The sequence below is a fragment of the Necator americanus genome, chromosome III (assembly GCF_031761385.1).
Source record: "Necator americanus strain Aroian chromosome III, whole genome shotgun sequence".
Taxonomy (NCBI): Eukaryota; Metazoa; Nematoda; class Chromadorea; order Rhabditida; family Ancylostomatidae; genus Necator; species Necator americanus.
In genome coordinates, this window is record NC_087373.1 from 1,421,942 (window position 1) to 1,557,816 (window position 135,875).

Genomic DNA, 135,875 nt, shown 5'->3' on the forward strand with positions numbered 1-135,875 from the left:
GAAAGGTGCTGCTTGGAGTATGTTGTTCCACGCAAATGAAAGAGTGGATTTAAAAAAACGCTCCATCTACAATCTCTAAGATAAACAAGCTTGCCCTTAGGCACATCACGCACATTCGAACAAAATGATTATTCATTCTTTCAAGCATCATAATGAAACGTTTACATCTCTGAAAACTCATAATATTTACAAATAATCACAATTAGTCGATTGGAAAGTAAGAACTTCTCAAAACCTTTTCTTTCCACATTCACCAAAAAGAAACAATGGATTATTAACACAACATGATCCAAGGTATGAAATTTGGAAAAATTCATCACTTTCTCAGATATCTATAGGCACGCTCCACAATACTGCCGTAACTGTTCCAAATGAGATCGTCGCCTATGAGTGCGTAAAAACTAAAATGACAGTGACACTAAATGTAACATGGGAAACTTCGTGAAAAGAGAGAACACTCACACGCCGAATAAAGTGCCTCCTAGATGAGCTGCATGGTCAAACAAGCGAAACCTGGGAATGAAAACTTAAGAAGGGGGAAGAACTGGAACGCATTAGAAACTTAACAAAATACCTGAACAAAAGGCCTGCCAGATCGAAAAGCAAAATACCAATGATTGCTGACTGAGCAGAAAAATCAAAACCAGGTACAAATACAATTTTGAGCCGTGCTTCAGGTATTTTCATGCAGGTATATCCTAACATTCCAAGAATCGCTCCACTCTAATGAATAATTCATATATGCGAGAAGCGTCAAAGGACAATATTTCTCAAAATCAACTACTTACCGCTCCAACAGCTCGTACTGAAGACCTTGCTAAAGCTTTGTGAGTAAGACCAAATAATGATGAAACTACTCCAGCCGTCAAATAGAACGCCCAAAACTGTAAAATACGCTTCACTTACCTTAGAAAAATAACATTTTTACAGTTGTGCTCGCAAAACAAATAAATATAAAAAATAAAACAAAATAAAAACTGGAACGAACTTGATCTGGTCCTAGAAACTTGTCTACGGTAACATTTGTGAAAGACCAGACCACATACATATTTAGAGCAAGATGGATTAAACTGTAGTGAGAAAAGACGCTTAACGCCATGGGCATACAAAGACTTTCTGAATTCGTGAAAATTACGTCAACGAACAAACAAAACAATAAGCAAAAAAAAAGAACCAACTGGAAGAGAAACTGTTGCTGAAATATCGCCACATGAAAAGCTGCAACTTTTTCACCCTCCATAAAGCAAAAACCAAAAGGTTCGCTGAAAACAGACACCATTACTAAATTCAACGAACGCTTAAAATTCAAGGAAAAGTATGCATTACAGTTAGATGGACAAATTGTGCAGCTATCATCAGCCGTATTCAAATGCACACAGTAAGAGTAAATTATATTTTTGAGAGCTTTTTGAGATCACATACTGTATTTTCAACTACTCCACTGGAAGAAAAACGGCATCATGAAGTAGTAATACAGTACCTAACAATAAACTGATTCTCGTTTGAACTCCTCACATTTCCAATCGTAGAATATCTACTACAACTAGCTCTCAGAGATCAATCAATCACGACTCTACGAGAAAGAGCAACTATTTTGTACAGTTTTCATACAGTCAAAAACAGACAACTATCACCAGAGATGGCACTTTTGACAGACGTAGTTTGAAGGCAGATTAGGTTGGGTAGCTATCACCATTGTTAATTTACAATCTTATAATGATAAACGATGGTAACGACGTTGTTTTAGTTATAATGTACAAGAGCTACACCTAAGCAATACCGAGTTACTTCACTGTAAAAAAAAGCAAAAAAAAAAAAATTGATTAATAAAGGAGAGCCGTATAATTTCAAAGTATCTCAGTTAAAGAAAAACTCACCGCCAACTAGGTAAAGGGCGCACTTGTCACCGTCACTCAGGTTTCTCCAGTCATTCGCGGAAAAACTGAAACTGAAGACATTTCATATCATAACAGTAAAAAAAAATATAAAAGAAAGCTAATCAGTAACCATGAAGTCTGACTAACAAGTTATGCATGGAACATAAATTAGTAAAGCTGAGCTGAATAGACAGCAACGGAAGTATAAAACTCTTCAGAATTCATAAAAGACGTACTTGGAGAACCTTGCTTTTTCGAACAATGTCTTCAAACTCTGTGATTGTCGTTCGTAGTCACTGATTATTGAGACAGTAAACGCACCTGCGCCAACCTAGACTTTACGCTAACAACTTGTCATAAAGAAATTTCAAAAGTGCTTACCGCAACAGTAAACCCTAACGCTTTCAGCAAGTGACTGACTGGACGAACGGGAATAATATCAGCAGCATAAGGAGCTTGAGATCCTGGAAAATTTCAAGTTCGATAAAATACAAAACACAAAATAATATAAAACAGCAAAATAATATGAAAAGCAAAACAATGCGAATAAAACGCAGAACGACACAAAACAGTGTTAGTCGTTAAAATGTGGGATAATGAGCCTGACAAGAGCATGTCCTTACTGTTCTGTGTCGGGTGGAAAAACCCATTACCATAAGTTCAAACGAAGATAAGAGAAACTGTCTTACCTTGTTCTTTAATAGGTTGTTTAAGGTTTTGTCGATGTAATCTGTTCCTTAACGATTCGCGAGTGAACCGACTGTAGGATAAAGGTTTCGACCGAAACCCTCTTAGCGGAGCAAGGAATAAGTGTTGTGTGAGCAGCATGCTCTGAATGACTGTGTTTGGGTACAAAAAATAAGAAATATCAATTGCTCACCAGAAAACTGGGAAATTAGTAAGAATTTCACGAATTAGTGGTCTTGATATTAAGAAAAAAAAACGAGAGTATGCCAAATAACAACAAACGCTTTTGTTTCTGCCGATTTCAGTGGATTCATTCTTCAAAAAGTAACAATGATTTAGCCGGTGAAAGAAAATGAGGATATGCAAAGAAACCAAATGTAAGACTGCACAAAAACCAAAAACAACAGCAAAGAACTGAACGTACCTACTTCTAAACTCTAGGTCTTGAGAGCTCGTTTCAAAGTGGATGGCTGTTAATATAGATGCTGTTTGTACAAAGCAGAACACTATCACACGAAATCCAGGCAGTTTCGGACGTTTTGCGCCCCGGTTAAAATTTGTGACGCAATCCATCGACGTCGAATAAAGCGCAACGAAGTTTAGACTCAGGAATTACACCCAACCTGACGACAAGATCTCGGGATGGATGTAGTCCTGAGGACTCTCTGCATTTATTTGTTGTGTTGACCATAGGTGTATTATACACAAACTACTTCTTGTGAGTAAGAAAATTGGCTGCACAAGTGCAGTTCTTCCGGCCGTTTTGCATGAAATCCGATCAAAACCACTTGATTTACGATGTAATATTGAAATATGAGGTGCCAGAAGCCGATACGTACTAGATTAGACGGTTTCTATCGTATTTCGTCCTCACTGTCCGTCATATTTGCACGCCTATGGGACAATTTTTATTGTTGAGGAGTTAAGAGGATGTTCCTCAAAGTGTCTGACTCAACTATGCGATAATGGAGTATTGCATGGAGATAGTAGGTTATGGGTCGGACCGTATACCAATCGTTAAGACCGTTAAATATTCTTCTTCTCGTTTTCCGTAATTTTATTTTACTGTCAAGATTCACCACATCGCACTATCCAAGACCGGTGGATTTGTATTTATATGAAAGCGATATGATGGACATACTAAACTACAAATGGCACGACACTCTTTGAAGGCATGACTATTCATTGCATAAGACACATAATTGGATTGAAAGTGCAAGAAAAGTGAAAGTCATTGTGAAATGCTGTAATTTAACATAAACAACACACGTAAAACATATCAAATACCCGTAAGCAGCACTAGTATCCTTGAAAACGTGATTCTTACAGATTATATGGGTTCACTTAATTTTTTTTTCTGCTGGAAAAACATTTTTGTTAATCCTATGGCTTCGGCAAAAGAACTCGGGCACTTGAGACGTTTAGATATCCAACCGGGTAATTTCGAGATAATGTCATTCCGAGTGAATCTGGAATGTGATGGAACGCTCTTTTAAGTATAAGTATTAACAAACATCTGTACCTCGAATCAAGTAGATACACCACCGCATAGTCATTTCTGTGTCTTATGGCTCGTCCTATAGCTTGATTAACTGCATGCATACACAGCGACTGATACAGCTGATTTCCTCCCCCGGGCAGTTGAGAATCCAGGTACTGTAAAAGAGGTGGTAGAAATAACAAACAATTACTGGTTAGAACAAGATCAACTGCTGGTAAAACCAAAGCAAACCGTCATCTTTTCCTTAAGTTCCACACTGTTTTTGTTCGGATACGGTAGTCCAACCATAAAAACCGCTCTCCCTAGCTCATCGCTGAAGTTGATTCCTAAGCAGAGAGAACAGATATAGAAAAAATTAAAAACTAGAATAGAACTTTCTTGAATTTTTATAGCACTTCAACCCTATTTTCCTCTTTTTCATGGTGTTTCTCGCCTAGAACAATATCAGTCTGAAGCAAGCCGCGTGCCCTACAGGTCCTCAGCGGTTTACAGTACAGATGTTTATCAAAAAATATTAACTGCACCTACGGAATCTCTTCTAAATGAATAAATCACCAAGTGTCGATGTTTGTAGACCCAGTTCACTTCGCTGAAATCTGCAAGCTAACAGAAGTCGGAAGGCAGAGGGAGTTTAGGCCGGGAACAGGTAGCGCGTGTTCTCGGTCACCTAGGCCAAGATATGCGGCGAGCACTATAACTGCAGGAGCTGATTAACGAAGCGGAGGGGCATACTTACAAACTGGTATTCACAATGATATTTGGTTTTCTAATCGATAGTGGATATCGATAGTGGATAATACAATCTTAATTCTACACATGTGCCCCAAACCAATCCATTTGAGATTGATTTTAAATTAAGAGCTCAGTCACCTTCGCTAAGTTTCCCGCCAGCCACCGCGAACAGTATAGCACCATCTCCAATCCGAGCGGCAGCTGCGAAGCGATCCCAAATGTCCACAGACGCGCCGCGAGATTCCACAAACAGCTCCTTTTTCAGCTGAAAGAGTAGGGTTATTTATATATACTGTCACAATCACCTTAATTCATCATAAATTTCATGCAAACTGTCTGAACACTTCAAAAAAAAAAAAGAGAAACATCGAAAACTGTTCGATTCCAGCAACAAAGATTAGCAACCAACCTGACACTTCCTCACCGTCCCATTTTTCTGTATAACTGACAAAAACTGGGACAGGTAGTCGTAACTGGTGAAGAAAGCAACACAGCCATTTGGTACTTCCCGTGCCAGCATTAGTAAAGTTTCTGCTACTGATCTTACCTGTAAGTGGAAATTTGTGTCCAGTGAGTTACTCAATAAAACTAATGTAACTTACACATTCCACATTATTTCTTGATTCATAAGTAAGGGTGAATCGCTCATTTCGAGAATTTTGGGCTAAAAAGAAAAACATTTTGATGGACTGAAGATCAGGAGGGAATAAGGATCATTTATAGGACGCATTTGCTCCCAGAGAAAAAAAAAGCACAATCTCGCTACTCGTGTGATAGAAAGAAACGAAAGCCGAACTGAAGTCCTGGTGCTTGGCATAACTCAGGCACTTTCTTGAGATCTTAACTCAAGAAATAGAGTAGTCACTAGATGATTAAATAAATATACAATATTGTAGTCTAATGCACTCATGTTTACAGAAAAACAAAACTCCGCAGGAAAAACCCCTCTAAAAGTATCCAATGAATTCCTGCGATATTCTAAAGAAAATAGGAGAGTTGAGAGGTGCATCTGCGAGGAAAAATGAGGGAAAATTCACTTAAGGTTCAAAGATTCAAATTCACTTCATTAAGCACTATTTGCTCGTTTCTTCTGGGCTACTCTGGACAAAAAAAGAACTCAAACAAACCTATAGAAAGCGCAAGAAGTTGGTGATCGTCGATAACATGGGAACAGGTGAAGCGTCGAATTCCACTCTCAACACCAGCACGGGACAGACAGTCGACCTGGAGAGCACGTAATGATATTCATACATTCTGGAAGGTATTACATAACAGCACCAAAAGACCGGCTGGCTCCATTGTTCCCCCAATTAGAAGAGTCGCTCGCGCCTCTTTCACGACTTCCATTAAGCGTGAGGCCGGATTTAGCAGTATGAAGCGCAGTCTGTTCATACTTCGTGCAGCGATTGATTTCTTCGAAATTTCCAGGATAATCACTTACTTGGCAGCAGTTCCTTTTCTCTCAACTACGATTCTCCCATCTTCACATCGGTTACTAAGAGCCTCCAAAAATCCTTTAATAGTGAACAGTGGAGACGGATAGGTTCGATTTTTATCATCCACAGCCGGAGCAGGCTCGGGATTCGCTGAAAGTGTAGAAAAAAATGGTATTAGAGCTTGGATAGAAAATAATGCAAATAAAAAATTAAATTAAAGGATGACTGCCATCCCATTCGATGAAATACTTCTCAGTTGGGGACTTTCTGCACATATAATGCTTACGGAGTGGGCCAAATGCATCCTATATCGATTTTGCTCCTATCAAATCACAAATCCTAACAAATCACATTTCCGCTTCGAAAGCGGGAATTAAAAAAAAAAGTTGTATTACTTCAAATTCACTATACCTGGCTTCTTAGCAGCCATCAATTTAGCGATCCCACCCTGGGCGACAGGTTGTTTCGAAACGTTTACTTTCGATTTCAATGATCGTACATAAAATCCATGAAATTTCCTGCACATATCGGTAACATCCATGTAATGGACAAGTTTGAATAGGTTTATATCTGTGAGTCCCAGCTGAAATAGAGAAAGACGGAACTAAAGCAAGAGAAGAATTCATAAGACATCTCAAAACTAATATATATTGCAGAAAAAGACATTTATAGCTCACAAAGGAACTCCTTGTTTACACAAAGGATAACTACAGCAATATAAAATAATAAGTATAATATAATATTATATTATAATACTATAATAGTGCCGAAACGATATGAATCACGGTGCAGTTAAGCAGCTTCGCTCGAAGCGGTGTGGTGGAACATAATGATTACGATAGAGTGTGAACTCTTGTTAGCATCATTCCTTGCTACAGTTCGTGATGGTTCCAACTCGATTCCAACCGCTATTTCTACCGCGCCGCTTCGAGCGCAGCCGTTTACGCAACTGCACCGTGTTTCATGTCGTTTAGACTCTACTATACACACGGCGATAACTGCGCCACAGATCAAAAGCTAGGGAAATACGGATATCAACGGTGATGTACGGTCACGAATATTACTTGAAAAAATCTATTTAAAAAGAATGAAAGAAATGGCTTTACTACTATGAAAAGTGAAATAAAGCAAATTTTCTTCTCGTTCTTTTTCCTCTTGGTGAGGAATACCGCTTTAGCAAAACGTACCGTTATCAAGAGACCTTGGATGGTTAACACTTCGTCAGAGTTAGAAGAATTTTTTCGCAAATACTGGTCTATAGCGGCTACAACGGCCAGAATCTGCTTCACGTACATTAGATTCTTGGCTTTTAATCGAGATCTGAAATGCAAATATTGTGAGAAAAAATTACATTGTGTATACTGATCCACCTGTAAATGTCGATATATTCACGAACTAGCGACAAAGCTAGTGTAGTAGAAACTGACGTGACTTCAGCTGAATACAGTGATCCTGAAAAATAGGCAATTTGACAAAAAAAAAACTATTTTTCTTATCCACATAGCAAATAAGCAATTGTCATACCTAATGTTTCCAGTACATTATGTGCTTCATCGAGGACCAAAACATTTCCCTTCAAGTCAATTCCCCAAGCGGCTCGAGTTGACGCATGAAGAACCACCTATAGGCTTAAATTGAAAGAACTCTTCCCTTCCTGGGCATTTCTTTCTAACTAACAATAAAAAACTCGAAATTTTCTTTTAGAAAAATCACCCCGTCTTTTTATGTTTCACTAGCCAGGTCTCACTTGTTGATCGGTCAGAATTTGGGTCAAAGAGAACTTTTAGGCGTTAAAGTGTAAAGTGGACAAAAACGTTGCGCTCACAGAAAAACGTCAGCATTATATTCTAAATGAAAAGCAGTATTTACTCCCAGTACAGTAAGGTAACAACGTCAGAGACCCTATTTTCCAGGAAACACTGTACCAGCTGCATCATTAGAACTGATACGTAGTGGAATGAAATACATAGATCGGAGAAACGGAGACACTGTTTCTTTTTTCTATCAAATATCGTTTTCAAATTACCCCACCTAAAGTCCTCACAGTACTAACAGTAAATTATTCCAACTTCAAAGCAATAGTAGAACTGGTATTGGTTTTACCTGGTACGGTAGCAAAACCAGCTGACAAAGCGGTAACGACAATCTCGTAGAGAAATAAGGACACGCAGAAAGTTGTTTTCCACGATCAAATACCTAAAAAAACAGCTGCTATTACTACAAACATGAATACCATATGAATCGTTGAATTATGTAAAACGAGAAAATTCCAAAAATTCCTACAAGTTTTCGCAATCCTAATTAAATTTGACTTGAACTGTCCTTTTTTCAAACAAAAAAAAAATAAAATTCATTCATTTCCAATTACACGATTCTACACGATTCTACCACTATTTTCTGCACTTCCTTCCGCTAGACCTTTTTGGTTGAACTTTTTTGGACATGATCCCACTCGCACCAGACATTTGCGAGTAATTAACTCCAAGGTCGTTCTTATACCAGTCAAACTCACTTCTTTCGGATTGGATGTGACTCTGGCGAGGATCTCGTTGGAAAGTTCTTCAATAGTCTCGGATTTGTAGTAGGGACATTTGCAGGATTTTTTAGAAGTCGAGCAATTCTAAGTGTACACGGCTAGATAGACATACTTACGACGCATGCAGAAAAATGGTTGGAAATTGAGATAAACCTCTTTTCCGTCAAGTTTCAGGCGTTTCCCTTCTGCGCCGCATCCTTTTCGTAATTCCATGCACTTTTCATTGATCAAATGGCTGAATTTCAAATGACGAACGCTATCATTTGCACAAAGCGTCTGTCGTGACGCAGCCGTAACAACACGAGGAGCGAACCTGAGAATCTTGTTTCCAGCCGTTTTTTCAGCATGAAAGTATCAAAGAAAACAAGAAGTAATGCTAGAAGGCCCCGTGTGCTTGAAATACAAGACCTTCGCTAATTTTCTAATTCCCTCCAAGTTTACAGTTACAAAAAATAGGAAACCTCATAGCTGAGTCTCCTCCACTACTTACAAATCTGATTTTCCTCCCCTCAGAAATCAGCCCTACTGTAGTCCAACTCCACTGAATTTCTGAATTAAATCTTAAGACAGCTTTGTGTGCATTTTCCTAAAAGGCCACTTATGCAACTTCCTTTTATTTCCCAAGAGGGTAATTTTGCAGAAGATTACGTAAAGTTAAAATTATTAGGGCAATGTTTCCGAATTCGCGACAAATAAACCTCCATATCTTGCATAAAACAAGAAGGAACACCGTAATATCGTAACATTGCTCTAGCAGATATGAAAAGGAAAAGATGTCAACAAACCTCGTCTTCTTCAACTCGTCTAGAAGTTGCTCCAACTGAGAATGTGTACGAGATGCATAAAACACCTTCACAACTTTCAAAGGTTGTTCATTGCCCAGGTCCACCTCTTCATCGGAGGCATAATCTTCAGGTGGTGCGCATTCCTGAAAAAATATTTTACATGCCTTACATACGAGAAAAACCAGGTGCTATTAGACGGGAACGAAATGGAGGTATTAAGAAGCATAAGATAATGTTTAGTTCCAAGTGCCTCAAAATGCGCTCACCGCTAAATCGCCACCTTCCTCTGACTCAGCGTCGATGTGACGACGCTTCCGATCATGTTTTATAAAGCCAGCGTTTGCATCTGCTAGTTTTTCCTTAACCTTCTGTAGCGTCTTCAGTTTGTCGTAGGCGTCATCTTTGATTCTCATCACTTCCAACTTCTTTTTGTGTGCAGCTATCCAGTCTAAATTGTTTAAAATTTATACAAAACAGTGCTATATCAGCTTTCTAAAACAGTTTCTAATCTTCTTAGAATCCAAAAATTCGCAGCATCTACTGAAGACTTCTGGACACTACATTTTGCACTAGAACTTTCTAACAGTCAGGTGTTCCAGTTTCAATTCCATCATATGTAGCAATGGATAACAATTAGTTCCTTTCCACATTTTCAAATTTTTCAAAATTTGATCAATACTTCATCACACAGAGTTTACAGAAGACGATGCTTTGTTATTCCATGATCTCTTTAGCGTGCAAAATGCAATTTTGTAAAGTGATTTTTCACCAATTATGAGCTCACTAATTAATTAGGCAACTTAACTTTACTTTACTAACTTTAGAGAAATAAATATAAGACTTTAATCTGTTTCGCATTGTTTAAAACCAGAATATACTGGGGTTAATTGCAATTACTAATTTTTACTTAGTAATTTACATTAAATACATTCATCATTAATTACATTAATTACATTTACATTTTTACATTTTACTTTACAATTACTAATTATACTGATTTTTAGGTCACTTCTACAGGCTAACAACATTGTTAGCAAAACATTCGCTTGATGGCGTCCTTATTCATTGCTTTGTTTATCGAAGAGAATATCAGAGTCAGCGTGGCCCTTCCCTGTCAACAAAGCTGGGTATACATTTGCTGAATTGAATTTGTGCATTTGTTGAATTATGCTTTGATCCATGAGAAACCCCCAAGGACCAAACGAAATGCGTACTCAAAAACGTCCGCCACATTATACCTATATGGGTTCAAGGTTGGTCGCAACCGTGTTCACTGCGCTGATTCTAAATTGAAAGAAGTAGTAATACCTATCTAACATTGGGGTCCTTACAGCAGCTAAAGCATAGATAAAGTATAAGTCGAATTCATCAGACAGACGAGGCAGTTTTGGAAAAAAATTCCTGGATAATGGCCTGTGCGTCCATTCCCCAGCGGTTGCCGAAAAGCATTGTCCTATTTAGAGACGGATGACTCTACAAGACAATCGATGATGTGCATGGCTGCTTTTGCCTACCTTGAAGTGCTAAGCAGCCAAGAAAGAAAGTGAATACTTCCTAGTAATTTTCTAGATGACAATGCATTAAACTTTCGTTCATAGTAATTATACATTCACTCAGCAACTGCTCGTTAAGGAAGCTTTGCGACTAAGATATACAGTAGGGCCAAAAAGACATGAAGCACGGCGCACTTGCACAAGCAATTGCGCTCGCAGCGGTGCCGCGGAGCGTAGCGGTTATAAGTGGGACCCATACTAGCGCCTCTCATAGTTGCAATTTGCAATGGTCCCACCTCGACTTCAGCCGCTTTCTCCCCCGCGTTGCTTGGAGCGCAGCCACTTACGCAAATGCACCGTGCTTCATGTCGTTTTGACCCTACTATACTGGTATACAAGGTAAAAGTGCATGAACAGTGTCATTCATTCTCTAAACTGAGTTCTAAAGGTTACTAGTCTCTTCTCCGCTGTTTGTGCAACCATGACTTCTCACAGAAACAATTTATCATTCTTTTCTCACCCCTTGATAAGGGTGTCATCTCCAGAGGCAAAGAAGAACATCTGTGTTATCTGTTCCAGGCCGTACAACCGACCCGCTGCAGTATAGTGTCCCCAATTTCCGTCATGCCGCAAGGACCTAGTTTAACATTTCAAGGTCCACCTCTGTATACATACGCTACAAACTTCTCTTTCTTTTCTGTTGCATTTGATTCAACTTTGACAATTATTCTCTTAATATTTTCCTTCGAGACATTTGCAGTTAATACTCGTAAAGGATCAACTTGTCACACCCGAAGGCATCAGTACAGTTCATGACTGTATTTGAAAATAGTTGAACGAATTCTCCTTCGTATCTGAAAATAGAATCACCCTCTTCGTCGACGCTTTCCTTAAGATTCGAGTTCCTGATCAGATCCTCTTCGGTTTGTCTCTCGAACTCTTCAAGCCATGTCATCGTCGCGCACAAAACACTCAAGGATTTCCCTGTTCCTGTTGGAGATTCGAAAATCCCAACCTAAAAACAATGACTCCTACTTTTCACTCGCATTGCCTCCAACAAGGAGTTTCAAATAACCTGCTGCTTATCAATGCACTGCTTTATCTCCCTCATTAGATCCAGCTGTATGTCATACGGAGGAAATGGAAACGAAAATTCCTCCATCTGAAGTGAGACCTCATTTCTCTACACTCACACTCATGTTCTACAAAAATGTCACTGTTCCATGCAGATATTACAACATAAGAAGAAGTCAGTCCCAAATTTATTAATAGAAATAAAAATATGAACAATAGCATGCTTTCTTCTGAAAATTGCAAAATTACACAAATGTTTTTAATATGTTATATGTTACAAAGGAGATCGAACAAATTCTTCTTTTCAGGAATATCTGATTTACATTGTCGTTTAAATATCTGGATGAACAGTCATTCGTTGAATAGTCATTTTGTACGCATCCACTTCCGCTTCGTAGAGCTGTTGCAGCTGTTGCATCTTTTGTTCTGTGTTTACGCATGAAGCAGCTACCTATAAGAACTGACTCGCAATTTGCCGAACGCTTAAGTTTTTCAGAAATCAGAAAACTTAGACATCAAGCAGGAGATTTACGGAAGCATCTGCAGCTATGGTGACTTCACGTGCCAAAAAATAACGATAAAGGAAGCTTCAGTTGACGTTTATTATGAGCTGTATAGGAGTGAATTAAAAACAAGGATATATACATAAATGCTCTAAGTTACCAACTGCAACTTACGATCCAAGGAAAATTTATATTTAGGCTTTATTTGTCCATCTATAAACAATAGTGCTAACCAATTACTGGCGTGTACCTCCCAAATACCCCATTTTGAATATAAAAGCGATATAAGAAACTTTTTTTTGCTGCTGATGAAGGATCTAATGCAAAATTCGCAATTTCATTTCGCCCTATTTTGTGAATTCTCAGAAGAAAAAAATCTCGGCTCAATTTATGCTTCGAAATAGAAATCAAACCATTACAACATAGCAGACAAATTAATAGACTTGCAAAAAAGCAAATACAAACCTGAGCATACTCATCGTCATCCAGGGCTCTTTGAATTTTCTTCCAATCACGTTCATTCCTCCTCATAGGAAGTTCCAACCTAGACCACTTTTGTTTTATCAAGAAGAAACAAATGGAAAAAATCAAACCTTCTCTTCACATCCAATCTGAAGGCCTTCGCCTCTGCTGGATTCTTCATGTTCGTGCATTTGAGACGTAATATTTCATAAACACGACGAGATTGACGCTGAATGAACACATTCACTTAGCGGAAAAAGAACCTATTCCAGAATGTTGTTGGGAATAGTCCATGCGTCCAAAGATACCTTGTTGATCTTCAACTTCTGCTGTGCTGCATCTCTCATTTCAGCGGTGAAGCCATCCTTTAGTTTCTCAGGAGCGAATTCCGGAAGCTTGGAACAGTTCACACAATCAACGTAGTCACGAAGCAGGACGAAGTTGTCAGCGGGGTCCTCAGCTTAACTGAGGATTTCGCAACAAAAATTGAAGAAAGACCAACTGAAAGGAAATAAAAGTCAAATAAATGTTTACCAGTTATGTCCAAGACTGCCTTTATTGAGCAAAGATCCTTATACACCGCATTCAGCAGTTTGGCGCCTATGCCGCTCTTCCTGCAACAGTGTGGACTTCTGAGGAAATTATCAAAAAAAAAATGTCCACGCAAAAATTGTTCCATCTAATGCTACAGAAGCTAATTGGTTGGGTTTTTTTCTTTGAATAAGGGAAGATAAATTTGAACCTGAATTGTGGCAGAAGCAATATTTGTGCAATTCTTGGCCTTATTCTCTCTGGGTATGCGTAAAACCTGTACAACGAAGCATACCCAGCAAGAGCATATACACGTGACCCATCGCCCGCTTCATTTGCCTTGGACTCGAACCTAGGAAAGAACAAAGGACTTTCTAGCAAGATCAAAAAACCAACAGTAAAACCTACAGAAAATAATGCATCCAAAGAGGGTCGCTGTTGTCAGTGTATTGAGAAGCGTCAATGTACCACAGAGCAAGTGACTGGACCCTAGCGAGGAAACTATCAAACTCCGGAGAGCTCTCAGTGATTTTGTACAACTCGAAGCATTTGTCTCCTACGATAACCGGAAGTAACAATACTAATACGCGAAAATGGAAAATTTGAAGACAGAAAATACTTACTCGCACTGAATTTCGTGATCAGTTCTCCATAAGGTTTGAAATTTTTTTGCTTTGCCAGTAGCACTTGAAACTGTTCCTTTGAATCCACCATCATGCTCATTTGATCACTCGGCAATTGATCTTTCAGCTTAGCTATGATGTTATCTTCCTTAAAAATTTACCTCTAACTTATATGCAACATTTACAAATGCAATAAGAATTCCCACTTTCATGTCCTTCTCAACGCTCGACACTACTGTTGAGAACGACAGCTCTGGGTACAAAAACATGGTCGTGGCTGAGTAGTACAAATTGACTGCGAGATCATCATACCCGTAAATAGTTTCACTAAATTGAGTTATTCATAGATGTCCATAACGATAAAGACAAAGAAAACATAGCAAATACTCACTTATCACCGAAATGTTGATGAGCAAATTCAGGATGAAAGCCTTCTGCGTCATTAAGTGAATCGAAGTCAGAAACTGCAAGATTTCGAATGAATTGACGTGGATGGTTCTTTCAAAGGGTTTCAGATTGGAATTAAACTGAACCTACAAATAGTACTCTTTAGTAGTCATTACGTGCATATAAATTGGTGTCGCAACAGAAACTTCTCATATTAGCCAAATTTCTTTGAGCAGAAATAGTGAGACTAACGCATCGCGGAGCTTCACGACACGTAGACGCAGTTCAAAACTGATGCACTTGATCTAACATAGTAACATCCAAACAGCACATTAGCCCAGCTTTGGCACCTTATAATAGATTCTCACAGTTAAACGAATAATTGAAACGGCTGGCAGCAGCGGGTTATGAGAGGTCAATATAGAGCGCATGGCAATGTGAAAAGGAGACAAGATGAACCAGGCAGTGTACAGAATCTTTGCAACTGTTACAAGCCAGTTTCTATCGAAAAAAATTATAAGCACTTTTTATATGTGCAAGGATAAGAACTGAAGGGCAGTTCCTATGAAAAAGCTCCGGAGAAAATGTAGTTGAGGGCCACTCAGCGGCGCCCTTATTTCTGCAAATAAACAGATTAAACCAATCGGGGTCCTAAGGTCTAAGCATTAGTCTTAGAGGGTCCATGACATGTAAGTTAATGTTACTAAGAAAAAAAAAGTAAGTTAGAAATAAAAGCGCCAGTAAATAAGAGAAATAAGGCGAAGTAAAATAAAGTAAGGTAAAGTAAAGGCGAATGTACTTATTTTAAGGGCACTTTATAATATAGTACTAATAGCACCTTAGAATATTCATAAGATATACATAAACTCACCAAATCGAATCCAAACCGAGTTTAAGGCATCAGAAACAAAGCGACTACTTGAAGCAGCAAGTATATTGTCATGCTCCATTCTCACCATCTGTAACTAAACAACTATCACTACCATCTACATCTACAAACCCAACATACCCCAAAACACACATCATAACCCGCCGAAAGTGGCAGATTCGAACGTAACCATCGACGAGTCGTTTAAAGCGGAGAAATTTCGCGCAAAGTCGATATTGCAGGGGATCTGTGCGAGACCGTGGAGCGGTTTGGCGCTGTTCTTGGACGCGTCGCGTCCGCTTTGCGACCCACACTTCGAATTGCGACGCCGTCGGCGGGTGCGGACGGATCTGCTGTCCGTCCGGACGCTTTCGTGACGTCGTTGTGGACATCGTTATGTGCTCCACAACTGCATCCATGGCGAGGAACTCTGTCTGCATTGATTGGTTTAGGTTAGGCTTCGCTCGGTTGATTCGCCGGCACAGGTCACGTGTTTCATCATTTGCCCTTTACTGTGGTGCTCTCGTATGGGGTCGGTGGTATTGTATACCGCGTGGGATTTAAACTCATAATTTTAGTTCTGATAGCAGTTGAGTATTACTGGTATCTAGTAGTTGCTTATCTCTTTGGTTTTTTCTTTCCTGAAGATTCATATTCGTGCGAAACTTTCCAGATCATTTGTGGTGTTTTTATTCTCTGTAAACATTGATCAGTGTGCTCTATTTCACAGAATTCCTCTCAAGCTTCTCACGCAAATCCGACGAAATCCTTCTCTTAACTGTTTTTTCTTCATTTCTGGGAAGAAGGTGATTAGGCAGTCCTCTCCCTTAAAATTCTCTTTATATCTTGAAGTAGTATATCTGTCTCTAAGTGTTCCCCGCTCTCTTTCTATCTGTTAGATATCTGTTTACTGTTGTAATTCTGCATCATAGCGTACTTTTTTCATTTGACTTTTTCGAATTCTGGCGCGGCGCCAAAAAAATGACAGCATGTTTAAAAACTCAGAGCTGTTAGTTCCGTATTTCATAGCAGAAAAACCTTGTAAAGGCTCGAACATGCCGTTGCACCTTACATGAAAACTTTTTTCTAAACTATTCTTTTAAAGATTTCTTTTTGTTGCATCGTTTTCTTTGTTAGTAGGCTCGGATCTGAAACAGTCACAGTGACATGCAGATTGTGCTTCTTTTTTCTAATTGGAAAACCGTCTCCGTGTTTTGTTAATGTATAATGCTGTTTTTTTGTCATCTTACTGAAATTCGAAAATGAAATGTGAATGAAATATCAGGAGGGATTATTACATGATTAACTTCATTATGCTGTGAAAGTCGGACACTTTTCAAGCGTATGCGAACTCTCGTAATGCAACTTTTTTGTTGCGTATCGGCAGTTGTTATTAACTGCTGCAACAATCACGGTTTTTGTTACGGCATTATCTGTTTTCTGTTCCATGTTATGGTCGCAAATGTCGCATTAAGTTACGAATATGTTTGTGGGGAGATAATTTTGAACAATTCAAGGATTTTCCTTATCCAAGCCTCCAATCTCTGGAAAAAAAAACTCCAATCTTGTCTTATGCTACCATTCGTACTATGCTAGCTATGAAATAGATGTTGTCAGTGACTGAACCTCTCACCCTCATTCTCAAAAAATTTTAACGATTGCTCCTTGGAAATCTGTAACCTTGTTTTCTCATATTTTCACCTTCGTTTTTTTTTTGTTCGAATCATCGCCAAAAATAACACCTTCCTGTTTTTTTTCAGGTGTCTGCCCACTACAAGTGGCATGCTGTTTTCTGATGTGCGCGTAGGATGTGTGGATGGAATATAATCAGACAGCAGAAGTCAATATCTTATGGGATTAAAGCCAGACTTTCTCGAAGCTTTTGCGAGTACTGTGATGGAACATGAAAAACTCCAGATCACAGATGCGACTATGCTTCTAAAAGAGCAAGAATCCTCTGTATTTAATATCGGTTCACCCCAAATCGTACACAAGACTGGGCAGCATTCGGATGTGAAACTCAATGGTCTACCGAATAAGGACCCTACGAATGATGTTAATCAAAGCTCCAGTGATGTGCAAAGGCCCTTGCACGTCCAAGTGAATGGATTTGGGAAGGTGTGTTCACAAGAATTTTTTTTTCAAAACAATTTGAAGTTGGCTTTTTCTGGGGTAGCTGAGAGTTCACCGCTGAGAAGGCCCCTCAAAAGAAGATTTGATAAATCTAGGTGATTTTTATGTAGGAGTGTAATAGATAGTTTATTCAATCCGAAATGCTCGGCTATTGAGCACACATGGGGTGGAATTCTTCTCTGTGAGACTGTGGTTAACAGGCGGAGGAGGAACTGAAACTTTTTTGAGCACATGGAACACATATCATATTTTATTGATTCCCTTTTTGCTATTTGCGTGCTAAGTGTAATGTTGAGTCGGTGAGCTGATAAACTGAGAGTAGTAACTGTTTGCTTTTCGACTTCTCCAACATTGTAAGTGGCAGTTGTAGCAATGCTTATAGGGTTATGCTCTACACATTTACGGAAGCTAGGTATTTCAGGCTCCAGCACAACCACTTTCCTCGTCCTCAGCGCATGGAACACATTTTCCGCCGTCGCCTGCCCCTTCGCGCGATGATAAATCTGCAACGAGTTCATTGGGTTCTGCTAAGGCACTTGGTATGTGTTGCCCTTACGGTTTCTTTTCCTTGATGACTGGGAAGCATCTTTAGTCAAGAAGGTTAATCTTCTGGCTGTACGAGTTTCGCGTAAAGTCTAGCACGTTGAGAATTAAGACTTTGTAATAAAAAAAAAGTTCGTAGTTAGCGTGTCTACTCCTCAAACAGTTTATTATTCCTTCAAAGTTGATGTGTTTGATTTTAATTCAATCTAATTTTAAGGTTTTTATTTCTGGTACTGGAATCATGCATGGCGTGTTGAGTAACGCTCTGTTTGAAGAATTTTTGCTGAAACTTCAAGAATTGTTTTAGCGACTCATTCGTTCCTAGAGTCATTAAAATTCAGCGTATGATATCAAAATGCAATAAATATTATATTAGAGATTGGCTCGCAAGTGGAAAATTTGAACTCAACTTAATTTTTCCAGAAACTCTTCAGAGATTTTGCTTTTGTTTCGCAGACATTGTTTCATCATTATTTTTTGGCTTTTCGTTCGATTAGCCATGTAAGAGATAGTTTTGCCATCAGTTTTTTTCACCTTGCATTTATTCTATTTTTAGCTGGCAATCTCATCCTAAGTAGAAGTGGAAAAAAGTTAATCGTTTCAAGTATCATGTGATTTAATTATTTTCCTCAATTTGCTTTAGTTTCTCCACCACCTGTACCATCTCCAAGCTCCAGAAGCAAGACTCAACCTCCACCACAAAATCCTCCTGGGATCACTGGGGCGTCGTAAGTGATTCACCACTTTAAGCATGCAAAAGTATTCCAGCCAGTATATTCCTTGTTACCAATATGTAATGTATTATTTTTTGAACCACTTACTTTCTCGTTTGTATCGTTCTATTGCCTGTTATCTATCTATTTATCTATTTGCTATCTTTATATATCTATCTATCTATTTGCTATCTAGTCGTTATATCGTCGCTGATGAATGCAGCTAGAGCTTTCAGAGGCCCCTTACTGCCAAACGCTACTACATCACGGCGTGAAGTGGAGGTAACCAGACGAAAGACTGTTGTCGACAAAATAAACAAAGGAAGAGAGCACAATGCTTTCACATTTTTTGTCTCAGGGGTTAGTTTTTTTTTTCTCGTACGTATTTTGCTTACCAGATGATCCGTAATTCATGTTGTCCACTCTTTTAGTTCGAGTCTCAGACGGCTACTCAACTGGCCATGGCCGCCAGACGTTTGAAATCGGTTGCTGAAGAGAAAATGCCTCGCCATATGGTTACAAAAGTTTTCGGTGAAGATGAGGCGAGAATTGTGAAGAAACGATCCGCTCAAGTGCAGCTGCCACGACCAAGACCACTTCTGGCAAGTCAGGAATACGATGACAGCACTGATCTTTCGGACATAGAAGTGAAGGAGAAGTGGGTTCTGTAGAAAATTCCATCCATCGCTGAAAATAACGTATTACATTTTCTAGGGTTGAAACAGTTGTCATGAAGTATGGACTGATGAAAGCTACTATGAGCTATAAAATGGCTGAAAATTCAATGCAAATCGAGAATATAAGCCGACAGGTGTCTACTTGTTTATTTTACTAACTTTAGTCAAGAATTCGTTAAAGATTGTTTCCTTCTGCTTCCTTGACAGCCTTTGATAAAAGTGAACGTTAGGTTCGAAAATACGTGGTAGTCTATTACACTAGTTGGACCATAAACGTGGTATGGATCCATGATTTTTAGCCATTTCACAATCCGGCTCAACCTAGTATTTCTTAACTTAGATGTTCAGGTTGAGGATCTGGATGGGTTCCTGTGCGTGGACGGTCAAGTGCCATCGTGCTCGGCGGCTTTGGATCCTCAGTCTTGTGCCAGAATCCGTCCTGTAGATGTTCGGTATACGCTTACGCGAAGGAATCGTTATACCCATCAATTCCGGTGGGATCCAATATTTTTGCTCGCAAAGTTTGCGTTTTTGATTATTATGAAATTATGCAGTGCCGGATGCGCTGGTTTTGGTTTGAACCAGGCTAACTCGTTCGGAACTACTGGCGCCTGCGCGCTAAATATGGCTCAAGGTAATCAAAAACCTTGTTGGTCTGTAATGAATTTGGCAATCTTATGCTGATATGCACTTTCAGTCACCTGTCCTCCTTTACGATATGCCGAAGCATTTGCGAGAATGGCTTCAATGAATCCCGCGTTTGCGATTAGATCGAGAATTGATGTTCCTTTCTGGTTGAACAGGGAAGCGATAGGTGTAGAGCGGCGAAGATGTGCTCCTGTACAATTCGACGACGCAGAGGAGATAGAACGAGGGCAAACTATCTCTAAGTCGAAGAAAATGCGAATGAATGTGAGGAGTTCTGTATCGTCGACCGATTCTTCATCTATTGAAGACAGCGAGGAAGAGCGAAAGGACAAAGTGAGCTATTTTTATTTTTGTAAATATCCTTCTCCTGATGCTTGTAGCTAAACCTTTGGTTCGAATTTCTGCCTCATCCTTGTTTTTTTTTTGTTGATTGTTCTACATAGTGTATTTAAATTTGTGGTTATGTGCTTTGGAGTAAGTCTTTGATCCGAAATTTTTGTTCGTTCAGTCTTACACAGCCGGGGGATACAGCGAAAAAAGAAGACACGAAATCCGTCGAGCGAGAAACAAAAAGAAGGTGAGCTTGCTCTTCTTTTTTATTTCCTTTTGTAGTAGCATATCCACACTTTGCAGCAACGCAGGCGAGCGCGAAGGCTATTAGGGGTTGAGTCAGATACGGAGTCAGATTCGAGCATAGATTCATATTTCAAAGTCAGAGTGGAAATGCCCAAGTATTCTGTGAGCTTTCTTTTCATTTTGTTCTTGTGCGTTTTGCCCATAAATTCGGCGGAGAAAATACGAGAACTCAATTTTAAGGACATCGAAGTACCAAGGTGGCGGAAGCTGTCGAACGAAGAACTCGCCGCAATTACGAGTCATCCTGAGCCCTGTTCGTGTTGCAGTTCGACTCGCTTAGAGACTTTGGTGGCGAGGAAACACTTGCGGTTAGCAAATGAGGAGCGACTTTATTTTGAGGTGAACTCTTTCGTACTTTCAGTAATCTCAGCCTGTGCTCCCACTTGTAAAAAGTACTCAGGTTTTTTGACTTCAAAAATATCGCAATTTTTTATCTCGTGAGTCTCCTCTACAGCATACATTTTGTTGTAAAATTAGTTTTAGCTACGTGTTTAGAGTGTATTTTGTTGGTTACGGCTAGTAATGACGGAATTCCGATCATTTGAACTACCGTGGGTGTAGTGTTTGTTAACTAAAAATGGTAAAAGCAGTACGGTGAAATTAGCCGTTAGACTTTCTTATCACTTTTTTTGTGGCTTGGGTTCAGTTACTGTGAACAAGAATTCTTGAAAGTGTCCTCTCAGTGGAAGAAAGCAAGCGAAATGAGGCGTAGAGAAATAGGATTGTGTTGTACGTGGGAGTCATCAGCAAGGTGAAAAAGAGAAATCTAGTTTTGCAAGCTAAAGTATTCGAGATCTGGGGTGCATCAACACATTCGACTAAAAGAACAGGTGTAGCGCAGAGGTAGGAGAATCCGCTGCGACTGAACGATCGATACTTGGCAGCCAGTTGAACATTTCATTCGTTCGGGGTTGTACCAAATTTGACTGGAAAAAGTAAAAACGTTGACATGATTGATCGGGTGGCTTCTCACGTCTTTGTATAGCACCATCCATAATCCTCAACCGAGCATGAATTGAAGGCGAATCTCAAAAGAATTGATCAACCAATACCTTACCTATTGTTTTTGTCTTTTAACTTAACAAAACACTCTTTAAGAATCAGCAGTTTTGTTTCGCTACTAATATTATATATCACATATATCATTGTTGTATCATATATTATTGTTTTAAGGGGAAACGTCGTGAAATGCCTTCTTTGGACTCCGATGATAACTCTGAGGTGGAAGGAGCTGACTTGACACCATTGTTGCAATGCACTTTGACCGAGTCCGAGCGGGCCCTGTACGATCGTTCAGCCCAAGCTCCTGGTGGACGGGAAGCTCTCCAAAAGCCGCGATGAGTTTTCATATCTGGGCACAATGAAACGCGTACGTGTTGACGTTATTAATGATATGGATAGAATTGGGAATGTGTAGTCTTCCAGGATCTCATGGGCTTGATCTGCGTTGTGGAATCGTCGTTCCAGTTGTTCATGTCAGTGCGTAGTGTGTAATTTCTGTGAATTATTTCAGGGAAGAACAGTCATATTTTCACACATTACGCTACTTGTCATAATCTTCTGTGTAGTAGATCCTCCGAAGTTGACCTCACTTCCATAAATTCTGTAAATCCGTTGAGAGACGCTGTATACCGGTGTTGCATCTGATTCCTGATTAGCATAGTTTAGTTAATTACATGGAATATGATGTTTTTGCTTTGAATTCCTTTTTTTCTATTCCTGCTTTAACAATGAGTGAAAATATTTTCTCTGAAATGGTTAATTCGCATTTATATTGATGTGTAGAATTTCGTCATTTAGAAATTTCATGAAGGATATTGAAATTCCCAGTTGAACAAACCTAATGTTGTCATCGTTGTAATTACAATGTTATGTATACATAAAATTGTTTTCCTAGCTGGGATACTAATCGCTGCATTAGTAGCGGTGTTCGCCGTTTAGTACTTTGGAATAGCGTCCCCCGTACTTCTATTTGAATTCGTCGCCTTTGATTCGGCGCAAATTGTGAAACATTACTAAAGTGAAGCTAAGCAGTTCGGCAAAGGAAAGCAAGCGGTCATGTAATGTCAGAACGTAAAATATTCTTTAGGACTGTTTATGGATAGAAATTCAAGTTTCTATCTTTACGCATTGCTGACAATGTCGGAGGTTCAGAGTTCATGTTCCGATACCCGTCCAAACAGAGTATTAAAATTACCCTAACGGATCGTTTGTGTTTTCATCCGTTTTTGCTTGCTTCAATTTGAGTCGGTAGCTACATTGGTTTGTAGCGTCAGTGTCTGTTTGTAGCTCTTGTAATTTTCATTCCTAGAGGGTAACGCCGATGTGCTTGAGTAAAGTGATGTTAGCATAACCTGGAAGAGGTGCATGATTCGAGGTCAGGTCGATGAAATGTTGATAAAGAATATTGCTTTGCGTGTCAAGATAGAAGGCAAATGCCGTTCCGATGAAAACTGGTTGAAAATGGTTTGATGTGCGTACATTTGTATAATATATATCGAAAACATGAAATGATTACATTGTACATTTGTACACCTAGCTTGCCATCTTCTGAGTCAGTTTCCACATCTGGCAGCTGGTTTTTCAAGCACTAGTCTTGAGAAGAACCAGTTGCAATTTTTCTAGGTAAAGTAAAGTGGTTGTTGTTGATCAGTCCTCTCGGAGTGCCTTCTATTTCTACTCAGAATCACTTGAAGTTTACGGACGTATACGGGCCGTTACAACGAGTTGCGGAGATCAACCGATGTATTAAGTCAGTGTTTTTATCTTCCTAGACAAGTCTGGTGAGAATCGGATCGCCGTCTGCTGGATGAAAGGATACGTTAATCTGAAGCGAAGCGGCTGCGAACCATCGATAGTACGTGGGTGGCGGAATTCAGCACTACACTCTAATAGCCCTCGTGTTTTGAATGATGACATATTAAAGTTCTATCGCAGGGATATTCCCTGCTGAGATATCAGTTCGCAGCTGTGTTGAATACAGCAGTATACACTTCTAAATATTCAGTAGAATATGGAAGTGTGTTTTTTCTCAGTATAGATTGTCAGAATGAAAGCTGTTCACGGTAATTTGCTTTTTAATATAGTCTGGTTAAAATTACTTAATGCCAGGTGCAGTTCCATAAGCCACCTCTGCAGTGCGATGCGGGAAGCGAGGGTCCCGCCTCGATTGCAAGCGCAGTCGCTTCAGCATTTACATTGGGCTTCAGATCGTTCTGACGTGGCTATACTTGCCAAGATATTCATCAGGAAAACATTTGGCAAATATCACTTTACAGGCTTTCTATTGATATTCATTTTTCTACTAACAGATCTTGGTGTAAGGTTGTTTTCATTCGTAGTTAAGGTGCTGCACTGCAGTTATTGCGCTCCGGTCAGTCGCGCTCCACTGAGAAAGGGTGGTTTCTTTTTGTTTGTTCATTGTATAGTAAGCCTTGAAAAACGAAATCGAGACGTTGTTTCATCTATAACTCTTCGAAATCTTTTTTCTTCGTTCCTGGATTGTGTGCGACTCTGTTTGTGGTTCCAATCATGATCATATCCTCGACATTTTTCGGCAAGGGTGGTGGTTTGTTGCTCTGTTTTCTCGACTAGCAAAGAAGTTGCTCTCAGCAACGCAACAAAGAGACAACTTCTTTGCCAGTCGTTATTCACGGGCGTTAAATTTCCTGTGTCAGTTTTTCAATACGCAAGTTGTTTTCTTGAACAATCAGTGACGTGAGATTCAGCTCAGCTGACGATTCCTATTGATCGATCGATGTTTTGTGGAAGTTCTGCGTTTCTTCATTTTCCTTTGGAACATACGTAGTCATGTACAAGCTCCATTATTTGTGTTCACTGAACGCCCACGATTTTCTATCGGTAGTAGAATTTCGTTATTCCAGACAAACTTTGATCCTACACCAGACGTGTGACTATGACCAGACTTTACTTCTTTTTGTTCTTTTTCTGACGAACATCTTTCACAAACTCAGGCTTTTGATTGATGATTATTTATGTTTAAAGAAATAATGAGAAGATTTTAGTAGGTGATGAGCTGTGAACGAGTCAATTAAATGATGATTTTATGTTATCACGTGCATTTTCGTGAACTTTGGTGTTCTGCGCTGAGTTTTTGCTTGATGTTCGATCTTGCTGGATAAGAGTAGCTGTTTTTTTTCGTTGTTATGATGAAATCAAGCTGATGTGTTCACCTTTTTGAAGACATGTAGCCTAGGTACAGCATATTCTTTTTTCCTTTTTGCCGGTCGAATACACCACCCACTTTAGCCCATGAATTCCATTCCTAGATGTGTTGTTTGAGAAACATCCTTTTTCGAAGAGCCGTCTTACATAGAATGTGGTCAAATTGTCGAAATAAAAGGACTCTGTACTGACTGTTGCGAATGCGGCCTGCCTTTACCTCGTTTTTACAAATACATATCCTGAGTTCGATATTTTTGGGGTGTGATCCAGGGGATCCAGGGGAACGGGTCGTCGCCGTCTGTTGACAACTACAGGCAAAGCAGATCATTCGCTCTGGGTACCTGAGTCAAACAGGGCCTTCTGCGCCGCGTTGCAGCCTTTGGCGATTGTGGTGCTGCGGAGACACACGACGGACGCTCGCGACAGAGATGATAGATGTATCACAAGTGTTTTCATTGAATTTGATTATTTTTTCCGCGAAACCCCCGACAAATCAAATGCATGTATTACGTAAGTCTGTGTTCTCTGTCATGCAAAGTGTTGCGTAATCATCCGCCTTAGGGATTTTCTGTGTAAGACGTCCGATGTTATTAGAAGTTCCTTGATGCTATCTCTTTATTCTTCTTTTCAGGATGCAGCTAGTAAATGGGCTGGGAGCATGGAGTAGTTGTGGATATTCGCTCCAACTTGGGCCAACGCGCAGACGTACTTGTAGGTTTTAGATGTTACTACTTGTTTTCATGCCCTTTCTTTTTCGTGTTCCCTACATTGGAAAATTTGTTAGAATAAATATAATTTAACCCTGTGTTACATTACAATCTCTTCCAAGTCTACTAAAGCCGTCTTCACTTCTCTTATTAGTTTAATCCTATTTTTCAATATTTTCTGTTCTCTTATGTTCTATTCCTTTATCCTCTTTCTTTTGTTTTTGTCGCGAGAGAGAAGAAAAAGTCAGGAGGATGTAGGTGTCATTATCACTTTAGATTTTTGTATAGAAGTCACTGATCGGTAATGCATAAAACCAAACAAAGTTACTCATTTTATTTCAGTTGCTAGAACTACCACGACTCAACTTTGTAGGGCCAGTACATACTCAGCAGTACTCAGAGAAATTGGCAGAGATCACTTGAAAAAAGCTCTAGAAAGTGAGTTTTCAGTGATTAATCGAATTAATTCTACTTTTTTCATTGAATTAGGTGGACAACCATTGCCATTCATAAGTCGCCGAGCGATTCGTCGAGACAGATTCCAGATCACATTAAATGGAAATGTATCAGTGTGTATTGTTCCTAGTACCGGAGTAGTAAGTGAGTTCATTTTTATTTTGGCTGGAGAAAGCTGCAGACCTCATCCGTTCAAATTTTATTAGTCTTATTGTGAAGCGGTCTGCTTTAGTTTTTATCCTTCGTTTTAGAAGTTTTTTTTTCTATGCAGAAATTTGAGGTAGGCATATTTTTAGCGGTGCAGGAGCGCGGATTTCGAACAAGAAGAACAGGAAGCGTCGGACTTGGAGGAATCGGATCCAAGGCTTCACGCGAAAAGAGCAAGTAAGAAAGGATCTGTCGTCTCAGTATCGTCTCACCTTTTTGCGTTTTGGTTTAGGTGGACCGCATTCACCGACTTTTTCACTACATCAAAGAAAGGAAAAGATGACTCAGTTGAAGGATGGAATCAGTATGATTCCGAATTAAAGAAACTTCCTGAAGCGCAGCAAAAAACTTATACTGTGAGCCTGGTTTTTATGATTTCTTTCTGGCGGTTCAAACAATGATGTTATGTTTTTTCTAGGACGGTTTTGTGAAGGGATTGCTTGCATCTAAAAATACTACTACATCTACACCAAAGAAGTCAAGCACCCTTACTCGTTTCTACATTTTTCTTGCTGCGTGCATTTTTATAGGATATCTAACTGGCGGTTAGTCGATTTCTTCTTCTTTTTTCCAAGTGGTTGCCTTTGTCATTCTTATTGCTATGTTATTATCCTTGTACCTTTATTTTTCATATGCTCGTGTTTCAGCGTGGCATTATATTTTTGTTGAGCTTATCCTCCTTTTTCCTTTGTTTTTTTCCTTACGCAGCTAGAATTTACTCTAGCAATTCGTGTTCGAATAGGCGACCGCCAATTTGGATCGTTGTTCTTTTCGAATCCACAGGAAGTGAAACCAGAAGATGTGCAAGTGACATTCGATGACGTAAGAGGGGTAAGATTTTTCTTTTTTTGGGCTAAAGTTATGGAGCTGTGATCTTTTCTGATTCTTGAATATTTTGCAGCCAGTTGTTTTTCAAGTTCCTGTACTGATGAATTTAAATTGCAGATGGATGAAGCAAAGCAGGAAGTGGAAGAGATCGTATCATATCTTCGAGATCCAGAGAAATATTCTAGACTTGGTGGTCGTCTTCCCAAAGGAGTTCTTCTAGTTGGACCACCAGGAACGGGAAAAACACTTCTAGCCAGAGCTATCGCAGGAGAGGCACAAGTTAGTTAGAAATTCGCTTTCCTTTTTCTATGCGCGATTTGGCAGCAACTTGATTTTTTTCAGAATTATATTTTGAGGCATTCTTTTCATCTTTTGGCGTTCATTATTCTTATATGTATAGTTTTTTTGTTAATTTGTCGAAAATTGGATTTAACGAGGAATCGTTTTTTCTCATTTTTTCCTATATAAAAGTTCCATTATGGCCATTGGATTTAGTTTCTGCTTAACTTGATTATCGTTGGAATCTGCCGTGAACCCTTTGGTGCAAGCAGATTTGAAACTGAAAACTAGATCACTTTGGAAGCAGTTTTTCGCTAGTTTCCTCGGTAATTTGTGACTTCGTCTCAGGTACCGTTCTTCCATACTGCAGGATCAGAGTTCGACGAGGTTTTGGTAGGTCAGGGAGCGCGGAGAGTACGAGATTTGTTTGAAAAGGCTAAGGCAAGGTGAGTTTGTTCGCCTGTTCTTATATTTGATTCGTTTTCTTGTCTTATTTTGGTTTTTCACAGGGCTCCTTGTATAATATTTATTGACGAAATTGATAGTGTTGGATCAAAGCGAGTTTCAAACAGTTTGCATCCATATGCTAATCAGACCATCAACCAGTTACTAAGGTGTGTTTTTTTTTCTAGTTTAAAAAAAAGCGTTTATTTCCATAACAATTCTATGGAAATAAAAGCTATTGCAAGTCTATTGGCGTTTATCTGCACCAATGGAACACGCGTGGATACTGAACTTATTTTAAAAAATAAAAATAAAGTAAGTAAGTAACTTATACTTACTTACTTTATTTTTATTTTTTAAAACTGAAAACTTGAGGATTCTTTTGTGCCAACATAGTCTTGTTGGTTGAATTTTTATTAGTCTGTTTTACACCGCTGAGAGTTATATCCGAAGAGTGAAACTCGTTGGTACGCCAAGTGGCCTGCGCAGCTTGTTGATGTGGTTAGAAATTTTAGAATCGAGAGGAAATTCAGTGGTTTGGAGAAAAAAAATTAAGTTTAGTAGCAGATAATCTTTTTTTTTTAGCGAAATGGATGGCTTCAATAGAAATGAAGGTGTTATTGTGATTGCAGCTACGAATCGCGTAGATGATTTAGATAAGGTGCTGTAGTTTGTCCTTACTTTTTATCCTTTTTTCTTCTGTATCGTACAATTTACAGGCTTTGCTCCGCCCTGGCCGATTTGATGTACGAATTACAGTTCCGAAACCTGATCTTGCTGGTAGAACCGATATTTTCAATTTCTACCTGCAAAGAATTGTTCACTCCCCGTTGATAGATCCGAGAACGTTAGCCAAGGTTTGCTAAAGAGAAAAGTCCATTTTTTGTCACTATTTTGTTAGCCATTTTTTCCTGTCTAGGGTTCTACTGGGTTTACTGGCGCGGATATTGAAAATATGGTAAACCAAGCTGCTCTAAAAGCTGCTACAGAATCCGCACCGGAAGTGACGATGCAACATCTGGACGAAGCCAGAGACAGGTGATCTTCATTTGATAGTTTCTTTGTTTTTTTTCACACCTTCCATTGTTTGAGCATGTTTTTAAAGAGTGTTGATGGGACCAGCTCGAACTGGTGGTCGAATACCTGATGAAGAGGCGAACAGGAATACCGCGTATCATGAAGCTGGGCATACATTGGTTTCACTCTACACGAAACATGCCACACCTCTACATAAGGTTTGTGAGGGTAACGGGGCCGATGCTTCATCATCATCATTCATCTAAATGCATGTGTTCACCGCATTTGAAGAATTTCTTACATTTATACTAAATTTTTACATCTTCGCAAGTATTTGATTGTTACAAAGATCTGATTTTCCCTGTTTTGTTTTCTCTTTTAACTTCCATTTTGTCATTTGTTCTTCCTTGTTCTTCCCTGTCGTAACTTCTCCCAACTTCTCCAGGTGACGATCATTCCTCGCGGGCAGTCTCTTGGCCACACAGCTACTTTACCTGAGAAAGACGAATACCAGATGACAAAGAGTCAACTTCTTGCTGCTCTTGATGTAATGATGGGAGGGCGTGTAGCTGAAGAATTGATTTTTGGAGATGATATGGTATTTTGCTTTCTTTCATGCTTGACTTCACTATTTTAATGGAATCTATGCAGTAACGTTTAGGTCACGACAGGGGCGGCTGACGATTTAAGGAAAGCGTCGCAGCTGGCTTCGCAGATGGTGAAAGTTTTTGGAATGAGTGACAAGGTAGAATTCTCTTGCTATCTTTTATTTCTGATATCTTTTGTTAAAGGGAACTGTTTTGTCATCGTAATCTGGACCACTATTGACAGGAAAAGTGTGAAACAATGAACACACTCCAGATGTGCGAGGATTGTTTATATTGTAGAACGTTGTTTAGGTTGGGCTGCGAGATTTCACCGCAGAAGACAATTCATCGACATCCCTCGTGAAAATCAGTGATTTGAGTCCGCAAACGGCAGAAGCGATCGATAAAGAAATCAACCAAGTGCTTCAAGATAGTTATCAACGTGCAAAAGATATTCTTTCGAAGCATAAGGTGAGGTCTCATGTATTTTTATCGGTTATGTGCGTTGTCTTCATCCTTTATACGTTAATTTATAACCAGTGTAACGGAACCTTTTTCCCACTGTGGAAAAGCTAAATATTTGTGACTGATGACCCATCAATGAAAACAAATTTTCTTTGTACCAGTACATCTTTGGTTACCACTACTCAGTTTATAAACTTAGATGAAGATTGAGTAGTTTGTCGTCTTTTGACGCTGTCGAGCTCGAGAAAGTCAAGAAATTGACGCGTGTGGGGATGACATTTTTTTCTTTTTTCAAATTCCGGTATTTGTTAAGCTACAGAAGAGGATTTTCGTGTGTTGTTTGGATATTCTAAGTTACTGAAACACCCTTTTTCCTCTATAATCGTCGAATGCGTCTTTTTTTCAATTGCGCTGAGCTTATACGTGCCCAAACCCGAATGTTCTTGTTCTTCGAAGCTCTTTGGGTTGGACAGTAACATGTGCACTGACCTACAGAAATTTTGAAAATTGATCTAGCATTTGGTTTCATATTTGGGTGCTTATAAATTTGGATTCATTTTGACGGGAGTTGTTGCTTGGATTCTTTTGTCGAATAGTTTCATGGCTTTGCGCTCAAATGTTTTGTGTATCTGAACGAATGTTTCAGAAAGAGCACCAGCTCCTCGCTGAAGCTCTACTGGAGTACGAAACCCTTTCAGCAGAAGAAGTGAGGCAAGTTATCTCTGGGAGGAAAATTAAGGTGAGTTCGGTGTATTTAGGTTCAAACTCAGAAGGAACCAATGTAGCATTTAGTTTCTGTAAATCAAAATTGTAAGAGTAGTAAAGTGTTAAGCGTCCAACACCGGCAGCAGTGAAAAGGAGCAACGAGAACCGTCCACCGAACCCTCTTGTTCATATTCATATTCTGGAAGAAGGGAGGAAATGATCCAGCCATTTCTCCCTTCTTTTCTTAGTTTTGATTTGATTTTCCTCAACTTCCCTTTCCATTCTTAATCAGTCATGTATTATATTATCCAATGGTGGTTTAATATTTCCGAAAGGTTCCTTAATTCTGCTTTTACTCACTTCCAAACGTGTAGGTTAATGCAAAATCGTCCCAACTCGTTGTACGCAGATGTTGGATATCGCTAGAATAGCTTAGTTAACTGCTATGAAAAACTGGTACTGTACTTGTTAAAAAATGTTTGTTACAGGGACAGTTCATTGCGTTCTGAATTGCAGAAAGTTGCTATTGAAACATTTATCTGATCAAAACTTTAAAGGTCTTAATTCATAGTTAGTCACAACTGAGGACTAACTTGTTCTATGTGATCTACGTGAGAGCTACGTCATTAAAAGCCGTCATTTTGCCGTATCTCTCCGGTTTTTTTTTCTTGCAGCACTTGAACTGTCTTTATTAACTAAGAGCGAATATTCTATGTATTGTGCAACAGTGTTTCGTAACTTTGTGTTTTAATGGGGTTCGTTTACATTTTAGCGGTTTCTCCTTGGAATTGTTGTGTAGTTCTCGTCGTTTCTCTGTGATTGCAATTAGATTTCCTTCCGTCGTTCGTCCTCCTTAAACTTATCTCTCCCCCGCCCCCTCTGTTCCGTCCATTATTCCACTTTTCGTCATGACATGTGCTCTAACCTACGAAATTGTACTATTTTTCTCCATCACTGATGTGAGACATAAATGTGTCGATTAAGTGAAAATGGAATAAAAAGTAGTTTGTAGTAAATTGTATCTGGTGTCTGATGTGTAAGCCACATTTTCCGCGCCGCATTTCGTTGAAATTGAAAACGAGACGGTTTCAATGCGTACTTATTGGTTTCTTTTTTCCCTTCATTTTCAATGTGTAGCGGATACCGATGGATATAATGGAATACCACGTGTTGAAAAACACCAGGAACCAGAAGGCAAAAATTGGACTTCTGTCTGTTTCTATACGAGCATGGATTTTTTAAATGGAAAAATCACAGTTCATTCTAAAGTACGAGGGCTTTCTCGGATCAGTATAGCTGTGACCTTACAATCTATTGGTTGATTGTTCTGATGGAAATCAAATCCATAGATGAATTCTAGTAAGCTATAGGGGCAAATTTCAACTGTTTTAGGGCAGCATTCGGTAGAATCCTCAATGTTGAGTTCTCACCGGTAGTAGTTGGGGCCCAGGATATATTTCCTAGTCCCATATCGAAAAGGCAAAAAAATCACCTATAAATTCGAAGATCAATTGGTTCAGGAATATCAAATTTATCTGTTTAGGCAAACTTCATTGGATTTGTACGAGTTTTGAGATTCATATCCACACACACTATCATTCAATCGCCTTCGTAGAAGTAAAGAGTTGCTTCGTTGGGTTAATTGAGCCTCGAGCCATTGAGTTCCAGTTTCATTGAGTGCCTAAGGAGTCGGCATTTTTTCGCTGTGATACTTCCAAATTACGAGTTGAACTGTATCCAGGGGTAAGGTTTTCGATGTCGGAAAGGAGCCTAACATCAAAAATTCCCCCGAACAAACAACAAACAATGCCATAAACTGTAAGGTTTAGTAGTAGGATCGAACAAATTGGGGTAAATTAGGGGGATTAAGAAGCAGCGCGATTTGATTAACTGGTCGCAACCCGCGATGCGATTAGATAACCAGGAAGAGGCGAAGAGAACGCTGACCGTAGACCTCGTTAGTTAATAGAATTGGTGTTGGTTAATTAAATGAATAGAATTGATCAGAATAGTAACTGAAGATATCCTTTATACCTTCGTAAATGTAAATAGTTGCTTCGTTAGGTAGATTGAGCCCTGACCCTCTGAATCTTTTTAAAAAATAATTTATAATTTAATTAATTAATTAGTTAAACATTATTCATTTATTTCATTATTTTTAATCTCATTTAATTTTAATTTATAATTTTTAAAATTATAAATAAGACACAGAATTTTTAATACACAATCATCTTTTCAAACATTCTATCATTTAAAACCTCAACTAAGGCTCAGTTTAAGATTTTAATGCCAATTTCAACAACTTTATCATGTACACTTTAGAATATTTGATTTTTATTTGTATTTCTTTAATATATAGTCACAAGTGGTACATAATTGTTATGTTTTCATAAATATTCTTATTCTACTATTTGTGAATTTATTGCTAGAAAAAAGAAAGTGTTAAATTCGATCAAACAATAGGTTTATAGAAAAAAAAATCATTTAGAATTTCAAATTAACAATTCACGTGGAAATTCAACTGTTGATTTGTATATATATGTAAAATATAATAAAATATATATAATATAAAATATATATTTTGATTCGTTAGGTGGATTGAGCCCTGACCCTCTGAATCTTTTTTTAAAATAATTTGTAATTATCTATAACTAATATATGTATATATAAAATGTAATATAATATATATAAAATTCTCAAAAAAAAAGAAAAAAAGCAACTGAATCATTAGTTAGAGACGGAACAAGATCTTATCAGTGGATACGCTGCACAGAGCAAACGTGTTCGTGCAATAGGAAATTTACTTAATCCTTTTTTTTTATTTCATTTTCGAATGTGTAATACAGGAATGCGTTGACGAAAATAGAAATCTAGAAGAATATCCAGAAAGATCAGGTACAGCAGAAAAATGAGGAAGTAGAGAAAGATCGGAAAGAAAAGCAGGAAGATAAATAAGAGATGAAATGAAGTAGTGCACTTATAAAGAGTTTTTTTTCCACTGAAAGAGGAGTTAGAGCCAGGAAGAGTGAGATGAGAAGGGTGGTGGCAGAACTTTCTAGAATGTCTCGGCCTAGATCTGGGACGTGTGCGCGCGTTAATCGACTTCGTTTGGTGATCTACTTTTCAACCTGCTTTCTCTCAACGTTTTGATGTTTTTTTGTGTTGATATATTGCTTAACACTGACTTACGTGACTTAATCGGCTTGCTGATGTCATCGCCTGAGGCGATTACCTGCATCTTCGCCGAGGTGTGCTGTCGTCCTTGAACACAGCTCTGCCCAACCCTCTCGATCTTCTGCGAGAGCTTACTCAGGATCAATCCATTCGTCGCTAATCCACTGCCTGTGGAACCTTACGTCTCAGCCGAACTGCCCATCCATGCCGAGTGACTTCAGGTCCTCTTTCACCACCTCAGTCCAGAAATTCCGTTTTCGGTCGGGTGCCCTCTTCCAGCTTGAACCCGACAAACTCTTCAGGACCCGTTGAACAAGGCGATCTGCTGGTTCCCTCTATATATGAGCAAAGAAGCGAAGACGATTTTCTGTAGCCACGGCGGTCCAAGATTGCTTGACACTGTAATGGAAAACTACCGTATCGATCCGTTAGGTCCTCAGAAGCATCCGTTACAAAGGGATGAACATAATAACTGTATTTTTAGCACCTATTAATGCATAACAACCTGTTAGACTGAAGAGGTCACGGCTGTCCACGGCGACAACGTCTGTATGTCCGTGTATTCGGGTGTTTAGTTCTTTTTGCATGTGTACTCAGACCGATAGAATAATTTTTTTGTTGTCATTTAATTGATCGACGAAATAAATTCAAAGCATTTTATTTCGTATTTATTTTATTTTTTGTATGTATTTTTTATTTTGTATTTATTTTTTAGCAGCATTTATCAGTCAATTTATTAGTTAGTTAAATTATATTATATATTATTTTATTATTATTCATTATTATTTATTATATTAGTTAAATTTTCTCACCTTGTGAGTAGAATGCCTAAGATGATGTCCATGACTTCAAAAACCAACATTTTGCCAATCTCTCAGTGATGGAGAGGTTGGCAAAAGGAATCATTTAGAGAGTTTATACCTCATAATAACTTTCGGAACACCACGACCACTTTGAATCCCATCATCTCTGCTTTTATGACCCTGAGAGTACTGTGGATAGCATATTTAGATCGTGTATGGCTAAGCTATGAGATAATTTTCTGCTACTGCTCAGCAATGGACGACCGAGAAGCATCGATACGTGCTTGGTGAAGCGCTAAACGTCATGAATATGACGGCAATCAACGCCTCAGGCGTGAGATTGTGTATGTATATGTGTGTTCGTTTGTCATCCTCCATAAAAACACATTTGGAGCGTATTTTATTCGTTCCGGCGAATGCGTCAAATACGCACGTTGATGAGAACGCGGGCCGAGAACGATCGAGCGCCTTTGCTGAGCGCTCGAGGCGACGTCTCCGCTTGATGAGTGGGGTCAGCGAAGAGTTCTTGACGTCGAGGAGTCGAGCGCGCATCGTCATCATCGCCGCCGGCAGCCGGCAGCAAAGGCCGCGCCCATCCTCCCGTTCGCAAATCCGCCATCGTGTCGCCGCCACCACCGCCTATCGATTCTCGTCGGTCGTCGTCGCCGATTGCGGCGGCGGCGGCGGCGGCGGCAGCGGTGAAGGAACCGCCGGCGGCGCTATCTGATACGCGAAGCGCGAGCAGCTACACCGTCCGCTCACGGACCGAATCCATCATAGCGGCGGTGACTTGACAGCTCGTAGTGCCAAAAATTCCAATCAAAGAAATCCATTCGTCAACGCTTTCGTCTGCGCGTGCCTCTCGATTTTTGATCTGAACACCCACACACGCGTATCGGCGGCTTCGGCTCCGCCGCCGACTTCAGCCCCCCACGGGAGCTGTGGACAATTGCATGTTGATAGCCGTGTCGTCGCTTTCCTCTTCCTGGATCCTAATTGGTTATTGAAGCCCGGTCTTATCGTCGTCTGCTCTTATCGCTTGCTGGACATGTTCGGAAAAAAATCCTACAATATCCATTCTTTTCTCTTCTTTAGAACTGTACGTCACTGCGTTGATTCCGCTTTTTCACATCATTGAAAACATCGATCATAGCAGATGTTGGCAATTTCAAGATGTTTTTCTTCCCCGTCTCTAACGTCATTTCCCATTCCATTCTTCAATATTGTGCTTACATCTAATGTGGTCACGCATACCGCAAAAAAAGAAAAGAAAAACTGTTTTTCGCAGGCAATTTCCTGGAAGATTATTAGATATTTTTCGTTCTCGGAAACCTCTGCAAATAAGCACTTGTTCGATTCAAATTTTGGAAGGGAAACACGTTAGAGTTCCCTTTTCCCCCATTTGTCCTATAAAACTCGTCACTATACTTTTTTCGAGTCCTTCAGGATAATACATTAAGTTTTGGCGTATTCTTATTTTTATTTATTTATTTATTTATTACGCTCAAAGGCGTGAGCCCAGAGTAAGAGGCAAGGAATGAATACAAATAAATTTTATAGTTTTTTTTTATTCTCCGTTTATGTGAGGTCCTGAATGCTACATCTCCTTGATGGAAATTCTTTGATTCACCGGAAAAAAGCGCAGCTTTTCTCAGTTCTTGTTTTTTTTTCTTATCGAATCTTTGAATCTTCAGCGTTTCCTCTGAAAAATTTCTGACTACATTGTCGACTTCGTGCAGGTTATGAGGACAAAATTTTAAGGTCACAGAGCAGATAAAGGGAGTCAACTTTTTAATATCAATAGGATTTTTTTATTATTATTCGTGTTTGACTGCTATATATTTGTAAAAGAATGGAATTTTCAAGAATTCCCCTGCGAACTTCTGCGAGCGATGAAAATGTCGGCTGCAAGTTGCGCGTTTCTTGTGGAACATCTGGCTTTGCTCGGAGCAACGTCTTCAAAGTTTTCCTAAGTGTTGTTTTTCTTTGACATTTCGCTATCAGATGTTCGCTTTGAGAACCGTATTCATTTGAAAATGTACTAGCTTCGAAAATTTGTTTACATGTATCCAACAAGGGCTCCTTCGCCGTCGCGTTTATTTATTTTTTGTCACATTTGCTGAAATTTTTGGAATAACTTGCAGTTTTGTTAGAAAACAAAGGATCGTAAAACCAATAGAAAGTAGTCTTTTTGCCCTTCGAATTAAGCATAGTGAATTCGCTTGGATTTGTTGTTTTTTTTCGGCTTCAACAAGAAGTCGTCAATGGTTTATTTATTTGATTAAATGAATTCGAAGATGCGCAAAGAGAGCAAGGAATAAGTGCAAACAAAAATAAAAGTGGTAAGCGCATAAACACCCGGGAAAAAGATGTTGATCTGAGAGATTCTGGCTCTGCGGATCTACGCAGCACACACCTCACAGCCGGAGCACCAATTTATTTATCTCAAAGATTTCCTAGGAGGAGGAGGAGTGGATTTCCCGCTTATGGATAAACGTACAGCAGCGATGTGATGTTTAAACTGAAAATCTATAACGTCTTACCGCTTTTTGATGGGCCCCGATGAAAATTTATGGATTTTTCAAACTCAACCCTCAGCCAAACTACCTCTTCTCTCTATCTTCAGACTATTTTATGTTCATATTCTTGTTATTCTTTATGTTTTCACTTTTTCTTCTCTCATTCCCATACATTTCGCCTACTTGCTGACTGCTTTTGTTCGATGAGGGAAGAAAATGCTCTTTGTCAAGCATAATTTCCAGCTATTCGAGTTGCTTTCCGCTAATGGCTCGGATGGAAATATTGGGACTTCGGCCATGCGAACAATTTTTTTTTGCTTTCAAATCCTTTATCTTTTATATTTCTACTTTCTAGCATCCATTTTTTTCGAATTTCTTCTTTCTTTTCAACGACATTATCTAAAGGAAAACTCAGGATTTATTGATTAAAAAGGTGCTGTTATGTGTCGTTTAAAAAGGACCAAGATATTTTCTTTTGTATCTTGGATAATGAATGGTAAAAGAAAAAAGTGAAGAAAGTAGAGTAATAGTAGAATAAGCATGACTGTGATCTCCATAGAGAGCGATACAATTTACTATTTATTATAATATTATTTAATTTTTTCTAATTATTTAATTATTTCTACTTCTCATCAATTTTCTCTCTTTTTATCTTCGTTTATGCGATTTATAACAACTAGAAATCCCCTTCACAATTTCTTCTTGTGATCGTATTGAACAAATTTCGTCCGCAGAAGACCAAACTGCACGATTTTTCGGAGAGAAACGAACTATTGTGAGATTTTAGGTGACTTGTTTTTTTAAAATCTTGTTTACATGAGAAGAATAAAGAACTATGTACATGTCACTGCTTTCTTTCTCACACTCGGTTGTTATTTCTCCACTCGAAATCCTGGTATTTTTTTGCGGTGCTTCTTTGTAATTTTATTGTTTGAACGGGAGAGAAATTTTTCACATACGTAGAATCACTTACGATAGTTTTTGTATCATTTGACAACATCAATATAATAAGATTTCCAACAAGTATTTTCGTTATGTTTATTTTTTAGGTCTAATTCTTCTGTAACTAAAGTTTTTAGTGGCTCTTTTAGACTTCATTGTTCTGTATTTAAAGTTATTAATTGTCTATTTATTTATTTATTTATTAGAACATTAACAAAATGTTTCACAAGAAAAAAATTAGGCAGAATAGCGCTGTATTACTTGAGAAAAAATCCAGAGATTGTCGTGGAGAAAGCTGAATCCGTTTTTTTTTTGTATGACTCAGAATTTCCTTTCTATTTCAGATAATTTGACAATTATAACAATCTGGCAATTACGACAGTATGACATGATTTCCTAGAAATGCCACTTCTTTTCCAGGATCTGTTGATAATATCCGTAGTTTTTTTTAAATGCAACAAATGAAAAAATTTGCATTATTAGGGAAAAATTTACGGAAATTTCTCTTTTTTTCTGTTCTGAGAGTGAAACGCGATTAGATAAGGTTAGCATCGGTACTTTCGAATGTTGATTTGAATGCTTAGAACGTTTTTTTTTCGTCCATAATCAGATTAACGTTTCGAAATTCTTAATTGCACGGAATTGTGTTGCTTGAATGCAAAGTTTCCTTCCATGTGGAAAATGCGCTGAGAGTTTTCTTCCGGGAAAACTCGTTTGCCGCCGACCTCAAACCGATCGTTGAAGAATCCATTCCTCGTTCTTTTGCAGTTCGTGGCGTGTATTTCGGCATTTTTCCTCAGAATCCCTTACATTTTACTTATAAATTTGCGAATTTTTATAAATTAAAAAATAGTATAGACTTTAAAATACTAAGTACACCTATATTGCCAAAATCTCCCATATTTTCAGAAGTTTTTGACTCTTTGAACTCACACATTCAATTTAATAGTAATATTTTTGACTAAATACTACTTAAATATCTTTGACTTTGAGCAAACTATACTTTTTCTCTTTTTTTCTCTCTAGTTTTCATTCTATTTCCTGCTACCGTAAACAAATCTTGAAAATCATGATTGTCCTGAAACTTTTAAACCAAAATCGTTCTGACTAGTTTTTTTTTCCTCGAAAACTTCCATAATTCTTTCTTCCTTCTGCAAATCGTTCATGAACTCCCCTTGCTGGTCTGGGCCAATCGATATCCATCATTTGAGCAGTGTGGAATTTATTGATCTCCTAAATCAATCAAATCAAAGGATCAAATCGATCACGCATGCGCAGCAGCAAAGCGTCTTACTTTTATTCTGTGCGAACCGTCGTCATTGTCAGGAACATACATCTTTCTCTTCCATGATTCCATTTTTTTCTGGAAATTTCGCAATGTTTTCTGAACTCTTTCGAGCAACATAAAAGTCATAATTTGGAAAAAAAAAACCCTGTTATTTTCCAACTAGTTTTTTTTTCTGTTCACGCTCTCGTAAAAGGTGTTCCTTGATTTCCGTTTACGATTTTTTTCCTTCAAAATTCCAAGAATTTCACAGAGATCGTTCTATGCGGTTAGCGTATGGGAAATTGGTGCTGCGGTCAGCGGCCGACCAACGATTCACCGCCTTGTCTTTCGCATTTTTCCATTATTCGAAGTATCGGCCGTGGAGCGTTCGGCAAGGTCCGTTTTTTTCCAAGATTTTCTTTTTTTTTCTTTTTTTTTCGTGTCTCTTCGATTTAGGAGAAAGGTCTACGTGAGTGATTTTTCAGGTTTGCATAGTACAACAACGTTCCACCAAAAAATATTTCGCTCTTAAATATATGAGTAAAAGAAGGTGTATAGAGAAGGTTGGTGTTAGAGACGCAGACATTACTCTGCTTCTTTGGGCTCTCTCTTCCTGTCTCTCTCTTTCTGGAAAAAATAAACACAGTATTTAGGGAGTGGCCGGAAACGTACTCCGTGAACTAAGTCTGCTAAGAAAGATCTCTCATCCGTTCATCGTGAACCTTTGGTACACGTTCCAAGTAAGTGAACGATTCGATCAATAAATCGATGAACAGACTGGTAGCACTTCCCACAGCCGAGAATTGGTTTCTGTTGGAGGACTTTTTATAGTGAAATATTTCTTTTTTATTCGTTTATCAGAACAGAGAACATAAATGAACGAATTATGCATACTGAGATCTTTCCTGAATTTTTCAGGATCGAGACTACATGTATATGGTCACGGATTTGTTGCTTGGCGGTGACCTACGATTTCATCTCAATCAACAAGGGAAATTTGCTGAGGATAGGTAAAAAAATTACATCCAAATACAGTTAAATTGTTTTAGGTTACTGTAGCCCTGTCTTTTTGGTTTGACAAGTGGTTCTGCGGTGGCATGAGGTGCCTATAGAAATAAATTTTTGATTTTGTTGATTTCGCTAACGAATTTAAATGACATAATCTGAACCGTAGATGTAGATGTGTGTATATGAATGTAGGTAGGTCATGGTGGTTACGGTAGGTCATGGTTAATGTTCTAATCCTAAGGACATAGCAACGGACAATATTTCTTGAAGCCATATCTAAAAGCGTTCGAGAAAATTCCCGCTATTGCGCTTTTTCCACCAGTAGATGGCCTTCGGCACGTGGTTTTCAGGAACAGCAACGAAATCGCAAAACAGTTCCCTTAGGGTGGGAGACATAGGTGTTTTTGAGGTTCAGTTATCCACAAAAATTTTAAAATAAAAAAATAAAAAATTTTAAATTTAAATAAAATTAAAATTTATCATTTGCGGGATTAAAGCATTGAACAACACATTCCATTTTATTGCGTGAATTTTCAACAATAATCTACTCTAAGAGATTTCATTTCGTCAATCCTGGATGCAAAGTATTGGCCCACTAGATGAAGTGATGCCTCAGGCGGTTCTGTTGCATCTGATTTCTGGATTTGTTTCAATGTGATATTTGCAAATTATGTAAGTCCGAAACCCTAACAAATAACGGAAAGAACCCAACATTGAGAAATTCTTCGATAGTTGCTTTAGGCAAAAGTACCGTATATTGTAGCAGAACCTTTTCGCATGAAACTGCAATTTTCCATATGAACCTAACGATAATCTCAGTTTTTTGAGGATTTTCCTTATTTTCCTTTATTTTGTTTTGTTCTCAGTTTGCTTAGCCAGTCAAATAAAAACTGTAAATTCTTTGAAGGACCCATCGTCATCATTTTCAGTCCACATAATTATATAAGTTTATATAATAAAATAATCGTTTTATGATTCATACAATAGATTTTCTAAGATTCCTTTAAATTTTTGGATACCGTAGGTCAAAACTGTACATGTGCGAAATCTCTCTGGCGATCGACTATTTGCACGAGAAAGGAATCATGCACAGGGATATCAAGCCGGAGAATATTTTACTGGATGAACAAGGTGGTGGTGATTTCTTTTCATTTTTTCCTCTTTTTTTTCGTATAATTCTGTGATGGCGTGTTAATCATTTCCAGGCCATGCCCACCTCACCGATTTTAACCTGGCCACTCAACTTGAGGCTAACAAGCTCGCTACCTCGTATTCAGGTGACTCAAAAGCTATTTTTTGATTTTAAATTGCTTTTCTTGAGCTGTAGCCAAGATTGGTATTGATCGTCTTTATTAAACTAAATTATCAATTAAAAACTACGTTTCAACATGCCGAGATTCAAAGACAGTCGAACATGGGTCATATTTTTTGATTGTTGGTTTAACTTTATGCGTTTACTTTTGAACATTTGAAGAGCGTTGGACGCAAAATATCCCAGAATTTATTCGGATTCATTTCAAAGGTGTTATTGTGGATGTGAGCTCAAAATTGACAACAGTTTCTGCGCTTTGAGTTCGAGTGGGTGAAAAAGGGCAGCGGAAACATAAAAACTTGGTGTTTTTTTTTTGAATTTTTTTCTCTAAATTTGTTGTTTTTGAAGGTTTATTGCTCGAAATGTTGTTGTTTTAAAGAATGTGCCCCTCTTCTGAGTTAGGATAATCTCTAATTAGGAGAATATGGACGAAATTGAGAGTATACGCATTAAACTTCCAAAAATTAAACTAAATTTCTAGCAAATCCCATTAGTTTGTAATCATTGCTAAAGCTGCTAATAATGAAAGTTTACAAAATTTCTTTCCAGCTCATTTTCTGCATCATCACAGTGATTTTCGTGCATAGTTTTTTTTTAAATTTTTGTCCTCGTTTTTACAACCAAACCATCCATATGGTAACCTTTCTTCGCCGACATAGGGGCGGTGCTTATTTTGACTCGGATACTGGTCGTAGTCACTTGGGTAAACAAGTAACGGAGGCTGTTGGATGTCTGGAAAAATCTTCCTTTTCGGATATTTTGGGGAAATTTTTCTTTCAAAATAATTTCAAAGTTTTCTTGTCTTTGTGTGTATAATGAAGCTACGGCGTAAAGGCGCTGGAACAGTATCGTCGAGTTCCGACATCTGAACGTGGCTGATCTATGAGTTTGCGTAAGGTATTAGTCCATCCTTGTTTGCTTTGTGACCTTCTGATCTGAGCTGAACGCCAACTACAATCCATGTCGTCACATTAATGGAAAGGGATGGGAAGAAAAAGTGAAAAAAAATACTGTGGAGATACTTTTTTTCGTGCACACGCTCCATTTTTTTCCTGGCTTTTCAGGAACCCGTCCATATATGGCTCCTGAGATCTATGCTTGTGCTTTGGGAATAATCGATGGCTACGATTTGAAGGTGGATTGGTGGTCGTTGGGAGTGACATTCTATGAGATGATGCGTGGGCGTACTCCATACGAATTCAGTCCACATTTTACCGCCGAACAGGTGAGTACAGAGAAAATCTGATTTGAAAAGAGAAACTGGAACTTCTCGGCGTGGATCTGCGAGGGAATCAATCCTGAATCTCATCGTCTTAGAATGTAGTTTTCTCCGCGCAAATATATGGGAAATTGGCAATTTTTCTCTTGCCATGATTATGTCAGCAGCAAAGGGAAAAATTGTGCAAAAAATAAACATTTATTATATCTCACGATCAAAAATTCACCTGAACTGTAAAATGCGATTTTGGACGTGAAAATTTACTTATTTATTTATTTATTCATTTATTTATTTATTTATTTATTGAAAACACCTGCAGGTGTACCATAAACAAAAAAAAAGAAACAAAATGGAACAGAGCTCACTCAGCTCAAAATGCTAAGCGTTAAGGATGTTAAGGATATTAAGGGTACGAGATTACTAGTTATTCCTCCATTCACGCTCCTTACAGGTATTACTGCTAATACGTGAGAGTTATGTACCGTTTCCGGCTCATTGGCCAACAGATCTACTCAATTTCCTGCGACTTTTGCTCTACCCGTCACCGGAAGGTCGTCTTGACTCGTTGGCCGCGCTCAAAGTGCATCCGTATACAGCCAGAATAGACTTCGCCAGTGTTCTTGCCAGGTTTGTGCTGCCGTTGTTTCTTTCTGTTCGGCTTATAGCGATGTCGTGACGGACGTTTTTTCAGACGTGCTGCCCCAGTGTTTGTGCCTTGTAAGGAGGGTCTTAATTGTGACCCAATGTATGAATTAGAGGAACGAATTATCGTCTCCACACCGATACATCGTAGGCGACATAATAAGAAACGATTTGATGAAACCGATGCGCTCAGGGAAGTGTCACAGGTGGGTGATGCACGGGTGTACACCTTGCACCAGTCGTTCTCCTTCAATTTTGATCGGATTGTTCTTTTTTTTTTACCGATTTTGACCCAGCATAAAAATGAAAAAAAGAAAAATAAATGGTGGATGCGTGAATTCAGCGTCGTCGAACGATAGTATTTCCAGGCATTTATCGATTATTCACGTCCGGAAGCGCTTGCAAACGGCACAGCGGCAACGTGCCGGTAGCAAATCCATTTCGATCGCGATCGCGATCGCATCGGACATCGCATTCTAATCGCAGTTAACTACACACAAACAGCTCACTGTTTTCGGACATTTCACATATTCGCCGCGATTCGATCCTCATCACCTATACATATGTACATCAATGGTGCTGCTTGTATTTTTTTTTTGAAATGTATTTTTTTCTTTTCGTTTATTTGTTCATCGACAATATTTTGTACTTATTTCGTTTATTTTTCCATTTATCCTTTATTTTTTAGATATGAATTTAGTGTTGATCAGTGAGCTCATTGATCATGTAGATCATTTATTTCGTATCGCGTAGAACGCATTTGATGGCAATATTCACTGAAGATGATGTTCTTCTTAGAAATGACTAATAATTGGTTTTGTTATTTTTTTATTGTACTTTACTTTTTCCTGTTGAAAACCAATTACGGTGTTTGTTCTTCTGTGAATATCAGATGTATTTATCGATTTTTTGCTCGCTAGAGTGGTTGACATAAGGAGAATGCTAAATTGATTGAATAAAGCAATAAAATATGTCTATTAGATAAAATTCTTACTGATTTTCCTGAAGAAAACGTCCTAAACATGTCCATATACCTCCATATCTGGTTTATTTAGTAAAATCTGTGACGATTTGTCTGTTTGTAGCTGCTCACACAATATCGCACCATAGATCCGAATTTTTGACCGGGCCTTGCTTGATAGCGCGCAACTTATTGGGAATAATCCTGAGGACAGGATCCAATCGATGATTGGAACTGTCCACAACACAAGAACTCTCGGATATTTTGCTACCATCACATCCTCATTTTCCATCAATCGGAAAATGGATTACAGGCCTCAGTTCTGTTCGAATCGATATCGCTACCATACATGGAGTGGGACACGACACATGCGCGCGCACAGTTTCCTACACAAGGAGTTCGTACATCACTTTCGTCCGAAAAATCACCAACCCTCATGCTGTTTACTTCGAAATGTAAGTTTTTGGAGTTCCCTATTGTACTTTATCCTGGAGTTATCCACACAGAAATCCACTGTTTTTAATATTTTCTTCAATTTCGTTTCATTCACAGCTATGCTTCAAACTTCAAGGTATTTGCTCTTCTGGTATGTGTAAATAACATACTGATATTTGGAGTGTTTTAATAATCATGACTTACTTTACTTAACCGGTGTCCTGATATTATCACCTGGAGCCTATGTCCGCAAACGTGTGTCGTCCTTGGTCATAGCTCTGCCCAATCTTCTCGATCTTGTGCGAAAGCTTGCACAGTATCAATCACCATTCGCCGCTATTCCATATCCTGCAAAACCTTACGTCTCTCCTGAACTGCCTTTCCACGACGAGCACCTTTAGGTCCTCTTTGCAGAAATTCCAGTTTCGGCCAGGTGGCCTATTCTAATTTGAATCCGAGAGAATCCCCAGAGCACGTTGAACAAAGTGGTCTGCTGTTCTCCGTTTGGTGTGATCGAATAAGCGAAGACGATTTTCTGTAGTCACTTTCGACCGCGGCGTTTGATCTTCATACTTTCCACGTGTCGTCCGCGGGTACACAACATCGACTTCCATGTAAAGATCTTCATGGTCCCAGATTTCTCCTCCTTCTTCTAGATTCTCTTTTGGAGGGGAATTATGATAGCGTGTCTCCACGAGTCAGGTATCCCTTCGTCTATCCATATTGAGCGGATGGTCTTTTTCATCTCACGAATTCCAGGCGAAGCAAGATATTTTAGCATTTCTTCGCCCCGTGTCCACCACCGCAACAGTTTCAGCTTTTGTATGCAGACCAGAGCCTAAAACTCGGTCGCTGAGACCTCGCTGACGGCGGTCGCTGCTCGAGCTCAGGGGCTGATGGCGCTTGTCGCTTCAGTAAGGTGTTGAAGTGATTTCTCTAATTTGGTAGGTTTGCCTCATGGACATCGACTCCATTAGCAGTCTGGAGAAAATCTTTTCATTTTGCCACTGCACTGTCTTAGTAACGCGTACGCTTTCTTCGGGCTCTTGTCTTCCCGTGGGCTTTCAAATTCCTTCGCTCTCGATGTCCATCCTTTCTTCTCTGATCTCTTCTCCTGGTTGAAATCGCCAGTTCTGCGCCTAGAATAGTATGTCCAGAACATCCAGAATCGCACGCGGATCTTGTCTCCGCAGTTGCAAAGACAAACTTCTTCAGTGGCATTTGGACCGGAAGCGTTTTCTTTACAGCCTCTTGGATGCACTTTGTGAAGAAATCCGCTTCGTTGAGCTTCTTCCTGGGTTGTGCTCCGACATGTATAGACATACTTTGGCGGAATTTCGTTCTGCATCCTTCGTCGTTTAGGCCTGTCGTGTCAATTTTCTATCGTGTAGGAGCTTCTGTGTTTCTTTTGAGGAATAAAATTCTGAAGCTGAGAAGAACTGGACGGTGGTCAGAGTAGAAAACGACGACCTTTCTCTCTTTCTCTCTATCTACATCTTTCTATCTGTTCTATTTTTTGCTCAAGAAAAGTCACGGGGAACACTAATAGACTGTCTCTATTATGTAAATGACTTTTTTTTCCAGTGATTTAACCCATTAACTATTAGATCAGCTCGTCTGAAATAGTTGCTTTTGAAGCACACATTAGGTTTTACTACGAATCTCTTTCCAATCTCTATTATACTTTTATTTTTTTATTTACTAACAAAAATATTGCAATCAACAATATAGTCAGCAAAATAGTCAGTAGTCATCATCCATTGATGTGCTTGTAGTTTCTTTTGGCCTGAGATACAGGTTGCTGTGAATTAAAAATGTTGGCGATCATTAAAAAAAACTTTTGGGAAAACCCAATGGAACCTACGCTTGGAAACCGGAACCGTCCAGCATACCATAGTGACTTTCGCATTGCTCTCTAATTCGATTTGTCGACATGACACGCGTAGATCAAACCCTGTTTGACCACAAAAAAGTCTGTGGCTGTGATCCATTTGAACCAAAGAGGATGTCAATTCGATTAGTTGAGAAAGTGTTCGGAGATCAGAGCAACCTGAAAATATGAAACCTGAATGTGTCATCCGTCACGGATCGTTCATCACAGCAACATGCAGCTTACTCCCGAAGTGCATTGACGGTCATTATCTCAGGAATCTTTGACATCGCACTTCTTTGAAAACGGTAGCAGGCAGAACTTTCGTTCCTCGAAGTGATCCGAGAAGGCGAACAGATGACTGCAGGAGATCGACAATGAGTTTGAGGCATAGAGATTCAGTGATTCAGTAATTATATAGCAGATGAGATGTCCGTCTCTTTTCTCCTTTCCACTGTCACTCCTCGGTTGCGACAAAAACATCTCTTGATTCAAACTTTTTGAAGGGAGAAAATTCTCTTTATCCCGTATTCAACGATGATGGCGTGGAAATTTGTGGAGCGGCAGTTAGAAAAATGTCAACGAATGTCGGCCGAAGAACACAGTATTATGGGAACAATGAGTTTCGGAAACTGCTTATGGCAATCTCGTGCAAGTCAGGAGGGTAACGGAGTAAAAATTGGGGGTTTGTTCCTGGTTGAAACGCATCAAGTGTCCAGCTCACATTATTTTACATTCGTTGGCGAACTTAGTTGCAAATCCAATCCTTAAACGCTGACTTAGGACAGAGCTTCTAATCTCCTCCTCGCATTGCATGAACCGAATACTCTTAGCATCACTCATTCGATTGAGCGTTCAATGATGCTGTTCGCATTTTCCTCCTACTTGTGAAGTGTGAAGTGCTTCAGAAGCATACGCCAAAGCAGGAAATACGGTGGTGTTAAGAAGGTGAGCGCGGACGTGTCAAATCAATATATCGTTCTTGTTCCTGGGAAACCGTCAATTTGAAGTCAATGTCATCGTTTCCAGTAATGATTCCGGCAATAAGGATTTACCATAGCGATCACTTGGTCGACGATCCACATTTTTCTGCACTATGACATGTTCAATTTCCTCTGAAATGGTAGCCTTTGTCCCATTCTTGTCTCCCACTCCGATAAAGGGTTCTATAGTGATGAGTGCATTTTCTTCGTGCTTAGAAAGTGTCCGGATTTCTGAGGTGAGTTCAAAGCAAGGAGAAGAGCAATGATAGAAAGAGAAGCAGGGGATTCTTGATGTGAAAATGTAAACAGCACTAGTTTTTTTAAGCAGAGACTTACTAAGAATTCGTAAATTTCAAGCGCTTATTTCTACGGAAGGATGTTGATTCTTCACTCACTCGAACTAATAAGGAGGCTAATTAAAGGCATCACCCCACGAATCTGTGGTGGTGCGGGTTTCAGGTGGAGAATTCGTATGAGGGGTCGTATATTAAGGAGAAGAGGGTGATTCCGTCCATTTCTTCCTAATTGCCGTAAAAGACGGCCCTCAAGGTGCGGCGCATGCGCAAGGCTGCCGCGCTCCAATCGAACTCCTTGTAGGAAATATCGCGCCGGAACGCTTGAGGCCGTATCTTTGGGACCGTTTTTTACGGCAATTAGGAAGAAATAGACCACTGTCAGTACATATTTGAGTTCTGAGCAGAGATTCAGAAGACAGGTCTGTACAGAATGTCGCTTTCGATTTCAACCGCTGCCCAGTTCTTCTCAGCTTAACGCTACGGTTCCAGGAAAGAAGTTGAAAAACTCCACTTCAGCCGATAATTGAAATGACAGGTTCGTGGTTCGAAAATGGAGGAACAGAGAAAAAAACTGCTAATGTTGGTTGATTGATAACGGAGTAAAAAGTGGCTTTATAACGGTGGCTTCTTTGCTGTAGTCAAGGCACTGCAAAGCAAAATTTTCAGTTTCGGTTTTTCGGTTCCAATGCCGAGGAAGAAGTTCGCCTTTGCATCTGTGAACACAAGTTCTGCGTACAATTCTGCATGTATGTAATCGTCCGCACTACGGTATTTTTCAAGCGGGAAAAGCGTCCGAAGTTGCATCGTCTGCTGAAATGTAAAGTACGAATACGCAAGTACAAATTGGTGTCAGTAACGGAAGTTGTGGGAGAAGAACCTGAGAAAGGCCTAATCCCTAATTTAAGGCAGAAACTACATGTTATCCATCACATCCATGTTATCCATGGTCCCTCATCCTATCTGTGATCCATGGAGATTACGTTACGGAAATAAAAGCTCTGATAATTGGCTGACACTACATTTCCAGTATTTATTTCTGTACAAAATGATACACATGAACGAATCAAAGAGCATTCTGGGAATTCTGGATTCTTTTTTAAAAGAATTTTCCAAACTTATGTGGTCTTCTTCTTCGCGGCCTTCACGGCGGCTTTTCGGCCAATAATACCACCGCCTAGTCCTCCGGCGTAGTGCATGTCGCCGCCCATTAGGCCGCCTGGAAGAAGCCCACCGTGACCGTGCCCGAGAAGACCATGTCCGAGACCGTGGTGATCATCTCCGGAAACCATCGAGGTGGCAGACATGTGCCCAGCTTCTGAATAAACGTTGTTTACTGGTGTGTTATGAAGAAAAAAATTCTAAGGGGGTGGACGACCTTTGGCGTAGTGGCTGGCGACGTTGCGGACTTCAGTGCGAGGATGTTCGTGATGGATGGGCTGAAAATCATCGTTTTTTGGGAAAAGCACAAATTGTAGGAGAAGTGTAAAGTGCAGTATTTTGCGAAAAAGACAGAGCCAGGTCTTACCACCGGTACCGGTACAGGAGCAACTAGTGGTGGGGGAACAATGACTTTTTGTGGAGCAACGACCGGCGGTGGTTGAATAACTTGTGGCGGAGCGACAACTGGTGGTGGATGAATAACTTCTTGTGGAGCGACGACTGGTGGCGGTTGTACGATTGGAGCTATGGCCACCGGTGCGACATCCACATGAGGCGGTTCAGCGATCACCGGATGGAAATGCATTCCGCTTGCATTTGCACTGAAATTTCCACGAATCATCGAACAATGTGAAGTTCTAATAACGATTTAACCCCAGTATCTCTTTAGTTAAATCTTAATACTAATGCATATAACTGCAGACGGGTCAGAACGCCATGTTGCAGGCGGTTGCGTTGGCGTTGGGACTCTCGGACTAGATCCAATCGGAGTGTATGGCTAGTCGAGGGTCCCACCGCTGAACTTCTAACGCAACTATCTACAGCACTGAACTAGAAATATTATCGTTCTGTCCTGACTGTACCACGTCAAAGCTTTGGTTTATCGTAATCCATATACAGTAAGGATAGAAAATTCGCTTCCAGTAAAACTTACTCTCGGATTGTGACGTAAACGAGGAATAGAAGACAGTAGAAAGATCTCATCGTTGCCGGATGTGTCTGTCTAGTGAGTGTCTCGGCCAGTATTTATACCGTAGCTTTCGACTTTCTTTCCCGTTAAAAAAAACAACAAGTGAACCCGTATGTGCTTAATGGGGAAGTGGTTTCCCTTATGTCAAACTTCAACTTATGCTTTTTCAATAAGACATCTCAAAGAAGTAGTCCCAGTGCATTCGAATCATTTCATTTTGAATTAGAGCTGTAACAGAACCGTATCGGCGGCGGTTGTGTAACAAATTTTTCGAATAAACTTCCAGATGCCAAGAAAATTTTAGGAGAAGCGCCTAATTATATTAATTATTATTTGAACTACCATTACTCCAAGAGGAAATATTTACTCAATAATTCATGTATGGTGAAAAATTTCTTTATGAAGTCGTTTTTTCTCCGAGTCTATGGCTATGACGTCGTTTTTCTGCCATTTTGAACGTTATCCATTTCTTTTAGGGATCTCAATCAGTTCAACATTGGAATTTCTTTGTTGAAATTTTTCTGAACAGCTCCCATCATAGTAGAAGCGCACAGAGAAATTAAATTGCTGCAAAAAAAATCTTCCGATTAGTCCTATTAAGACCGTAGAACAGGTAGATGACGACAATTTAGATGACAGGAAAACGTCAAATTTTACACTTTTCATTCTGGAGGAAAAAAAAAGAAAATTTTTCCTAATCTTGTGAAGTTTTGACTGCGCAAAGTGGATCTGACAGCTCATGTTTAGATTTCTATCCATTAAAAATAAGTAAAATTCCTCATCTAAAGTTTGTCATTATTTACTATTTCTTCTTCTTATTATTATTTTTTAATTCTTATTTATTATTTCTTGAAGAATTTTCTCCAGGTTTGTACACGATTTTGTCTCTATTTTCTATCCAAAATCCATCCATCTGAGGCAGTAAAAAAACTGAAGAATCGATTTTTTTTTCATGTGAAACTGTGAAACTTGAATTTCTAGTGACGTTGTTTCAATTTTCATTACAAACGTTTCTTCTCAGAGAAATTTTTAGTTTTTATTAGATGTCATTTTGCACTTATTGCATTAAAATTACAGTTATTATTACAAAGCATTCATCGGTTAGCTTTTGGTTTTTGCCTGGAAAACTGGAAATTCCTGACAGTTGGGGATTCTTTTCTAAGATAATGAGTCGTTGACAAAAAGAAATAATTTTTTTTCTGATTTTCTACAGGATGCGTGCACCATTATTACTTTACCCTTTCATTACCTTTAAGGATTATGTCTGCATTTTTGTCTCACATCCAAGGATCTGAGTCCGTACTGGATTTATCTGACCTTATTTGTTAGAAGAATTTCTTATGCATAGAAACAAGGAACGAACGGAAGCTTCATCAAGTTGTAAAACCTCTAATATTAGGGCGGGGGTCTTGAGGTAAAGGGACATCGCATGCAGGACCTCCCCTCTTGCTATAAGAATAACGTTACCTCTATCTAGAACCAGCGAAAACCATAGTTTCTGCTTTTTAATGCGTTTACCAAGCCTGGACCCGATCAATTTTTATTGACAAAGCAATATATCCAATCAAGGCACTTTTTTTCCCCGCTGTACCTATCCAACTGGAAGAATTTTATTACAGTCTCTCGATTACTAAAATGTCTGTTCTTTCTCCTAGATAAACATGCACAAAAGTTCTTGATAGACAACATAAGAAATTGGTAGTGGTGGTAATAACTTTTGTCTGGGACCTATGCATAGCAAGGTTCAAAGTGGTTCTTCCAATCATAAGCGGAACATAATGATTTGGAATAAGTCTATTTTAGCAGAACTGAACATATAGCGACGAAGGATTGATTCAGTGCAACCTCTGTGTTACTTGCTGGTCTTCCCTTAATAATGGTTTTTTTCACAAGATCGAGTCCACACACTTACATTCATCCACCCACCATCCTCCATACTAGTCCAGACTCCATCGGCCATGATGCGGGAAATCTCCGTCCAGCCCTTGTTACCTTCCCCCGATTAAGGGCATCATACCTCAGGAATCTGAGGTGATACGAATTTCAGAGTGGAGTATTTACTGTACTTCGGGACACTGGGAGTCATTTTGGTGCGGATAATCTCCGTCCACTTTCGGGTCGTAATTGCATTGGTAGAATAACTGCCCGGACGATACGGCTTCTGGCGTTTTGAAACCGCCCAGACTTGTCTGGGGGGCCGTTAAAAACGACTGACTTAGCACTTAAGATACCACCCGGAAGTCACTGTAAGGTTCCGTAATAAACGATCTTTTTTACGAAAACTTGAACAGAAAGTCTTGAAGTCATCTCAAGCGAGCGCATCTCCACGGAGATTGATCAACATCGTACACTTTATCCTTTATCCTTTATGTTATCATATTCTCCTCCAATTGTCGGACCATATGGGAAGGAGCCGGCCCGCTCTTGGCGGGAGTTGCTCTTTTGTATAAGCCGGAGGAAGCCGGGGATTTCTGTGTGCTCATCTTTATATCAATAAATCTAATCCACTAAACCACTCCTTGTTTAATTGGGTTTAAAACCCTATTTCATCGTAGGCCACTCTAACTCAAGTGCACAACTTTTTTTTTTAACCCAGAGGGAGAGGAGTTTCTGCATTTGTGTAGATTACGTTGATCGCACGCATTTCTCTCCTTTTTATGAATCTAACGTATGAATTTGTATTTCTGCAGTCAATCAAATGACACAAAACCTTTGTTTGGAGCTTCATCCAGAGGGATTCTGGACACCGAAACCAGAAGTATTGTATAACTACTGATATCGTATAGACCAGTGCCAAATCGTTTTGCCGATGTCTTTGTTTCATCCAGTACATAGTTTTCATAATCTCGAGTGTATAGTCGGGTCGAAACGACATGAAGCGCGGTGCATTTGCGTACGCGCCCGAAACGCTCCAGTGGAGGCAGCAGTTGGAGCGGAGGTGGGACCATCGCAAACAGCAGCAATGGGTGGTGCCAACAAAGGTCCCAGTACGCTCCTAACCGCTACGCTCCACCGCACCGCCTCGAGAGAAGCCGCGTACGCAATTGCGTACGTGCTTCATGCCGTTTTGACACTACCGTATTTGAGCGCTTTGCAGAAGAACTCAGGATAATCTGGAGTCTTAGAGAAATATGGACTCTTTCGAATAATTTAGCAATGTTAAACAAGAAGCATCCACTAATTTCTTCACTATGGAATTTTTAGTTTAATTTTCAATTTTCAGTGTTGTTAGGGAAAATTGCGATTGTATGAAGGTCAATGATATTTTGACTAAAAAAGAGTTTCACGAACGGCAACTGAAGTGAAGAATCCTTGGATAATCCTTACTGTTTTTCCGCTTCAATCCTGAATATTTCTTCAGTGCATTCATTGCGAATTTTCTAACATTTAACTGGGTTTTCTTCCTGTGAATGCTAATTGATTAGGGATGGGACGGAATCTCTGGCCACGTACTCGAAGCCACTATCGGAATTAGCAATGTGGTAGAAATCAGGAAGAGTTGGGAACAATTTCCAATCTATGTAAAGTGTATATAGGATAGGATACAGTACATTTCCAGTGTTTATTTCTGTACAAAATGATACAAATGAACGGATCAAAGAGCATCATAAGATATTCGGTGAAATGCTCGGATTCTTTTTTTTTTTAGAAAAATTTCTTGACTTATGTGGTCTTCTTCTTGGCGGCCTTCACGGCGGCTTTTCTGCCAATAATACCACCGCCCAGTCCTCCGGGGAAGTGCATATCGCCGCCTAATAGGCCGCCTGGATGCAGACCGTGACCGAGAAGACCGTGACCGATGAGACCATGTCCGATACCGTGGTGATCATCTCCGGAAACCATCGCGGTGGCAGAAGTATGGCCAGCTTCTGAATGTGCACTATTTACAGAAGTGTATTTTTAAAAAATGTCTTCTAAGCGAGTAGTGAACCACCTTTGGCGTAGTGACTTACGACGTTGCGAACTTCAGTTCGAGGATGTTCGTGGACTTCCTGAAATTATTTCTTTGGGAAAAAGCACAAAGTATAGGAGAACGAGAAGTAATCTGCGGTATTTTATGAAAAAGACAGAGCCAGGTCTTACCACCGGTACCGGTACAGGTTGTGCTATGACTTGTTGTGGTGCAACGACCGGTGGTGGAACAATGACTTTTTGTGGTGCAACCACTGGTGGTGGATGAATAACTTCTGGTGCAGCGACAACTGGTGGTGGATGAATAACTTCTGGTGGAGCAACGACTGGTGGAGCTATGGCCACAGGTGCGATATCCACATGATGTGGTTCAGCCATGACAAGTGGTGCCGGATGCAGATGCATTCCGCTTGCGCTTACACTGAAATTTTGGAAAATCATTGAATATTGTAGAGTTCTAGTGACGCTTTAACAGTTTTAACCCTTTTTAAGGATTTTAATATCAATAAATGTAACTGAAAATGAGTACAAGTTGAGGTGCAATGGTGTAGGTTGCAACGTTGGGACCCTCGCTAGATCCAAGCGCGGTGCGTGCGGCTGGCCGAGGGTCTCACTATTCCAGTTGGAGCACACAACCACCTACTCGATTGAACCACAAATATGATCATTTTGGGATTGACTGTGGAACTTTTCGTTTTAGACTCAAATTTGCTGGATGATCCAGATACAGTAAGAAGAGAGAAAATTTGCGTTGAATTTTGGCGGTGGGTGAAACTCACTTTTGAATTGTGGAGTAAGCGAGGAAAAGAAGGCAGTAGAAAGATCTCATTGTTGCTGGATGGATGTGTTTGGCCAACTACCGACACGGTATTTATACCGTAGCTTTCGGCTTTCTTTTATATTAAAAAACAACAAGTGAACACGTATGTGCCTAATGGGAAGTGATCTTTCAGACCAAACACCAGTCGCTAATGACACCCACGCACACACGGCGAACGATAAGATTTCCACACTTAAAAGCTCCATCAAAAGTGCGAATGAATATACTTAGCCGGGAAAAGTTTTGTGATATAATTTAGTATGAATAAGTGGAACAACACAACTGTTTCGTTGGATTACCAATTTGCATAGAAATCGGAATTGGAAATGAAAATAATAAAAACAAACAAAAAAGATTTTTATGCAACATGGTAATCCATTTTTTTAAAAATCTCGATCCAATCTCGATTTTTATGTATTATGTTATGTGTTTAAGTATTATGTTTTTCGTTTTTTCCGTTTGTTAGAATATCCTTACTAAAAATTAGTTTTAAAGAAAAATGTCATAAAATGTCTTTAAAAGGGCGGAAAAAATAGCAGTACGGGGATTACTGACTGTAATGACTTCAGTTGAAAAATTTTTGTTCTCTGTAAATCATAAAAATTCCAATTTAAACTGGTTTAAAGTTCACTTTTCGCTGATTTCAACGACGATTATCGAAAGTTTTCCGTCGGAAAGTGCAATTTGCAATTTTAACGTTTTTCCTACTCTATGAAGCGCGTCATCTACCTGTTCTACATCATCTGTTTCAAGGACTATTTCAACTCTCTCACAAATCGACAAATTTCTTGCATATAGTTTTATTTCATGTGTGTGTGTGTGTGCTAATACGATTACGGTGATTTTCCAGGGAAATTTTCGCTAACGAGATTTGTGTGTGTGTGTCAAAAGATGCTGATGCCTGGAACAAGTGGCATGTCTAATGTACGATGACAACTTCACTATACCTCAAAAAACGTCATTTTTGGGAAAAAGTGGGAAAAAAGTGTTTAGCAAGATATTTTTTTAATGACTTGATTTTGATTTGAAATTGAATTTCACGAAAGTTGATTTGATAAGTGATCTGTTGTGAAAAGTTGATCAGATGAGTGCTTTTTCGACAAAATATTCCTAAAAATAAAAATAAATAAAAATATTCCGAAAATTCTAATGATTGTTCGAACGTTCTTTTGTCTTGAAATCTCGGCATATTCTATCTGTGTTTGTTATAGTGTGTCTGCGAGGTTTTTAGATGGAATCTTTATCTAGTGGTTGTTTTTTTTTGTTGTTGTTTATGTTCAAAACATGCGTCTACAACAGTAGTAGTGAAAGTAGATCGCACACGCACTCGTCGTTACAACCTCGTACTTATCCAGAATAAGGCGACTGAAGTGTACAGGAGCCACTTCACTCTGACGCCTTTTCATTAGTGACGCATAAAATTTTCCGATCATCCGCGCAGAAACCACTTCCCAACAAGCTGCAGCATACGGGTTCACGCTGGTTGTTTTTCGATAGAAAGCGAATCAGAAGGCAACAATATAAATACCTGCAATGACTGCAACGAGACACATCCGCACCAACTATGAGATCGTTCTACGGTATTCTTCTCTTCATTTATATCACAATTCAAAAGTGAGTTCTACGAAAATGGTTGAAATAATTAACAGTAAATAAATACTTGGAATATTATTAATAATAATAAACTGTTAAGTGGAACTGCAATACTGTTCGTTGACAGTTTAGTAGATTTTTCGTTTAAAAATATTAGATTAAAAATGCTCAAATAAATAAATAATAATTAATTAATTAATAATAAATATTAGTAGAAATAAATAACTCCTAGAATTTCTCACCATACCGCTTTAGTAGATAGGGTAGATCATTGCATTGCGTAGTAGATCATAATGTTTAATCATTAGTGTTCTGGAAGATTCGCCCTCGATGAAGGGGCTGGTTTCCCTCGTTCAGGAAAAGTAGCACTCATCTTAGCACTACACTTACACTTACATCTTACGCTTACTTCTATGATGCTTCTCAGTTCATCTGTCTTAGTTTTTTTTTTTTTTTCAAGAAAACATCTATTCACTTACTATGTTTCATGGATATATGTATAGACCTCAAGAAAGTTGTATAAAGTTACAGAAAACTTTAGAATGCTAGTGCTCTTCTCCTAGTTATATGTATTTATATTAAAACCCAACTTATGGTTCATTTCTGTGATTAAGCATCACCTAAGCTTCATACATTCCAATGATTCGTGAAAATTTCAGTGCAAATGCAAGCGGAATGCATTTCCATCCGGTGATCGCTGAACCGCCTCATGTGGATGTCGCACCGGTGGCCATAGCTCCAATCGTACAACCGCCACCAGTCGTCGCTCCACAAGAAGTTATTCATCCACCACCAGTTGTCGCTCCGCCAGAAGTTATTCAACCACCACCGGTCGTTGCTCCACAAAAAGTCATTGTTCCACCACCAGCCGTCGCTCCTGTACCGGTACCGGTGGTAAGACTTGGCTCTGTCTTTTCTCGCAAAATACTGCACATTACAGTTCTCCCATAATTTGTGCTTTTTTCCCAAAGAGACGATTTTTAGCCCATTCATCACGAACATCCTCGTACTGAAGTCCGCAACGTCGTAAGTCACTACGCCAAAGGTGGTTCACTACTCACTTAGAAGAAATTCTTTAAAAATACACCTCTGTAAATAGTGCACATTCAGAAGCTGGCCATACTTCTGCCACCGCAATGGTTTCCGGAGATGATCACCACGGTATCGGACATGGTCTTATCGGTCATGGTCTTCTCGGCCACGGTCACGGTGGGCTTCTTCCAGGCGGCCTAATGGGCGGCGACATGCACTACGCCGGAGGACTGGGCGGTGGAATTATTGGCCGAAAAGCCGCCGTGAAGGCCGCGAAGAAGAAGACCACATAAGTTTAGAAATTTTTCTGGAAAAAAAAATAATCCGATCCTATCATTTCACCGAACATCTTACGATGCTTTTTGATTCGTTCATGTCTTTCATTTTGTACAGAAATAAATACTAAAATTGTAATGTAGCCTCTGCCATGCACTCTTTACTAGGAATGGAAATTGTTCCCAACTCTCCCTGGTTTCTACCACATCGCTGATTCCGATAGTGGCTTCGGTTACGAAGCTACAGATTCCGTTCCATCCCTAATGAATTAGGATTCACAGGAAGAAACTCCAGTTAAATGTTGGGAAATTCGTGAGGGGAAGAATGAGCGTTCGGTCACGAGGGGTGGATTGGTGTAAGATATTGATTAGAGCGCCCATTCACCATTGGAACATATCTATTCGTAACTAAAGAGTAGGAAAATCTACGATAGCTTCTTATTCAACTTTTTTTTTCTTACGACGGTAAGATCTGTATGAAAAAATCCGAGAAAATCTCTTCTCCTTTCTTCTCTTCGAGAATAGAAAAACTAGTTTTCGTCCAGCACACAAAGTAGAACATGGCCCAATCAAATATCCTCTTCTGGATGAAGTTCCTGGCCACCCAGTAGTTCCTGGAAGGATCTCTCACTCTCTACCCCTGAGATATTGGGAATTCTGTCATGCTCTGCGCCGAAAATGAAATATTCAAAAGTTGGCAAATAGCCAACGGCAAGGAACGCGTGGGCGTGGTCTGTGTTACGGGCTGTGCTCCTCTCCTGTGTATTAAATGATCGACGCATCAAAAGTATGTGGTATCACGAGAGACGGTAGAGAACGAAAGAACCACTCAGAGAAACAATAGGTTAACACTTATTCTACCATCAACAATGTCATTTTTTTAATGATATTTCAAATGCGGTGCTAGTAATTACGGTATAATAATAGTATGAATAGTAATTAAGGATTTCCTCGGAAAAGCGCCGTTTTCCATGTGTTTATGTTGTAATAGTGGGTGAATATGTTGTTCTATTCATCGAATATTCGAAGCGTTCATACCGTTTATGACAGAATTTATTTAAAAGTGAATGAATCCCTTGTCCTATTCATCGAATATTCGAGAAATTCATAGCGTTTGTGACAGAATTTGTTTAAAAGTGAATGAATGCCTTGTCCTATTCATCGAATATTCGAAAGATTAATACTGTTCGTGACAGAAGCTTTTGAATCATCCTAAAGAAAGTAGCGAATACATTTGGAATGTTCCAGCCTCCTTAGGAAATCATATTGCTACGGGAAAAACCGCAGAATCATTATGAAAATTGTGTATTTAATGTGTATATATGTAAATTAATGTTAAAAATTGAATTATTGTGTTTTTGTGCAGATTGGAGAATTTTTCCACTTGGCAACGGCAATTGTTTTTCCTCTCGGCAAAATGGAATTCGCTGGGATATCAAGGATTCTACTACCTACTATCGATACCAATCGATTGTTACCCATAAAAAACTTGAAATGAAATCATTTGAAATTCCACATAGTTTATGATCTCTTCATCATTTCGATCACCTTGATCCCCTTTGATCTTCGTATTGACCGATCAGGCCGCCGTTAGTTTCTCCATTCTTCCCAATTTCGTGTTCAAGAACTCCCAAATGGTTTTTTTTTCCTTCGTGCAGGACAAAAAGAGCGCCAAATTTGTCCTCAAAGGACTTTTTGGAGTCTGAAGGAGATTTTTACAAAGATTAAGTCCATGAAGTTGTCCAACAAGTTTCCTTCCTACTTTTCTATCTGTATCTCTCTTCCTGTTTTTTTTTCTCTAATTTTATTTTTTTATTTAAGAACAAGGATATTGTAATCAATAATATAGTCAGGAGAATAATCAATAACTTTTGCACATCGTTGTGAGACTAGATTGTTGATTCTTTTGGTCCGGGACTCGGGTTACTGTAAATTAAAGTGGAAAAAACTTATGAGATAACCTAATATTATTTTATATTATTTATCTGATTAGCTGGAATGTGCAAGCCCCTGCAGTAATTAATGATTTTTCAAAGAGAACTTTAAAAATAGAGTAGTAATATAATTAAGAAACTATTATTTTCCACTGATTTTCGTAATATTTCATTGCGTGCAACGTTTCCTTCTCCATAACTTCTACGGAAACACTTCCCATCTTTTCTAGCTCCGGCAGAGTGTTACTGAGACTTTACAATTTACTGTTACTATATATTTACTGCAATGATGTTGCAATGATGTATATATATATGTTACGTATTATGTGTATAATAATGTATATAATATTGTATAATGACGTATATATAATATATAATAATTAATATGTAATAATAATATATAATATTGTATAATAATTTATATATACACTATAATATAATGCTGTTACAATTTTGAAGGACTTACGAGACTTACTAAAAACTAAACTTATTTTAACTTAGTAAAAATCGATATCTGAAGATTCTTAATCGTTTTCTTTTGCCGACGTCCATTATTCAACTCCAGTTTCTCTTTCTTTTCGACATCACTTTTTTTTATTTTGTTTATCGAATTTTTGAATGCATGCAATCTTTTTTTTTCGGCGGTATCCTTGAAAAAAAGTTTGAAAACTTTGCGCCACTGCCAATTAACAGCCAACATCGATTGCTCTGTCACGTATAAGCGCTAAAATGGATTTTTCAGCAAAGAAAAAACTTTAAATTTAAGTTGAAAAAAATTAAAAATTGTCTAAAATAGCGGAACTTATCATTCTAGAAAAGTAGTACATCCCGTTTTCATAATCGTTTTCTGATTGAACAATTTTTGTTTGTAAAAAGTAATTGCTATTAAACTTAAATTAAAAGTGAATTACTCTAAAATACTAGTTCTATCCTTTTTCTATAGTAATCTCTCTTCTTCTGAGTGGAAATCAATTAATATTTTATCACGTATTAAGGACAGGATTAATCCAAAAACAGGACTGATCACTGATCTACTGATTCTTGATCTGTGTATTCGATGTGTAACTGGGAAAACCTTCGATAGAGCTCCCTCTCCTCCTCTTCCTTTTCCTCCTCCTTTCCTTATTTGATGGCTTCTCGGATTGTTTTTTTCCGGCTCCTCGTCGAGTAACATCAACCTGTCAACAGCGATTTCACGTCGTTTCGTCAACTGTGCGGGACGAATCTTCCGCATCAACGGCTCATCGCTCGCTTCTCGTCGGTTGCGATTGTCGTGCGCGATCAACCTCTCCGCCATGCGCACAACCTGTTTCTTTTATCGACCGTCGATGCTGCGTAGTTGTTGTGAATCGACGAGGTTATCGAGGTCGTCGTCGTCGTTGTCGTCGTTGTCGTCGATCGGGCACTGCCTCGCAGCGGCGCCCCGGAAAGCACTTCTCGCTAATTTCTTTACTGCATGCTTATTTGCTTCTTTCCAGGAAAAAAAGCGTTGTTTTCCCGACAAAAATTCTCTGCTTCCTACCGTAACTTTCGTCGTCTAGGTAGAGGCGAAACATCTTCCATCTTTCAATCTTATCACCTTAATTATTTTGACTTTTTAGTAAAATTTTTCCTAGGCCACATTTATTCGGGGAAATTTGTCTTATTTGTTGATCCATTGCTATGCTGCTATAATAAATCGATAGAAGAATTAAAGCTGGTTACTTGTAGTACGAATTGTTTACACTATCCATCGCTTGGAAAACGCGCGGTGCTATTGGAACATCAATGACCAACCAGATCTATGAATATATCTGAAAATTTATTTGTGAACAAGTCTTGCGAGAACAGATCCCCAGTCAAAGATCTCAAGCAACAATCAGGAGAAGTTGCTTCTATCAGGATCTATCCAGCACATATTGTACATCAGGAACTATTCAGTACATTATTTACGGTCGCAGAATGCGAGGTAGTGAATCTGGACGGCGTTCAGGTAACCGAAGAAAGTGGTTCCTTTGAAGACCAGTTTTCGCATGTATGCGCCTCTTCTTCTCGAACTCCATGAAGTCTCACAATTGAGTAGTCGAGATCCTTTACATCCTAATGACCGCATCCTAATGAAATTAGTCATCTGCATGGAATTCTCATCTCATCATGGAATTGGTCCAGCTTTCTATAGCGCGGCACTCATGTGAAGCATATCACGGTGTTCATACGATTTTGTACTAAACGAGTCAACGAGACCAGAGGATTTAGTGATCAACACCGTCCTATGCCGTCGGAGACCAATTTTCGCCCAACCTCACATATGTTACATAAAGAGAAACCCGATCATCGCTTCAGGCAATGTTTCACGTCTTGCTCGCCTGCTCGCCTTAGCCTTGCTTCTCCACGCTCTGCGATGCAAACAACTCGTAGTGGCCACAGTTTAATTACCCAACCTTCCCGGATGTCTGGAGGTTGTCGCGAAGGTTTAATTGCACACACTCGCTCTCTTGTTATTTTCCCACTGCGATGTGAGGATCAATTTTATGGGAACGGAGCAGGAAGGCAGCAATGGATAGCTCCAGCTTAATTATCCAAGTTTCAGAGAGGAGACACACGATCTTTGAGTGCGCGTGGGAATTCGCGTCGGAGTGAAAGTGAGGCGAAAGGAAGGAGGGAAGAAGAAACTACCTCTCTGCATGATAGTATGATTCGCGAGACCGTTTATACTTCAATGAGATCTCATATGTTCCACGGATAGTGTAATACTTCGGTATTATATCTCTCTGTTTTCACCGTTACCCTCCTTTCTTTGTAAAGTATCCCTCATTAAAAAAATAATTCATTCAAAACCTACTAATATTAATTTTTCAATGTCCTAGTGACCCTGAACGGTCCTAGATGCTTCTTCTTGATTCAGGGTCACTTGTAATACTGTCAGCAATAATAATTAGAGATTAACTTTATAGCCGTGTGCAAAAATCTGTGAATTAGCCATTTTCTTTGTTTTTCTAATGACAAACTGTAAGTGTTTCACTGGCGCTTACAGGATTTTTTTTAATATAAGTTTCTGGGTCGCACGCAATTGATGACTATTGATCGATGTAGTGGATAACTCTTTGCGCGAACTTTTTTGCTGTTTATTTCTCTATGCGTTGCTACTCGGCACAATTTATGACCCGTCAGTTGCCGCAACACGACCGCATCGCATGTTAGGCGCGTCAATCGATGGCGCCAAATGGACAGTGTTTCAGTCGCGCGCGATATTCGCAACGCGGCAAGCGGAGCGAGAATCACGGTTAGCATTTGGAAGGGCGCTATTTTTATGGAAATACAGAGGAAGAGAGGAGCTTAGGCCATGCGTTGAAGTGTTGCAGCAATTAGCGTTAACGGTGCTCGTTTATGCTAGAAAATAAAGATTTGACGATTTCCGTAATGAAGGATCATTGCTACCCGTTGAGGACCTCCTTGTAACCACATAGAGAAGAGAAAAGTATGGGACCCAAACGTTTCTCGTAGTTTTTAAAACTAAATGGGGAGTCTTTTCTGAATTTGACCTAATGATGCGCTCCTGCAGCCACAACTACAAAATTATTGTATTGCACTCATTACCGTAATTACATCTTGCCAAAGAACTCCGTTCTAGAAGCTCACTATTTGATGTTAACGGCGTTGCATATATGTTCTTTTAAAAAAAATCCGATTCGTGCATGCATTACAGTAATTGTCGTTTAGATGGCCAAGCAAGAATTCGAGCCGATCGATTATTTTGGGCCAGTTGTCGTTGCGGCAATTTTTGCCATCACACTATTACTAATCTCGTTCTTTGTGATCAACTTCTTCTGCATAACCAAATACGATGATTTCACTCAATTTGAAAAGGTGAGTGTTTCAATTCTGTGATTATTCGTCAAATTCGAAGCGTGGGGTGATTACTATTCTCTCCCACTCCTATTTTGTGTTGCAGTTTGAGAATAAAGCAGTTTAAATTCGTGCCTCATCTTTTAGTTTTCTTTTTTCTCGTTTTCTATTGCAGTACTATATATATAGTTATGCAATAGTTTATAAACACAAAACATTGCGTCCCATATCGCTTATATCGTCCGAGCAGCAACTTGTAGATAGATATGATCACCTCAAAATGACCTGACCTCCGGTGCAATTAAGGCTCAAGCGTTTGCGATGGAGTTTTCAAAAAGCTTGCAGGTCGTTGCTGCCGTATCATTGTATAGTCGAGTTAGGACGTCCGTCAAATAGCTGAATTCTTCCTTTTTTTAGCAATAATAATTCTTACATCAATTTTATATCCATGTCTGAAAACATTAAGTTGGCTATTAAACCCTGCTATTATTAATCAATGGCCGCTCCGGTTCGAGTTAGACCCGTCAAATAGCTGAATTCTTCCTTTTCCTGATGCTCGGTGCATTTGCGTAAGTAGCAGCCGCCGTTTCGAGCGCAGCCGCTCGTGTAACTGCACCGTGCTTCGGTGGCTGGCTACGCAGCTAACGGCTATCTAATGACAATCGAGAAGTTTCGTGCAAGATACTATCTTGCAGACTCGAACGCAACCGCTTACAACATATTGCACCGTAAATCAGGTCATTCCGATCCGAGTGTACATCCACATTACGAGAATTCTGTTTCTTAAGCCAATTTCAGTGCATTTTTGTTTTTTCTAGAAATGATCTTTCATTTTTCATACTTTACACAGAGCTATAGTCGGCTCAAAAAACATGAACCACAATGCAACTGCGTTTGCGGTTGCGCTTGAAGCGGCGCGGTGGAGCGTAGCGAGGTGAGGATCGAGTGGGGACCCATGCTAGCACCGTTTATTGCTGCAGTTCGCGATGGTCCCATCCCGATCCTAACCGCTACGCTCCACAACACCGCCTCGAGAGAAGTCATGTACGCAATTGCACCGTGTCTCACGTCATTTCGACTCTACTTTAGAGACTACTTCTCACTTTTACCTGGGAAAGAATGTTTGCGTTATTTTCACTTTCAGTTCGGTGCTAAGCACAATTGGCGAATGGGCCCACACAGATTGCACATCGTGAAGAAGGGCGGTTTTGTCGCCGACGCATACGATGACGACGATGAGGAAGCGGCCTACTTTGCTTAGAGGAAAAGAAATCCTCAGAACACTTGCCTTTGAAGCTCATATCTCATTCTTCCAGTTGGCTTCCACCCAACGGCATTTCCAAAATCACTATTAGTGGTGTTAGTTGTCTTTTTTAAACTGGATTTGTATAATATCGCCTTGTATCTCAATATAATGCCTGTTTTATTTCCGTACCTCAATTAGAATTTATAGCAGAATCACGAAATGTCATATGTTGATTTATTTGAGGCGTATTGAGTGTATTTGCACCACAAAAAATAGCACTTTCCTTGAAAGTTTGGGAGTTTGTATCAGTTTTCCTGTACAGTAGCAGTGCAGGACATTATAGAAATGTAAAGATTACCTTGCTTTTCTTTAGAGAAGAATAAATCTGATATCTAAGTTGAGACACGGTGTAAACACGAGCAGAAATAATTAGGCGGCTAAATGCTTCAAGAAATAATCTGCGCTGCTGCGTCCAAGAAACTGTAGTTTTGATCATTGTTGGCTCAATAAGATACTGTATTTAATAGTACAACTAATGAGAGTGCAGGAATATGGACAAGATATATACTAGGTATACCAACTATACTAGATAACATCAATACTAGGAGGCTACGGTTCTGGTCGTCTACTTCGTTCAGCTCCGAGAAGGTTACTAGCGCCATCCTCTATCGATGATCGTCCCGTCAAGACGAGCACCAACCCGTTTTTTAATCACCTGATGAACGCAGCAGCATTCTTCTATGAGTGATTAGAAGAAAATCCTGATTTCTTTACCTATGTGGTGCATGAATGAGACAAAGTACGTGATCACGTACTATAACAAACGCAAAAATGCATACGAACCAACAGTGAATGATATTCTCGTAAATGAGTTAGAGAAAAAAATAACCTGGATGAAAAGAGCATGATTTTGAAGGAACTACTCACAAATCTACTGTACGTTCACGAACCGAACTACCACCATGAACCCATTGTGTTTTAGCGCCGCCAAAATCAATCCGCGATTTACTCGAACGAAACGTCTTTACACCACACAATGCGGGGTATCGAAGGTAAGGAGAACTTTCCAAAGCGGCTAAAATACATATCACATTTAGATAGGGTGATAAATTCTAACAGATGGCAGCAGTAATAAGAGCAGTGCCATCAGACTGTCCTCATCGCAATTTCTATTTCATCCAAATAGATATTTTCTGCAAAATTACGTCTTCCTTGTGCGCGGTTCGACGACCTTTTGCACACTGGATTGCCTCATTTTAATACACTTGGACTGTAGTGGATCTGATTTTGCAGTTCGTGTAGTTGTTTTGTTTCAGTTATATATCGCTAGTGTTCCTTAGTTTCTTATAGGGTAAAACAGGAGCTCAATAATGGCCGGAACAGGGAAGGAACGAAAGAAGGTTGCTCAGTTGCTTGAAAAAGAAGCGGAAATTCAGAAACTCTGGGAAGAAAACAAAGCATTCGAAAAAGATGCAAGCGACGAGTGATTTCTTTAAAACTTATTCATCCACTTTCTTATAGACTTTCCACGTGCTTTTTTACCATTGGTTTTCCTCAGTTTCTGTAATTTTGCAGTGATGCCCCGAAATATTTGGTTACATTCCCTTATCCTTATATGAATGGACGTCTTCATCTTGGTCATACTTTCACGGTTTCGAAATGCGAGGTAACTTAGCTTAATCATTGTTATTTCCCTTCTGAAGACAATTCTAGTGACCTTTTGTACTTTGGCTGCCCTTTACGTCATAGGTGCGATAGGGAGGACTCGGACCCTCCTCAGGTGAAGGGGCCTAGCTAACGGGGACGGGGTATATTTCAAGCGATAAGGGTCCCTTTTTTCACCGTCCAAAAGTGGAGGGGGTCGGAGCACCGGCTCCGACTATCGCAGCTATGCTTTACGTAAAAAGACTTTGTTTCCAGTTTGCTGTTGGATATCAACGTCTGGTCGGGAAGAGATGCTTATTTCCGTTCGGGCTTCACTGCACTGGAATGCCAATAAAGGCCTGCGCAGACAGACTAAAACGAGAAATGGAAGATTTTGGTTGCCCACCAAAGTGAGTTTTTTTAGAAACAAACATCTGGTTTATTTGTGAGTTAATGAGCACAGATTTCATACTTAAATTCTAAGCGCTTACACTTTACTTCCTCCTTTCGAATTTATAGTGTGTTCAGCAATCGCTGTTCTGTTTCCAACGCAATTTTTTCTCTGTCCCTTTTAGTAAAACCGTATTATTCTTTTCTGATTTTCTCTGGCTGTTGTGGTATATTTACGTTTCTTTTAACCATAATTATTTTAGCTCACATACTTTCCAGATTTCCTGTCGAAGAAGAAGAATCACCGAAAGAGGAAGTGAGTAGCCTGGATGAGATCACTAAGGATAAAAGTAAAGGAAAGAAGGTTAGTTCAAAATCTTTGTGTTGCGTTATTATCGGTTAAGAAAGATATCATACAGTAGGTGTACAGTAATTGGGCCGCATTTCCGAGGTTTTATTACTGCATTTCATTTCAAACAAAGATTTTCATGCAGCTGTCGAATGTGTGACTCTCTTACTTCTTTCACGAATTTCAGAGTAAACTGGTTGCTAAGACTGGATCTTCGAAATATCAATGGCAGATCATGCAATCGTTGGGCTTGGATGATGAAGAAATCAAGAAATTTGCTAATACTGATTACTGGCTTGAGTACTTCCCGCCGTATTGTATCTCGGATCTGAAGAAAATGGGTTTGAAGGTCCGCATTACAAAACTGTTTACGTCATTCAATTTGTTTTTCCAATACTTGACCTCTCTTGTTTTATTTTTGGTTGTCTTTCTTTGGATTACTAATTCACAAGACCTTTTTCTTTTGAAAGTTCGCAAATTGATTCCATGGTTATTCCATTGTAGGTAGATTGGCGCCGTTCGTTCATCACTACAGATGCAAATCCTTATTATGATTCGTTTGTTCGGTGGCAGTTCGGGAAGTTGCGGGCAGCAAAGAAAATCGATTTCGGCAAGAGGTATCACCTATAGACGTTTGTCGCTTCTCACTTGAAATTCCTCCGTTTTTACTACGTTTTATTGTACCTATTACTTCTTTGTTGTTATCCTATTTATGTTGACGCTACATCCTTTCAGGTACACCATATATTCGCCGAAGGATGGGCAACCTTGTATGGACCACGATCGTTCGAGCGGTGAAGGTGTCGGACCACAAGAGTACACGTTGGTTCAGTTGAAGGTAAAGACACGAATTTCTTGAGATAGCAATATCTTGCATTAGCTTTTTATTTTTTCCCGCTCTTTCTAGTGTGTGGCGGGTCTTTATGGAATACAACCGCCATACAACAGAAAGAGAAGTACGAGAATCTATACATCCTCTTCTATACTCGTACTAATCCTAACCTACACTGTGTAGGGTGTTCCTTGCAGCCGTTGCTTTTCTGCATTGACGTCTTTTCTGTACTCATATTTCCTTGTTTCTTCCTGGATATTTTTTAATGAGTAATGTTGCGTCTTGCCATAACCAGGTCGAAGGACGATAATGTACGAAATTTCATGAAAAAGAGAACTTTCTTCCATCCAGAAATGTTGCTTCATTTGAATTTATATAGTTAGCACCATTTTGAGTATCTTTACGGCGGATACATTTCATGCAAACTTTTCTCTGAGGTACCATTATGATATTTAGTGTTAAACGCAAATTTTCTACGGCAAGATACCTCGAGAAGATTGTCCAGATCATTATCATAACCATTTTGATCTTTTGCTTCTTTTTTTTTATGCTGGTCCTGAGTTGTCCAGAATTGTTTCAGGTTGTTGATCCGAAACCTACTGCTCTAGCTCACATCAATAAGCCAGTTTACCTGGTAGCAGCGACTCTAAGACCTGAAACCATGTATGGACAAACAAATTGCTACCTCCACCCGGATATACAATATTCGGCGTTTTATGCCGGGGAGAAGGAAGACATGGTATTTATAGCAACTGCAAGGTTTGTTTTTTTTTTATGTAAAAGTGGTCCATAAACGACATCTGAAGGACTTGAGAGGGTTCGGATCCTCTATTTAAACGTGGATGATCATTAAAAGTAGCAGTTTCCGTTTAAGCTCGGCTTTTCTTCCTTTTTTTCGTGATTTTGTGACGTTTCATTCCAGAGCTGCCAGGAACATGTCGTACCAAGGCCTTACTGCTGAAAATGGCGTAGTGCACTACGTGGAAGGACTAGAGAAGGTTCGAGCCGTTTTAACTATGTATTTTAGCTATCTTAATTGTGCATTTTGACAGTTTTTCTACACATTAACACGAAAATACTAAATACTTTACAGTTCCCAGGAAGCAAAATCCTTGGAGCGGGGTTGTCTGCACCACTTGCAACGTATCCAAAGGTTTATGCTCTACCAATGTTAACTATCAAGGATGACAAAGGTACTGTGGAGGCCTTTTTTATCGCACGTGCATGAACGACCCCATATGACTTTTCGATGATATGGTTCCTGATCTCCTGTGTCTGAGCCCCTCACTCTCACCATGGAATATTGTGTCGCTTTTTTCTGTTCTTTTTTTTTGAGTTCTTTTTTGAAAACTTTAAAAGTTCATGAAATATTCTAAGCTGTTTTTAAGCTGTTTTTGAGTAATTCTTCGCTTCGTTTCTAACTCAGGTCATTTATTGATTATTGAAATGGTCTCTTTGAAGGCACCGGAGTAGTGACATCTGTCCCATCTGATTCTCCGGATGACTTTGCCGCTCTAACGGATCTGAAAAAGAAGAAGCCGTTACGCGAGAAGTATGGAATTACTGACGAGATGGTTCTGCCGTTTGAGCCGGTTTGGTTATATAAAAGGAAATTTAGATATGTGGTTGTTCTCAAGTTTTGATTTCTATACATAGGTACCGATTATCGAGATTGAAGGACTGGGGAATCTAGCTGCAGTGGAGATGTGCAAAAGACTGAAAATTGAGTCCCAGAATGAGAAGGATAAGCTGGAGGAGGCGAAGAAGGAAGTTTACCTGAAAGGATTTTATGACGGGGTTAGATTTGGAGTCACAGAGCTTTTTTGATCTTTCTCAATTTTTTTTTAAATGAATTTTAGGTGATGATTGTTGGCAAGTATGCTGGACAGAAAACAGCAGAAGTCAAGAAGCTCATTCAGACAGACCTTATTGAAGAGGGTCTTGCCAAAAAGTAGGTTTTCTTTGCAAGAATGTTGCGAATTCCCTCACCTTTTTTCTGAACGCTTTGTTGAGGAAAATACTCACTTACCATATCTACATTTAATTACATTACTACAGATCTACATTTAAGGTCACAGGTTAACTAAAAGTACTAAGATGCTTAAGAAATTAGTTAATTAGGATAATTCTGCCTGGGAACTTCTTGATGTCCTCTTTTTAGATATGTGGAACCCGAGAAGAAGATCATAAGTAGAAGCGGTGACGAGTGTGTGGTAGCGTTATGCGACCAGTGGTAAGATTAATCCTCCTGATTCTTTCGAAGATATTGTGTAGCTCTTTTTCATCTTCTTCAATTGTGAATTATTCAAGGTATCTAAATTATGGTGATCCGGATTGGAAAGCTGAAACAAAGAAAGCATTGGCACAATTGAATACATATAGCGACGAGGTTCGTTCTGATTTTGCATCGTCTTGTTGTAAGAAGCATTTATGTCTCAGAATGCCCTAAAACACTCCGCTCCCTGCTCTATTCTAATTATATAGTTGCAAAATTACCTTGGGTCTGCGCCTATAACAGTTTTTTTTCATTCTTTGTTCATCTCATTGACAGAGCTTTTGTCTCAGCGATCAATATCCAACTTTTTTAAAGGTTCGCCGTAACTTTGAAGCGACCATTGATTGGCTTCATGAACACGCTTGTTCTAGGAGCTATGGACTAGGTGAAATCGTGAATCTGTCCTTGATTTTTTTGTGTTGATATACTACGATCGATTTATTTTAGGAACGAAGCTACCATGGGATCCACAATACTTGATAGAGTCACTATCGGATTCTACCATATACAATGCCTATTATACTGTAGCTCATTTGCTGCAACAAGGATCCCTTGAAGGAAGGATTGTGGGCCCTGCAGGAATAAAGTAAGTGTATCGCTCCTTTTTCCTCGTCACCTTTACCCAATCTTGACGTCACAGGGCAGGAAAATATAATTTGTCGAATAATCGATAAGTGTAAGTAAAATAAAATAGGAAAAAAATAATTATATGCATGCATCTGCCAGTATTTTATTTCTTTAATTTATTTGTGCATCTTTTAAAGCTTTAAGCCCAGTGAACGCTTTTACTAAGCTTCCACCGGATGATCATTGTTCCTTAAGGGCTGAGCAGATGACGGAACAAGTATGGGACTACATTTTCTTTGGAGCAAAATACGACCCAGGAAAGATGCCAGTGCAGGAAGAAACGCTAAAATCTTTACGGAAGGAGTTTCTGTATTGGTTAGTCTGGCCTTCTAGTTATTTATGTTACTGTACGCAAATTCTCTGAGAATTGTCGAGCATATTTTCATCGTAGAATAGATCATCGTTTGAACTTTTGCTCAAGACATTTGGTCCATTCTCCATTCAGCAGAACATTAGAGATTGTTTGAGGTACCCTATCGACATGCGAGTGTCTGGAAAAGATCTTGTCCAAAATCATCTGACCTATTTGCTGTTCAACCACGTTGCAATATGGCCAAATCAGCCGGAAATGTGGCCGAAAAGTATTCGAGCTAATGGCCATCTGCTGCTGAACAATGAGAAGGTGAGTTGCTTGATTTCAATCTTAGCTGTTGTTGGAACATATAAACTGAATTTGCCAAAGTAGGCAGTTTTATGTGCTTTTATTTTCTGTGAATAGTGTTAGGAAAAAGCCAGGCATACTTGTGAGGCGTGATGATGGTTCGTATGTATCGTATGTATTTAGAGTTGCTTGATTCTTGGCACATTATTGCTCAAGTTAGAATGGAAAATAGAACCTGAAAACAGTTCACTCCTCATCCTCGAATAATTTTACAAGAAGCCGGGAAATTATGCTAAGGAAAAAAATTGATTGCTCTGTTCCTACCAAAGCTGTAAATTTCTATGCGCTTGGCAAGAGTAACTTGCTTGAGGGTCATATATGGCATAAAAGTATAGCTGGAAATCAGATATTCACCAAATTTGAATTGTATGTAAATATGTTTCCTTTTATAATATCACACACATGTCCTTTAAATTTCATGTTTTATTCGTTGTTTTCTAATTTTCATTCCATTTTATGCCACCTCTTTAGATGTCAAAGAACACGGGCAATTTCATGACCTTGATTGATGGTATTGAAACGTTCTCCGCTGATGGGATGCGTCTATCACTGGCGGTAGTTATAATTTGACTATAGTCTGAGAAGTACTCTCATATATCGGCTTTCTTCAATCTTAGGATGCAGGCGATGGAGTCGAGGATGCTAACTTTGTGTTTAGCATGGCAGACGCAGCTATCCTTCGACTGTACAATTTAATTGATTGGGTCAAGGATATGGTTAGGGTTTATTTTCACATGAATCACACTTATTGTTGTTAATGAAGTTGAATTTCAGATAGCTCTGAAGGAACAAGGTAGTTTACGCAAAGGTAATGCTACGACGTTTGCTGATCGTGTTTTTGCGAACGAGATGAATAAGAACATCCAAATATGTACCGCAAATTATGAAGCCACTTTGTTCAAGGAATCGTTGAAGTATGGATTCTTTGAATATCAGGTCAGTCTGCTTTCGCACTTGATGAAATGCTTAAATCCTAAAAACTGAAGCAGAAACACCTAGATTTTAAACGTATACGTTATTTAGGCTTTACGTGACATGTACCGTGAGCTATGTGGTGGACAAGATGCAGCTATGAATGAGTCTCTAGTTTTTCGGTTTATTGAGACTCAGGCTCTGATTTTGTCGCCTATTTGCCCACACATCGGTGAGCAAATATGGCAGATTCTTGGGAAGGTTCGTCCATTTTGAAAGGGAAAAATAGTTAATCTCCTCCATTATTATGTAAATATGTTGCATTATTGGAAACTCCTTTAGAATGAACTCATCGTCAACTCAAAATGGCCAGAGACCCAGCCAGTAGATGAGACGTTGTGCAAAGTGAGTGCTTTCGTATTCTTTATCTCTTTTTTTATCAACGAAATGATCGTAGGCTGCTGATTTTATGCGTGACGCCATGGCAGACTTCCGTGCACGAGTAAAAAATTGCATGAGCTCGAAAAAGAAGAATGCGTTCACAGCTCCACCGTCAGAAGCTGTGATCTACGTAGCAAAGGAGTTCCCCGCATGGCAGAGGACTGTCTTACAACTGCTAGAAAATCAAGCAAAAGCAAACAATGGAGTGCTACCGGATAATAAGACGATAGCACAATTAATAGGTAAAGAAGCGTCGTTGAAGAAGTTCGCCAAGAAGACGATGCCTTTTGTGCAAATGGTGAAAGAGCAGTATGAACAGAAGGGTATGGCTGCGCTGGCATCGGCGTGTTCATTTGATCAGGTGAGGATTTTTTTGTTCGACTGAGTTATATTGTTTAATTTAAGGGCTATTTAGGCCGCTATTCTACTCGAAAACCGCGAGTACATTGAAAATTCATTGGAGCTGGATCGATTTTCTATCAAATACACTGATGAAGCGGACGTGGAGCCTGTGATCTCGGAAACAGTGGTACCAGGAGCACCGTTGATGCATTTCCTACCACCCAGGGTAAAATGTTTACATTAACTGAGGCAGGATATGCACACTTCCAAATATTCCAAATATTTGATTTAGGAAGGTGTCAACCTCACCGCTAGAAATGTACACGTTGCAAATGCTCTATTCGATGTTAATGTGGAGGTTATGGATGGTGATTCGGTTTCCGTTGTTGCTCGAAAGTTAAGAAGGTTGAACAAATCCATTAAACGTATGTTTGTTTGTCTTCTGATGCTACTCATATTTCCGTCAAAGATTCGGCATGACCTTCTGATGACCAGAAGTCTATAATTTGGTTCTGTTATCACTAAATGATTAATAATCACTAAATACAGCGAGTAGTCCATGTGCGTCCACTTTATTTTTTTTTCTGAAATTGTATTGCGAACAGTCGTCTCACTCTAAACGTAACGAGTGTCTTCGGTAGTGTATGGGTCCGATTATGTGAACTATTCCTTTATATTAAGCCCATAGCATTCAGCAGCGATTACGATACCACAGAACAAATATAGTTTTTCTTATTTGTTCATGACTATTATTACCTATTATATTAATGCTCCGAAGATTAACAAAATTTTTAGCAGTCAGCTACTGGTCATATCTCAGAAAATAAAAAAAAAGACCCAGGACTGTATTTATGTTTCCTTGTTATCCGAACGAGGTTTAAGTTGAACTTTATAGTTGGCCTGACGTTTCAACAAACTCCTCTTTATCAAAGGGCTGAATTTTTCGAGCTTTGATAAAGGCGAAGATGTCGAAATGTCAGGCCGATAATAAAGTTTCACCTATACCTCGCTGGCATAACAAGAAAACATAAATACACTTCCCAATGCCGAGGTTTTAAGAAGAAAGGACTTGGAGGTTCACAGAAACTGCTTCAAGCAGCTCTCTATCACTGCTGCGCACCGCTACCCAAGGCTCTAGCCAACGCGAAGCTTGTTGTAAGAAAGGTTCACAGCAGTTCAGGGATTCTCCTGTAGGGTGGTGATTCATTTTGAATTTTATAATTGAAAATTACGTCCTTTCTAGTCTTCTTACTGCAAGAAGTAGAACTCTTACAAGGATTTGAATATACTATAACGCACTAATATACTAATAATATACTGACCTATGTTTTTTCCACCTAGAAATTTCTGGCAAATAACCCAGAAATGAAGTTTTCGTAAATTTGAACTTTTTTCGAGGAACAATTACATCTCGTTCTCTAGTGATTTGAAACTTTGTGTTCCATTCAAGCTAAAACCTTTATCTTCTTCCGAGTCTCTTGACAATTGTTTCAAATATGTTCAATCACTTTTTCAGCGCGATTCGCTGTCTCTTTATGGCGGTATCGCGATCCAGTTGGGGGAGACCGAAAAATGATTGCTTGCTTTGACCCCCTAGCGATACATGAAAAACTAGAAGAAGACGGTAAGCAATTTTGGAATCAGATTTATATACGAACACAATATTCTCTTTCTATTTGCATTGCTTTTCAGCTGTTTTTGCTGTTGACTTGGAGAAGAAGATGGTTTCAGTGGCAAGCAATGGCAATTCCTATCCTGTTGGTGATACTATTGTTTACGTTGCACAATGAGAAGATCTTCTCAAGTATATTGTTTTCGTGGTTTTCCTTTCTAAAGGCATCGTACCACTGTGGTTTGGTTAAAGTTTAAGTTGTTGAGTTTCTCTTTTCATTATTGATGATATATTATATGTATCCTAGGGGATTTTTTTTTAATATTTGTGTTTACTGTTAGATTCGCACTCTTTATCTTTCGGTCTTCATATTGACTTGTATGCACCTGTTATCTATTACATCGTTGTTCACTTAATAAGAAATTTTTTGGCTACATACCAACGTGTTGTATGCTGCGTTATGGATTACGTTCTCCTTTTCCCTAGTGATGTTAAAGTGTCCTCGTTCCTGTCCCTGTTATGTTTGAGCTTCTTGGCTTTGTTTTCTTTTTAATGAAGATGTTTTTGTTGATATCGATCTACCTTCTTGACTAGAGACGTTGAAAACACGACCTGATGCTTTCGCTACTCATAATGTTCCCATTCACCTTACTTGCAATGTCACGAAATCTTTGGTTTTTTTTTTCGAAAAAGGATTAATGGATCCGGAAAGATGTTTCGGTCTCGAATGTTCATGAATTAATTTACTGATAAACTCGGTTACATTGGTTCATAATTGTTCATCGTTTTATCTTTGTGAAGAAGTTCGCATCTCATTTTCCTTCATAGGAGCCCACTAATGGGTTCGTAGACATTTTAAAGAGATTTCCATCTCTATGTGGTTAATTGGCAGCAAAAATATGTTTTTTTTTCGCACATATTGTCACTGTATCGGCATTCAGAATTTTCAGAAATTGTTGCGAGAGATTCTGTCAACGATTTGCATAGAAACTGAGGGAGGCTGTTGGTTGCATGGTACGTTCGATGCTTTCAAATCATAGAGTTCATTCTTGTGATATCAGAGGATTTTCATCTACTTCTATCAACTTTTTTATTTTTTAATCACATTTTCCAGTTGGACTTCTTGTTTATCATTTTTATGAGAATTCTCCGTTTCAGTAACGTACCAGAATGCCTGAAGGCACGAAAAGTGCCACTTCTTATGGATTACACCAGACCGCTTTATCTACCGAAGGTACGTAGTTGACTGTTCTTTCCAAATTTTCTTTATGAAATTTTCCAGTAAATCTCGAGTCTGGATCCTGTAAGATTTGTTTATTTTCTATGTTTTCCTTGTTGGTATTTCGTTTTATTGTTGGATTTTGTTTTCTGTTTAAATCATGCAGTCGCTTCCCCACTCGTCCTTTATTTTTTCATCAATTTTTGTTCAAGTTAAAAGTACAAATACTGTGCAACGTGGGTACATTCCTTTTTGTCCTTTTTTTCTTTTCTCTTCGTTTTTCTTTTTTGCTTTTTTGCAGTGGAACGTAATAATATAAGCGTATTATGTACATTATGGTACCAGCATGTGATTATTAACATATGATGCGCTTCACATAGTCTATTCTTGCCGTTTTAGACCACAAAGCATACTTTTATTTACTCAGGCATGCTAGTAGATGAACTCTCCCCTGGAAGTGTGACAGTTAAGCTCTTCTTGATTGTTTTGAAGTGGTTCTATTCAGGTCCTGAAAAGGTGTGCTGTGGTAAACGCGGGTCGTACGTTTCGATATCTCAGCAAATTGTCTCATCAGCCACGGGTGCTATTGTTACTTCTTTGTTAAGTAGGTAGTAACGTTACAAGTTTTTAAATCTCATCGTTGAACCTTGTGAAAATATTCGTTGTTATTCCTTTTATGAACACAAGATGTATTATGTGGATTTGTCAAAAAAGGAACCAAAAATTGTTTTTCTTTATTTCTTAAGACAATGAGTGATTTTCTAGCTTAGAAACATAGGTGGAGTGCTCATTCTTTATCGTTTTAGTGACACCTATGGATGTAGTCAAAATTAGACTACAACAACAGCATCACCCATTTCCTAAAGGGAAATGTTTTTACTTCTACAATGGGCTGATGGAACATCTCTGTACTGCATGCGAAAACCGACAACCATGTGTATGGTACCAACGACCTGGGAATTTCTCCGGAACGATAGTGAGTGTTGATATCTTCCTATTTCTAAAATATGAAAAAATAGTTCGTGGCCAAAGTATGTGTATTTTAGGATGCCTTTGTGAAAATTACTCGGGAAGAGGGTATTAAATCATTGTGGAGTGGTTTATCTCCAACACTGTATGTTTTTTTTTTCTTTGAAATAATTACACGAAAAATATTGAGCTTGGCAGCCCATGTTGGAATAAGAAAATCCGCACTGTATTTGATGGTGAACGCAATTGTGTTTTCTAGAGTCATGGCTGTACCGGCTACAGTTTTCTACTACTCTCTTTATGACACGCTGTACTCGCACTTTACTCGAACGTGAGTTTTTGTGATTTCTCCATATTTTCTATAGGAAACTGTCTCTGAGAACGATAGCAAGCTGCTTGCTGATGTTAGTATAGCCTTTTTTATAGCTATCAAGGTTCTTCTAGAAGTGGACGAAAAATTTAACTGTTATTTATTACGTTAGGAAAAACCTATGTTCTAATACTAAATTGATGCTAACCCAAGTTCTAGTCCTTCCACTGAGCACAAGGAGAAAATTGCTGGCCTTATAAGCCAGGAGAGCGACTCATGAACCTATTTCTTCACGCAGCAGATCTTCGGAAACTTCCACAGGTTCCAATAGATGGATTATTTTTATCCAAAAGATAAAAGAAAGTGTCCAGAATCCATCAATTTTTATGTAATAACTTTGCGGAACCCCACCCTTCTATCAAGTCAGCGTCAACTTTATACTAATTTATCAATAGCGGAGGGGTTAAAGGCCTGATCAACCAGCATTATCTGATCTTCATCCGCATAGACAAAGGCGGTTAAATTAAATTATAATAACCGTACCGTCTCTATCGTTATACTGCTTACAATAACGGCTCATTTGGAAGTGTCGGTCCGGACGATAATGGCGGACGAAATATGTGGATTAATGTGGTCATTTTATTTCTATTAATTCTCAGCATTCGACGCAGCTCACGCATTTTCATTTGGCAACTGTTTTAGACTTTGTTGCCGACGTACTTTAACACCGGATCTATACTGTCCACCAGACTGGACGGCAGCCATGGTAGCAGGAGCAACGGCCCGGGCAACAGCTGCAACAATTGTCAGTCCGCTGGAAATGATTCGAACGAAAATGCAGAGCGAGCAGATGAATTATCGCGGTGAGTCTGAGCTCTGAATTTTAGTATCATTCTATCTTTAACAAGAGTGCTTTGGAATAGAGGTGCGTTTAATGCATTTCTTTTCTCTGAACATGTTTCCGAAATGCGTTCTATAAGTTCTCGGCAACGGGCAACGCTGAACCATGCGGATTCTGTCTGGTCCTTAAGTTTTCATCTTCATTGGTTGCAGATATCGGTAAAGCGCTGCGAGTCACTGTTGCGAATCATGGTATCTCGGGATTTTACCTTGGTTGGGTGCCCACATTACTACGAGACATCCCATTTTCAGGTAATAGTCTTATATTTAAAAAGTAGCAAATGCTCTAGACCTTGTGTTCTGTCTAGCTATCTACTGGGCAATGTATCAATATCTGAAGCGCTATACGATGACCTGGAAGAATATGAAGGAACCAACGTTCGTGACGTCTTTTGCCTGCGGAGCCACAGCAGGATCATTTGCTGCTGTTGTCACGACACCATTTGATGTGGTAGGTCGCTTAATCACTCACAAGAACGATCCAACATAACGCTTGTCCTTCCCTAGCTAAAAACTCATCTTCAAATAAAGCTTGGAGAAGAGAATGCTGCTGGTAGGATTCCTGCTAGTCAGGTCGTTCGGGAAATCATGCAACACGGTGGCGGTGTGACAGCACTTTTTGCTGGTTAGTTAATTTTTTTTCTATTGGTAAGGATGCTAAAACGGCAGTATTCTCTTGCATTTCAAGTTTTCCAAATTCCAAATTGTTGTTTACCAAATTATCTAATTCGTCAGAACAACATACAACTAAATATACACCAGTCGAAAATAATGATTTATCGTGATTTTAATGGTGAGAATTGTTCATTGATTCATTGATCGTTTTGGAGAATCAAATGCACCTTTTCGGTAGCATGGACACTTTTTGAGACGTAGTTTCAGGGAACTTCCATGGACATTTGGGACATCACCTTTCTATTGCTCCAATAGACGTTGATAAGTTTTCTGCTAGCGTTTATCTCAACAGACTCTGACTACTTTTAGGTGTAGTGCCGCGAGTAGCGAAAATCGCCCCTGCATGTGCTGTGATGATTGGCTCATACGAGTACTTCAAAGTATACTTTGCACGGCGCAATAAAAGATATTCACAGACGACTCCGTCGTCTCCGGATCCAAGTGAATGATGGCATGAAGTGCTTTTCTACTACATCTAATACTTGTTGGATTGATTTGAATGGTATTATTGAGGTTGTGTAGATTGCGAACAGTATAGTATGATCTGTCTTCGTCTTCTATAGATGCATCCGGCTATGTTAGTATTTTGTTTACTGTTATTACAAGTATTGATGATATCTGGTCATGTCGTTTTTCAAGCGTTCTTTTAGTTGTAGATTAACGCCGCGGGTGTTATTATAGCTGCAGTTAGTGATAAATAAATGTTAATAATAATTATAATAATTTGAATGTTCCCAAAATGCAAATAATGTTATTGTTATTTTGTTGAGAATGTTATTGTTGAGTAGTATAAATTAAAAAATACCATTTCATTTGTTGTGCTCTTCATTTGGTGGAAGTTCCAAACATATTGAATGTTCATTGGTCATTCTTTCGATATTTTCATCGTCTGTCTCTTAAGATAGAGCTAAAGAAGTTTTCGAGATGTCTACGTTCTCGAGTATAAGCAAAAAACTGGCGAGTCAACGTCCGCACAGGGAGCGTGCTCAAGTATGTTTCATTGGTTCTTGTAACTATGAATTTCCCTACTAGTAATGTTTTATATAGTTATATTCGTTGATTCTTGTTCGTCATATGGGACCCAGTATGCAGGCGGCAAATATTGGTCTGGATACCTAACTACAAAATTACTGTCATAGAGCAGCATGGGCACCATAGCATTTCCATGGCTCTCTGCTCACTGCCATTTTTTTAAATGAAATCGCTATTTCCGTGCAGAGCGGTTATCACACAAGTGAACAACGTGTGCCAAATTCTCTCTTAGGTCATGTGCACGATCATCACATAGTCATAATACGCGATAACAGCCGTGGTTTACCGGGGCTTAAAGAACATATATGAGACACATAAGTATGATCATCATATTCGTAGCCAACATAGGCGAGAACCAATGTATATTCGGGTTAGAATGACATGTCTCGTAAGCAGCTGCACTGGAAGCGGCGCGGTGGAGGAGACGGTTGGAATCGACGTGGGACCACCAACTGCAACGATGAGCGGTCTCACTTGGATTCTAACCGCTTGCATGCAATCCCTGCCTTGTATCACATCGCGCATTGCGATCGTCTGGGGGAACATTACATGTGTACGTGTCATATGGTTCATATCATTCTTGTTGCAGCCAAAATCTCGAGCTCACCTTGGCCTACTGGAAAAGAAGGCTGATTACAAAGCACGAGCAAAGGACTACCACGTACGTACAGAGATCTCAGTTTACAGTTACCACTTTCCTTCCTTTTAATGATCCTCCGTCCAGGAAAAAAGAGATACTCTTAAAAAGTTGCACAAATATGCTATGGATAAGAATAAGGATGAGTACCACCATCACATGATAAACAGCGAAGTCAAGGTGAACTCTTAATTTATTGGAAATTGGAGTGTGTTGTATGTGGAAGAGTTCAGGATGACGGGCGGCACTTTGAGAAGAAAAATAAAAAACAAGAGGAAGAATCAGAAGTGCAAAAGAAATTGAACGATGTTCGAGATCTGGAGTATGTGAAGTATAAGTTATACGAAGAGAACAAGGTAAGTCTAGTATCCGAAACAAAAATTTTTCCTGAGTTCCATCTGTAGTGACGAATGTTGTGGTATGCAATAACATTGCAAAAGATCTTAGTATTGATTAGATACAGAGGAGATCACTGTTTTCTTCATCACCTTACATTTCCTGAAATGAAATATTGGCGAGTAGAAACGAGAAAAAAAAGAAAAAAAGGTATTCCTAGCACGAATATGCTATGAGAAGATAGACCTTTCCAGAAATTTACACCAAATAGCATCAAACCGCGTTACATCCAGACTAATGTATGTGTAATTGATGTCCAATGACGCAGAATCACATGTAATTCCTTTCTGACTCGTTCTCGTTTCATATATTATCCAAGAGCATATTTTCATTTGAAAAGGACAAAAATACCGCGTGTAAGATAGTTGATCACACCAAGATTTCTAGAAAATCGACCAACTCAAAGCAGAATTGCATTTTGCCGATCCAAGTTGTGGACTTGGAGCGAGTAAACACACCATTTTTGTAGAGAATGATGAAGAAGGTAAGTATTACTGGTTACAGACATTTTGAGCATCAGAGGTGCCTTTTAAATAACCATAGAATTTGCAGCAAGATCATTTGATCTGGCCGAATATTTTGATACGGATGAGTCATTGATCTCTAGAAAATACAATCGATTGCGGAGGAAAGATCTAGCAACCAAAAATGTGATCGGAGCTAGAAGTAAAGAAGATGTGAAGGTACGTTTTGTGTTTTCTGTTCCATTTCGTTTCTTTCTATTCTTTACTCAGTATGCGGTTCCCTAGTACTTCTGTATTCTTCTACTTATGGCTTATGTTTGACGTTCTAATTGGAATTACATACTTTTTTCTCGTATTTTAAGAAAGCTGATCGACTTCGTCGTGCACGTTACTCTGAATTGTTGAAAAGACAGAAGAGAGCCAAAGAATTGGAAGTTGTCGTGGCGAAACTGCAGCTCAAGAAGGTGAAATCTTATTATTTATTTAGTTGTCTTCTTTAGTAAATTGATATGTCCAATAAAGTGCGCCACTGAGTGGTATCGAGTTGGAATGACCTCTTTAAGTGACATCGGCAGTTGAGTGGTATTAGGTGACCTCAATAAAGTATTAAGGATATACTTGCTCATAATTAAAAGGCTAAGCAGAAATATCTGAAAACTGGTTTCAACACGGTCTCATCTTTAACACTAGTCGATCGGAACTTGGCTCTGCTATGTTCGGCGCGAGGGACTCAGGAACACCTAAAGAAGTTGAAAATTCTCGTAAATTTCACGGTTAACCACGCTAACGCCGAATTATTCGCAGAAAAAGACGATCGCTGCCTTTCTTTTCTCTCCAATAGATCATTGTAGTCGTAAAGCTGAATGCAGACAGTGCTTGAGTATAAATTTGCTTTAATGATTGTTGACAAAAGGTAGTTGTGCAGTATGCTTTCCTTTTCCTATCTCTGTTTTTTTGATAAGCAATGAAGTACATCAAATTATTCTATTTCATTGGGGAAAAAATACTACGCTTCACTTCTTCTCAACTGTTTAGGTTTAAACAGATTTAAAAAAAATATCAGTATCAAGCTCTTTATGATAGGATTTGGCCAAATCAAAGAATTCCGAGTTGCAACCGGTCATGGTCAAACCGGGCACCGTCGACAGCGCGGGAGTTTGGAAATGGACGTATGAAAGGAAACGATAATTGATTTTTCTAGGTACTCGCCTTTTTTCTGTCCTTTCACTGTTATTTGTCACAATGTTGTTGATTGTTATCATCTCTATTGAGCTGTTTTATAGATTTTCAATGTGATCTATCATTATACATTAAATTTTAGCGAGTATTTTCTACACTATGCCAAGATATTCGTGTTGTTGTTTGAATTGAGTTGCATGATTGAATTGTTGGCTCTGCCTTTGAAAGTCACCGATAAATAATTGATTTTATGAAACTTAACATGATCTGAAAATCTATGAGCTACCACTCAAAATAAACTCAGGATTAAATAAAGACGAGTTTGCGGCACGACCACATCACAGTTAACGCAGATGATACTTCTGTATATTTTTGTGTACAGATTATGGGGGTGCCTGTAAAGAGGGTCCTGGCGGAATTTCCAGCATGTCCCGGTCATGCCTCGTCAGGGCAATTAGCAATGATGCGTGTCCTAAAGATATTCACTTTCGTTGGCACCTAAATAACTGACTCTGCTTACCTACCGCTAATCATACGCTGCGTCATCGGCTAGGATATAATTCACTATTTGTTGAATTGTTCTGGAGAATCAGACACATTCCTGCTATTTTTTAACGTGAGGTGATCTCAATTTAGTAATCGTACCAGAAGCAAGAGAAATCCTCACGTGAAGTTTGAGATAAAGATGCCAGCTCTCAAAAGTCACTCAAAAGTAATATGAATTAACGTTATCCTGTAACTCCCAAGCTTTTTGTAGCCTAACTTATTTCTGGACAGAGGGACCTTCTGTATCTCTGACTTCCGGGAACTTACAGGAAGAAAAGAGTTCAAATTTGGTAAGATTTCTAGACTTTCTGAAGGTGATATAAAGACAAACTCACTGCCGTTCTTTATTAGACACCATACAAAATCCCATGTACTTCTATCTAACGCTATTATTTTTGACTTATTCGGTCATTTCGACAGCTCACTACTCGCTTTGCATATTTCCTTGAAACTGAGCAGTTTTCTGCGTTCGTGGTAGGAAGGACATCTATGGCGGTTGTCTGCGTCTTCATAAACGATTGCAGCGTGACCTCGTCGAGAAATGTTCGCGTATCCGCCGGCATATCCACTGGGCACGTTATGTCTCGGAGGCATTCACGAAGAATCCGCCGGGACCCTCTTTACCGTTCCCCCAGATTATGGAGGTTAATTAAGCAAGTTTGCTCACGCCACCACCTGAATACATTTGATACAGACTTAAACACTTCCAATTAGGATAGCCTTATCCTTAGAGAGTGTGGGAGTAGAGTATACAGTCGGGTCGAAACGACTTGAACCACGGTGCAGCTGTGTAAGCGGCACGATGGAGCGTAGCGGTTGGCATAGAGGTCGCCAGCGCCATTCATCACTGCAGTCTGGGTGAAGGTAGCTTTGGTCCCACCTCGATCTCAACCGCTAGCTCCACCAACCCGCTTCGAGCGCAACACAACTCCACCGATGTTCAAGTCGTTTTGACCCGACTATGTGACTATAGCAAGTGTGAAGTGTATGTGTGAAATGAAAGCGGAACAAATTTTGAGCAAGGGTGAAGCGAGAGAAGTGAAGCAAATGTGGGAAAATGATTCACTCGCTTTCCTGACTAAATAAGATTACACTTATAAATCAAAAAAAAGAGAACAGTGATGTGGATAGCTGTCAGAAACTGGTTACTTTCATTGAAGCCTATCCAATATAATAGATGATTTACTCTTGTTAGAAAATAGCCAAGTACTCTCGTATCTTCACATTCACCTTTGCAAAGAAAACTATGTTGATATCAGCGTTATCGAATTGTTTGGTGTAGATTTTCGATCTATTAGCTATGGTGACTGAAACGTATGTTGTTAAGGATTTGTGGTCTTGTATCATCACAACAACAAGAAAATGGACCTTTGCAAAGAACTCAAAGTAACTGAGACTCAAAGATAACTTAAAGTGTGAGTAACTCAAAGTAATAATAAAATGATGATGTAGTAGCGTGAAGCGAGGGAAATGAAGCAAATATAGGAAAAGGTGACTATTCACTCGCTTTTCTGAGTAAATAGGACTTCACACATAATCACCGCCACTTTTCTTGTGCGGACGATCAGAAAGCGGGTTCGATTGGAGCAAGGTAGATGGTGAGTGGTTATTGCTCTGGAGAAATCAATGGCAACCGAGAGAGCAAACCTGTGGACAAGAATGTGCACCTCCACGTTCGGGACACATAGCTCCCAGTTATATTACACTCGGATGACGCAGATAAAAGATTTACAGCCGATAACTTCTCGTTTTGTGTGATCAGCACTTCCATTTATTAATTACTGACTTATTTCATTGACGTTCTAAACCGCACCTGCATACGCATTATCTGCACACTGAATTACTTCCTGCGTTGGTCCCACAGCGATACATCGACTACGATACTCGTCGCGATGGCTTCCGTTATGGTTGCGCGGCAATCACGTGTAAACATGAAGTTCTCGACGAATTCCCCTCGATCGTTAGCACCAGGATCGCTGAAAGTCGTCGCCGAGAAGTTCGTGAACCTGACCAATCAACATGGCGGTGTCTTGGATTTAAAGGATGCAGCTGCATTTTTGAGTGTCCCAAAGCGACGCCTATACGACGTGGTGAACGTTCTTCAAGGAGTCGGATTAATGGAGAGAGTGCGAAGGAATACGTTTCGTTTTGTTCCGGACGGAGTTCTAAGTGGAGATGACTATGTGGAATCGCTGCGGGAAGAGTGTGATAGTCTTCTGGAGGAGGAAGCATCGTTGGACGATATGATCCACGCACTGCTTAGTGATATACGAGACGTAAAGAGGGATGTTCACGCTTATGTGGAGATTCATGAACTGCGATCTTTGCAACGATTTTTTGGTCAAACATTGATCGCAGTGACTTCGATTCCGGGAGTGACGTCCTCGATCTCAACGGAGAATCGATCGGGAACGTTTAAAATGATGATAAAAACTGAGAAGGGTGCAGCACTTCGTGCTTTTCTGTCTCCATCGGATTCTTACGTATTTACCGATGTTGATGAACTTACTTTTCGAAATAACCCCCAGCAGAAAGACGAAAAGAAGCCCAATCTCATCGTTGATTCGCTTAATGAGGAAGAGATTACGTTCCACAATGAATTACTTGACTGTATACTGAAGGGACTGCTCAATTCTTCCATGCAACAGGACGAAGAAAATCCGGAAGTGAAATGCAGTTCCAGTCCTTCGTCAAAAAGTTTCTTTGACGACTTCAAAAACTTCGATCGCGATCTCTCACTTTAGAGATCTATTTATTCGCAAGAGGGTAAGAAGTCCTATTAATCTTTGCATTTAAGGGAATTCCTATCCTTTTTTTTTCCAATTTGCAGGTTTTTTTTGGCTCAAACTTATGTTTTTTCGATGTTTTCTTAGGCAGAGTAGATCAAGATTGTGTTTGCAGGTAACAATTTGATATGGTTTCGTCTTTTTTGTCCCTTTTCTTTTGATTTGTTTTGTTTCGAGTGGAAATACGTGTGTATTCGTATAAGTCTGTCCATCTCTTTGTCTGTATGTTTGAAAAAGAAATGAGTCGTAGCGGATTCATTATGGTATCCTAACCAACAATATCCTGACCGACAAAAGTTCCCGATCCATATAAAATCAGCGTCAAGTATTTTTTTTGTTGGAGTTACCCGTATGAAGTTCTTCCAAGCGCATTGCAGATCCCTTGGAGTAATTATCTTTTGTTATTGTTGACTGCCTACAATTTTTCTGGAATTTTGAGGATCCTCAGCTGGATACTCTTAGAATAGCCTATATTTTCGTGCCTAGTTTTGAATAATTTCCTCTCTTTTCCAGATTTAATAATATCATGAGTACAGATATAGGGAATGGTACTTGTTCTTTCTTCTTTTTGTTTTTTTTTTCTGCTGATGTTGTTATTCCGCTTTAAGGAGAGTTGAGAAGCTTTCGCTCGAATAATAGTTTCCAAATAAAATTATTTCCGATTGGAGACATTTTTTCAGGTTCATTTACATTTATGCATCGTTCTCAGTGCACAGCTTATGATTGTTCTCCTATTCAGAGTATCATCTCAAACTTTATGAAGGTGGGTGCACATTCATTTCAAAATTTTCCAACCACTAAGCTTTATTCGTTTAACACAAATATTTCATATGAAATGATGTAACTTGGTAATTACGTCAGAATTTCTTTTTTAATTTGTTTAGCAAATAACTGAGTAATGCCATAAATTGGATTGATAATGACAGAAACTCTTGCAGCAACTCATTTATATTATGGCTGACTCGGTTAATCGATCGATGTGACACCCGGCATTTATTTTTTGTTCTGTTTCTTTCATTTGTCCATAATTTGTTCGCACGTTCATATTCTATTCACTTCTCTAGGTTTACATTTTTGCATAATAACTCTGTTCCTTTTAACTTACTCCGTAGTTTTTTTTCCTTTGAAGTTTTAAATTGCGTGTGGTTAACATGCCATTTTTTACTTTTTATCTTTTTATAAATGATATCTAGTGATTAGTTCGTCATAATAATGATAGATGAAGGATTTGCAATAGTATTTGTTCGCATTTCATATCTATTTTCGATTTTAAACGTTTTTAATTCTGCGTGCATAGAACTTGTGAAGTACTTCACAAATTTTATCTCACGACAAACTTTTAACTGCGTTATGTTTCCACAATAACATGATTCGGTTTCAAGCGCTTTTTCGGATAACATTCGTAACGTTTCTTTTTACTTTTTCGGTTGTTTATGTAATTTCACTTGGTAGTTGTTAAGTTAGGTGTCAGATAGTTAACCGTTCCATATGACCTGAATTTCCACTAGCCGCCGGTAATTTAGAGCGACATATAAGGGGTTTTGATAGAAAACATTGCGAAATTGTGCAATTATCGTGGTTTTATAAGCTTTCAGACAGGTGGCGTCTCTGTTTTGGGAAACCCACTGCCCCAAATCTCAAACGGCGATTACCTCCTCCACGTATTCGCACCCCAGTTGCTCGAATCTACGCGCAATCACTATCGAATTCGTTTCCTAAGGTTTCTTTTCCACAGAAAATGTTATCTTTGTTCTTTCGTTATTGTCTGCATCAGTCATTTGATGATTGCAACAGTTCTGCAAATTTTCCACCTGCGGAATGGAATCTGATTTCTGTTCAAATAATTATCATTGTTCGGAACAAAACACTGCAAAATTTGTTGCGCTTCGATCCTGGTTAGACTTCAATAGTTCACTTAATTTTTTGTCATGTCTTAAGCAGGATCCGTAACCGAAGGCAGTTTACTCCCAAAACAATGAAACTTGAAGAAAAAAGATGGAGAACGTTTCTTACAGGATAAATTTGGTGATCAATCAAGTATTGTGGGACTAATAGCGACTGTTGAGGTTTACTGATTTACTGTATGCGATTCTACGGATTATTTTATTTGATTTGTTTCGCAGTTTATTTTAGATCCTATTTCGTTCTTCTCTCGGGATGTAAATCATAAACCATGACGATGTTATTATTATGTTAAAAAAAACCACAGAATCGAATGGATTTTCAGTGATCCTCATAACTGCTGGCTATTCAATCCGGAGGGATTTGGGATAATTGTTTCTGTCACAATTTACGAGATTACGAAAGTGTGGTGATCATATTTGTGACTGACTCCATTGGATCGATTGATCAAGATCGTTGATCTCAAAGAAGAACTATTAGATATACAGCGTTTGCAAAAGGCAGGTTTTAACAGAGTGGATCGTACCGCACCACCTCTGATTTTTCTTAGGCAATCTCATTATTATTTGGAATGTTTCCCAGCACAACGCATCGACTACCTCAAATCCTTGCTGCCGAGGGCCCGGAGGAGGTGGGGTTCGAGGTGGATGCGGTCGCCCCACACGCACATGAAACTGGTCGCGACCCCAATCCTGTCTCTTCATGTCGTTGTCATTGATCTGATTCGCACCACAATATCGTCGTCATTTACTAGGACAACTAGCACAAATTTTTCAATCTAAGAAAACATTACAACGTAATAACACTGAATCCGTGGCCCCAAAAAACCTTTTGTGGCAGTTATCACCTAGTGAAAATAAAAACATTGATTTCACCCAATAAGGAGAAAATATTCCCGGTACTGTAGCCTTGGCTACGGTGCCGTCATGCAAGGTACGTTCATAATGTTTACACTATAGTTTTTGTTCGGTACCACTCGACCTTGTCCTCGGCGGTTCAAAGATTAAAGGCCTGGTGACCTAGTAAGTGATTTTTCCATACAAAACGTATTATAACCTTTCTTATATCGCTCACTATTCGCCTTTTTTACTGATTCATTTACTTTTTTTTTGTTTTTCGTCCTCATTTGACCAACTTTTAGTCGTTGCTTACAAATTTCAATCATTTTCAACTAGTTTTTAACCGTAATTAATACTTTTTGTTAGATTAATTATAAGTTTATCAACTAGTTTAGTTACAAGTTTAATTTTATTATAATTACTAGCTACAGCTAAACCCAAACTAACACAGTAACTTCAAAAATGATTCTGAGCAGTACTTTCCTTGTTTTCATATTTTAGTGATTATAGTTTTTTAAAAGTTAAAGTTTGAGTGAAAATTAATTGATTGATTATTTTTCATTCTTCCACTTGGTCTTTTCTTATTTTCTCTTCTTTTTTCATCCATACATTCATTCAATCACTTTTGCTTCAGTGTATGTTTCCTTAATGTATTGTTACTGTATATCTCCTATTCATATCTGTTTATATATCGTTTGCATTTTTTATCTTATTCTTTTGAGATCACAATCAATTTGTTGTCTCATCCATTTGCTTCTTTCTTCTCACTTTTCTTTTTGCTCCTCTTTTTTCTCGGTTTTTTCTGCTACCGTTTATCTATTTCTTTTTCCCCTCTTCTTTTCTTTTTACCAATGCTATACTTTGCACCATTCCTCCTTATTCTTTTTTCTTTTTCTGGGGTCTCTCCCTTTCTTCATTTCTCTTTGTTTCTCTTTTAACTGTGCTACTCCATTGCAGTTATGTTTTAGCGAATATAACCCGTAGAAGTCCGGCAACCGCGTGCAACAATAACTGTCCGCGTGCCCTCTTTTCCATTGAAATGCCTATTTATTCGTCTTCGTGCTCTAATAGCGTCTTTTTTTTTCGTTTTTATGCGCAGACAGGAATATATTTGCAGTGGATTATCACGTCATACCAGTTTTTGCTGCAACAATTGTGCACGCTCCCTATTTTCACCGTATCTGTTCCACTACTGTAGTGTTCGTCACACCTACAGCACTGATTCGATTGGGCTGCTTCCGTTTGAAGGTCATCGGATCGTTTTATTGCGAACAAATGTGGAGGACTGATTAGCGGAACGATAATTTATCGGCATTCATAGTTCTTCTACCTGTGCAATCCCCGGTTCTGGATTTCGTTCTGGTTCCGGAACTGACCTATATGGATGGGCCCGTTCCCAATAATCTAGAGCGATATTGGAAACCAGCTTGGTATTCGAAGGAACCAGCGGGTTTATGGCGAAGAACTATAGTTCGGTCAAAGCGACATGAAGCACGGACATTTGCGCAAGCGGCTGCGCTCGAAGCGGCGCGATGGAGCGTTGCGGTTGGGATCGTGTCAGGATCCTCGCTACCGCCATCCATCTCTGCAATTCGCCATGGTCCACCCTCGATTCCAACCGCTGTCTCCAACGCAGCGCTTCGAGCGCAGCCGCTTACGCAACTGTCCATGCATCATGTCGTTTTGACCTGGTTATTGATTGCATTTGATAGAAGAGGGCTTTCACCTACTGAGGATTCTGTTGCAATCCAATCCGTGATCAGTATCGCATGTCCTCCCGCAGTGATTTGTCCGCTTTGAGACGGAGAGCGTATCTATGCAGGACATCTAGCGGAAAGGAGCACCTAAACGTTGTATGTGATAGTGGATGTTACGAATCGTTATGATGGTCGCGATTTAGCCGTCCGCATGTCGCGACGAACTAGAACGAAAGGGTATCGTATCGCAATACGTGTATAATTTGTGATGCAATAAAGAGTAACTTGAGTGACACAGTGACGGAACGTTCGATCACCCATAATTGTGTTTTAAAAGTCTTTTTTTCTTGGATAATTGGACGCTGCCTTTACAGTACATCATGTTTGGAGAACAGTCATTTCTCATCTAATCGGTTAAAGTTGGTGTGATCAACTCTTTTTATACAAAAGTTAGCTATAGAACACATTTAGAATACTAAAATGTATTCTAGACGTGCTCTCCAGTATTTACATCAATAAATGTTTTATAAATTGAGGTAAATGCATTGTATGAGGGAGTTTGAACATTGAACATATGAATATGATAGATTTATACGTTTTTGAAGGTTAGTTCCTAGTTGTGGGCAAAAAGGAATTACTTTTTCCAGAAATTCCTATCTTTCTTTTCACAATAAATAAAGGATAAAGGATCAAGTGTCTGGCGTTAACCAATCCGCTTGGGACCCGTCCTCACGTTCACTTCAATTCAGAATAGTTTGAGGTCCACGAACGTGTAACTGGCCTATACAATGACTTGCGGGGGCCAGCCGATCAGTGTCAAATCAGTATTTTTATCCAACTTATTGACCCCGGAGGGATGAAAGACTTGGTGAGCACTAGGGCGGATTCGAACTTCCGATCGAACAAGAAGCGGAACCTCTAACTGCTACACCACACCGCCCCTGCTTTCGCAATAAAAAAGTTAATTAGGTAGTTTCAAGGATAATTGTAATAGTACTCTACATCCTTGGATCTATTGATGAGTGTTGTGTTGAGAGAATTTTTGTTTTCTTGTTGTTCGGCTGGCAGCTGTCCCACCTCTCTATCGGACTCGGAGAAAACTATTCACTCGTTTCTATCATGCATAGTATTGTTGTTCTCTCTGCATGGTAATCTGAGATAAATCTTTGTTCGTATTCCAGAATTTTCCATAGATCCAATGTGCTCAAGAGTGTGATTATACTCAAAGAAGTTTCCTGGAACACTCTTAGGTGCTAGGACATTATTGAACTTTTTTTTCCTTTCTTTTCTTTTCGTTTCCAACCCTTATTGTTTAATTCATTAGTCCATTCAATTACTGTATCTACTCTGCTGGACTGAGCATAGAGATTGTTGTAGATTACCTAGAGCAGCGGAAAAGATCTGGATTTCACATAACTAGGTTCTTTTCAGTTCAGAATTAGAAATATCCTACTCTGAAGCCTAAACTATTGACAAGCGACTTATTATAAGGTTTTCCCATAAGTTTTTTTTTCCACGTCCGTTTACATTTTTAATTCATAGCAACCTGAATTCTTGGCCAAACGAATCAGCAATCTGTATCGTCGATGGACGTAGACTATTGACTATTCTGCTGTATATTGTTATGAACATATTGTTGATTTTAATATCTTTGTTGTTGAATAGAAAAAAAAAACAAAAATATAAGAAAAATAGGAAAGAAACTCTTGGTAATACTAAATTACCAGAACAAGGTGGATATGAAATAATAAAAATGGGGTTATTTACGAGTTTTAATAAAGCACATATAGGAATATGCAGTGATAGTGTGGAATTCCAGTTGATTGCAGTGAGAGGGGAGCGTCAGCAGATATCCTGACGTGAACTAGTCCTCATTCGCCCCGTATCAAGTGAATATAGATGATTTTTTACGTAGCATTCCGAAAGCAATTAGGATAATGACGGCTAGTACTTCTGCCAAGGTCAGAACTCTATCTGAAGTGCAACAAATTCCGCTGGAAATGAGTAAATCAAGTCGAATTCAGTTTTTGAAAAGGAAAGAAACGAATTTGTTCCCAGCAATGTAGTCGTCGGTAGTTATTGTTTGATGGATCACCAAATTGTCCTTTTCTTAAATGGGCCCCATAAATTCTTCATTTCTGTCCTTATTAGAATCCACCTGAGGTTAGGAAAGGCACCGCGCAAGCTAAAAATTTATTTATAACCAGGTACGAGTTCTTGTTTTCATCGTTATTTAAATGTTTACTTGTACCTTCGTAGTTTTTGACATCGCAATATCTTTCATAAATTCTTCAAAAGAATAAGAATTTTGCCTTCATTATTGATTAATTATTCTTTTTCTTCCTATTGTTTTACTGTAGAAGCTGCATCCTTATCGATTTGACTTAGGAAAAGCGTCGAAAATCCATTGGAATCCTCTTTTAAGAATTGATTGCATGATTTATGAGCATGTTACTTTTATTGCTAGACTTTAGCAGCTCAATACGTCCTCAAATTGATTTTTAAAAATATTTTTACTTCCGCTAATCAGGACGATTGGTTTTCTTATCCACAACTTTCTTCGTTAGTCGAGACATACCATTTCTTTTTTCTTTTTCTTCTTTCTTCTCTATATATGACAATTTTGAGTAAAACATCGGATATAATAACACTAATAGTTACATTTGATAATAAAACATAAATGATAATGTGTTTATAATAATAATAGTAGAAATATTAATGAATTTATGAATAAACGGTACGCCGATCTACATCCGGAAGCTGTTGACTTGCAGATCATGAAAATTTGACATATCGTTAACGAACAACGCCACCGTTTCGGTTTCCGATCCTATAAACTACGAGCATAGCAGAGAATTTTTCACAATCTCTAAAAAAACAGTTTTCATCGAATGATTTATTGCTTACTGTGCAGTTTTATAAATAATTCCACGTAACCTATTTCAGCTAGTAAAAACAGTTAAATACCTCAATTATTCTTTTAAATTTCATGAGCTATCGTTAGTTCGTGAGTGATTTCTAGCTGAGCCATGCGATTTCTAAATTGAGGGCAGTTTAATATATAGTAGAGTCAAAACGACATGAGGCATGGTGCAATTGCGTAGGCGTCTGCGTTTGAAGCGGGGCAGTGGAGCGTAGCGGTGGGGACCTCTGGTAGCGCCATCCATCGGTACAGTTCGGGATGGTCCTACCCCGATTCAAACCGTTACGCTTCACCGCGCCGCTTCAAGCGCAACCGCTTACGCAGCTACACACCGTGCTTCATGTCGTTGTGACCCTACTGTATATCCGACGATGCGATTATGCACCAAATATAATCGGCATAAACATTTTGTTGAATTTGACCTCCGTTTCGGTTTCCGTTTCTATAAACTACGAGCATAGCATAGAATTGCTCACAATTTCTTAATAAATCAGTTTTTATCGATTGATTCATTGCTTGCTATGTTACAATTAATTATATATTTGTATTATTTTGTAGAATGATGATTCGTCGTGTTGTTAGTGAACGTTTGCACTGAGCTCTCTCTGGAGCACAAGGAAAACTCCTCAGACCTCTTCTCTTTTTTGCTTTTTATTATTATTATTATTTTCATTGTTTTTCTTCTTGTAATAGTGCACGAAATGGACTTTTTAGTTTTCCTAAAGCGTTTTTCATCTAGTTTTTTGTTTCTTCTAATTTTTGGGGCGAATCTAAGATCACATTTTAGATCAGATTTTACAAGTAGAGTAGATTAGTGTTAGTTGGAAATGTGTATTGCTAACAGATACTTTAAACAAAGACCATATTAGTGTCTATTAGATTGTCATCTATCGATAAATGGTATGAAAATATGGTATGGAAAGAGTTTCTAAACTTTCCATGGGTTCCCTGCGATGATGTTTTGGTTTTGGAACTCCGCTATGGAACACTGCAGCCCATTCCCTAACGTCCTTCGAGGGTGTAGGGTTTCTCTGAAATACCAGTCAACCAAGTTATTGGCTCTAAACCTTTGCAAATTTCGGATCTAGTTCCTTTTCTATTGCTCTATTCCTCCGTAAAGTGAGGTTATGAAAGTTGAATAACTGCGCTTCCTCCCTAAAACCAAGTTTATGGAGTTGTTGAAGGCCGAGCGAGGAAAAAGAGTTGGAAAAGGGGCGGTTGAGTGATTTTACCGAGGTTGTCAGTGCTCTTTATAACACTAAATTAACAGAAAGTGTCAAGACTCTCAATCTTCGCTTCACATGGCTCAAATAAATAAAGAGCAAAAATATCAAACAAAAATAAAATAAATAAAAAAAAAATCAAACATCAAAAATCAAAAAACAAAATCAAACTCAAATAAATAATAAATAATGAGAAGGAGCAATAAATGAGGAGCAGTTCTTTTTCCACGTTCTAAGTGGCTTAGATTATCCGAAGTTATTTCTAGAGACGGAAGTTCATAAGCCTAGATGTTCCAGATCACTCCGTTTACCTGAATTCCTTCCAAGAAGAAGTTATAAATTTTCCCAAAGTTCAGTTTTCTCAAAACTCTCCTCTCTGATCGTCTAAACTCATCAAGACTATTCATTAGGATTTATTTTAGGATTTTTGTCTCTGTTGGTGATCGGCCATCAATCAGTTATTGAACTTCAGTGATGTGAATGTTCTGGATTATTCTGTTCCCTTACTGCTTTCATGTTCTAAAAACGTTTCTCCTGAAGATAACTCTCTCTGAAATTGTGGTCCACTGTAAAATTCTGAATAATACCTTTTCTTCCTCATTTTTCTATTCTTTACCTCTCGCTCACGCCCTTCAACATTTTTTTTACAGCGAGAAATTAAATATGTGGGAAATTTCATGTGATTGGTTTGGGAAAAGTTTTACTGACTACCGCTCGAAAGATACATGAAGAAGTTTTTTAGTTTCCCCTTCCCTGTTCGTAGTGTTTTTAGAGTTTTTATTGCTGTTTTAGCGTAACTAACGTTTCCTTGAATTCTCCAGACCCCCTAAGAAATCTCTTCTTCCAATTCTTTCACTTCTACCAATTTTCTTCGTTTTCTATTTCTTGTAGTCTGATATAAATTGAAATAATTACATTAATTTGAATGTAAAAAGATATATCAGCATAGGAATCCAAAAAAGCTCTCTTTTAAATAGTTGCTCACGTTTTACAGTACTATGTGAATTCAGTTTGAATTCAGTCTACGGATCAATTTGTATCTGGACCATCTACTATAGTCATATATATATATATATATATATCCTTTTTTATTACTTATTAATATGTTTTTATTACGTATTATTATGTTGTTGATATACTATTCTTTTCATATTATTATATATTATTTTTTGAATTATATTATCTTTATATTACTTACATTCTATTATTCATTATTATTGCATTATTTATTATTACTGTTATTTTTATATTACCATTTTATATTATTTTTTATTTCCTGAAGTACTTTCCTTCTGCTAAAGAGATTGGGAGGGATCTCATCATAGCAATTTGTTATCGGCGTAATCTCACAGCGTTCAGACTTGTTCGCGGCGACCGTAACCTGTTTTCGGTTACGAACGGAGAGCACTTTTCAGCGATTCCTGGTACTAGAATCTCTCTGTTTATCTCTGGCTGCTTATATCTGGATTTTTATCCTTAAAATATAGCTCTCGCTGCTGCTGAGAAGAAAAAGAAACCTTTTCACTCTTTTCTTTTGTACATGATACGATGTACGTACATGTACGTGAACATGAGGTTTCAGGCACTTTAAGAGTCACAGGAACATTTCGATGAGAGGAGAAGACGAGACGCGAGGCCCATCTACGTTTCCCATGAAATATTTAAATTTCGAAGTACAATTCTTTCCAGAGGAGGGGGAAGGGAGGGGGATGTAGCGCATCCGATACGAGTCTGTGTATCTGCGCGATCGATGGAAAGTTCGAAACCGTTCTTACGCCAAGGCTTTCATCCCTACGGTATCGACAAACACTAGCCAGACTTGTCTGGGAGGATAAAAACCCTCACCTGACACATCGGCTGGCCCTCGCAAGTCATTGTATGGGCCAGCGCGCATTCCAGAATCTCAACGACCACGAATTCCGGTAAAAAACGCGCTGGCGAATCCTAAGTAGATTGACAGGCCAGTGACTTTATCCTTTATAATTCTTTTCAATGTTTACACTTAAGTTTAACATTATAACTAGGAGTTCTCCATTCAATCCGAACTCTATCAGGGTCCCACCTCTGCACATCAGTTAGGGGTGTTCTATGTGGTTGCTGTTATTGTAATTGCCACAGAGAAATCTTCTTTTTTTCTTTGTTATCGATAGGTTTTTTTTACACTTTTCCAGAAAATAATCTGTAGTGGCTCAAAGCGTAATAAATTTCATTCTGCTATCGTTTTTCGGTTGGTACTCCTTTTTTTTCAAACAATCGTTTCATTAATCTCGAATTCGTGATCATTTATTCTATATTCTATCTGTTATAATATTTTATTTTTATTTTATTCTTATTTTATTCTTATTTTATTCTTTTATTTTTTCTTTATTCTTTTATTCAAAAAAAAATCCACCTGGGTTCTCGACTACATTCTCCATAATACTTCAGTTACATGACGTCTAAGCGTTTGACGACAGAATTTTTGTCATAAGGACAGGTTGTGCTGTCGGTTGCCAGTGCCAGTGTTACAGTCAGTGATCGCAGCCCCGAGGGGAACGAACAATGAACGCTTGGGAAGGTAAGAAGAAGAAACTGGAGAGGTGCGTATCGGTACCTGAACACTGTAAACAGCCCCGCAGTGCGGTTACCGTTGTGCTGCAAATCGTAAGCGAGTTGTACGAGGCCCAGCACTACCGTCGCATCGCTACACCTATTTCCACTAAGTGCGCATCGTTTGTTGTCAGGAGGATTTCTCGAGGAGGATTTTTTCTTCTCATTCAATTTTCAGAACTATTTTTCCTCATTTTTTTCCATTTACATTCATTTCTCTTTCAGAAATATTTTTCTCTCGGCATTTCTCTCCAATTACTCAATTAATTTTCTCACTACTTACTCAACTAATTTTCCTTCTCCACTAAGGTTTCCACCGTTGCCATTTTCTCTTCCTGAAGTTCTTGTTTATGCTTGTTTTCGTTTGTTTTTCGTCGATCATTAACTGCAATAACGACTAAACTTTAACTCTTTTAATTACATATTTATAATAACTTGACTATAATTACTATAATTACTTAATTAATTGTATGAACTGACAGAATTAAATGTTAGTATATAGTGTTGACAGAAATGTTTACAGTAATATGTAATAATATACATATAATATAATAATATAAATAACAATAATATATAATAATATAAATAAGTAAATGACAATGATCTTAAGGCACATTTACTGGACATTGTTCAGCTCCACCACCAAAACTCTGTACCTTGACGACGTTTACGTAAATATCCATGAAGCATTCGATTCTTAGTGAAAAACCCAAAAATGCAAGTAATCTCAAACACCTTTCACAACCTCATTGTTCAGGATTTTCGTAGCACAATAGCTTGGGGGTTTTTCAGTGAATGTTTAGGATTATTAGCTTCTTTATGACTCTCAACAAGCGTAGCGTTGTGTTCATTTCTTTCTCTCTCTTTCTTTCTTTCTTTTTCTTCCTCTTTATTTCATTTATTCTCTATAAAAGATCAAATCTTATTTTTTAACGGAGGAATTTTAATGGTCAAGTTTTGCCGCTCCACTACTTTCTGTTGTTGTTGTTGAAACGCTTAGGTCATGTTCGTCAAATTATTTGAAACTCACGCCTCGTTTCCCTCTTTCAGTCGCAGTTGCAGCGCATCAAATCATGTTTTGTGTTGATAATTGCAGCCGTTAAAGAAGCACTTCTCGTTCCTAATGCTCTAAACTTTTTCGTTAATTGAGAATGGCGTAAAGTAGAGCAGCGTTCTCCTTCCCAACCTCGAACAATAGTGAGCGTTTCAAAAAGTTGTCCGCGATTCAGGTGCACGATTTGTTATTGGAACCAGTTCTTTTTCATAATACCATACATCTAATAACCTTTGAATTATGTCTTTAGCATGTTTTATTCTTATTATTTATATTATATCCTGTACTTGTATATTATTATATTTTGTATTTATGTTTTTCTCGTTACATCACTCCATGTTTACGTTGTAAATTGTTAAAGAGTAATTTGATTTAATCTTTGAATCTCTGCACATTAGTTGGAGTCTGGTTCGATTGATTGATTGGGTAGCTAAGCTACGATCATTTTCAATCGATTTCAAGCCATACCCCCATGGATAACCGTGCAGTTTGGTCCGGATTTTGTAAATAGACCATGATATTGATCACAGCGATTTCGCACAGATACATAAATACGTATGCATGAAATAAATCTGTTATTTTCGACATTTTATGCGAATTTTGCTCTTAAGCAGGAAAAATTAGCCTCAAATACTCGAAAAAAAACTCGTCGAACCTCTATTATGTGCACGATGGTTGCGATTTGCCATTCGGCGATAATTAGCAATAAAGATGCGCGTCGCGATGACGACGGGCTGTGAAGGACGGAATGGTGGAGAACATTCGGGGTTATCTGATTGTTAAACATTGCAAAAGTTCTAGTGCAGCTGCAAAAATTCCGGTGTATAAGTGCTGGGAAGATTCCAGCAGCGGCGTCATGTCCTTCGGAAAAGAACGGATCACGATGCAAGTCTGCAGCATTTCCCAACGTCCCACTTCGATATACGTTCGCGAATATTTTTTTCTCACACAGTTTTTCCGAGTAATTGATCTTTGTGGTAGACAAAGAAGCAGCCGAAGATCCCAAATATTAATTTAAAAGCTGTGCAGCTAAGTATGAACTCGTTGCCCATTGAATTCTACATTTTGGTTTAATTCCACAACAGCCTCAAATTTCATCTTTTTCCCTCTAATATGGTTTGTAATTATTTTCTATCGAAAATTTTGTATTTCATGAAGATTAAAGCGGAAATTTTGCGGATTCGTAACATTTTTTATGGCAGGAAATTGCAGGAAAAATGCCGAGTTCGTTTGTTGAATAATTTCTGGAAAATCTCGAAAAAGATGGCACCACAGGAATAAACAAAATTGTGAAGAGAACTGATATCAGAACTCGTCTTAATTCTTGAAGAAATTTGATTCTTTTGAAAATATTCAGTAGAGAAGGAATTTTGTTCAAAATGAAAGAAATCTGTTGTTTGTTGAACAATTTTGCTGGTATGCTTCTATTGCTTCATGGTTCCTTTTATCTGATTTATTTCATTTTTTTTTTTTTCAATCTATTTGAAACTCCTGTAATAAAAGAAAATTCACTTTCACTTATTGTAGCAGTGATTCATTAAGAATGAAAATTTCATGGAGTGATTGCTTCTCAAAGGATATTGCTTGGAATATGGTGTTGAAAAGGATTTGGCTGTGAAAATGCGGAATTTTGTAAAAAGAGAGAAATGTGTAGAAAAAATTAAATTACAGTAACAGACCTTCAAAAGCAACCAATGCCGGTTTGCCATAACCGCCGTGATCCACTATGAATTTGAAGGAAATAGAGGGGTGAGCTGCAATAGATGTGGCAATTTTTCTTCGTTTAAAAAAAATCCAGCTAAAAGTGAAAGCATTTACACTAATATCCACTTTTTTAAAAAAAACAAAAACATATATTTTCATATGATTCGTACAATCTTTGTAGAAATAAATAATTTTACATAGGGTATGTATGGTCCCGTATAAAAGTTTGATTGGTACTATTACTGTCCAAACATGACTATTTTTTCCATAACAGAATAATTGAAACAAACAAATCATTTCTATCGTTTACACATCAAAAGGATCCGATTAACTCATCGCAACGTTTTAGAAACTTGTTTTGTTGCGAGGTGTTTTGTTTTTCCCGGAATAAGTTCCTCAGTTAGGTTTGAAGAAAGTCGAATAAACGCCGATTGCTGGAGCAGCCAAGGATCTATTTTTGCCAGTGTTGAACTTGTATAAGAGCGTTGGCTATTTTCTTTGGTTGAACAAATAGTCGAAAAGACAAGAAATGGCTAAGATCAATATTATGTGCCGCTTTAGCAGAGTTTTTCTTAATTGTTCCAATGAAAAAATCCCAAAAAATCTGAAGTTAGGGATAATTTTGAAAGTTTTTGCGCAGTTTTCGAGTTGCAATTTGTTTGCAACCAGCAAGAGAAATCTTCTCTACTATAGTGGGCTTTATATAATCGATGTCACTAATTCTGGTCGATTTCCACGGATTTCCGTTGGTCTAAAGAGGTATTCAGCCTCTGTCGATTATATCGATTGCAAGTAAGTATCGTTTTCCAGGATTCGAACAAGTAGCAGCGTAATATTCATAGGAATTCGTTGATTCGACGCTTCCGGAAGTCAGCCTAATTGTGACGAAGTTAGATCCAAGCCAGTTCTATAATAACAGGCCATCGAATTGCTATTAGCGGGAGTTTTTGGCAAATTCCACTTCACCACGATTGATGTGGCGGATCTTCTTGACTAGCTCGATTTTACATAGCCTCAACGATTGTTCCGCAATTCGTTGCGTTGCGACCTTGCACTTCACATTCACAATAGAAAATCACAAGATTACGATCGTAAATTGAAGAACCTCTCGTCTTAATTATATTTTTCAAGGACAAGTAGCGTTCGTACGCAACACGAACGCTGTTAGAAAAAAAGCTGTTCTGGAACAGTTGAAATTGCGTGAAAAACGTTACGAGAACAACATTGTGACTGTTGAGATTTTGGAAAGAAAGCGGAAATAATCCTGGAAAACTCGGGAGAAAAGCCGTGAAGGCAGCTGTAAGACACCCGGATGATGGGAAAATTAAGGTAGACTGGTTGTGAAGCCTCGCTAGTTTCTGAGGAAGGTCCCACACGTGGGACCTCCTTTAGGAAAGAGCATATTTTCTTTCAATATACAAAACAAAAAACCAACGGAAGCTCTGACTAGAGAACCTAGAACAGAACTCCTTCAAAAGAATCGATGGGAATTGCTGGAAACTTTGAATTTTATCAAAATTCTTGAAAATTGCGAAAGCACAAAGTATTCGCTTAATTCAAGAGCAGTTAAACATTTCTTTCCATACAACTTATAAAAATTACGTATATCCCGAAAATATTTCCGAAACTGCTTGGAATCTTTTAAAAAATAACTAAATTTCCTCAAATTTGATACAAAAACGGATTTAAATAAGTAAGTAAATAGCCTATGACAGTACGAGCTCAACAGATACTTAGAATTTCTGTAATTACAGTACCAAATAGCGCATGGATCAGATGTCGGAAGTGAAAACAACAGGTCGTTGTGTCATTCAGCAGGGTTGTTCATTCCCAAAATAAAGTGAAAACTTGTTTCGCCTATGGTTACAGTATGGTATTCATTTCTTCTGGTTTTCCTCTTTTTTTTGCAATATATTAGCAGGAGAAGAGTGACGACCACCTTGAATATCTTCAATTATTTAAATGTAACTATATTTGAAAAAAAAAACCAAGAACTGCTCTTGAAATTTATTTGAACACGTAGAAAAATAAGTTGCATTTGTTGAAACAGCATTATAAATCACATTAAACTCACTTCAGTTGTTAATTTCTACTAGTAATTTCTCGAAAGAGTATTTTTTTCATTATTTGAGCTTATTTCAGAACTTTCTGGAATACTTTACTTGTTCAGAACGGAACGGAAATGTACCGCATATTCATCTTACCATCCACAAAAAATTTCTCTTACGCTGTAAATACTTGGACTATTAAAATTATTAAATATATCAGTAAAATATATTATTAAATTATTTATTATTATTATTTAAAATTATTGAGTATATCAGTAAAATTTATTATTTATTTATTTGCACATTTAAAACTGCAGAAAAATTCTTGTTATCCTAGTTCCATAGTTGTTTCCGTTCATTTTTTTTTCAAATTTTTCCAATCGCTCACCGCTACTTCGTTCACTGCACGCCTCATTGAATTCGAATTATGGTCAACGGCCAAATTTTCGCGCTCCTCATAGAGGAAAATGTAAAATATGCGCTGACAACTCGTCCGAAATCAACGTGAGAAGTCCGGTGAAGATCTCAGATTAAGGCGGCGGTGCCGAAACCAGTCATTTCTCCATTTCGACCAATCGCTTATCGTGGTGTGACCGCGTCGTACGTAATCTGCTGTGATTTGTGCTGCGTGCAATTACGTACTTCCTTCATTGCATCACTCTTTTATGTCCATCGTTGGTTGATTGAATAATTGAGGAAAATAGTTGACAGAACCAGTGAAAAGAATTGACATAAGTTCTTCTCGCTGGTTCTGTCAAATATTTTTTTCCAGGATTTTCCTCCGATTTGATTTAAGTGAAAGACTTATCTGAATTGTTTTCAACACGGAAGTTATTACTCTTAGATTAGCAGTTTAATGAGTAATATTCAAAAAGGGCCTCACGTTGAAAGTGAAGATAATCAGAACGAAACTACACAATTGTAATCAAGTATAGCATATAACTACAGCTATATAAAGGATAAAGTGTCTGACGTTAGTGTCAATCCGCTTGGAACCTCAAATCACCTTCACTCACTCACTGGAAGGCTTGTGAGCACGAGGCACGGATTCGAACCTCTGATCGATCGTACAGGAAGCGGAACCTCTAACCAAAAGAACCACTACACCCGCCCTAGATTTACATAACACATTAATATTCGAGGTGGGACCACCCTATCAAACCGCAGCGAAGAATGGTGCTAGCAGGGTTCCTCCTTCGATCCTAATCGCTACGCTCCCTCGCACCACTTCGAGCGTAGCCGCGTACGCAACTGCATCGTCTTGACCCTACTCTAAACCGTGACCACTCATAATCTTCGAGTTATTATTTGATTACTGTAGTTTACGAGATCCGCAGTAGCGATGGCTACAAGGCAGCTGCGTTTCAGAAGTACAGCTTTGTCTTCCGTTTCAAAAGATTTGCGGAAAATGTAGTTGTAAAGAAGGATGAGGAGGTAGGCACTCAGTGGCGCCCTTATTTCTGGAAGCTCTATCTTCTTTTTTTTCTCCTAGTAATTTTAGCTTAGATGTCATAGATCCTCCAGAACTAACGCTTAGGTCTTAGGACCCCGACAGACCTAGCTACTTACTTCCAGAATTAAGAGTGCCCCCCACACTTCCAACTACATTTTACTCAAGATTTGCTTGTTTCGTTTCGTTTCTTTCTTTTTTTCGGAAGAAAAAGATCGGTAATTGTCCACTTGCCACGCAATTTTGCACAATTTAGCAAGCCAGCGATGCATGTGCATTGTATTTGCACCGGATGCAAGTAAGTGCAAAAGCATGTGGATAAATATGCATGATATCTTTTGGTTCACTGCTCAGCCATGGTTCAGGTTCTTTTCACTGTTTTTCTTGCAAAATTCATGAATTTAAAAAATTCGAAGCAAAATTTGAATTAGCAAAATTCACGCTGACGACTCTGTTCACCAAACGGTAACGGTAACGTTATTCTAAGAGTAGCCACGTAGCCACTTCATTTGGCTACTGTTAATGGTTTTTTTTTTTGAGAGGATCGCAAGGGAGGGGATGGGAATTGTTTTCTACTCTTCCTCCACTTCTCTTAGTACTGTACCTGCTCTTGATATATCGTCCATTTTTTTCGTGTCCGCCTCAGTTACCGATCGTCTCTGGATCTAGGTAATTCCAGGAGATAGATTTTATCTTCGCACCCCAACAATACTTGCTAAAGTACAATCATCAAAATTTAAGTAGTGCCCTATTTCAATATTGTCAATGGAGCGCGTTATCTGATGAGGGCTTTGTGCTCTTTCTTCCGATATATTCTTTTAACAATGGAATGAATCACTAGGTTCAATATTTCATGCCATTTTCATGAACCCCCATGTTGTCTGTCCCTTCCACTATCTTCTTAGGCTACCTTCCAGAAAATCCATGATTTTGTTAACAGAGCACAGAATTCTTCTTGCTTCCTGTAGCTTAACCACAAAGTCATACGGATTTTTGTTAAGGACACCTGAACTCAGTGAAACTTCTAGGTCTCCACGGATATGTGTCATCTATTTTAAGACCTCATTACGAGAGCGCCACAGTGTAATTGGGGCACGTTAACACAGTTGAGAATCCTCAAAGTCAATATTTTTTTTACTCATCATGAAGAAATCGTGGAAAAATGTGTTTATTTGCTTTCATGAACGTATGACCTGCTTTTGTTTAGTGCCTGGTGCCGCCAACAGAATGGATGTTAACGTATTTATCCGGCGAAGCATAACTTAAAGAAAATGTTCATGATGTTCGTGACCTCCGTTCTTCAGTCTCTTTGTCCTTTGTACCATTATCGGCGATACTACTAAGACGCATTTTTTCCCCGCTGATCACAATAGTTGCAAATGTCGCGAGGTCAAGCAATCGCGCAAGCGTTCTAGTTCGAAGAACCAGTTTGGACTCTAATGGTGACATCACGATTTTGTTGGGGGTTGACGTTTTTCACAAGCGGGTCGCTGAATTTTGTTGATTTTAGAGGATTTTGGAAAAACACTGCTTTTTTTCCGCGGCATAAAACGAGCCCCGGCCTTTTGATAAGCTAAGATATTTGACACTCGATCGATACAAGTCCCTGACACATTTCCTCTTCCTTTCGCCATTGCTACCATCTCACTCCGAGTTGACCTCTGTGACCCTGGATTTCGTAGCCTAATGATTTCTTTCTATCTTAAAAGTGCCACTTTTGGAGTGTCGATAACATCATTAAATTCCGTTAGAAATTTGATTCGCACCACTTTTCATTTTTACCAATATTTCCTCATCATTTTTGTTTCAAATCAAACCTATAGCTGCAGGTATCTGATCATCGCTGATCAGTGCAGCATTCGCGTAAGACTCAGAAAATAGGCGACACCATTTGACTTCTCTTTCTCTCTCTATTTTTTTTTCTTTTTTGGAAAAAATGGCATTCAATTTAACATATAGTCGCGTCAAAACGATATGAAGCTCGGTGCAGCCGTGTGCGTTGCGAAGCGGCGCGGTAAAGCTAGCAGCTTTGATCCGGGTGGGACCATCGCGGACTGCAGCGATGAGTGCTGCTAGCAAGGGTCCCCTTGATTCTAACCGCTACGCTCCACCGCGCCGCTTCGAGCGCAACAGCTTACGCAACTGGGCCATGCTTCATGTTGTTTTAATAACACTATGCCAGACTTGTCAGCGAAGATTTTGAACTGAAATAGAATTTGAGAAGAGTTGCTGCATCCGAGAGGGGGATTGATTAACGCCAAGCGCTTTGTCTTTTCTATTCTTTTTATATACAAATGTCATTAGACTTTGAGAAGTAGTTGGTACGTTTTCGTTATTATATCTGAACTCGTGCAAACTAGTAATTTTGGAGGGGAAAATAGTGGTACGAGGGATAGAATGTAGTTGGGTGGTTGGAGTGGGGGAGCACTCAGAGGCGCCCTTATTTCTCGAGGTAAATAACTGAATCAGTCGGGGCCCTAAGGCCTAAGCATTAGTCTTAGAGGATCTACGACATGTAAACTAAAGTTACTAAGAGAAAAAGTAAGATAGAAGAAAGAAAGAACGAGAAATAAAGGCGCCACTGAATGTCGCGCCCCTACTACATTTATCCACGGGACCAGTCCTGGAATTAACGTTTTCATTAGGCAAAGATTTCCTTAAAGATTATGTATTCATTCGTAATGTATGTATTCATTCGTAATGGGGTTTTAATTTTACTACTGAATTATTGGACCTAATCAAGAATCTTAAGCGAAAACTCTACTCATTTCTAAAAAAAAAATTAGTTAGTAATAACGAAATGGAACGTAACCGGCCCACGTAGGACACATAACGTGCATTTAAGACTGCTGTAATTTCTTAATTCATTAGCGAAAACCTCAGCGAGAAGAAGTGCTTATCAGGCGAAGCGAGACCTAACAAGCTATGACCGCATTCGGCGAATTTGGACGATTTAAGATTGATCCTTCACTGAAATGTGCGTTTTTTCCTTGGTGAATCTGATCATTTGTACTTGTTTTACCATTTATACTAGTGTTTTTGTGTGTCGGATAGCAATCCCTTTCTTTCCCACTTTTCCTGACTTCGTTCCTTATTTATTGCAGCTTGTGTGCAGGTTCAAGTCACTCTTCCAAGGTCGCCTGAATGGCCACAATCTCTTTGGGACCGCCCATCCACTTGTTCGGTCAAGTACATTCCCAGAGTGGTTGTGTTTTCAGTGCATAGTGTTTTGTTGTCTTGTCGCCGATGTCCCGCTGTTTTTTTTTTCCCCTGAAATTTGGTTTTGTGCTCGTGTGGATATCGTGGAGGTGACCAGCGGGTCGCAGAGTTGAGCCTCAGAATCAGTGTGGAATGATGCTAGGACGTGCTTCTAGCTGATACCTACAAAACGTGACCGCTGAAAAATCGTCACATTCACTATGCAGCGTTACCTTGCTAATATAATTGAAGCAGGGTGTTCGAGTTAGGACCGCACTTAAAGGCATCACCCAGATTCGTGGGAAGACACCTTTAAATGTGACATTTTGCGTTTTTGTGCCTCACAAAACGCAGACGACGTGACTTTACCAAATTTTACCCAAATTCAGTCCTCTTTACGAATACGCTATTTGTTCATTAGTCATTATTTACGAATTAGTTATTTATGTTCATTATTACGAATTCGCTATTTTTACATCCAGCCACTTACGATTTTTACGGGATTTCTACATTCAGGCATTTACGATGTACCTAGATGACCCCAATCACAGCGTTCACTTGAAGCAGCTGTCACTCAGGAATGCACTAATCACCTAAAGCACACTAACCTAAAATTTCTCCTAGCCAGAAATTTTCCACCGACCGTGTATTTTCTTACTGTGGATTTCAAACAAGGGAAAATTTAGGGATCCTTCCAGGCGCGTCGGGACCGCTCTCCTCCCCCTGCCCCTCCTCTTCGGAAAAAAATTGAATATTGGCAGGTGATCTTGAACAACAGCGGAAATAAGCGGATTGCAATCAATTTCAAAGAATTACAGTACAAGTTGTTGGTTATTCCCTACAGTCCTCCTTATAGTGTCCAGACTCGTTTAAGGACCTATTGTCATCTTTTTTTGTTTTGAATTCTAGTTAATCTTGACGATAAAAGCTCTTTTTTCCCTTATTCCATCAATTGCTGCTTCATTTAATATTTATGCATTCCCATACACTAATAGGCGTATTTAGCGCTGTGATGAAGAGAATTTTTAAAAATATATGAATAAAAACACTTGACTTGATACATTGGGTGCCACAAATCTTCTTGATGTCACTTTATCTTCAAAACTCAACTAATTAGTTGTTTACTATCACAAGTTGTTCTTTATGTGCTATGTTTAGTCGACCATAACGGAGATCATTGTGGTGTTGTAAATAAATAAATAACGCCTATAGTCCCTGGTGTCGCATTCATTCAGTATCTAATGCGTAAGAATCTGGTTTTAATTCATGGGAATTCCTATCGCGCCTCGTGCATCGGCATTCCACAAATGTGCGTGATTTGTCCCCCGTCGTACCGGACATAGAATACAGGAACTCTCCTCAGACTTGATAACTTGACAGCACCCTATCGTCTTCTTGACCTTTCCTGCATCAATACGATCAATCATTTGCCGATGTTTTCGTCTTCGGCATCACCGCCCTGTTCTCCTGAAAGGAAGTGATGATACCATTGCTTCCACGATCTTACATCGTCATCATGTTGTCGTCAATTTGTCTGTCTACATTCCTATCTTTTCTCCAATAGCTATTCCGAATGTAGAAAGGTCGTTTCGTAAACTTTAATGAGACTGGGATTATGTGCGTTTCGACGTTCTTCTCCGGGAAGAAGAAAACACATTTATTAGTACCATGTTCAAGTTGAAGTCACTGATGAGGACTTGACGAAAGTGAATGCTTCTGGGCAGGACCCATCAGGGTACAATGCATCATAACTCTCCGTTGTGGTGCGTCTGCGAGCTTTCGAGGGGTACCTCTTCAAAGCTATGTGGCATCGTATTCTTCTTCTTTTGTTGAATTGAATGTTCAATTCTTTCTAGAACTTGTACTAATGATTGATAAGGTCAGAGAAATCCAGTATTGACAGCAATGTGAGCATCTACTTCGGGAGTCTGTTGTTGTAGATTAGATTGTTAATTAATTACTGAAATTAATTGACGTTCTGCAATTAATTAGTTAATCATTGTAGATATTCCATTGATATACGGAATATTGATGCAGTATTGACAACAGTGTAAGAATCCACACGGAAATGTGCTGTGCAGTTAATTATTGTAAAGATTCCACTGATATACGTTACGATTGATGTTATTTAGGTGGTTAGTTGTTAAGGAGAGGTTAGGATACGTGGGTAGGTCCCGGCGCAAACTCAGCTTAACTCGAATTGTTTGACTTTCTTTGTTTTGTCTTCAAAAGATGAAGCGGAGCGTGAATTACCGTCTCGCTGTCTTCTTTCACCTCAATTGTGGATTGCATAGTTCTTTTTTGATGGAGAATTAGTAGAGAACACGCCACACGATTTCAGCATAGAATCCTCATTCACTTAACCTTGCATTTAGAAATAAACTACGAGCAGTCCCGTTTAGTTTCACGAGAACAGATTCCTTTTCTTTTTGAATCCTGATATTGTGTTTTCTATTTGTCTACTCCTACTGTCTTTTCCTCTTCTTTTTCAATGTTCAATTCGAATCCTATACATTTTTTTTTATATTTAGTTATTCCTGCTCATGCTATGCTTCCCCCTTTATGTATGTATGTATCTTTCACTGCCCGAATGGATTAATCCTCAAGAAGGAGCAGCCAGAAACGAACGAACAAAGAGGAAATATGGATTAATCCTCAAGAAGAAACAAAGATGCGCTCGTCAAATGACTCCCATATAACCACGCCATTGATCCTGTGATCCCCAATACGTTCGCCGTTTGATCCATCAGATTGATTCATCCCAAATTCGATTGCTGATCTTTAATTCTTTAATTAGAACATTGTAAACATGTTTTGTAATATTACAACGGAAGATAGGCCAAAATTCAGAGTGTAATCAGATTAGTAGGTTAGCTTTATGTATTAATTTGAAAAATTCCTTATTAATAAATGAATTTTGCCATCGTTTCGTGCAAAATGCACAAGTTTCAGAGTAAGTAATCCTAAAAAAATTGATTCTATTCCTTCGAGATTTCCTCCTTTCTTTTTTATCTGCGAGTTTCCTTTATTTGCAAGTATTTCTAATTGTTGAAGCTCTAACTTTCCTCGACTAGTCGCATTTTGAACTCAAGATGGTGTCGCGATTGGCACTAAAACTCGATCAGAACAAGCTGATGACCTCAAAAAACAACTTGAGTGGAGCAAAATTAAATTGTATTGTTATATTTCTGGTTGTCTACATTACTGGACATTGAACACACAATTTAATTCCTAGAACTCTTCGACTATCTTACTCGTTCCACTAGTTTTTATTCCCAGAACGTTTCTAGTCCTTAAATGTGCGGTTTAGCTGCTGAGTAACTAATTCGCGAGTATCTTTTTTTTCAAGATTATTGGTCATTTTATTGGGCTTTTTCAAATTTGCGTACATCATAGGCCTATCAATTATTTTGTGTTAGATTCCTTGAACGTTGTTTGTTCTCTCGTTGTGCGTATTCTCTCTGTTCCAGACGGTTGGTTTGTTTTCGAGTATTTCGATGTGTTCAGTTCGTCCGTTAGCGTAACTGCACTGCTTTTTTTTGTTCCTCTTTTTTTCAACCACTATTGATCTTTTTTCAGGTATGGTATCCATGAAAAAAGAACTAACACCTCGATGGCGATTATATGCTATTGGTCTACTATTACTAGGTGCAGTGCTCGCTCTATTTGGAATGGTGATGCATTTGTTGTTCATCCCAATGATCGTTAATGATAATATACGAGAAGTAAGTTTTGTAGAAACATCTTCATATAAAATGCATGTTTCGTGTTTTCTTTTCATCAGATTTTTTTTTTCGTGAAAAAATGAAGGAACGTTAGATGTTGCTCTCCTACAGTTTTCCTTTTTGTATTGGTTCAAAATCACGGATTACGGGCATGTGTATAAAGTATGGAGGCATTACATTCTAATCGGACCAAGTTTTTTTTCTTTCTTTATTTTTTTGCTGTAAGTTCGAACAGAAAAAAGAAATATTCATTATCTGTTAATGTTTCACCTACTGATTTCGGTCGTATTTTGTTGACACAATGTTTTTGTTTGGTTTAGTAAGCTGACTTGTGTGATTTCTAGAAGATGCATTAAAGAGAAGGTATTTAGAAGTAGACGCTGTAACTAACTCTTAATTGCACAACTTGGAGAAAATTTGAGCTTTAGACAGTGGCAACGGAATCATGGACATCGAAATGCTTTGCAATTTTTGTTGTATGCAAGGATAAACAGAATCATTTGAGCTCGAAAATTTCCAAGATTAAAAGAAGAATTCAAACTATCTGAATGAACGTTTTATGTGATAATTTAGATTCTTTCTTTTTATTTTTTTATTTTTATTTTTGGTTTTTGGCGTTAGACCTGGAGTTAATGTTACCGAAGAAGCGATTTTTCTATCGCTAAGGTTTAATTTAATATACTTTGGTGTACTGAGATTCACGGAAGCTCTAGAATTGTGTATTCTTCCTGATTCTAAGCATAGGTTGAAAAAAGCAGGGAAATCTCCAGGTTGCTCTAAACTGCCATCAGGGTATTTGTTCTTCGTTGTTCGATGATGCACGTGCGTATCGTTCGACTACGTGCACAGTTTTGTTCGTTCTAATTGGTTGTAGGTTTTTCTGTCCACGTTCGTAATCAGAAAATGTGTTTACTCCTGTTCGTTCTCGAAAAAATATTTCTCCACCTATGACTGAGCGTAATACTCACGTAGCTTGAAATTGAATCCATTTTTTCCAGCATTTTCCTTTGATTCTTTTCCCCTCCGTTTGGTTGCTCCGGGATTCTTTTATTTAGTGGACCTCGAAGGAGAGTAGAGCGCTTGGTCTTGCTTTATTTCTATTGATTTATCCATTTTTGCTATTCTCGCATTGGGCGCCAGATTCAGTCCTCCGTAGCCGTGGGTCCCACTGCGTTGCAAACACTTGTACAGTTGCTAGTTCGAATTCGTTTTGAGCCGACATTCCCCTAATTTATTATCAGTTAGAGCCGTTATCCATGTCCTTATAGCGTATCCATTATCGTCATTATCTAGAAGAAAATTATATGGATCTTTGTTGGGTTTTTTCGAGAATTTATTTCCAGTTACAGTTCAAGTTTGCTCACCTTTATCAGCGAATATTACTTTTATGTGGAAATATCATGAAACATATAGGACCTTAAGCATTTAGATGTTAGTACTGCAGTTTTCCTCACAAATTTTCACTGCTTTTTGAGATGTTATTACGGTTTTGACTAATTTTGTAACGATATTCTTACAAATTGCACAACCCTGTTCGACTGAAGACATCCGAAAATGGAAACGAAATATCATCTGAATTTGAGAGTCTTTTTGTTTATCATAAGTGGTTGGTATTTGAATTTGCAAATCAAGGAAAGAAAACAATAACGAGGTTTTTTGTTTGGTATAACTCGTTGTTGTTGTCTGTCTAATTTCAAATATGTTCAAACAATTTCTTCGTTCGTCTGAAGGGGGTTTCACCTGTCACTAATATCAAAGATGATAAAGTTCAACACAACAGGAAGTAGTGGGGACTGAGTCATTTAGTCTTTGAGGTTTTTTCTTCTCTTCGCGATGTACGTGACATAGGTAATAGATGAGTACTTACCAACGATGCCAAGTGACTAGTTTTGCGATATAAAACCACCAGCATATAGTAGTGTAAAAAGGACAGGAAGCACGGTGCAGTTGCGTAAGCGGCTACGCTATGCTGAGCGGCTAAGCGGTGCGGCGGAGCGTGGCGGTTAAAATCGTGGTGGGACCTCCTGCGAGAAATGGTGTCAGCTACGCTGGCTGTCAGCCGATTACGCGTTTTGACTCTACTATATTCACGAATGGTACATAGAAACATTTCGACTTCACTTTTTTACTTTTCATTTTCGTCTGGATCTATACTACTGAACCAGAAAGCGATTAGTAACTAATGAAATACTACAATTTTTTAAATATCAAAAAACTTCATTTCTTCCACATTCCGTTTCTAGGGTGAGATGCACGTAAGCGCCATGTATGTAATTTCTGATTAATGTTGTGTTTATCGTGTTGTTTGTCAGCAAAATGGTTGTTGTGGCTCCAAGAATTTGTGTTTGAATGACGTTGCCAATGTTAAATATTTGTTGCATTTCCGTTACACTTTTCGATTCAACTCTTGAACTGGATTATGACAGCGGTACGCATTGCTGGGTATACTCGCGAGTTTACTCTTTGCCACGAGAAATCTCCACGATTTCAGAGTTTTGCCAATAATTCAGCGTTCCTCTAGTTACCGTAGCTGGCGAGAACTGCACTGAACAAAAGCGTGTTTTCTGGCTTGTTTGTAGTTGATTTGAAAATAAGATGAAAAAGATCTAAAGCCTCACGTTTTTTATTTCCTCAATCACATCAAAATATTCAGGGGTGTGCATGAACCTGCTAGCTCTTATAAAATCTAAGTCTTTGTAGGCTGTAGCGAAAGCACCTGGTCTTACCTCATTTTCAACTCCAATTTTCTCTCAAATTTCAAGTTTATGCAGAACGCACGATAACGGATCAACAAAAGGGCGAAACGATATTAATCAGAATCTGGTTATTGCGGGTCCCTCCATGAAGTTTAACCCGCATTAACCAGAATCTGATTGATATCGTTTCGCACATTTGTTGACTCGTTACCGCGGGTTCTGCATAAACTAAAAATCTGAGAGAAGTTGAAACTAGTGCTGGTTGTCGAAGTATGAGAGCAATAGCGCTTTTATTAGAAGCGTTTTCACTTCCCTCGTCATCTCTTTGTCGTTAGCAAGGTGGATTTGTTTCGTCTTTAGCGCGATTTGCAATTCCCGCTTAGCCATCAACCGAAGCCAGCTGCAGTGTTTTTTCCATCTTTTTTTTTGGTGTTGGAGATCGTTATTTACTTTTTCTTCGCCAAAATACGGTAATACTTTTTCTGAGGGAAGTGCTGTTTTTCCGCCATCAGCTGAGGTCAATTCGCTTTATTCTCGTCGATTTCGGCATTAAAATACGCATTGTCGGCGATTATGCGACTGCCGAGCGAGGCCTATTCAAAAGCAACCTGTTCGTCTGACACTGGAAGGTGTTATGGTTGAATATCTCCTCTCTGGAAAGTGGAGCTGTACGGGGGTGGGGGAGCGAAAAACAGGATTTCGCATGGAATTCCTCGAAAATTTGTGCTGTTCTTGTGATCTCGTCGGTGCCTTTGTATCCGAAATGTTAGAAAAAGTCAAATTAATCAGCCAAAAGATGTGTCAGCGACGTTTTTGCTTTCCATTAGTGTTTAACTCAGGGGAACTGTAAAACTGGAAATACGTAATGGTTACTGTAAATAATTACTGTTACTGATCTGTAGATGTCAAATCTGTAGTAGGTCTGTAGGTCCTTTCCATGAGATTATTAGAAAGTATTTGTTCTTGATTAAAGCTTAGATTACTTAATTTTGAAGTATCCAGGTATTCTGGACCGGAATTTATTTTCAGAGATTCTTCTTTCGTTTAGGAAGAACTTATTACAACATTAAGATCCTTCCTCAATTATCCGCGATGCGACAGTAGCAGTTTTCCCACGTTTTTCATAGTGATGCATCGAAAATGTTTCTAGGAATTGGTCAACTTGTGAACATTTTCCCACTGTTCAACTGCTTCTCAAACAAAAATTGTTACGTTACCATGAATAAAAATAAGAAGTTAAGAATAAGATAACGTAATAATGATAAGAAATAAGACCACGATTAAGACCGTTTAAAAATTTAAAAATCTGACTTCTGGAAGAATATGGCTATTTTCTTCTTTCAGCCGGATAAGATCAAATGAGAATATTTGATGATGCATTTTGAAGTTGTTTTTTAGACGTTCGAAGTATTTTCTTCCGAATGTTCGAGAGGATGTACAGTAACCGATTACCGCTTTTGATTGTGCTTTTAATTTGCATTATCCTGGGACTGTTTTTTGTTGTTCTTTGTGAAGTAATGATGAAAACTGGTAGTTTGAGTAGGGAACGTCGGCAAAAACACTTCAAACGCAATGACTTTTGTCGACAAAACTTGCTATTGCTGAACTTATTAATCACTGCCGTCTGGTTAAGTGTCCGATATTCATTTGAAAACATTTTCTTTCGAAAACAATGACATCACCGTGTATGTCTGTAAATAATATAATATACGCAATTCAACGGTCTGAATATGTGTGAAAGAGAAAGGTGTCAAAGATTATTTGGGTTTTTTTTTGTTTTTTTTTGTGTACTAGATGGATGTGGACAGCCAGATAGGAACTCATTGATGTGATTACCGTAATTTTTGGGCAAAGGGTCGAATTAGCACTGGTATATGATGCTCTAAGATTGCCCGGATTTTATGCGCTTAAGTTCAGGCGCTTCAATTCAATATTTTTCAAATCTGAAGCTGTAGAACATGAATAAAAGTGCAGTAAATATAAGGAAGAATGACTAGAAAAGATCGCACATATAATTTTTATTCAAACATGAGTATTTTAGAATGTTTTGGAATGTTTGGAGTTTGGAGTAATTAGTGTGTTCAGAGTTTGTCGAGAACGGTTAGTTTTCAACAAAAATTCAAGGTGATCACACCAACAGGTCAGAAGCTGAACACTCACTACATTTGCACATTTCAAAAGAATTTGCGATTTTCATTTAACGAACCCATTTTGAAATCCGCAGCTCTTTGTTCGTTCTACGTGATCCATTATGACCCGTTGAGATCGCTAATCTTTTGCGGTGGAGACTGGCTTGATTTTTTTTTTTACATTTTGACATTTTTTGACTTCTTCATTGCAACGCAGGGAGCGGTTCAAAGAAAGAAAAAAGAAAAAATAGACGAAATATGGAGAAATTTGTAAGAAAACCATCTCATTGATTTATTTTATCTATTATATCCTTTATCTCTAGTCTGAGAAACCAAAGATTGATACATGCTAAGATAACTTCTGTGGTCCCATTGTCCGTAAAAGCAAAACGAGTCAAAGGAACAAAGCGGAATAGTAGGTGTTCATGTAAATCCCACCGAGTTAACTACAAATTACGGTGGTCCCGATTCACTCTTCCTGGCTTTGATTCCAAGTGAGGATGTACAAGCGTACTGCCTTTAAATAGTTGAACTCATTGATTTCGTTTTTTTTTTTTTAATTACTAAAACTTCTTTAAGACGCCCTTAAAATTTTGTAAACTTGACAAATTTCAAAATTAAGCGAACACTGTTGACGTATCTTCGTTTATCTGTCTTCTATCTACCTTCATATGGTTATTTGCAGAATACAAGACTTGTCGAAGGATCAAGAATGATGGAAAGTTGGATGCATCCAGAGTATAAAATTCTTTTTAAAGTAAGTATTTTATTTTGCGATTGGAATTCCAGATGAGGGCATCTCTCAATAATGATTTTTTTTCGGAATTAATGCAATAGGGTGACTCCTGTTCAGATTTATGTACACTCAATCAAAAATCCTGACGAAATCATGGAGGGAGCTATACCGGAGCTGAGCGAGTCTGGTCCGTATACGTTCAATAGGTTTATCACCAACAAGGTGGGCAATAAGTGCTCTTATTTCTCATCATTAATTACAGTGAAAATTTACTGCACATTATTTCCAATAGGTAGTACTTGATGTTTTCGCAAAAATAGACCACATGCTGTGCGATTGATAGGTTGTTCGACTTTTTTTCGTCGGTAACGTTATTCGGGCAAGAAGAGTTTGGGGGTCTCAAAAAGATTAACTCATCTACCTGTGTGGGAATGAACAGAAAGGACACATACATCTACGTTTTCCCTTCCGATAGTTATTGTGATTATTACATATCCTGGATAAGATGTACTCGTTTCTTTTTCGGATCATTATGGGAGTGCTGTAAACAGTGCAGTGCTGCAATTACAACCGCATAATTACATTTTTTTCTCTTTCTCAAAGAGATTTTTTTACGAACTGGCATTATTTCTAATACTTCACATTTTCTAGTGCTTGGTATTTGTTTCTCCATTCGCATAGTTTTTGTCATTAGCACTTAATGATACGTGGAATTATTTTGCTGGTTATTTGCAATGAACAACTTTATAATTTGGTTTGCCTCGTCGTCTCATTTTCTCTTTTTTCTTTTCGATTTTTTTGCGTCCCCAGCTGTATTTCGTCTGTCTTGTTGCCAACATTCCACATAAAAGGTACACAAACATAGGTGCGATAGGGAGGAGAGAGACCCTTCTGAGGTGAAGGGGGTCTAGCTCATGGAGTGAAGCTCAAGTGATGAGGATCCCTTCGCCAATCGTTCAGAAGTGAAGGGGATTCTTTTGCCAACCGTCCAAAGGTGAGGAGGTCCCTCTTCCAACCGTCCAAAAGTGAAAGGGGTCCCTTCGTCAGCCATCCAAAAGTGAAGGGGGTCGGAGCATCTGGTCCGACTATCGCATCTATGCACACAAGCACATTTTCTTGTGTGTTTGTTCAGCATTCTCTTACTGTACTCTTGCTTTTATTCATAGTTCTGTTTATGACCCCTTCGAAAAGAAACGAAACAACGAAAACAAACGAAAAGTGACTATAAACGACTATTTAAAATAAATCGCTAAACGATGCATTTACGTGCGGCAGCATGCCGAGCAATGTGTGGCCTGTTTTTTTTTAAAAGCTAACGAGTTTTTGTCTCCGTTTAAGGTTATTTCCCACAACGATGGTGTCGTGAAATTCAAGCGCTATTCAACTTATGTCTTCAATGAGACTGAATCGTGCCAGACATGCATCTTGGGGAACCGGATATGGATCCCGAATATGATCTATCAGGTACAATTTGCTACTTCCATTGCTATTTTTGTTGCAGATATTTAGTGCATTTGTAAAATCTCTCGTGAAATAGTTGCTAAATTGTTTTCTTTTCTTAGGTGGGAGTGCCAACTTTTCATCTTTCGTTAAGATTAAGGATAGTCAAAGTGACTGTACGATTCTTCACTTTTCAAGGGAAACGAAATCCCATTAATTGCCTTCTACGAAGTCCTTCGTACCTACCTAATGTAAAGAGCTTAGAAGTTCTTTTTTCTTCAGAAATTCGTGGAAGCAGCGTCTACGACCGGAATGAGAGCGGCGGCGACAACTCTCTTATCACAAACGGCGTTTCTTGAAGTGGAAGTCGGCGAGTTTCTATTCGAAGGCTACAAGGATCCATTTCTGGATAAGGTTAGTTACTGGAGCTCGCTTCGTTTTGTAATAAGCAAATCTACTAATAAAATGATCCAGGCCAGTAATTATTTATTTAAATGCTTGGCTATGCTAATTGGGAAAGCGATTCTGTCACTGTTCGTGTATTTTTTTTTATTACCAACTTCAATTGAAGACATTACTTGATACAGTCAAGAAAATCAGTATATTATAGTAATTAGTATGTAGTATTTTTGAATATTAGAACGACATGAATGAAAAATATTGAGCGTAATATTTAAAAATTTTTGCTGATTTGAATTAAACATTTTGAGGTTATTATGTTTATGTTGTTGTTTCTATCTACGTTTCAACTCATGTTAAAGCGTTTGTTTAATATCATATAACTATTTTCTTCCAGGTTTGCGAAATTCCGTTCATGAATTTTGTCTGTGACTCTATCCTTGATCTACCGGAACGGATTGGAATATTTTTCGAGGTGGTTAAAAAATGTTTTTCTTTTTGTTTACTTCTCAGTTTACCTTCTTGTTGTTGTATCGTAGCACTCATATCGTAATGCTTATTTATTTGTAATTAGCGATCACTGCATAAGTTTCTAAAATTTAGTCCAATAATACAGCTGACGGTGTATACGAAATAAATGATGGAGTCGAGAATCCCGAAGATCTTGGAAAAATTGTTTCTTGGAACGGAAAGAAGTCTGTAGATTATTCTTGGTTAGTTGCTGGGTTTTGTTAGATCTTTTTGTTCTCATCAGCTTTCTTCCTTGGGAAGATTTTTTGGGCCTTCCGTGACGGTTGTCCTGCACATTTTCGTCCCTTTGCTTATAGGTGGTCAAGTGCTAACGCTAGATTGATCCGTGGCACGGAAGGAATGTTATTTCCGCCGTTCTTAAAGAAATCTGATAGGATCTACGTGTTTATCAGTCAGTTGTGCAGGTATGTTTCGAGAATATAGAGAAGAAGAGTGATTTGTAGTTCTTTTTATCGCATATTATATAGCTGACTGGATTTATTTTGAATTCAAGTGACTATAGACATTTCGGGATCTCAATCTCCCGTGTGTATGCATCTTACCGCTTTTTTAATTCATTTTTATTTTGTTTCCTTCCCATATTATTAACTAATATCCCTATTTCTCATTTTATCCTATTCTTTCTGACGAATGTTTGTCAATAGATATCTAATGGCTTGGGACATAATTTTCCGCCGTTTTTTTTCTTATTTCGCTTTTAATGAAAAAAAAAAACAATTAATCAATCAATTGTTTCCCTAAAATTTTTGCAGTACTCTATTCATTTGAAAAGATCAGTTGTTTCTTTCGCAAAAAAAAATCATCCAGGCAATTTGAAGATCATCACTATTTTCGTAGGAGATTCTAGGAGGATTGTATGAAAGATGAAAATCTGATGGAGCAAGATTCGGCAAATAAATTGTGATAAAACTTAATTTCTGCTCTTCATGTCATTCTTTTAGATCTGTTTGGCTTGAATTCGAAAAGGAAGTGGAATGCGAAGGAGTTCCAGCTTATCGATTTGTGCTACCTCCAGAAGTCTTCGATCCTACCATACCTGAGAATGATGGCTACTGTAATCCCACAGACAAAGTGATTTGTTTACATTAAAACCGACTGGACGCAACACTATAGCTATTTAATTCTAGAAGTTCTTCGCCTCTCAGAATGAGACCGATGACTGCTTCCCGGCTGGTTTGCTGGAAGTAAGCAAGTGTCTCCGAAGTTAGTCTTTACACCTCTGGGATTTTATGCTTCCAGGTCACCGAGACGGTCATGAGGTTAACGATTCTATTATATTCTAGGCCAACCGCCAATTATGATCTCTCTGCCAAATTTCAATTACGCCAGCGATGAAGTGCGGCAGTCGGTCAAAGGACTAAACAGCACGGACCCGGAACGAGACAGTATTTTTGTCGACATAGAACCGGTACGTCTACGTACGAAAAGTCGTTCTTCGGTCATTTATTTATTACTCCACTGTTTTCGACAAAATAAGATAGGAACTCTCTACACAAACGAGACTACTCTCTAAATTTTGGCAATTTTCTTTCAAATGCGATGCTGCTAGATTTCGAAACGTGTTTTCTGCTACTACGGCAGAATCAGCTAGAATATTATGGGATCGTGCTCATAAAAGCTCAGAAGAAGAGTCTTCTAATAGTAATTATGGAATAAGTGAACTGTTTCCGATGAAAGATTTACCGTTCCTGCTCATTTTTTCCAGCTGTCTTGTCTCTTTTTTTTACCTTTTCTATACAGTTCCTGCCAGAAGCGAGAAATGAAAACATGTAGCTCAGCTGACTGCAAAAAATGTCTGCAAAAAAAGGTAAAATAAATAAAAATAGAGGACAAAATTAAAATGGATCATTTCGCCTCTACCTAGACTATCCATATTAGAACTAGCCTTCCTTGAGGCTCCTCAGTAGGTGAGGAAGGCTAATCCTAACCAAACAATGTATAAACAAAACCAAACTAATAAAACAATATAAAATATATAAAAAAATCCAATTACTGTAAAAAAAATGAAGATCAAGATGTACAGTAAGACTCCAGCAGGTTCACTAGGGCACATGTTCAAATATTAAACGAAAATTTCTCCCACTACGGATTTCCGAAGAATCGGTCCTCACTAGTGCAATGTTTTGAAACACACAATTTAGAAGAAGTGGAAGACTCTTCTCTTTTTTCCTCAAGCGGCTTTTCCAGATTATAGTTGGGGACAACTTTGGAGGCTCATTAGTCCATCTGGGATCGATAAATGAACTGACTTGTTAAATCAGTTAGCTAGTTCTGGTCACTGTATAGACCAGACATCCATTCAGGAACCTCAACCGATCCTGAATTTAATTCGAAATCATTGACACATCCAAAATGGGTTCATCGATGTCAGACACTTTAACCTTTCCCTTTATTTTATGAGAAGTTGCCGTTGGCGGCAGGTTCCAGTTACCTTCACCTCAGTAATTGGTGAAAGTACATATTCCTGCAGTTCTGTTGTTCATTTGATACGTTGCAGTTTGAAGCATATACATATATTTCAGCGATTAGGTGCTGTTCTACGCGCTCAACGTCGATCACAAGTGAACATTGAAATGTGGAAGGGATTGGACCTTGTCTTCCCGTAAGTCATCAATTGAAACTCATTTTCTGGTGTTTCCTTAGTAGGATTATTATGATTTATTATGTTTAGTGTGAACCTAAACAAAACTCGTTCCTCATTAATCCCCGTGTTGACCATCCACGAAGATGCAGAAATCGATCCCGGAACGCTTGATCTCATAAAGAATCAATTGATTCGAACTGAATGGTGGGCACATTCGATCACAACTGCTCTGGCTGGTGCAGGATTAGCGATGATGCTCATTGCTGTCGTTTATGCCGTACTTAAGGTGAGTGCATGGATGTGTTTTGATGGAGTTTTGTGTTCCGTTTGTGTGAAAGTTTTTTTTGAGTGGTTACTGGGCAACTGACGGAAATCTTTCGAAAGTTCCTTTTTATAACGCTAATAAATAGATCGTCTTCTTCGCCTTCGTGGATGTAGTTGTTGCATTTTACTTTGAACCCCTATTTATTATCCCCTATATTATTTTTACGTCTGATACTTTTCCATTTTTACCCTTCAAAATTTGAGGTATAAATACATAGAATAAATACATTAAATCAAAATTTAATAACCCTCAAACATACTCCATCTCTCAATTCTAGCCTTTAATGAATGATGTCAGAACGCTTCTAGAAACAGGCACTAGCGGGTCGTTGAAAAGTTACGGGTGCTTATGGATGTCAGAGAGACAATCTTTTCTCCGCTTTTCTCTTTTCACTTTCTCACTTCTGCGCTGAAACTGTGAATAACATCTGAAATCGTTTTTGGAAGGTTGAGTCATCCAGATTTTTTTGGGTTAGCGTAGCTATGATCACTTAGCTAACGGATCACTATTGTTTCTCGCCTAAAATGTTTTCCATTTTTTTTCCATTCGGAGAAATCAACAAATAAAAAGTTATTTGTTGATTTCTCCGAATCTTTTTCTTTTCATCGAATTTTGTGGGTATTTTTCGACCATTTTCAAGAAAATTGCAATTTTTCGAAGCTCCTAAACTCATGCATTTTTGAAATTTACGAGGATTCATTCGGAAGATTTGAGGTGGCGTAAATGAACTTGAGGATGCGAAAACGAAAAATATACAACCACAGATCAATATGTATGTTTTAACCGTGCGCAGCGGAACAGTCATTGTCTCTCCATTGTGCCTAAGGACATGGAGCTAATTTCAAGGTTTATTGACAATTAATGTTCTCGATCCACTAATTTGCTGGATTTTTGGAACCATTGAAACTAATCTGATGATTATTGATCGAATACACTTGATAACACTTCGTATTTGATGCCTGGAACATTGGAAGTATTCTATGGCATTGATTTTTGTCAGTTGTCCTGTATAACATGAATGTCGTATTCATTTGATATGCATGGACATGCTGCATGGTCGTATTTATGCATGAATCCGCGTGTCGAATGGATTCGTCAGTCATTCGAAAAATCAATACTTAACTAGGTTCTTCGACGAGTGCATCCACTTCGATAAACTCTTCTCTTTTAAGTCCGACTTTCTTCGAGCAGTAAAGTCGGACTCAGTTGCACCGCTACCGGCATACGAACCTCGCGGATCGGCAAACGAAAAAACTGTATACTAATCGATACGGTGATCTATTGATCGAATAACACGATAAGAATAGTTTTATTCTCTGCGAAAAAAATCTCTATTTAGTTCTGGTGATTAAGAAAACTCGGTTGTACAGCAGTGAAGCTTTATCGTTTTGTCATTGATTTATCGATCTGTACCTTTTCCTACTCCTATTTTTTCTTTCGCCAATGGTTGCCTTTTGTTGTTGCCTTGCGTATTTTGTTGTAATTTCTGTGAAACACGTACGTTGTAAATGGTAATTTTGCATAATGTTGTCTACATTATATTTTTGTAGTTGTACGGGTATTACCAGAATATCGGACTCAACTGCACGCTCGAATTATTGTACTGTATATATTTAAGTGAATAAAAAGAGGTTTGAAGAGGTTTTTCCCTACCAGAAGATACTCGTCCACGAGTTTATCCATCTTCCTACTTCCTTATGTTTTGATCTCTATGGACGTACTGTTCAATAAAATTCAGTAGAATCAATCGTAGAGAAAGACTATCTCGACTCTCGAAATGTTGATATTTTTCGGGTGCTCCTTTTCGTTTGTTTGATCTTACACCAAATCATTAAGATATGCGGAAATTAGTGGATTTTTCTTGTTCTTTTTAACTGATTGTTCTTCCAGTTTTTGTTACCTTAACATATTTTCTATTGGGCTGAAATTAGTATCAAAAGTGAATTTATTAAATTAGCCTTATTTGTTTTTTTTTTTCCTAGATTGAAAAGACTACGATTAAGCTCATGTGGGGAATAACCAGTAGTAGAAAAAGGGAATTATTCTAAAAATGAGTGATTTCTCAGTTTCTCTTGGTATTTGTTAAAGAGGAAGCTGCCAATGTGTACAAACAAAACTCGAAAAAAGCTGTCTTGAACAAATTGTTTTATTTCTCTTTTTCTTTCTATATCCTTGTTCTGTACACAAAATTCTCACAATTTTCTTTTTTTTTTTTGCAAATTTTCTTTTATTCTGGAATTAGGCAAGAACTCGAAGAAACGCTTAAGTGCGGGTTTTCATATCTACTGGATCTCCACCGAATTGAGAGACATGAGCATGGAATTGGAAACCTCCTTAAAAATTGTTAAGTTTTTATTGGGATAAGAGCATACAGCAGATATTCTATAGTCTTTCTCTACGATCGATTCTACCGAATTTCATCAAACAGTACGTCAATAGATACCAAACCATAAGGAATTAGGAAGATGGATAAGCAATGAATTCGGATTGGAATTTTCACAGCAATTGTCCGACGAGGATGCATAGGATATTCTATCACACAGTTTTTGACGACTCACCTCCAAATTCGAGCGATAAAACTGTTCGGATAAGTGGATAGATGTAAAATATTGCAGAGGAATGCGGTGGATGCAAATCCATGCGTGCACTTCATTTCGAAGGCGGGTCAGTTGCACATGTGAATGCGTGCGACGATAACTACGCTCTCTTTCCTCCCAACAATACGTTTTCTTCACGGACGAGCATTACTTGAAGGCAGAATATCACAAACTGATTATGTTTAGGTTTCCGCGGGCAAATATTTAGTTCGGTGTCTAGCCTAAGCGAATGAGCGAGAATTCGCTCAATTCATTTCAATTGTCCTGAAAAACGACGTAGGAAAAGGCATTTTTTTTCCTACACTGTGCGTGACGACATATCCCAGAGCGACCGATCGAGAATCATTGAGGTCCCTTCAGAAGTCTGTTCAACTAAAACCAATGAATAGGCTAATGAGGGAACCGAAGCAACTGTACAGACGTTGGGCGTTCTAAGGTACCTCGTAGGAACTAAGGCGGTTTCCACGCCACTTTTCAAGACGATTAGGGGGAATCGGGAACGGGCCACGCTTATAGTCGTTATTTACATTGTAAATTCTATATTTTTTTCACAGAGACTCCAACATCGTCAGTTTAAGAATAAGATAAGAATATTATCTATTGAATGTATCTATTTTCTAATCTCTAAATCTATTTTCTCTTTTGAATTTAGTAGCTTAAGATAGATAAAGGATAGCAAATTACTGTAAGGAATACTGTACAACAGCGCTTTTTTCTCGTTACTGTTCCTTTTGATCTGGTTTTCCTAGAGTTTTTCTTGCCTTCAATTTCCGTTTGACACATTGGGAATAATAAATTTCCGAGAAAAAAAATACAAAGCCAATGCAGTTTCCAATTTTTTTTTCAATTTTTCTAAATGTGAATTCGTTTTTGAAGTTCAAGGAGAGAACTTTATGTGCAGTTTACAGTCGCTTAACTTTTTCAGTAAATTAGATTTCAATTCTCCACAAAAGGATTTAATTATTTTTCTTGCTTATTCGACTCGGTTTTTTTCGTTCATTCTATTTTTTTTTTTTGCATTTCATAACTCTCTTTGCTTCTCCGTAGAATTCTTGTGTAAAATTAACTGATATGAGGTGTTTTCGAAAAAGAAACGCGGTGTTTGTCTTCGTTAAGTGCACGACCAGAGCACATTGCTGGTTCTATTCTTTGATGTTCGTTTTTGCAGCACACGTGACGTGGGGGATACGGTGTTCTCTCGGCTCCTTCTCCATGTACTTATTCCACCTGTACATTGAACATATTACAGTATTTTCAGTTGAAATAGATATCCCCTCCTTCAAATATGGATTCAGTGAAATCGTGATCACTCATATTTGTTAAGTTATGTTATTTTGGGACGTTTGCCTGAGGATTATCAGACTTGGTCCAATTTCAATTGATTTTTTTGTAACTTTAATTTCTCTAAAATTTTGCCTACTCCTTGTGAATCTTTGAAATTCAGATCTGACAAAGAAAGAAGTCTTTAAAATAAGGAGGAATAAAGGAATTTTTCGAATGTTCAAAACGTTATTCTCTTTGGTAAATTATGTGCAAACATTCGCCAACTTTTTGATTTTTCATGTAAAGTTTATTTTCCAGGTTTAGTTATTTTAAAACACCTATACATGTACCATAAAACGAGAGCAAAAAAATACAGGGGTCACAAGGAATTTGCCTAAACTTTACATAGCAAAGTTGGCCATTTTTGTACAGTCGTGCGGTTGGAGAACAGGTCATTTCTCTGCAACACCTATTCTCCTTCTCTTTACTGCATTTTTTTTTTGGTTTCGAGAGAGAGCTATTTTATGAAATTATGTGGACCTGAAAAATCTTTTCGAATGGGTCTCAGGCGTTTAAATCTTAAATTTAAGAAAGATTTCATTCTTCTTTATAATCGTACGATTTCTGAGAGGTTTTTTTTTCAAATAGTTTCAACACCAATATTAAAAAAAGCAAAAAGGGCCGTTGACTTACCTTGTTTTATCGTCATGTGAAATGAATGGTTTTCTTTTTTTTCTGAAGTATAATTTATATAGTAGCTGAATGACTTTAAATCCTGATAGTATTCTCGGATTTTCATTCTGAATTTCTGTCCTCACTTCCTCTGTTCACCTCAGTCGACCCCTTTTCTTTTTTTTTTTCTTCTTTGATGTGTTTTTCAAGGACTACAGCGCGATTAATGAATATCATTGTTTTTTTTTTATTGTTGTGGATTTGAATGGTCTACTTTCATTCCTAGTCTAACTTTTTCAAAGTTCTACGACTTTTGTGGATTTTTAAGCATTGCTTTTGTCTTCTTTAGGGAATTTTTTGAGCTTTTTTTGGCCCTTTCTGACGTTTTTTGGTCCTGTTTTCCAGAGTTATTCATCTGTTTATATTTAAATGAGTATTAACGTAATAATAAATGCATTTTCAGCTTGAATATGGAAAACGCCTTTTTTAAAGAATCCAGTTTGATCATGTGTTATTGTGATCTACGACCATCCTCTGATCGTCACTGGAAAAACTCCGAAAACGCCATCCCCCGGGTCCCCGCCTCCTGTCCGAGACAACACGGCTGTTTGTGAGAAAAGCGCTGATTGATCGACGTCGGCGTTTGTTCACCGATCCGGGAGTTGCTGGACTTCATTTGTTGCTCACATGTTCACTTATCTGCACTTTTCTTTATTTTAGTTCTTATCGATTAGTCTTATCAAGGGTTCTCAATGTTTTACAGACACATTACTTAACATCTCGCCTTTCTGTCATAGTTTCTGTAATGTTTGGTGTATGGTGGGTGGGTATTTTTAGTGGTTATTTTCAAGAAAATGCTCTAGTCGTTACAGTTCTTTTTTGAAGTCTTCTTGAATTAGTTAGCTAGAAGTTAGTTAGAATTAGTTAATTAGTTGAAAAAGTTAACTAAGTAATTTTCCATTGAAACATAGATTATTCGAGTATTCGAATGAATAAATTTCTCTTTTATGCGCAGTATTTGTTAGAAGCATTTCGTTCTGCTACCAAACGTATCAAGATGGGACCAACGTCGGCTTCACTCATCATTGCAACACAAATTGAATTAGCATTAGTCCTATCACGATCGCAGGCGCTCGCTCGACGGCGCTGCTTCAGGCGCAACCGCTTACGCACACATTACTCGAGTATTCGAATGAATACACGTCCTTTTTAAGCGCAATATTTGTCATAGCTACATGTGCATTGATCTCCACATCTTTATGATCTGACTATATCGATAAAACAGTAAATACGAGCAGTCACCGGTAAATATAGGATAAAAATGAAATCTTGAGCACTTTTTTTCTTGCAACCATGAAAGATAAGCGTCGGTACTTATGTTGTAGAGGGTGACTGCATTGCGCCTATCGTTACTTCTTCTGTTCACTCAAACACATTCTCTTTCCCCTGCATCTTGCCCCTCTCAAAACAATATCGGTGGGGATTCGAGCAAAGATAAGTACAAGCACTTATGTGTCAGTGAAACGTCAACTGCAGTTGTTTTCTCTTCGGTTGGGGAAAAAAAACCTCGAAAGTACTTTGTGCATCGTCAACGGCTCCGACAATGTGTATGTGCACACTAATTTCTCGTTCCAAAACGGAAAAAAACTCCACATTTTCGCGTTGGGACGTCATGTGAAGTTTTGGTGCATTTACGTCTGCGCCTCACAGACCGCACCCCGATTATCCCAGCAATGAATCAAACCAATAAAGAGTGGGCTCCGATGGTGTTCTCAACGAGAAACAGCTTTTTTGATTGAATTTTTAGATGGAAATGTGGTGTTTACAAATTATGCCACGAAGGAATTGCTTGTCTTTTTGTAATCCAGGGCTTCGATAAGGTTTTGCGTGGATTTCATACATTCATAGCTTTTGAATTATACCAATTATTTTGTGAAATAAAAAGCATATTGTGAAGGAATGGCTCACTTTTCATTTGTCGACACTGTTGAAATTTGTGCCTATGAATTCACAATGGTCAGCTGACAAAAGCAAACATGACGTGTATACAGTAGAAGAGAGAGTATCTGTGTGCGTGGGTGTGATATGGTACTAAATCGTGCACTTTTGACGATTATAAACCGAATTTAATGTAAAATCTCATGTGACCACATCAAAAAGCAGAGGGGAGAACTCCCGAAATACGGGAAGTGTTGTTGACCTGGCGTATAGCTAGAATTCCCTATTAGCGATCGTGTCAGGATCCTCGCTACCGTCACCATCTCTGCATTTCACCATGGTCCCACCTCGATTCCAACCGCTGTCTCCACCGCACTGCTTCGAGCGCAGCCGCTTACGCAACTGTCCCTGCTTCACGCTGTTTTGACCCGACTATAGTTTTCGTCGCTCTACATATGCTTGTTCATTCAATATTTATTAATATATGAGATCTATGAAGGATTTTACGTAGCCCCTCTAGGAACTCGTCCTAATCACTGAATAAAATCCATCCATATGGATAAAGGATATGTTGACATCAGAACGTCTAATGAGTCCTGACACGACTTCTGCAATTTTCCGCAAAAGAAAAAATCACCTGATGCTTAGCGGTGAAACTTTTGATATGATCGAAATTGACGGTGCATTGCCGCTGTTTGCACGCAGACGGTACGTGCCCCGTCGCCAACCCGCCGTTATTCGACTGAATGCGGGGAGTGAGTTTAGCAAGGTCACTCGTTTCTTTCTATTTCCTCTTCTCCAGAGATGGTTCGCGCTTTTCCTCTTCCAAAAACTTAAAGGTTAAAGTTAACTTAAAGGTAAAGTGTGGTTGGGAGGGGGAGGAGGGCACTCAACCGCCCCCTTATTACTGGAAGTAAATAACTGAATCAGTCGAGGCCCTAGGGCCTAAGCATTAGTCTTAAAGGATCTATGGTTTGTAGGCTAAACCTACTAAGACAAAAAACCAGGATTGAGCTTCCAGAAATAAGTACCCGGATGAGTGGCCTCCCCCCACTATATTTCCCTTCGAGATTCCTAGGTCATTCTCCTCTTATCTTTTAATCTTTTATCCCTTTATCTCCTAACGTTATTGCAGCTAGTAAGACAGCTTTGCATACAGTAATCACCACTCTAGTGCCTAAATGAACATTCTTTATCGTGTACTAGCACTATATGCTCTTATGTTCCCCATTCGATGTACTTTTACCTTAAGTGCGATCGATATCCATGCATTATACATAACTGTGATTGGTTGTGCTCCATAGTATTAAAGGACTTCATTGAAATCAAGGACCAAAAGTTCCTAATCCTAACTATTTGCTCCAGGACGTTGTCCCTGCTTTCCGAATTTTGACGCTTCACGAACTTGCAGTAAACTTTGGTTTCGTGTTTACTTCTTTCTTGTTAGATATTTAAGAAAGTACTGGGCTTTTGTGTTATTTATTTGTTATTCGTCATTTATTATTTATTTACTCTTATATTTATTTATTTGTTTTATTCATTTCTTATTTATCATATTTTGCGACTGGAAAGATGACCTAGGGTACTGTCGCTTAACTAATCACCTAACAACTTAATTTAATTTATCTATTTTTGTGGCACTCCGTAGCACTGAGAACCATCCTTCTCAATCAGATGAGAGAGATGTACTTCGTGTCCTGATGAAACAACAGAGAAATGCACTAAAGGCAGGCGATCGCGAAGGAACTTATCCAATCTTTTTATTCTAATTAAAGATGAACGCTGAGACCGATGCGAAACAAAAACTTCCCTCGCAAAGGTGAGTGCAGGTATCCATACCCGGTATCCGCAAAAGTTACGTCAAAAATTAATTTGTTCAATGTTAAATGGAATTTGATCTAGAGTTGAATGAATATACGTATGGAAGTGAAGTGTTGCATGATCATCAAGGATCATCGAGGACATACTGGAGTTAGATGAAAGCTATACACGGGAAAAAATAAATAAACAAAATAAAATATGGAAATGAAAGGCTACATGCTCATCAAAAACCAAGGATATAATGGGACTAGAACTAACCTTTTGAAGTGACTTGATGTTTACTGGGAACCACACATTTCTTTGTTTTTGTACGATTCTTAATTTCCCCAATAACACAATTGAAAAACTCGTCAAAATCCGAGAGATTTATCCGAGTTTCCGCAGCGCCCTTCGGATCAGCTGTGTAAATGTGCGTCGATCGATTCGCAACATGTTTCCGTTGGTCTTCTTAGCATTGGCCTTACACTTTCTCTAAAAAAGGGCGCTTTCTGGAATCATTCGCATTGCATATTTATTCCAGAACGAAGGAATTGAATATTTTCTTCTAGTCTGTCGGATCTAATTTGTTTTTTCTTTTCTTTTTATTTCAGCGGAATTACCTGTTTTTCTCCCTTGCTCCCTCTTCTTTTTCATTTCCCTACCTATCTGACTCAAAAGACAGAATCATATGTAGCAAACGTTTGTCTAAAATGAGATATTCCTCTGTTTGTTTACGTTTCTTCGGATCATTCAGCGAAAATCTTGACGGATTGACTCCTCCTGGCTAGGTTCATTTTGCGGTGGTACTAATCATTTAATTAGTAGTTGCTAGCTCTCTAAAACAAATTCGAAGATCTGTGAACTTCCTATTTGAGAACAAAACAACAAGGACTAATTGTCTAAGGTACGTTCTTTGTTTAAAATATTTCCCACTATAATCAGCGGTCATTGATTTTTCCGACGTTGGCGCTTGTCCTTGTCCATAAACCTTGCAAATCTAGTGTTTTGCGTGTTGTTGAAGTTGTTACAGTTTGTTTTTTTTTTTAAACAGAATATCATTGTTTCTGATAAATGTTGTTTTATTGAACAACTTATGCTGACTAAGTTGCTATTTTGCAACATTTGTTTTTGAAGTTTGTTGCTCGTTCTGTGACCTTCTCAGTTGCTTTTTCATTATTTTTTCTCAAGTGCTATCGTGGAATGAATTACAGGATGAAGGTCACCGCAGTCGGACCGCAGATGCGTGCATTCACCTTGCGAGTGCGTCAATTTTCCGCTCAACCACAGTATGCTCATCCTGCCGTTGTTTTCGTCAAAGAAGCTGCTGGTCAGAGTTTTTAGTGATAGCATCCGAACCACCAGTTTTTATAGTTTTGCTCATTTATATGAATCCCTCATCCTTTTTCTTTAGCGACAAATTTTTGTCTTTCAGGACGACAAAATTCTCTTCTCGGTCCCGCCGACAAGCAGTTCCCTTTGCCTGGCGATGTTTGCCATAAAATGCTTCTCCAAGAGCAGCCGATTGTGAAGGTGAGGAAGAAGGCAAGCGTGTCGTTGGACGAAGTGCACTTTAATGACAAGTCGTATGTTTTCAATCCTCTCCGTTTAGCCCTCTATCGCTCCCTCTGTCCTGGATGTGAACACCCATTCTGTCCAGGAGCTCCTGTCAACCTCCCGTGTGGATGCTGATCCCCATTATTCAGCAAAGGTCGAAGAATTAGTCCTAGAAGAGGTGGTTACATTGTCTTTCCCTTTTTATTTGTATTGAAACTGGCGCATTCATTTTCTCCAATAGATGTGATATTTGATTTCCTTAAGCATTTGCTATGTGAAAAGCTAATTATTTTGAACCCCAAGAAACTATTGTGTTAGTAAGAATTAAAGGTTAAGTTGCAAATTTTATGAGAATGGAAGTGAATCTAAAACTTAAATTTTAATTTTTTTTAATTTAAGGAATTAAAAATTTAATTAATTTAATTTAAAAATTTAAGGAAGGAATTTTTAACCAGGGTTAGCATCCGGCGAGGTCTGCTTTCATGTATAAATAGTAAACATTTGATAACAAATTGCTGAGTGTGTTGCTGAATTTCTGAAAGAGGATGTCCATCATGGATTGCCTTGTCCACTTCCTTTTTTTATAGTTTTTTTTTTGGAACTTTCATTTTCGTGGACTCATATCCGAACTGATTTCGTTTTGAATTGGGAGTTTACTGATGTTTTGAGTTGAACTGACATCACTAAGAAATATATTGCAGGCTCAAACAAATGCTGGTGATTGGCCTGTTGAACTAACCGTTCAAGAATGCCCGCGACTACTCAAGAGAGGTAAGCTTTCATAAAACGGTCACAGAGATCTTAAGTCTTCTCATTTTTAGTATGAATTCTGTAGAAGTTCTGTTTAAAATAATTACATTAAGGATTGCATCTTGTAAATGCCTTTCTTAATGTAATTATTTTATAGAAACGATCTTGTTAACATATAGCAACATAATATAAATAGGATTTAAAGGCGACATCAGTTTTTTCTTCGATCATAATTTGTAGGTAGTATTTCCTGAAATTTTCGTTGTTGTTTCCTCGTTGAGACGAATATGGTTCATGACTTAGTTTGCAAATGTTACAACGGAAATACGAAACACTACTCAAAAGTCGAGAAGTTGGATTGACCGAACTAACCAATTTACAGAACGAAGCAACTCTTTGCGTTTCTACGAGCGCTTAAATCCAAAATACGTGCTCTCACTACATTATTTGTACGGGCGTCAAAGGGTTGCTTCGTCGGACAAAATAGTCAATTTGGTGCTCGGTCGTTGTGATATTTGCAGACAATGTTTCGAACTCTAGCGGCTGCTAGAAAGAACAGGATATCAAACGTTTTTTGCGATTTCTGCCTTTAAATAACTGGAACTGAGTTAAAACATAACGATTTTGCAATATTTTTCAGGTTATTGCAAAATGTCATGTTTTCACGTTTACTTACACTTTGCAGACATGAAACACCTTTTCCCTGGGATGAATTTTGATAACGTTAACGTCACTGTTATGAACATTGCTCAGAAGTCAGAGAATGACATGAAAGCATGGAGCGAAGAAATGCAGGAAGAGCGCGATATGCTCACTGCTTCCGTGGGTTGATTTTATTCATTTGTTGTCTGAATGAGTTGTTCCTTATAGGTCTGAATGAATTTCTTACTTTTGAATCTTTTGTTAAGCATTTGATCATTGAAGTATCAACCACATTGCTAAAAGAAGTAATCACGAATTAAACCAATTTAGTTCATTTCTTCGGCGACAGCTATGGCCACGACACTTCGCCGTTGCGGATACTGGGCCGACTTCATCGATCCATCTTCGGGAAGACCATACCTAGGTATATTGACTATTTCTGCTAGCTTGGACGTATTTACAAATGTCAAGCGGGTACTTTATAGCTGAGGATTTGTCCGCCTTCTTCGTTATAATATTGTTTCTAAGATATTAATTTGAAAGAATATAATTTCGGCTATTTAAGGAAAATTCACTAACCACGCTTTGTTCGAGACGGATGATGCTTACAAAGATATGGGCTTCCGCATCGAAGATCTAGGATGTTGCAAGGTTGTTTGTTTGTTTGTTTGTTTTTGCATCTCTACTTTTTTAAATTACTAATTCATGAGAGCTAAAACATCATGGGTAGACTGCTAGGTATCTGTACTTTTTTTCTGTGCAAATATCTCGTCTTTTCCTTCCCTTTCTTGTTTATTTTTTCTTTCGTTTTTGTGCTTAAAATTCTGAAACACCCTACAAAGATTCGCTCTTTTGATCATGACTAAAGGTGATTACGAAGTGATATAGAAATGTTCAAAAAAAGGCGTAGTCATTCATTTTCTCTCGCCAAGAGTATCTCTTTGATTTTTTTTCAGGTGCTCCAACATGTTGCATGGGGTACGCACGCATTTGTTGGTACACTATTCACCGACGCACCGCCTGACTGTCAGATTGTACAAGACATTGTACGTAAAGTGAACACCGATGAAATAGTGGTGAACAATCGAGAATAATTCTTTTTCCTGCACAACATATTTTACTTTATTATCGTTGTCTATTACATTGATTTATCCATCAACTAATCGCTCATTGGTTGACGATGAAAACCAGCCTATTAGGAGTGTAGCCAGGCTGGGCTATCGTCTCATCAAGCAAGAACCTATTTTATTAGTGGTATTAATTCTACAATTCCCGATCATCCGGTGTTAGAGATAAAATCGGTTGTCACAGAACCTCTCTCAAAGAAAGGAAAAAAGTGTGTTTATGTTGCCTTGTGTACAAATGTTGTTCTGTAGAATCAATAAACCGTTGTTTTAGAAGAATGGTTTTAGCAATCACATATATGGAGAACGCTGTTTGAAGTGATAGCTTTGAGAAAGAGGTAGTAAAAGAAACACAGGGTCGACTCAGCAGACCCGATAAGTAGTTTGTACAAAGTAAATTCTTTGACCTTCGAAGAGGAAGAAAGAATATTCATGTACATAGCTCCCTGATGAGATATAGACTGATACGGAACGAAATTCTAAAAAAAGCAAATTGAATTAAAAACGAACGAAATTAAAAACTGAATTAAAAGATACAGACACATGCAAATGCCTCTTTCAAAACGTGTTTTGCGTTGATCGTGCAATGGTTCGAGTGACGAGTCATCCTCTATTTAGAAGAAAATAACCATGCCTTTTAGTTCAAACAACAGTTGCACGTTACTCTTCCGTTCAGTTCTTGAAATTCTTGCATTTATCCCTGATAATCACTTGTTCCTTCTCTTTGTCTGGTGCACATCTCCTTTCTCTTTATTTTGTGCGAACATCAGTACAAGATTACAACGCTTTAGCGGAATTTGAAACGTTGGTGCGAGAAACGAACTTCGACAACTTCACATACATTTCAGCAAAATCTGTCAAATTTTTCTAGATTGTATCAATGATTTTTACGAACAGTAAAACAAGATAACAGAGCAACCATACGTTCTTAACATCAGCTGCTTTCACTAAATGTACGTCGAAATAAAATAAAAAACAATTATACAGTTCACTGAGAGATAGTTCTGGAAGACAAATTGAAGTTTGAAATAGAAACCTACATCAATATTGTAAATCACCGTAAAAATCCAAAGTATTTCTTTTTTCAATCGAGTATCTGAGTGATTTCCTGAGCGTGAGAATACTAAACCGGAGGAATAGAATAGTGGAGACGCGTGAGCAAAGAACAGCACTGAAGGGGGTAGCGAGGGCTGGATCTTGGTGTTCATTGATCATTACACTATCGGCTAAGCATGCATGAGCGTGTTGCCCACAATAATAACAATAACAATAATAATAATAATAATAATAATAAGAAGAAAATAAAGTTAGCGCTCCATCAATATAATGTACATAGTAATTGAGTAAATAAGTAAAGGTTAGAACAGTAGTCAGAACATAGGAGGTTCAACTATGTTTATCAGTTCAGATGTAAGTGCTACACAGCGCTCATGTTGTTATTTACGGCCAAATCGAAATTCGAGACATCTACGTCGAATACACATGGTCGATTCAAAACGATCTGAAGCTCGATGCAGTTGGGTGACGTGCTCCGTGCTCGAAGCGGTGCGATGAAGCTAGCGATTATGATTAGGGTGGAACCACCGTCATCATCACTACAGCGACGAGTCGTGCTAGCAAGGGTCCCACCTCGACCTCAACCGCTGCGCTCCACCGCTCTGGTAAGAGCGCAGCCGCTTACGCAACAGCGCCACATGTCATTTTGATCCAACTACAGTTTTGATCCGGCTGTCCGCAAAGTCCCACCAGCACCGGGAAAATGCGCGCACGATCGAAAAACGTCGTCGGCACTAACAAAGAGAAATGCAACCTTCAGATAATCGAGTGCAGACTAGCAGAAAAGTCGCCCAGTTCGGGATCTCTTGCTCCGCCGTCCTATCTCACAGCGGGATTTTGGGCAGCAACAAACTCGTCCTTTTGTGATTCCTGCCATCCACGGCCACCTGATCGATATCCATCGGTTGGATGCACGCGTTGGTTTTTTTTTACCGGTGCTAGTGGAGCCTATGAGATCGTGTGGTTATACAGGATCCCTAATACGTTCCGGTGATGACTAGCGATATGAGATTCTATTGTGAAGTAGAAGCGATTTCTTTCTAGCAATTCTTTTGGGCAGCTTCATCCAGTTTTTTACTTTGGTTGTTTTCTTTTTTGTTTTGTTTGTTTTGATTATTGTCGTTATAGTTATTGCTATTGTCATACCATCGCGGTTACACTAGCGAAC

The 135,875-nt window shown here is 38.6% G+C and overlaps 18 protein-coding genes across 31 annotated transcripts; 11 read left to right on the forward strand and 7 right to left on the reverse strand.

Annotated features, from left to right (window-relative positions):
• Positions 1-316: 316 nt before the first annotated feature.
• On the reverse strand, positions 317-12,209 carry RB195_008292 (uncharacterized protein; the record flags this gene model as incomplete). 3 transcript variants are annotated; one of them, XM_064194721.1, is made up of 32 exons in its annotated part: positions 317-401; positions 463-513; positions 575-723; positions 789-884; positions 989-1,116; positions 1,179-1,262; positions 1,878-1,942; positions 2,114-2,208; positions 2,259-2,341; positions 2,567-2,607; positions 2,639-2,708; positions 2,989-2,994; positions 3,999-4,033; positions 4,087-4,220; positions 4,297-4,391; positions 4,936-5,062; positions 5,207-5,344; positions 5,400-5,461; positions 5,925-6,021; positions 6,076-6,181; positions 6,239-6,383; positions 6,645-6,816; positions 7,421-7,553; positions 7,604-7,685; positions 7,758-7,854; positions 8,337-8,429; positions 8,746-8,853; positions 8,923-9,082; positions 9,555-9,697; positions 9,821-10,002; positions 11,918-12,062; positions 12,123-12,209. In XM_064194721.1, 32 exons carry the CDS (start codon positions 12,207-12,209, stop codon positions 317-319), a joined length of 3,294 nt encoding a protein of 1,097 aa, XP_064045864.1. The 3 variants fall into 3 exon arrangements, with proteins under 3 accessions (XP_064045864.1, XP_064045865.1, XP_064045866.1); XM_064194720.1 differs by lacking the exons at positions 317-401; positions 463-513; positions 575-723; ... (7 more) ...; positions 2,639-2,708; positions 2,989-2,994 and having other exon boundaries at positions 3,895-4,033; XM_064194719.1 differs by lacking the exons at positions 2,989-2,994; positions 3,999-4,033; positions 4,087-4,220; ... (16 more) ...; positions 11,918-12,062; positions 12,123-12,209 and adding an exon at positions 3,706-3,750 and having other exon boundaries at positions 2,567-2,708.
• A 243-nt stretch (positions 12,210-12,452) lies between these two features.
• On the reverse strand, positions 12,453-15,935 carry RB195_008293 (uncharacterized protein; the record flags this gene model as incomplete). 2 transcript variants are annotated; one of them, XM_064194723.1, is made up of 13 exons in its annotated part: positions 12,453-12,572; positions 13,090-13,168; positions 13,218-13,315; positions 13,395-13,546; positions 13,621-13,700; positions 13,829-13,969; positions 14,026-14,173; positions 14,241-14,388; positions 14,447-14,567; positions 14,632-14,704; positions 15,499-15,545; positions 15,584-15,586; positions 15,637-15,935. In XM_064194723.1, 13 exons carry the CDS (start codon positions 15,933-15,935, stop codon positions 12,453-12,455), a joined length of 1,509 nt encoding a protein of 502 aa, XP_064045867.1. The 2 variants fall into 2 exon arrangements, with proteins under 2 accessions (XP_064045867.1, XP_064045868.1); XM_064194722.1 differs by lacking the exon at positions 15,637-15,935 and having other exon boundaries at positions 15,499-15,586.
• Positions 15,936-17,346: 1,411 nt separating this feature from the next.
• Positions 17,347-22,186, forward strand: RB195_008294 (uncharacterized protein; the record flags this gene model as incomplete). The annotated part of the gene is made up of 13 exons (XM_013437935.2): positions 17,347-17,613; positions 18,050-18,167; positions 18,815-18,899; positions 19,121-19,244; positions 19,316-19,542; positions 19,599-19,695; positions 19,910-20,055; positions 20,116-20,195; positions 20,259-20,542; positions 20,718-20,786; positions 20,843-20,947; positions 21,026-21,184; positions 22,019-22,186. 13 exons carry the CDS (start codon positions 17,347-17,349, stop codon positions 22,184-22,186), a joined length of 1,929 nt encoding a protein of 642 aa, XP_013293389.2.
• A 19-nt stretch (positions 22,187-22,205) lies between these two features.
• Positions 22,206-30,945, forward strand: RB195_008295 (uncharacterized protein; the record flags this gene model as incomplete). Of its 3 annotated transcripts, none has more annotated exons than XM_064194726.1 (22): positions 22,206-22,214; positions 22,271-22,324; positions 24,157-24,164; positions 25,662-25,741; positions 26,080-26,175; positions 26,227-26,337; positions 26,490-26,577; positions 26,633-26,756; positions 26,819-26,945; positions 27,125-27,231; positions 27,346-27,507; positions 27,856-27,953; positions 28,017-28,121; positions 28,537-28,612; positions 28,671-28,808; positions 28,871-28,989; positions 29,057-29,186; positions 29,414-29,566; positions 29,630-29,713; positions 29,868-30,026; positions 30,667-30,759; positions 30,853-30,945. In XM_064194726.1, 22 exons carry the CDS (start codon positions 22,206-22,208, stop codon positions 30,943-30,945), a joined length of 2,214 nt encoding a protein of 737 aa, XP_064045869.1. The 3 variants fall into 3 exon arrangements, with proteins under 3 accessions (XP_064045869.1, XP_064045870.1, XP_064045871.1); XM_064194725.1 differs by having other exon boundaries at positions 27,143-27,231; XM_064194724.1 differs by lacking the exons at positions 22,206-22,214; positions 22,271-22,324; positions 24,157-24,164 and having other exon boundaries at positions 25,663-25,741.
• Positions 30,946-35,123: 4,178 nt separating this feature from the next.
• Positions 35,124-35,904, reverse strand: RB195_008296 (uncharacterized protein; the record flags this gene model as incomplete). Its single annotated transcript, XM_064194727.1, has 2 exons — positions 35,124-35,425; positions 35,811-35,904. 2 exons carry the CDS (start codon positions 35,902-35,904, stop codon positions 35,124-35,126), a joined length of 396 nt encoding a protein of 131 aa, XP_064045872.1.
• Positions 35,905-39,724: 3,820 nt separating this feature from the next.
• RB195_008297 (uncharacterized protein) lies at positions 39,725-44,042 on the forward strand (the record flags this gene model as incomplete). Its single annotated transcript, XM_064194728.1, has 10 exons — positions 39,725-39,826; positions 39,916-39,993; positions 40,084-40,170; positions 40,349-40,440; positions 41,463-41,569; positions 41,644-41,715; positions 42,815-42,975; positions 43,421-43,596; positions 43,661-43,817; positions 43,980-44,042. 10 exons carry the CDS (start codon positions 39,725-39,727, stop codon positions 44,040-44,042), a joined length of 1,095 nt encoding a protein of 364 aa, XP_064045873.1.
• A 1,938-nt stretch (positions 44,043-45,980) lies between these two features.
• Positions 45,981-46,355, reverse strand: RB195_008298 (uncharacterized protein; the record flags this gene model as incomplete). Its single annotated transcript, XM_064194729.1, has 1 exon — positions 45,981-46,355. One exon carries the CDS (start codon positions 46,353-46,355, stop codon positions 45,981-45,983), a length of 375 nt encoding a protein of 124 aa, XP_064045874.1.
• A 2,916-nt stretch (positions 46,356-49,271) lies between these two features.
• Positions 49,272-49,936, reverse strand: RB195_008299 (uncharacterized protein; the record flags this gene model as incomplete). Of its 2 annotated transcripts, none has more annotated exons than XM_064194730.1 (3): positions 49,272-49,471; positions 49,532-49,592; positions 49,682-49,936. In XM_064194730.1, 3 exons carry the CDS (start codon positions 49,934-49,936, stop codon positions 49,272-49,274), a joined length of 516 nt encoding a protein of 171 aa, XP_064045875.1. The 2 variants fall into 2 exon arrangements, with proteins under 2 accessions (XP_064045875.1, XP_064045876.1); XM_064194731.1 differs by having other exon boundaries at positions 49,682-49,900.
• A 4,011-nt stretch (positions 49,937-53,947) lies between these two features.
• Positions 53,948-54,601, reverse strand: RB195_008300 (uncharacterized protein; the record flags this gene model as incomplete). The annotated part of the gene is made up of 3 exons (XM_013437931.2): positions 53,948-54,153; positions 54,219-54,276; positions 54,368-54,601. 3 exons carry the CDS (start codon positions 54,599-54,601, stop codon positions 53,948-53,950), a joined length of 498 nt encoding a protein of 165 aa, XP_013293385.1.
• Positions 54,602-57,248: 2,647 nt separating this feature from the next.
• Positions 57,249-57,934, forward strand: RB195_008301 (uncharacterized protein; the record flags this gene model as incomplete). 2 transcript variants are annotated; one of them, XM_013437930.2, is made up of 3 exons in its annotated part: positions 57,249-57,503; positions 57,594-57,654; positions 57,720-57,934. In XM_013437930.2, 3 exons carry the CDS (start codon positions 57,249-57,251, stop codon positions 57,932-57,934), a joined length of 531 nt encoding a protein of 176 aa, XP_013293384.2. The 2 variants fall into 2 exon arrangements, with proteins under 2 accessions (XP_013293384.2, XP_064045877.1); XM_064194732.1 differs by having other exon boundaries at positions 57,285-57,503.
• A 2,853-nt stretch (positions 57,935-60,787) lies between these two features.
• Positions 60,788-61,147, reverse strand: RB195_008302 (uncharacterized protein; the record flags this gene model as incomplete). The annotated part of the gene is made up of 1 exon (XM_064194733.1): positions 60,788-61,147. One exon carries the CDS (start codon positions 61,145-61,147, stop codon positions 60,788-60,790), a length of 360 nt encoding a protein of 119 aa, XP_064045878.1.
• A 2,402-nt stretch (positions 61,148-63,549) lies between these two features.
• Positions 63,550-64,936, forward strand: RB195_008303 (uncharacterized protein; the record flags this gene model as incomplete). Its single annotated transcript, XM_013437929.1, has 2 exons — positions 63,550-63,696; positions 64,820-64,936. 2 exons carry the CDS (start codon positions 63,550-63,552, stop codon positions 64,934-64,936), a joined length of 264 nt encoding a protein of 87 aa, XP_013293383.1.
• A 1,355-nt stretch (positions 64,937-66,291) lies between these two features.
• RB195_008304 (uncharacterized protein) lies at positions 66,292-75,184 on the forward strand (the record flags this gene model as incomplete). The annotated part of the gene is made up of 29 exons (XM_064194734.1): positions 66,292-66,404; positions 66,497-66,587; positions 66,842-66,975; positions 67,235-67,319; positions 67,492-67,653; positions 67,809-67,921; positions 68,040-68,142; positions 68,717-68,895; positions 69,059-69,134; positions 69,230-69,329; positions 69,598-69,728; positions 69,793-69,933; positions 69,996-70,087; positions 70,298-70,369; positions 70,447-70,525; positions 70,727-70,796; positions 70,859-70,997; positions 71,234-71,353; positions 71,507-71,660; positions 72,171-72,254; positions 72,317-72,415; positions 72,474-72,635; positions 72,723-72,872; positions 72,954-73,016; positions 73,069-73,413; positions 73,468-73,620; positions 73,687-73,819; positions 74,911-75,018; positions 75,087-75,184. The coding sequence occupies 29 exons, from the start codon at positions 66,292-66,294 to the stop codon at positions 75,182-75,184; spliced, it is 3,549 nt and encodes a 1,182-aa protein (XP_064045879.1).
• Positions 75,185-76,176: 992 nt separating this feature from the next.
• On the forward strand, positions 76,177-82,796 carry RB195_008305 (uncharacterized protein; the record flags this gene model as incomplete). 3 transcript variants are annotated; one of them, XM_064194736.1, is made up of 18 exons in its annotated part: positions 76,177-76,240; positions 76,731-76,829; positions 77,032-77,201; positions 77,272-77,339; positions 77,454-77,525; positions 78,207-78,367; positions 78,558-78,656; positions 78,713-78,855; positions 78,912-79,029; positions 79,389-79,520; positions 79,981-80,069; positions 80,701-80,772; positions 80,836-80,928; positions 80,982-81,104; positions 81,532-81,628; positions 81,697-81,827; positions 81,971-82,072; positions 82,692-82,796. In XM_064194736.1, the coding sequence occupies 18 exons, from the start codon at positions 76,177-76,179 to the stop codon at positions 82,794-82,796; spliced, it is 1,938 nt and encodes a 645-aa protein (XP_064045880.1). The 3 variants fall into 3 exon arrangements, with proteins under 3 accessions (XP_064045880.1, XP_064045881.1, XP_013293379.2); XM_064194735.1 differs by lacking the exons at positions 79,981-80,069; positions 80,701-80,772; positions 80,836-80,928; ... (3 more) ...; positions 81,971-82,072; positions 82,692-82,796 and having other exon boundaries at positions 79,389-79,528; XM_013437925.2 differs by lacking the exons at positions 76,177-76,240; positions 76,731-76,829; positions 77,032-77,201; ... (5 more) ...; positions 78,912-79,029; positions 79,389-79,520 and having other exon boundaries at positions 80,004-80,069.
• A 2,429-nt stretch (positions 82,797-85,225) lies between these two features.
• Positions 85,226-86,842, forward strand: RB195_008306 (uncharacterized protein; the record flags this gene model as incomplete). Of its 2 annotated transcripts, XM_064194738.1 has the most annotated exons (4): positions 85,226-86,022; positions 86,078-86,099; positions 86,164-86,234; positions 86,800-86,842. In XM_064194738.1, the coding sequence occupies 4 exons, from the start codon at positions 85,226-85,228 to the stop codon at positions 86,840-86,842; spliced, it is 933 nt and encodes a 310-aa protein (XP_064045882.1). The 2 variants fall into 2 exon arrangements, with proteins under 2 accessions (XP_064045882.1, XP_064045883.1); XM_064194737.1 differs by lacking the exon at positions 86,078-86,099 and having other exon boundaries at positions 85,226-85,999.
• A 3,398-nt stretch (positions 86,843-90,240) lies between these two features.
• On the forward strand, positions 90,241-90,660 carry RB195_008307 (uncharacterized protein; the record flags this gene model as incomplete). The annotated part of the gene is made up of 1 exon (XM_064194739.1): positions 90,241-90,660. The coding sequence occupies one exon, from the start codon at positions 90,241-90,243 to the stop codon at positions 90,658-90,660; it is 420 nt and encodes a 139-aa protein (XP_064045884.1).
• A 19,023-nt stretch (positions 90,661-109,683) lies between these two features.
• Positions 109,684-122,709, forward strand: RB195_008308 (uncharacterized protein; the record flags this gene model as incomplete). 3 transcript variants are annotated; one of them, XM_064194742.1, is made up of 16 exons in its annotated part: positions 110,328-110,471; positions 115,982-116,053; positions 116,150-116,254; positions 117,371-117,496; positions 117,755-117,886; positions 118,269-118,346; positions 118,475-118,584; positions 118,699-118,806; positions 119,344-119,473; positions 119,530-119,605; positions 119,686-119,810; positions 120,925-121,004; positions 121,074-121,272; positions 122,438-122,449; positions 122,518-122,584; positions 122,651-122,709. In XM_064194742.1, 16 exons carry the CDS (start codon positions 110,328-110,330, stop codon positions 122,707-122,709), a joined length of 1,623 nt encoding a protein of 540 aa, XP_064045886.1. The 3 variants fall into 3 exon arrangements, with proteins under 3 accessions (XP_064045885.1, XP_064045886.1, XP_064045887.1); XM_064194740.1 differs by lacking the exons at positions 122,438-122,449; positions 122,651-122,709 and adding an exon at positions 109,684-109,699 and having other exon boundaries at positions 110,326-110,471; positions 122,484-122,576; XM_064194741.1 differs by lacking the exons at positions 122,438-122,449; positions 122,651-122,709 and having other exon boundaries at positions 122,484-122,576.
• Positions 122,710-129,556: 6,847 nt separating this feature from the next.
• On the forward strand, positions 129,557-133,621 carry RB195_008309 (uncharacterized protein; the record flags this gene model as incomplete). 2 transcript variants are annotated; one of them, XM_064194743.1, is made up of 10 exons in its annotated part: positions 129,557-129,600; positions 130,435-130,485; positions 130,793-130,908; positions 131,014-131,111; positions 131,191-131,313; positions 131,837-131,906; positions 132,571-132,707; positions 132,858-132,951; positions 133,093-133,178; positions 133,484-133,621. In XM_064194743.1, 10 exons carry the CDS (start codon positions 129,557-129,559, stop codon positions 133,619-133,621), a joined length of 957 nt encoding a protein of 318 aa, XP_064045888.1. The 2 variants fall into 2 exon arrangements, with proteins under 2 accessions (XP_064045888.1, XP_013293376.2); XM_013437922.2 differs by lacking the exons at positions 129,557-129,600; positions 130,435-130,485 and having other exon boundaries at positions 130,782-130,908.
• Positions 133,622-135,875: the final 2,254 nt, after the last annotated feature.